Source organism: Dermacentor silvarum, chromosome 5 (assembly GCF_013339745.2).
Source record: "Dermacentor silvarum isolate Dsil-2018 chromosome 5, BIME_Dsil_1.4, whole genome shotgun sequence".
Taxonomy (NCBI): domain Eukaryota; kingdom Metazoa; phylum Arthropoda; class Arachnida; order Ixodida; family Ixodidae; genus Dermacentor; species Dermacentor silvarum.
This window is the reverse complement of record NC_051158.1, coordinates 18277416-18395167: the sequence shown is the minus strand read 5'-3', so window position 1 is coordinate 18395167 and position 117752 is coordinate 18277416. Positions and strand designations below refer to the sequence as shown.

General features: G+C 45.9%; 4 protein-coding genes and 2 long non-coding RNA genes across 6 annotated transcripts; 2 read left to right on the top strand and 4 right to left on the bottom strand.

Moving 5' to 3' along the window:
- The first annotated feature begins 20477 nt into the window (after positions 1-20477).
- On the top strand, positions 20478-38904 carry LOC119453979 (uncharacterized). The gene is made up of 6 exons (XM_037716001.2): positions 20478-20512; positions 21211-21271; positions 33780-33953; positions 36156-36360; positions 37467-37547; positions 38797-38904. The coding sequence occupies exons 3-6, from the start codon at positions 33787-33789 to the stop codon at positions 38896-38898; spliced, it is 555 nt and encodes a 184-aa protein (XP_037571929.2). The 5' UTR covers positions 20478-20512; positions 21211-21271; positions 33780-33786; the 3' UTR covers positions 38899-38904.
- Positions 38905-41261: 2357 nt separating this feature from the next.
- LOC125945445 (uncharacterized) lies at positions 41262-52333 on the top strand. The gene is made up of 8 exons (XM_049667197.1): positions 41262-41267; positions 42079-42144; positions 42345-42491; positions 44394-44483; positions 46607-46761; positions 47286-47426; positions 48755-48823; positions 51768-52333. The coding sequence occupies exons 1-8, from the start codon at positions 41262-41264 to the stop codon at positions 51955-51957; spliced, it is 864 nt and encodes a 287-aa protein (XP_049523154.1). The 3' UTR covers positions 51958-52333.
- Positions 52334-54065: 1732 nt separating this feature from the next.
- LOC119452978 (uncharacterized) lies at positions 54066-73202 on the bottom strand. The gene is made up of 10 exons (XM_037714943.2): positions 73181-73202; positions 70878-70950; positions 69121-69255; positions 68247-68398; positions 67855-68110; positions 63652-63815; positions 63279-63370; positions 62807-62965; positions 61479-61548; positions 54066-54470 (listed from the first exon to the last, which is right to left on the bottom strand). Exons 1-10 carry the CDS (start codon positions 73200-73202, stop codon positions 54325-54327), a joined length of 1269 nt encoding a protein of 422 aa, XP_037570871.2. The 3' UTR covers positions 54066-54324.
- Positions 73203-75535: 2333 nt separating this feature from the next.
- LOC125945317 (uncharacterized) lies at positions 75536-83548 on the bottom strand. Its single transcript, XR_007466810.1, has 4 exons — positions 83420-83548; positions 83268-83329; positions 79606-79661; positions 75536-75699 (listed from the first exon to the last, which is right to left on the bottom strand). It is a non-coding gene; the product is annotated as an uncharacterized LOC125945317 (long non-coding RNA).
- A 3024-nt stretch (positions 83549-86572) lies between these two features.
- Positions 86573-90636, bottom strand: LOC125945316 (uncharacterized). Its single transcript, XR_007466809.1, has 3 exons — positions 90483-90636; positions 89191-89260; positions 86573-87051 (listed from the first exon to the last, which is right to left on the bottom strand). It is a non-coding gene; the product is annotated as an uncharacterized LOC125945316 (long non-coding RNA).
- A 366-nt stretch (positions 90637-91002) lies between these two features.
- LOC119453977 (2-Hydroxyacid oxidase 1) lies at positions 91003-95737 on the bottom strand. Its single transcript, XM_037716000.2, has 3 exons — positions 95431-95737; positions 92266-92423; positions 91003-91124 (listed from the first exon to the last, which is right to left on the bottom strand). The coding sequence occupies exons 1-3, from the start codon at positions 95661-95663 to the stop codon at positions 91003-91005; spliced, it is 513 nt and encodes a 170-aa protein (XP_037571928.2). The 5' UTR covers positions 95664-95737.
- Between the last annotated feature and the right edge of the window lie 22015 nt (positions 95738-117752).

Sequence of the window (117752 nt, the reverse complement as noted above, 5' to 3'; positions counted from 1 at the left end):
CGGCGTTACGCGAAGCAAACCTAGTGCGTATTGTTTCCAGTGCAGTGGAGTAGCCGACAGTAATTTTTTCGTTACTAAGATTTAATTATCTAATTGTAATTAATTATCTAACTCGAGAAGTACTGTCTTAATTATCAAAGGGTCAATGAGAAAATTGTAGAGCAACCTGAAAAACTCCCGATACAGCTTTCTATTGCTCAATACGTGCTACATAAATGTGTTTTTGCGAATATGAAAGGAGCCCGCGAATACACGCAAAGTGCCTCGAGCGACCAGTCGCGCGGCCATTCTGCGTGTATTGGCGGGATCCTTTGACACTCGAAAAGGCGGACATTACTTGCACAAGAAATTGAAATGCATAATCGACTTATTAACAAAAATTTACTAATTAAGTTTTTGACTAAATACCTGATGGCCCATATTGCAATTTACAAATTGTAGCCGTGGAGTTCGCAAGGCGGATCCACTTATAATTAATTCTCAGGATGACAGCAGTTTCGAGATATTAATTCCCGAACTTTGCGGAGAAATGTATTGGCGTTCCAGTTCATTTTGTGCTTCAATGCAAAAAGCGACGTTTTGTTAAGAACCTAACTGGGACGCCAATGCATTTCTCCGCAAAGTTCGGGAATTAATATCTCGAAACTGGTATCATCCCGAGAATTCGTTCCAAGTGGATATGCCTTGCGAACTCCACTGCTACAATTTGTAAATTGCAATATGGGCCATCAGGTAATTAGTTAAAAACTTAATTAGTGAATTTCTGTTTATTATTCAATTATGCATTTCAATTTCTTGTGCAAGTGAGGTCCCCCTCTTCTAGTAGACCAGCTCATGAACTAGAATTGGGCTATCTGCCACAGGCAACCTTAAATAAATTTTGAAAATGTTCGCTGAAACACCCTGTATAGTATATGTACGCCATGCTCCGTCTTCCGGCGTTTTGCCCAAATGATCCCCCGGCCGGTGCTTCGCCCACCCATCATCATTCCCTTCGTGGATATGCGGTGTTTTTTTTTTTTTCAAGCCGGAAGTGCAGCCATCTTGATGTGCCATCACCCTTTGTGTCTCCAATCAGCTCGCCGGACGCGAGCTTTTAACGTGCGTTGCGATGAGTCGCCGGAAGTATGCGCTGCTGACGCGCGTCAGAACAACACTTACGAAATGTTTAACAATTTTAGGGAAGCAGACGCACTCCCGTGTTTTTGCGTGGTACGCTGAAGAAGACGACGAAGACCCGCGCCGTGATAGCATGTTGCTGAAGAGTGTTGCTGGAGCATGTTGCTGGCTGACGCTCACAGACCAAAAACACACCACACATCTCGCTTTTCGGAGGCCGAGAGCAGCAAGGAGAGAGAGCTTCACGAGCGCGGTTGCTATGGCAACGTGGATGTTCGGCACACCAGTCCCAGTGTTCCTTTGCGAAAAACACCACGTGGCTTCCGCCACGCTCTCGTCAACTCGTCTGTGCTGGCCGGGGCATCTCCTACGCTTTCTTTCCTTTATGGCGACTAAGAACAAATTTTAGATTGGCATCGACTGACATCAGAGGCAGTCTTCGATGTACTTAGAAGAATGCCTCTCACGCGGGATCGGCACACAGGCCGCGTTGGTATTGTCTTATTGCAAACGATCACACAGTGATAAGATGCTCAGTTTCGTCAATTTTCGGCAACCACGTGGTTGCCAAGTGATGTGTTGCCGAGTCCGGGAACGAGCGGAGTTATACCGACGGGCAACTTTCCCTGGCAATGAAGGGACAGCTATGGAGGCAAAGCGCGCACACCAGGAGCGCTTCTGAAAAAAAAAAAAAAAGCTTCACATTATCATTAGCGCTATAGTTTAACCTGGGGAAGAGAAAACTTAAACAAGTACTTTGCAACAACGAAATAAGACAAAACACACCGCTGGGTGTTAAATCTCAAATGCGAAGGTGCTACGCTGATTCACTGCCTGTTCCCAGAAAAAAAAAAAAAAAAGACGGCGACGGCAACGGCGACGGCGACGCCGACGGCAGAAATCTGCTTTGGAGTGTCCATATAATTGCTATCGCAATAAAAAAAAAAAAAAAAAAAAAAACGCTGCCGGGCTCCTTGGCCCGGTAAGACATGTGCAGAAGATCTAACCCCGTAGCTTTTCTTTCATTGCCACATAAAGTTTTCGGCGAGTATAGTTCCTTCAAGGTTTCTTTTGAGCCACTGGTGTCGCGGCGCGCGAGCGCCTAATCACAAGGCCCTTCTCGTATTTCGTGCGCTGCGAATAAAACACGAAAAAACAAGTCACAAACAAAAAAAAACAAGAATATTGGGCAGGACTTAGGACTCTGAAAAGGACTGAATAGAATGTTTAATGTCGCAATAACAACTTCTATTGCGATAGCAATTATACGGACACTCCAAGCGGATTTCCGCCGTCGTCGCCGTCACCGTCGCCGTGAGGTTCCGTATGAGGTCCAACGGTGATGAAATGGTCGCCGCGCGCCGTACGCTGTATGTGCGAGTGAAAGCGTGCGAGGGACACGCGCTTTCACCGGGAGCAAACGCGTTCCGTCGCGCGAAAGACCGTGGGGGGACGGGACCGGAGGAGAAGGAGGGCGGGCGGGCGGGCGGGGAGGCGACGTTTAGCTGCGGCACCAAATGCGTGTTTATATAACAACGTTGCGAGGCGAGAATGTGGTAAAGAGTTCCGACGCTGCTCGACGAGTGTCCCGTTCTGATCTCGTCGAAAACCTTCGAGCCGCCGCCAGAGGCACCGGCAACAGTCACCAATGCCGAGCGCGTTCGGTGCGAACGCGGGCAAAACGCCGACGGCGTCGACAACAGTTCTGCGCGTTGCTGGTACTGCTACATGTCCAAGTTTATACGGCTGATAAAACTACTATCCTTACGCCGTATAGCTCTCTACTAATTTGCTATCGCAATTGATGCTTCGCCTTTCGGGTGAAACTGCGATATTTCTTTCGTAAGAAGTACGTCCCCCCCCCCTTTTTTTATTAAAAAGTTGTCTAATTAATAAGATTTATTTAACCAGAAAATTATTACAGAAAAATTGCCTTGGTGAAGAAGACTGATGACCTAACACAATAGGTCCCATAATCGTATATTGAAGCAGTTTCCTTGTTTAAAAACTTGGCTAACGTTAGCTGAGACACCCTGTATATATGGGGCAGACGGGAACACGCTTAAATGGTCGACTTCGCAAAACCTGAAAGGTAATAATTACCGAGACGGTCATGTCTCTGTTCGTTTTCTGGAGTGCGCTTGTGCACTTTCGCTCAAAGAATTGCCTGATCCTGGTACGAAAAACAGATAAGGTTGTCACAGAAATAATAATTGTCGCAGTTTCACCTGAAAGGCGAAGCATCAATTGCGATAGCAAATTTGAAGAGAGCTATACGGAGTAATGATAGCAGCTTTATCAGCTGTATAGACTTGGACATGCAGCAGCACTGGCAACACGCAGAACTGTTGTCGACGCCGCCTGCGTTTTGCCCGCGTTCGCTCAAAATGCGTGCGGCGTTGGTGACCTGTTGCCGGAGCCTCTGATATAAATAGCCACTTGGTGCCGCAGCTAAACGTCGCCTCCCTTCCCTGCAACTCCCCCCCCCTCCCCCACAGCCTTTCGCGCGTCGGCAGAAGGTACGTTTACTCTACATATATGGTGATTGTAGAGGAGGAAAGAGACGCCTACATCTGCATCCCTTAAGGGAGCACAGCGCAGAACGCGCGTTTGTTCTCCGCCGTGCGTTCACTCCCCGTGAAAGCGCGCGTCCCTCGCGCCCTTTCACTCGCACATACAGCGTTCGGCGGCGCGCGGCGACGATTTCATCTTCATTGACGTCATACGGAACCTCACGGCGACGGCAACGGCGACGGCGACGGCAGAAATCTGCTTTTGAGTGTCCATATAATTGCTATCGCAATAAAAGCAGAAGCTGTCAGAAGGAGCGACCAAATGTACGTAAACGCAGTCCATGTGTTAATCTACCAGATAAAAATATATATTTTTGCCAGGAGTAGTGCGACGTTTCTTGCAGGGTTGGAGGTGAATAAACGGTGGTTTATACAAGTCTGTGAATTTCCAGATAATGAAGCATTTAACTTAGCTCACCGTGCTCTCTACGTATCTGTCTCTATATACTTGTATTTCTACGCTAAGGTGCTTGTCAAGTGTTATGCACCCGCTAAGCACCAAGCCCGAGCTGTACTCGCCCTACCAATTTGTGCCAATATCGTCACGGACGAGTCCTGCTCGTCCACGCCGCAGTCTCCATTGTTTTGTATACATCGTAGCGCAAAGGGTGCATACGACGACGACAGAAAAAATTTGTCGCAGTTTAACCCGAAAGGCGAAGCACCAATTGCGATAGCAAATTAGTAGAGAGCTATGCGGAGTAAGGATAGTAGTTTTATCAGCTGTATAAACTTGGACATGCAGTCGCACCAGCAACGTGCAGAACTGTTGTCGACGCCGTCGGCGTTTTGCCCGCGTTCGCACCGAACGCGCGCGGCGTTCTTATATAAATACGTATTTGGTGCCGCAGCTAAACGTCGCCTCTCCTCCCTCCCTCCCGTCCCCCCACAGCCTTTCGCGCGACGGAGGAAGTAGCGTTTGGTCTCTATATATATGGCGATTGTAAATGAGGAAAGAGACGCTAAATTATGCAGCCCTCAGGGAGCACGGCGCAGAACGCGCGTTTGCTCTCCGACGTGCGTTCGCTCCCCGTGAAAGCGCGCGTCCTTCGCGCCCTTTCACTCGCACATACAGCGTCCGGAGCGCGGCGACGATTTTATCGCCGTTGACGTCATACGGAACCTCACGGTGATGGCGAAGGCGACGGCGACGCCGACGCCGAAGGCAGAAATCTGCTTTGGAGTGTCCATATAATTGCTATCGCAATAAAATATGAAAATGCGACAGACAAGTGCCGTGTCCTCGCCTTTTCTGTCGCCGTGCGTGTACTATTTGAGCTACAGTGTAGTAGGTGATGCCATACCAGCTAGCCTATCAGTCTGTCCACTTGGACTCCATTACATTGAGCGTATATATTTAACAAGTCACGCGCGTCTGTTCATCCAACATCCAATTGCTGAGATTGGGCATTCTCGCTTATTTTGTTGTTTAGATTTGTGTTGCTGTCATATGGGCGTGGAGAGCGCATTGCTGATGACATTTCTGCACCATGAAACCAAGGAAAAAAAAAAACGGTCTTTCTCAAAACAAGGTTTGCTGTTCAAATGTTTTCACTAAGATGTAAAAATGAAGCGTAGATTCGTTATTTTTTCCAATGAGCACGTACGTGCAAAGCCCCGGGGTAGTAGAAGAAAACTTGTAAATGTTCTGCAGTTTGTGTATTTTTTGAAAATAATTTAGTAGTTAAAGGCCTGATAATGAACCAATTAGCCACCAAAGTGATAGCTTTGCTGCAGTAACGCTTCGCCAGTGACTGCGGTTTGTGAACTGCTCCGCCTCGTTTCTGACACCACGGTGCACGTACAGCTGCTGGTGGAATTTCCCTCTCTCCTGCTGCTGGTCGGGGTGTGCGCAGTGCTGGTGGTGGTGGTGCCTTTCTGGCCGTTCTGCTGCCACCACTCGGGGCCTGACGAGGGCGGCGCTCAACACGAGGACGACGAGTGGAAGAGGCCCGTCTATGCAGCCGGCCTCGTCTGCTGCTGCGCCGTCATGCTGTAGGTGACACAGCCCGTTTCAGCCCGCCATTCCATAACGTTCCTCCGCTAAAGCGCACCTCTACTCAATGATGATGATGATGATGATTTATTGGCATCCCCTTTGAAACGGGGTGGCGACAAATAGTCACCTAGCCTGCTTGATTTAATCAGGTATACTACACATGTTCTTTATCTAGCATTTTTGTATACCTTTTTCAAAAATTTAGCTTGTACCGCTGCCTATGATTTTAAGAGATCAGGTTGTATCCATCTTTTCCCTGCTTTTTTTTCCACCAGTACTCTAATCGTCTCTTGCTGATCTCTACGGCTGATCTGTTTATGTTTCCTTCCACTTTAAACCCAAGCGCTTCTGGGAGTTGCACGTTACCTACGGTTCTCGCTGGGTGGATCCCGTCGCATTCCATTAGGATGTGCTGAGTGGTCTCTGGATCTTTACTGCAGCATACACATGTCTCATCTAGTTCCGAATATTTGTTCCGATATGTTTTCGTCCTTAGGCAACCGGCTCGAGCCTCAAATAGCAAGGCACTGCCCTTTGTGTTATCGTACAGATTTTCCCTTCTAATTTCTTTCTTCTCATTCTTGTAAATCTCCATTGTCCTTTTCGTTTCCATTCTTTGCATCCAATCCACGGTCTCTATTTCTCTCACTTTCTTTCTGATGACCCCTGGTTGTCTATTTACAGTTTCGATTATCCTGTACTTGGTTGCCAACTTCCTTGACCTCTTCCTCCATTCTGTGTCCACGCTTTTCATGTAGAGATACTTGTGCACTTTAGCCGCCCATTTATTTTCATCCTTGTTCCTGAGCCTTTCTTCAAAACTAATTTTGCTTTGTGCTTCTCTGACTTCAAAAGAGGCCCAACCCATGTCTCCATGCACTGCGTCATTTGTCGTATTACCATGTGCTCCCAAAGCCAACCGGCCTACTGATCTTTGGTTAACTTCCAAACCCGCCAATATATCCGATTTTAAGCATATAATGGCATTTGCGAATGTTAGCGCTGGCACCATTACTCCTTTCCAGATTCCACGCACCACCTCATACTTATTGTGGCCCCACAGTGCTCTGTGTTTCATTAATGCTGCATTCCGCTTCCCCTTTATTTTCAGATTATCTTGGTGGTTGCTTGAGTAATTCTTTCCTTCGTTTATGTGTACGCCGAGGTACTTATATTGCTTCACTATGGGTATTACTTGCTGTTGAATTGACACCACGAAGTTACTCGTGTGTTCATTAAAGATCATAATCCCTGATTTCTCTGTGCTAAACTTAAGGCCTAGATTTGTCGCAGCGTTCCCACAGATATTCGCAAGTATCTGTAAATCTTTTTTATTGTCCGCTAGTAGCACAATGTCGTATGCGTACATCAATCCAGGGACCTTCTGTTGTTCTCAAGGAAGTGGGTGGCAGCGCCGCCCCTCGACGGAACTGGCCTCATCGACCATGGTCTCCGAGGTCTAGCAGCGCAGCGTTTATTGTCTTATCACGGAGGCCATGCATCGACGCTCCACGGCAATTTTAGCGAAGCGTGGCGTCTTTGCCAGTCGAGGGACAGTGCCGTGTTCAGCTCGGTGCAGTGGTGGAAATGCTCCGAATCTAAGCCCGTTTGAGACTGCGGCGATTAGTCCTTGTTCTGATACACGAGGCCTGCTATCTGACGCTTCATTCACTAATGTGGTTCAACGGCCCGAAACTGCTCAGTGGCTTATGAGGAACGCCGTAGTGGTGGGCTACGGATTAGTTTTGACCACTCGGGGTTGGTTGACGTGCACTGAAATCTAAGCACAAGAGCGTTATTGCATTTCACCACCATCGAAGAGCTGCCGCCAATCTAACCTCGCGCAGATGATGATTGGCATCACCTTTGAAACTGGGCAGGGACAAATAGTCACCTAGCATGCTTCAGTTAATCAGGTTTTACTTTCTCTATTGCTATCCAATCTATCTGATCTCGATCATGACTTCCGCATTTAAAAGCTCTATCACTATATTGTACCTTTACCTGCGCTTGCCATGACTCCGGTTCTACGAATCTCTTCCCTGCTTTTCCCCCACCAATATTATAATAGTCTCTTACTTATCTCGACTGCTAACCAGTTAATCCTTCGCTTTTCTTTGAATGCTAACGTTTCTGTAAGGTTGACACTCCATACGGGCCTCGCTGGGTGAATATTTTGGCATTCTATTACCATATGCCGAGTCATTTACGGGCCTTTTTTTTTCAGCACTCACGTGCTTCACCCTGTGGCGCGTACTTGGTACGGTGTGTTCTTGCCCTCAGGCAGCCAGCTCGGGCATCAAATAGAAAGGAACTCCCGTTTGCGTTATCATACACGTTTGCCCTCCTGATTTCTTGCTATTTTTGTAACCCTCCATAGCCTTTCTTGTTTCCATCCTTTGCATCCAAGTTACCGTCTCTGTTTCTCTTACTTTCTCTTTTGTCAATGCTGGTTGTCTATTTGCACATTTAGTTACCCTGTACTTGGTTGCCAACTTTACCTCTTCCTCCATTCCGTGTCCACGCTATTGAAGTACAGATATTTGTGCACTTTACCAGGCCATTTCTTTTCATCCATATGTTCCTTACTCTTTCTTCAAAACTAATCTTGCTCTGGGCTTCTTTGACTTCAAAAGAAGCTCAACCTATGTCACCTTGCACTGCCTCATTTGTGGTTTTACCGTGGGCTCCCAAAGCCAGCATAAAATTCAACCCGGACAAGACTTTGATTTGTAGCACATAATTGCATTTGCGAACACTAGTGCTGGCAGAGTACGCCATAGCCATTGTGCGCCACCAGCTCTTGAGCTTCAAGTATGTCATATATGGCTCCAAGATTACGAATCACGCAAAATTTTACTTGTGAGAGCGCGGTATACTTACTGTTTGTGCTTGTTCACCCTGTTCTCCGGTCCTTTTAATTACCCCTTCTACCTTTGGTCGTTCTGAGCTGCGTCCTTTTGGTCGTTCTGAGCTGCGCTACAAGCTTAAAAGCCATGACCATAGCCTCACAAATTTGCAGGGTGCCGTGTGTATTGCCGAATCGCGGAGGTAATATCGAGGAGCCGTGCTATAGTTATCACCTTACCGGGTGCTGCGTCACTTTTTTTTTTTTTTTTGAGCGTCGGTATCAAGAACGTTTCTTTTTTCTGCGCGCTATTCGTGACAGATCTACTCCTAGTTCCAACTTGAAAATGGCCAGGGATGCTGTTCAGTATATACGCTGTGTGAACCAAAAAGTTTCGTTGTCAGAAATTTCGTACTTTTAACAATTGGTTGCTGTCACTGCTGCTGTTATCTTTTTTAACAATACTGTGGGCCTTTGCACAGGCCCAAACAGGAAGTGGATTGTAAAAATGCACATGAGCATGGGAAAAAGATGAAAAAAAAGAAAAAAAAAAGAAAAATATAGAAGAGAATATCAAACTGCCATACAACAACACTGGCATTCAACACAAGAAGACAGTTTCTTTGTTTCTCATGAATCAAGAAGGAATAACAAAAGGTGCTCAACACAATTGCAATGTTAGTCGTATAACATTATTGTAATTATCGGGGCTCAATAAAATGCCACTCTTCAGCACATTGCAATATGTACATTTCAAATCTTAAGGTATACATTCACACGTACACCAGTGTCCAAGCATTGAACGAACTCATTTGCTTGTAAACTACGCGCTCAAATACTTTCATGCGCAACCAAAATATGGCTTCAATTTTGCGACAAAGACGTTCACAGAATCTGATTTTACAACTGATGCTGACTGTTCACCAGGCCCAACTCTGTTCACAGGGTCACCGCACTGTTCACGCTTTTGGCGTTCCTGCACGTGCCCTTGGGTTTCAGCAACATCGTCCCCGAATCGCGCCGCATCATCAGGGACATAACGCTCTTCTTCGACAAGACCAAGCAAGTGAGGACGCTCGCGTGCGAAGACTGCCGCAGCGGTTCGGAGCCTATAGAAAGTACAACATATGCTTCCTTATTAAACACACTATACTGGTGTTCCATTTATTACAAATCAAGAAGAAAGGAAGAACAAGGTGCCAGTTACCACGTGAGCTCGCTATCTTTGAAATGTGTAGAATAATTGCATTCGACCGGTGTATTAGCTTATCAGGCAGGAGCTTGGAAGTTAAAAGGCAAGCATGAGAGAGGAGCTAAGGACCACGCAACGATCGATAGAACAAAATCAATCAATCAATCAATCAATCAATCAATCAATCAATCAATCAATCAATCAATCAATCAATAATCAGCTTTTTCAGTTCTACATCAAAATCAGCGTGCAAAATAACTGTACCGATAGTCAACAGGCTATTTGCCGGTCCAGAACAAACTGCCTCGAGAGGTAGGTCACAGGGCGAATTTAAGAAATTTTAAGCAAAACAAAAAAGAAATGTCAGATACATAAAACAGAGTCACCGACAGTATAATTACTAATTTATCACGAGCACTGAAGTGACACGAAAGTGATAGCAGCGCTGTAGATTAGAGAGCAAACGAAGGAACCCGACATCCCAGTTCAAATCAAAAGGAAGAGGCGAAGCTGGTCAGGTTGTGTAGTGCGCAGGGCGGATAGTCGCTGGTTCTATTCGAGTTACGGAGTGGGTGCCAAGGCAAGGGAAGCTCAGTATAAGACATGACCTTGGCACCCACTCGCGCAGTAGCAAAACAGAACAGCCTCGACGATGAAGCCAAGTGCTGCGAACGCTTGCAGTAATCCTAGATGCTACACCAGAGTTATTTGTTTTAGCAAGGACAGAAAAAGTAAAAACATACTTTTAACGTAGAGTCTCGCGCGCTACTGATATTAATGTTAAAAGTGAATGAAATAACAAAATACAGCTGGCGACGCCGCGCTTGCCAAGCATCCTCTACTGGCTGATATAGTGGTATGTTTCCCAATGTGAAAAGCGAATTGCGTTGGATAGGGAAGTTCATATGTATTCAACCTGTATTATTTTTTTCCATTTTTTTTTTGGGGGGGGGGGGGGAGGAGGAGACGTCTTTTTGCAGAAAACAACCTAAATAGCAGCAAATTCGATAATATAAATTATATGAAACTCGTGCAACTGGCAGAAGGGAAACCAAGGGGCCCGATTTTTATTATAGTCATATCATAAGCAGCCAACAAACAGACCCCAAGGACATCATAGAGGAAATACTTGTACTTACTAATTGAATTAAAGAAATTATGAAATAATGAAAATGAAAGTGGATAGAAAAACAACTTGGCGCAGCTGGGGCATGATCCCACGTCTTCGCATTACACGTGCGATGCTCATACCGTAAATTGAGCTACCGCGGCGCTGTTTTCCCATCCACTTTCTGGGGTATTTATATTTATCTACGAGAAATAACTCTAGGAAGGTTAGCCAGCGCCACCACTCAAAAGCCTTGGCCGTAAATGCGGAACCTTCGTTCTGCCGCAGGCGTCACGTGCACGTGAACATTTTGGGTGAAGGAAACTGGTCAATAAACCCACAAAAGCTACCTGAATGCATCAATGCTGCCGGATTCGAGACCCTCGCTATGTAATGAACGAGAAGAAATGAAACCGAGGTACCCAATTTTTATTATTAATATCATGAGAAGCCAACAAACAGACACCAAGGTGAGCACAGGAGAAATTATTTGTACTTATTAATTGAATTAAAGAAATGGTCAATTAATGGAAACGAAAGTGGATGAAAACACAACTGGCCGCAGGTGGGGCACAAACTTGAAAAGCGATAGCCTTCGTTCTAACTGGCAATGATTAATAATTTTAGCCAGATAAGCCCAAATATTGTTTTGGGACAATGTATTAGGACTAAAAAATAATTACAGTGACTCGCCGTTTTCTTCAGAGTTGGTCTTCTCGGCGCTGCAAGGCTTCATTGCACAAAGGATGGCGCTGCCATAGCCACAGCTTCGCTGTCAAACAATAAGAAGGAAAGCGTCACACTCACACCAACACACTGAGCTGTATTGGCAACATTTGTGAAACTCACATGCACACAGCAATTGTTCACAAGCGTTTGTGCGTTCATGTTGACGCACATCGTTGGTAAAACACACACAGGAATCACAGGTGCGCGATAATACGAGTGAATACGCGGGAGGCAAGCATATGTGAAAATGTTGAAAAATATTCACTTCGAAAATTACAGCGTCGTGGTCAAAGTTACAACAAAATGCAGCAGCTTTTAGACATTCCCGATTCTTCGAGAAACTGTGCTAATGCGCTCGCTGCGCTGTGTCGCAAGTGTTCTGATGACCATGCGCCCAGGATGTTATCTACTGACATGCCGCATTTTTGTGTGTGTCCGTCTGCGTGCAGGAAATCGATGTTCTGTTCGTGAGGGATTACGACGCTTTCGAAGCCGACTTCAACAAGAGAATAGACAGTGAGTGAACGGCGAGAGTTGCCCAGCTTCACTTGTACAATATTACCGACTCGCTCAGTGTACTGTCTCCATGCACTATATGTATATATATATATATATATATATATATATATATATTAAGACAGACAAAGAAAAGAGAAAGAAGGTAATCTGGATTATGCATGGAGAAACCTGCTGGTAATATGTTGCCACCCTCCTTTCAGTAATCAGACAATTGTAGATATGGGAACACGGACAATACATATTACGGAAAGTCTGTTAAGTTGCGTCGCATTTGTAGAGATGCCGAACTTATTCTGTAAATCACAAAGCAGACCAACAAATCAAACATGGGAACGAGTTGCTGCGCTTCTTCAAGTGTTCACGAATGCGTCAAATGCTGCAATGCAGTGGTAACAAATCAAGTGCTGATAATGATATCACATAGAATGTGTCAGAAATGACAAGACGCCCGGCGCTTCAAGAGGCATACAACACATCAACCCCACCAGTATACAGCGTGTCCCAGCTATCACGCATCGCGCTTTTGAGCCAGATGGGCCATTCTACACGAATTTAACCAAGGGCATGTTATTCACAATCGAAGGGAGCAGACGCCAGTAATCTTAAAGTGAGGCTTTCTGTCTCCTTGATTCGTCCGTGAGCATCGAAAACGCACTGCAGGAAAGCCAACTGCGCATCTGCGCACACAATAGAACAGAGCACGACTTACGTAACGTAGAACACTACAGTTTACATTCGCAGTTGTGTCGATAAGAACAATGGGCCTCTTCGATTATCCGTTCCTGACAGTCCCGGACTGCCAGAGACGGTGCTTTCAGCCAATGAGCGTTGCGTATGCAGTCTTTCGGACAGTCCTGGACTGTCAGAGACGGATAATCGAAGACGCGCAATGGGAACTGCAACGCCACGCTACCCGGACGAACTGTATATATCTGTATTGCATTGCGCGCGTCACGCAATGCATTCCCGGCCGTCACCATGGGTAGGCCGCGGGTGCAGCGCACGGCAGAAGAGGCTGCGGTACGCGAACGTAGGCGCGATCGTGCCCGTGTATCGGCAACAGCATGCAGGCCGTGAAAGTGTGTGCACGTGCGTGTAATCAACGACTACATGATCTAAAATAAAGGCTATGCAACTTAACGAAATGTTTCTCCATTCAACTTAAACGTTCAAAAAATACAATCCTAAGCAAGCAATCAAATCAAATATGCATCGCATCGGGTCGCTCATCATTTCTTGGGTTCTTAATGACGTGCTGTCAGTGAAGAATTTATAGGACAATAGAAGTAAACTTAAAACTTGTATGTTTTCAGCCATGTACTTCCTGCTCGTTTATTTTCTTCGGCTGATAAAGAAAGCCCGCGCAAACTGAAAAATATCGCGTGACTAAACCACCCGCCCATATCAAAACGCAGCGTCCTTTCAATTTTAAAGCGAAGCTTTATATGTCTAGGCGAATCCGTATATGGCTGGATGAAATCGACTGTCCACAGAAAACTATCGTCATCTGCATTGGCTCGTGCGCGTTGGTTCGGTGCGCGTAGGCGGCACGCGTACGTGCCACTGCTCCCGCGTTCGGCGTCTTCTTCCGCAGCAGGCTGCGTTGCCGCTCATCATTCCAGCGTAGGATTTCATAGTAGAAGAATTGGTAGTAGAATTACACTTCTGTAGTAATGGGGAGGCCGCGTTTACGGGGCTATGAGCCATTGTTAAGGGAGTCTGCGCCATTCATTGTCTTACGCAACGGACGGATTTAATTTTGAAGCTAGTATTTAATTTCGCGGAATCCCAAGTGGCAATGGCGGTCGAATGCTGCTAACCACGCCGCCGAGCAAACTCGAGACATCGAACGCACGCGACCACGGCGGACGTCGTTCTCTCCGTCGCAGCCGAACGTGTGTGTAGCCTCATAATTGAGAAATACTTCAATGAAGCCTCGGGATCAACCCAGTGATAAACACCGGAGCCGCATGTTTCAGCTTCGCTGGTTAACCATCTTCCCGGAGTGGAAGGGCTAATTTTTTCATTCGCCGCTGCGCTCCGCATTCGCTCTTTCATCATTCGCTTGGTTACGCCGACGCTCGACGCAGCAACTTCGCTTATTCTATTTATGACAAAATTCACGTCCAATTTTGTATAGGTGAAGAAAACTAGTGTTGCAGCGTTATCAGAAATTAAAGATATTCTTATAAATAAAGAAATCACTCAACTTTCCGTTCAAATATGTCTTTATTAATAAAAATCGATTTTAGGCCTTCTCACTCTTTTTTCAGAGTTAATTTTTTACAGTGCTATACGTGTATACCTGTGCTACATGTCATCCTTGTGTTGAATGGGTGCTGGAAGGGTGACTTTATTTTCTAACATTTTGATTATCGACATTTTGAGCTCCATACATTCATCTACCATTCACGTACACGACTACTTGACCCTGTAGATATTCGCAAATAGTACATGAATTTCAAGCACTCCATTGATAATGCATTTGGGTTTGCATTTATGCAGAGGTGACCATGTTGGAAAGGCAATTTTATTGCGATAGCAATTATATGGACACTTCAACCGGATTTCTGCCGTCGTCGTCGCCGTCGCCGTCGCCGTGAGGTTCCCTATAGATAAAATCTTCGCCGCGCGCCGTATGCCCGAGCGGAAGCGTGCGGGGACGCGCGCTATCACGGAGCGCGAACGCACTCAATCTCCCACGCGCAAGCAAGGAAGCGGGAAGCCAGCGCCGGAGGGAGCGGAGGGGGGGGGGGGTGCACTTCCTCTCTACCAACAACCACGCTCATCGCTCGCTCGCACCGTCGCTTATCTCCACACGGCTCTGACCTTTATGCGCCGTGCATTCGCCGCTCAGTTTCCGTTGAAGCGATAGACCGCACGTACCTTCGCCCGCTGCTGGCTGCCAGCGTTTTGACAGTCGTTGTCTGCAGTCATTCAGTGTGATCTATTCATGTTTGTTTGTGCGCGCTCACACCACGCTTGTTCATTCAGTTAGTAATAGTCGGGCCACATTTTCCAACGCACGCTACACATGCAATGCTGCCCAGATCGGCAGTGCAGCACTACAGGTGTGTCCCTTCGCACGCGCTGCCCACGGGAAGCGCTTCTCATCAACACCACCGTTTCACACGCGCCTTCTCGTGGTCATCGAGTCTCTCTTCATGTCGGTCTACTTACGCCGCAGCACACCTGCTTACTTAATCAGCTCATGTTTACTACAATTCATATTGCTACCAAAGCCGCTCACCTTACTTCGTATGACATTGCTGTGTTGCTATCGCATTCATTGCTTCGCCCTTAGGGCGAAACTGTGACATTTTTTCTTCCATTTTACAGACTAATTAACGTACAAAACGTCCGTGCAAAGCTCGACGAGGCAAAATGTCGTGCTCTTAAGCGTATTACGTCGCATATTCTATGACGGAACGACTGCTTGTTTTATTACTGGTGCTATACCATCATACGTTATCACCGTAATACCATGTTGGTCAAGTGCCAGATTTATTTTGACATTTTGACAACATTTATGTTGCAGGTTGCATCGTCAAAATGGGCGAAGATTTCAAGGGCATAGTCGGCGAGTCACCCATTGAAGGAGTTCAGAGGGCCGTACACCGTGAGTGTGCAATATATGTGAACAAGAAAGGAAACCGAGGGGCCCGATTTTTATTAGTCATAAGATAAGAAGCCAGCAAACAGTGACTTCAAGGAAAGCATAGGGGAAATTATCTGTACTTCCTAATTGAAATAAAGAAATGATTAGTAAATGGAAATGAAAGTCGATGAAAAATCAACTGGCCGCAGGCGGGATATGAACCAACGTCTTCGCATTACACGTGTGTTCGTATTGCACCTGCGGCCAACTAGTTGTTCTTTCATCCACCTTCAGTTCCATTTACTTACAATTTCTTAATTTTAATTAGTAAGTACAGGTGATTTCCTCTATGTTGTTCTTGAAGTTACTGTTTGTTGGCGTCTTATTATATATATATATATATATATATATATATATATATATATATATATACATTAAGCGGAAGAAATGGAGCTGGGCAGGCCATGTAATGCGTAGGAGGGATAACCGGTGGACCATTAGGGTTACAGAATGGATACCAAGAGAAGGGAAACGCAGTCGAGGTTGGCAGAAAACCAGATGGGATAATGAAGTTAGGAAATTTGCAGGCGCAAGTTGGAATACGCTAGCGCTAGACAGGGATAATTGGAGATCGCAAGGAGAGGCCTTCGTCCTGCAGTGGACATAAAATATAGGCTGATGATGATGATGATTATATATTTGTGAATGTGTGCGTGTATTTGAACGTGAAAAAGGGAAACAGAGGGACCCGATTTTATCAATCATACGAAGCCAACAGCCAATGACACCAGGAAGAGCATATGGGACATTGAGAGCAGTTCTTAATTGAATTAAAAGAATGAAATGATAAATACGTGGAAATAAAAGTGGATGAGAAAGAACTGGCCGCAGGTGGGATACGAACCCACGTCTTCGCATTGCGCGTGCGGCGCTCTTAACAATTGAGCTACCGCAGCGCCGTTTTCCCATCCACTTTCTGGGGTATTTTAGCTTAACCTACTAAAACTAACATGGCTTGAACATGTCTCAAGCCATTCGTTTCTGGATGTTACATTTCATAAAAACCTAACCTGGACATGGTACATAAATAAGGTACGCACTAAGGTCGCACGATCTGTTGGCTTGCCACAATGAATCTGATACTCTGTGTCTGACAGGCTTCTCAGACAACTATACGAGTACTTCCCGTTTGTACACTCATTTCTTAGCTACTCTCTCTTAGTGTGGGGCAATGGTAATAAAACTGATACAGAAAAACTGACGGTATTGCAACGGTGAGCTGGTAGGTTGCTTAACTCTTCAAAACAATACATAGGATATTCTATATTAATGATACATTACAACATTCTTAATATTTGAAATTCCCACAGAGCAAAGATCTGCATACGGCTATTTAAAGAAGTCTCCAGCAACTTTGAACAATTTTCAAAGCGCTACCTGAGTAGAGACACAGGAGACAGCCTGTACGTCGCACTTCAATAGTAATGATGAAACCAAGGACAAAATATGGCACACTAACTATCGAATATATGTGTCTATGCAATACGTACCCTAACATTGTCGATGAAGCTAGAAATTGAAGAACAATTTGCAAATTTACATATGCAATACTAATTATGTTCTCTTTCTTGTCGCGATATGTTTAATGAATGTTAATGGAGTTTTAACTTGTTCGATGTTAATAGTGATGTTATCAATGTTTCATTCTAAAATGTACAACTTATGCTTGCGACAAAATGTTTTCTTTTTGTAGTGCTGTATTAATTTATTTGCTTGCTCTTGTGCCAACACTTGATACTGCAGTGTGTTTAAAATTGTCGTGTGAATAGTTCTTGCTGTTTTCTGTTTCATTAGTTATTATATTTGAATTTATTGATACTATTATTTGTAAAGTGCGGCGTCTGCTGCTCAGCGAGGTAAAGGCATTAATCAGGAGGATTACGCCCTCCTCTTGCCTTACCTTGTGGGCAAACCTTGTATTTGTTTTGCCCCAATAAATTACTACTGATAACATGGTGGCACCAACAAAGGGCGTGGGTTCGAGTTCCTTAATTAACTTCCCCTTATTTAACATATAGTTAATCAAGATACTCGAACCCATGCCGTTTGGTGGGAGTCTAACCCAAGATCATTGGTGTTACTTAAGGCAAAGTTAATGATGTCACAGTAAAATAAGATAGATTTAATTAAGGCACTCGAACCCACGATGTTTTGTGGGAGTCGAACCCAGGATATTCGGTGGGAGAAAACAATAGGAATTCAGAAGCGTAGACTGTAGGGCCAATCGGTGCATCATGTGCGGCCCTCCACTTCCTGGAAAACTTTTCATTCAAACTTCAGCTGTAAGGGAGCGTCTGTCCTGTCCACTTCGTCTCGCCCCTCCCGTAATTCCGCTCAACGACACTACAAGTAATAGAAAGTAACGACGCATTCGAATGAGATGTCAAGGAATTTAATGAATGTCTCGTGTGCGCGCAGGCTTTCGCCTTCATGCTGTTTGGCGTATGCTAAAGCGACTGTCAAATTTTCTTGGAACATATGTGATCAACAGAAAACTTGTTTCATTTTGCTAGTTCGCATGCGCTCCGGTTATCTGCATTGTACAGTTTCTCAAATAACGACAGCACCAGCCATTGGCCAAATAAGGCTAGCCGCACATGCTCGTCTCTTGCGCCCCCCTTTCGCGCAGACATGGCGCGCATCGACGAGTGCCTCAAGAACGCGTCGGCCGTGAAGGCCGAGCTGAGCGCCACCATCCGGCGGCTGAGGGAAGAAAGGGTGGGCATCCACGCCCGCATCGCAGCCGCCGTGGCCGAGTGCTCGTCGAAGGCACCTCCTCCGGCCTACTGCATGGAACTGAACAAGACCTTCGACCTCGTCCCCTCGCAAGCCGCCTCGCCCGACGAGGCACGCTGCTCGTCGATGCGCATGCACAGGGCTGTCTTCCTCTAACTGGAACAGGCTATTAGTTGTACAAGTTTCAGCGGGTTGGTTTGGCGTCGTGACAAATTTTGACATCGATACATACAGACAGCCACACAGGTTTGGCATCGAGACACATATATGGACTAACTACTACAAGGGAAAACTAACTGCTACCAGCAAATGCTAGTATTCAGGAACCCGTGTCTATACTAAAAAAAAGTTGCAGTTTCGCCCGAAAGGCGAAGCATCAATTGCGATAGTAAATTAGTAGAGAGCTACACGTAGTAAGAATAGTAGTGTTATCTGCTGCATAAACTTGGACACATTCGCTTACTAACTGAATTATTCAAGCATGATGTCAGCGCGCATAAGCAAACATGAATAGATCACGCTCGATGACCCCAGACAACCGCTGTCAAAACGCTGGCGTGAGCAAGCGCGCTTGCAGCAGCGAGCGAAGGTTCGTGCGTTCTATCGCTTCAACGGAAACTGAGCGGCGAAAGCACAGCGCATACAAAGGTAGGAGCGGCGTGCAGATCGCTTTTAAGATAGGGTGCGCACGACCGCTCTCAGCCGCGCAAAGTACAAGTGCGCAGTTGATGGCAGAGTAGAAGCCGCACCCCTCCCTCCCGCGCTGCCTTCTCGCTTTCCTCCTCTCGCGCGCGAGATTGAATCACCAGATCCCCTTGCGCCGGGTCGGTAAACGCGCAGTTGGTTCCGGAGCACAACGGCGCCCCCCCTCCCTCGCTTCCATCCCCCACGGCCTTTCGCGCGACGGAGACGTCGCATTTGCTCTCCGCCGTGCGTTCGCTCTCCGTGAAAGCTCGCGCACTCGCATGTACAGCACACGGCGCGCGGCGACGATTTTATCGCCCTTGGACTTTGTACGGAACCTCACGGAGACGGCAGCAATCCGCTTGGAGTGTCCATATAATTGCTATCGCAATTAAAACTGATTTGCCCTGTGCTATTCATTCTAGCTACGTTTACATGACCCCAATAGAACTGGGTTGAATTGGCTTGCCGAGCCCAAAGGCGGTCATCGGGGTCGCGTAAGCGCTAACGGGTAGGGCTGAGCGAGAGTCGAGGCGAGTTAAATGAACCCTCATACAAGGAGTGGGTTCGCTCACCCTATCCGCTTGGAAAATTCCGCGTAAACGCGGTCGGCTCGGGCTGGGTCAGCTCAGCTTCGGACTCGACCCGCTCGCATCGAGTGCATGCGAACTATCGATTGGAAGCTTTACTCGGGAAAGGCAAGTCCTTATCTGAAAGGTGCACATATGAAATACTCACTGGGGTGTGATGCGTTCTAAATGTCGTTATTTTCATAATTGCTCTTGCTTTTGATGCATTATCTTGGTGTGCACAATTCTGCGCACATCGCTTGAAAGGATTATTTCTGGGATGCTCATATTGAAAATGTAGAAGGCCTTAGCTTTAGCAATGTAGAAAATATAGAAGGCCTTAGAAACCGCGGTTGAACGCGATTGGCTGGAACGCAGCCGGTGACGCTCTGATGTCACGCCGTGAGGATTATTGCCGTTGCGTGTCGCCCACATTAGGTTAGGTTAGGTTAGCATAAAAGGCGTTTGGTGGCGCGGCGTAGTCTCGCAGCCGTTGCAAAGGGCGTTGAGCGTCACCGGCGGCGTTTCAGTCAATCGCGTTCAACCGCGGTTACATCTAGGCCAAGTTTGCTCGACCTAAAAACTGTTCACACAAATCATAAAATGGGGGAAGAGGGTGGTAAGAGCCAAAGAAAGCTTCACTTTAAAAGTGGCGACGTGTAGCGGGAGCAATTTTGTCGCCTGTGTTTGGATGCAGATCTACCTGGGAGGTTTGAGCCGGTTCATGGCGAAACTGGACGTCGTGCGACCATCCGCCCTCGTGAGAGATGTCGACGCGGTGCGTTTCTCCCCTGGCTTCGCTAATTTTTTACCGTGACTTTCGTCGAATCAGCGGGTCGCTGAAGGTGGCATCGAAATTGCTTAGCGCCCTACGTGTAGTACACCTATCTTGGATTGCTAATGATAGACCTTGACAGTCTATTTGCCATGAATCGAGAACCTCTTCAGTTTTAGCTTTTTTGTGTGAGCTACAATAAAAAGAAGTACGATTTACTCGGCTTTTTGTTGTCCTCTAGACGTCTGCACGCAGCAAAAAAAAAAAAAATCGCTTGCCAGGGTCGTGCAACACAAGTCGTGGAATATGGAATATCCGAAATCATAAGACTCGAGGGGAAACCTTAGCTCGGGGACACCTCCGAATTGCCCATTCAAATACATGTGAAACGCAGAATGGTCTCATTAGACAACTGTTGAATTGCCGGTTTGACGAAGATTTATTGCATTTAAGAGATAACTAAATCTACGTGCACCAACAGCCACAACCATTGGACAAATAAAGTTTAGTCCTATCCTATCCTATCCTAAATCTACGTAGATCTTGCCCTTTGTTGCAAGCATAAATTCGATTTAGAAACTGCTTTAAAAAAATAAGGTTGCCGAGAATTGGTAAACCGGAAAAATGGAAATAGAGCCTTCGGGTTGCTCAGAATTTTGGCGATTTCGAAAACACCTACAGTAACGTATACTTACTCGCAGGCTGCTCAGCTGCCCCTGTCAACCGAAGGCGTCCGACGCTCCTTGGGCAAAGAGGCTAAAGGTAGGTCCTTATCCGATCAAATTTCGCGAGATGCGAAGTGTTGCACGCACTTGTGGCGTAGTTTGCAGCGTATCGGCGAATCAATCACAGCCCTAAAATGAAAAAAAAAGAATTTGCAGATCACAACTATTATTTCGCGGACTCTGATAGTTACGGTGGCCTCAATGGCGAAAAGGCGACATCAGCCGACTCCGAGTTCATTTACTGCTACACCAGCAGACTCTTACAGCTGTCACCGTCATCTTCTAAAGAAAAACTTATTTGCGATCGTCGTCATCATCTGCTACAGTACTGGATCCTGCGACCTCCTAAATACGTGCACATGGTGCCATTACACTGTACAGTATAGTAGGCGTGACCCACAAAGCACTGCAAAAATAGGTGGTGTGCAAATTCACATTGGGCCTCTTCGATTATCAGTCCCTGACAGTCCCGGACTGTTTGGGACTGCTGTGCCGCATTCGATTTTACTCGGACAGCTTCCGAAGCTCCGCCCGCTAGTCCGAGAGTTGTCAGAACCGCGTTCGTTTTTTCACGGACCGGAAGTTCCGGACTGCCTGCGGACTGTTGGAGCTGTCAGCAGATGTTTGCTCGGACTAGCGCAAGTAGGTAGCAGACGACGGCCGTCTTAAAAAAGTTGTCGCAGTTTCACCTGAAAGGCGAAGCATCAATTGCGATAGCAAATTTGTAGAGAGCTATACGGAGTAATGATAGTAGCTTTATCAGCTGTATAAACTTGGACATGCAGCAGCACCGGCAACACGCAGAACTGTTGTCGACGCCGTCGGCGCTTTGCCCACGTTCGCACAAAATGCGTGCGGCGTTGGTGACTGTTGCCGGAGCCTCTGATATAAATAGGCACTTGGTGCCGCAGCTAAACGTCGCCTCCCTTGCCTCGTCCTCCCCCCTCGGCCTTTCGCGCGTCGGAAGAAGGCGCGTTTGCTCTACATATATGGTGATTGTAAAGGAGGAAAGAGACGCCTACTTCTGCAGCCCTTAAGGGAGCACGGCGCAGAACGAGCGTTTGTTCTCCGCCGTGCGTTCACTCCCCGTGAAAGCGCGCGTCCCTCGCGCCCTTTCACTCGCACACACAGCGTTCGGCGGCGCGCGGCGACAATTTCATCTCCATTGACGTCATACGGAACCTCACGGCGACGGCGACGGCGACGGCAACGGCGACGGCGACGCCGACGGCAGAAATCTGCTTTGGAGTGTCCATATAATTGCTATCGCAATAAAAGATGTGCGCGGTGTTTGACGCCATGTTGTGAAAGACGCGTGTGCTTCTGCGTACTTTGCGCGCTCCAGACGGCAACTACCGTGCATTTAGTTGTCGCTTCTGTTACATCGGTGCTTTGTGTGCCACCATGCAAGTTTTTCACGAGCAGTCTAATTGCTCTAGCTTTAGTCTTCGTGTTTTTTTTTTAAGGGAGAAGCACAGCGACCAGGCGCACATGCTTGATTTTCTTAATGTGTTTCGCGAAATCTGTCATGCTCATTGCTATATACGCAGTAAGCAGGTAAACTTTGCTTTTCAGGTAAGTGAAACTAGCTTGTGAGGAATCATATATTGCATGTGGCTATTTCACGCCGGTAGCTGGGGTGGTATACAATAGGTGCTTCGTGGAAATGATGTAGACATATATGTTGATTCATTGTCTTACCAAGCCGAGCGTTTGATTTTTGACGTGCAGAATTTTGACGTGACGGTGTATATGCGCTTTCTCCTAGACACGCGTCGGCGCCTTTAATTAGCAGACGGTCTCGTGAGCTTTGAGGATGTCGGTGGGTGTTTTCTGCATGAACAGTGACGTGGCACGACCACGATTTCGGAGTCTCTCCGCCGCAATTTTAGGACAAATGAAGTTTTCACCACCGCCACGATTTTGCTTATGTCATCTGGGAATTCCGCTTAAATTTCTCAGTCAATGAGCTAGCTAGCTCAACGTAAACGGCGCTTTGCGAACACGTTGTACGAGCTCAAGCTACGGTTCCACTGTGCAAAGCGTTATGGTTGTGTTGGCGACGTGGCCTCTGAGACTGCACCACTTCGGAAACCACGCTAATTAAAACGCTGAATAGGGGGCTATCTACGAGTAGCAAAGAGCAGACGACGGCAGCCAGGGGAGTGACTTCTGGCCGCTGCTTCGACCGAAATCTTGGACAGTCCCCGACAGCTGGATCAGGGCTAGTCAGAGCTGGAGCTGGATCAGGGCTCTTCTGTCAGGGCTAGTCAGACTGGAAGCCGCGGATAGTTTGCGGACAGTCCGGGATTGCATAATCGAAGAGGCCCATTCTATGATGGTATCCTTTGAGTAACGGAAGCAGATCTCGAAGGCTATGCTTTTGCGGACTGCATATGCCAGGAGTTATTGCAAAGCCGGGAACACGTCTTGGCAGCCACGTTTTAAACACTATACCTATTGCCAAGCGCGAGTGTTACGCAATAGCTCAGTGGTTAGTGCGTCCGGCTTCCAACAGCACATTGCCGCAGGGGCTTGAGCTCGATCCTCAAGGGCGCTGGTGGTGTTTCTCTTTGCCATACTATGAGCAGGTGACATTATGACGACAGCGACATATGGGCAAGGACGTAGGGACACTCCAAAGCCAGCTTCAAGCTTTTAACTGCCGTAGCAGTAAAAAAGGCAAACGGCGATGCACCAGGAGTGATTTTCGTGGCCTTCGCTGCAAGTTACTTACGCAAACGGTATACCGACTGGGCCGCAGTTGTCGGGTTGTATCTGCCGGGACGCAGTGTACTTACGAAGCATGTTGTTTAATTTTATAACAAACGCAAGAGCTTGTGTTCGTAAGACATTTTCAAATACGATAGTCTTCCTTGGGCTACCTAAACGTGAGAAACTTTGTCTGTCTGTCTGTCCTGTCGTGTCGTGTTCGGTCTGTCACTCACTCACTCACTCACTCACTTCACTCACTCACTCACTCACTCACTCACTCACTCACTCACTCACTCACTCACTCACTCACTCACTCACTTACTCACTCACTCACTCACTCACTCACTCACTCACTCACTTACTCACTCACTTACTCACTTACTTTACTCACTTACTTACTCAGTTACTCACTCACTCACTTACTCACTCACTCACTCACTCACTCACTACTTACTCACTCACTCACTTACTCACTCACTCACTCACTCACTCACTCACTCACTCACTCACTCACTCACTCACTTACTTTACTCACTTACTTACTCACTTACTCACTTACTTCACTCACTTACTTTACTCACTTACTTACTTCACTCACTCACTTCACTCACTCACTTACTTCACTCACTTACTTACTTCACTCACTTACTTACTTACTTACTTCACTCACTTACTCACTTCACTCACTTACTTACTTCACTCACTCACTTACTTACTTACTTACTCACTCACTTACTTACTTACTTACTTCACTCTTACTTACACTTACTTCACTCACTTACACTACTTACTCACTCTTACTCACTCACTCACTTACTCTTACTTCACTCACTTACTTCACTCACTCACTCACTCACTCACTCACTCACTTACTCACTTACTCACTCACTCACTCACTCACTCACTCACTTCACTCACTCACTCACTCACTCACTCACTCACTCACTCACTCACTCACTCACTCACTCACTCACTCACTCACTCACTCACTCACTCACTCACTCACTCACTCACTCACTTACTCACTCACTCACTCACTCACTCACTCACTCACTCACTCACTCACTCACTCACTCACTCACTCACTCACTCACTCACTCACTCACTCACTTACTCACTTCACTCACTCACTCACTCACTCACTCACTCACTCACTCACTCACTCACTTACTTTACTCACTTACTTACTCACTCACTTACTTCACTCACTTACTTACTCACTTACTTACTCACTTACTCACTTACTTCACTCACTTACTTTACTCACTTACTTACTCACTTATTCACTTACTTCACTCACTCACTTACTTCACTCACTTACTTACTTCACTCACTTACTTCACTTACTTCACTCACTCACTTACTTACTTACTTACTTCACTCACTTACTTACTTACTTACTTCACTCACTTACTTACTTACTTACTTCACTCACTCACTTACCTCACTCACTCACTCACTCACTCACTCACTCACTCACTCACTCACTCACTCACTCACTCACTCACTCACTCACTCACTCACTCACTCGATTCAACCGCCGGCCAAAACCAACCAAGCTACTAGCACTGGTGGCACGGGGTGTTACGTATCAGAAGAGAGGATGTTACGTATCAGGGGCGGCAGAAGACTATCGTCATTCGACGTCATTTGCAGCGAAGCAAGCAGATATGCGGCCAATTTTTGTTCTTAAAGCGTTGTCCATAATTGGCGATCACCGTGGTGGAAGTTTTGTGTGACGTCGTTGGCTACTTGTGTGCCGGGCGCCCGACACCAGTTTATTGTTTTTTAACAGCGGAGCTGTTTAAAGGGACACTAAAGAGAAACCGTAAGTTCAGCTTTAATGGTAGATTATCCTATCACGATCACAGACATGCCATTCTTACTGCGAACAGAGGTTTAATAAGTGAGAAAATAGCGAAAAACTGGAGGATAGGTGCTGACGCCCCTTCTAATTTCCCGCACTACACGTTCGTGACGTCGGAGATCACAAACGCACCCCAGCCGCGATTGGTCGAGAGCGATTTATCGCTGTTAATAAAACTCAAAATAAATTACACCTTAAATGTACATAAACAGCATTTGCCAACTTTTTATTGCGATAGAAATTATATGGACACTCAAAGCGGATTTCTGCCGTCGCCGTCGCCGTGAAGTTCCGTATGACGTCAACGGCAATGAAATCGTCGCCGCGCGCCGTATGCTGTATATGCGGTTGAAAGCGCGCGAGGGAGGCGCGCTTTGAAAGGGAGCGAGTGCACTGCGGAGAGCAAACGCGCGTTCTGCGCCGTGCTCCTTGAAGGGCTGGAGAGTGAAGCATCTCTTTCCTCCTTTACTGCGGAGAGCAAACACGACTTCTTCCGTCGGGCGAAAGGCCGTGGGGGGGGGGGGTCGTACGGGAGGGAGGGAGGGAGGGAAGAAGGGGAGGCGACGTTTAGCTGCGGCACCAAATGCGTATTTATATAAAAACGTTGCGAGGCGAGAAGGTGGTAAAGACTTCCGACGATGCTCGACGAGTGTCCCGTTCTGGTCTCGTCGAAAACCTCCGAGCCGCCCTCAGAGGCACCGGCAACAGTCACCAACGCCGCGCACGTTCGGTGCGAGCGCGGGCAAAACGCTGACGGCGTCGACAACAGTTCGGCGCGTTGCTGGTACTGTTGCATGTCCAAGTTTATACAGCTGATAAAACTACTATCCTTACTCCTTACAGCTCTCTACTAATTTGCTATCGCAATTGATGCTTCGCCTTTCGGGTGAAACTGCGATATTTTTAAGCTGTTTAAAGCGAGGACGTACAAGTTTAGCGCAAAATTCAATAAGCAATAAGAAAAAAATGGCGTGGCGCTACATGCGGTCGTGATAGTTTCGTAGTTTCGTTTTTGCTCCATGCATGATCTCGCGCGCCTGTTCCGCTCTATGTTGCAGTGTTTGGTTGCGTGTTGCGTGGCTCGAAAAACGTTGACTTCGCGGGAAACAGCCAGAAAATGCCTCGTGTGTGTAGTGTTGAGGGCTGTATCAACGGCGCTTGCTCAGGGGCAGCGGCAGTGTTGACCCGACTGTCTTTTCATGTGGTGCCGCGCGATGAGCCCCGGCGTTGGAAATGGCTGTGCTCTGCCGATGATAAAACGGCAAAAGAGCCAGAGAAACCGATGGCGTGCTCTCTGAATTTCGCGCCCTCAGATTATGCATATAATCCTGTCCTCGGAAAGTATCTTGGCGTGCCCCAGAGGCCAGCCCTTTCTCGAGCAGCTGTCCCATCAATGCCGCCTTCATCAAATCCCCTACTGATGCCCCTGCAGCAGCAAACTGGCGGCTCGGTGAGTGCTGAATGTCATTAAAAAAAGACACAAAAAAAACTATACCGAGTACGCGTGCAACTTTCTGTGCTTGTTCTGTCGGGAACATCGTCGCCTGGCGGACTGGCCGCCTCGCCTTCAGTCGACGAAAATGACGCTTCGCTTTCCGTCGGCGCGGCCGGCTGCTCACCGTCATCGTAAGCGGAAACACCTACCGCGCGAGCACGGAGGATCATTTCGTGCTCCGTTTCACTGAAGTCGCTCAAATGCAGTCGTGCTTCCCTGGTGAGCTCTTCGTTGCAAGGTTCAGCGTCAGCAACGGTATCCATCGCGGCCACACCTTAGCAAAAGTCGCAGCGAATGCAAACGCAGCGGCCATGCAGCCTATGATGGAGCGAGCGCCTCGGCCGTTTACGCAAGCGGTGACGTATTATGGCACCCTCTGATTCACCGAGAGCAATGAAATCCGTGACGACACTGCTTAAGCGTCGATTCTGGGGTGAGAGAAATTGAGGAAGAGATATTTGGTCTTTGTTTACGAATTTCTCCGCTATAGCTCATATTTTTGCACCCAACAAAAACTGCATGCATTCCTGAAGGTCCAACTTTTATTCCAACTGAACTTCCTGTTTCTCTTTAGTGTCCCTTTAAGCCGAACGTTAGTCCTTAACATGCGAAGAGAAAATGTGGGCCGATCCTGGAGGTAGTGCAGAAAGGGCAATGGCACAAATACCCCTGTGTACTAGCGAAGCTGAGCCTGGCTAAGTCTAGCTAAGCATGGTCGGGACTACTTAAGTTTAGTCAGTCATCGATAGCCAATCGATAGCCAATAAATAGGTTATCAATAATCGATCAATTGTCAATAAATTCAGGAAAATTCTGGGGATGACTTCGTAGTGCTTAGCCTAGCGCAAATACGTGACCAATACCTTGCGATAGCCAATTGATAGCCAATCAATAGCTAATCAATAAATTCCGGAAAATGCTCGGGATGACTTGGTAGTGCTTACCTGGCCCAAAAGCTAGGACTTGCTAGGTGCCCATCAGCTCCGCTGTCTCTTTAGCATTGCGCCTCCAGTGCAAGCTACGCTAATTTTTTTTTCTAGTTTGAAAAATACTGTCAGCCTTGCACAAGTTATTGCAAAGAGTTACAGAACATCCAATGGCCTGTTTTGCAAAATAATATTCAACGAAGATGATCGTGTCTTGTATACAAATGTGCGCGATGAACCAGGCTGTACGCTTCTGAGCGCCGACTTGAAGCCAATAGAAGAATGTTGTATCACCAATCAGATGTCCTTAAACACGGAAAGATGTGCTCACGTCTTTTACAAAGACAATCAACAAAATGACGAGTAAATACGTCTTGAGCGACCAGGGACAAATAAATATGGCAACGGTAAAATACTTAGGCGTCCGGTTGTGCCAAGATGGCTCAAGGTCAAAACACACGAATAATTTTGTTCGAAGGGTGGAGTGCTCTCTCGGTCTTTTAAAGCGTAATTTAAAACATCTCAGTAAAGAGATAAAGGAAGTCGCATGCAAAACATAGGCGTTGCCTGTCTTAGAATTCGCATGTCCTTTGTGGGATTCATTTGACAGTGTACATATCGATGCCCCTGAACGTATACAGTCTGTCGCGGCAAGGTTTGTCCTGGGGAAATAGGACCGGCGTTACCAAACTGAAGGAAGATATATCGTTAGTGCAGCGACGTAAGTGTCTGCGCTGGTTCATTCAATATACCACAATAAATCGGGAATTCCTCCTAGGACGTAACTTTGTTCCCCACATTATGATTATTCGCGCAAAGATCATGTTTGTAAGGTTTGGGCGTATCACTCGTGGACGAACCTGTTTAAGCATTCATGTTTTCCCCGGACCATCGAAGAATGGAATAATTTGTCAGCGGAATTGGTGGACTGCAAGAATGTCGACTTGTTTTAGGAGCAGTTGGCCTCTGCAATAATGCCTTAGTGGCGTTATTATTACACCTCAACTGCTCCTATAATCGACTTATGAGGCGCAAGTATACACCGCGCGCTTGCGTAGACGCAGCAGACGCGCGTAAGCGGGGTGTCAGCGGCGCTGGCGCCCGTGTGCTGCGTCGTCGATCTCCTAAGCTGCACCTGTACGTCACCACCGACAGTAGAGTGGGCGCAAAAAAAATCGCAAACCAGCCTTTGCCTGCACCTTTTGAAACGAACTGGATGGTTCATAGGGCGCTATTGCTGCACCGCTGAAACGAATGGTAGGGTGCAGCACCTCACACCTCATGAACTGGTTCAGGTGGTGCAGGCGAATCGAACGTACCTTAGATAAAACCATGTGATAAGCGTCATTGGGGTGTTTCCCCGAAGCTTGTCGCTGAAAGTTTTGAAGAAAGCTTATCGAGGAAGATAGGTGGCGTCCATGTCCACGCCACAGTGATGGCTCCCACCTATAGTAACCGAAATTCATCTCGAAAGACATGCATTTAGTGATTGCACGGGCCGGAAGCAATCGCAGAGCCGGTAACACGTCATGGAGGCAATGTTCCGGATATCAACTCTTGCAGACATCAAGCTAGAGGTGGAGTACTTCGGCCACGACCTTGTGGACCTGGTGGACCGCTTCGCGGCTTCGTGGAACCGCGACCCCGACGCCCTTAATTCTAAGGTCAGCGAACGCTACGGTCACTACGTGAGCGTCGTCGAGCCCTTCGTGAGTGTCAACAGCCTGGTCGGCGTGGGCCTTAGCACGATACTCTTCTTGATCGTCACCTTCTACTCGACAGGCATAGCCTTGTTCAACTGGTCCAGTGATGCGGTACGTGCGCTTCACAGGTTCAGATTCCACGTTATATTATAGCCCTTATATTATGACCATCATTGCCACCTCATTTACCACCTGTAAATATAATATTTAGTAATGCGTCGGCCTTTATTCATTCGCATCTACTTTCTTCTCATTATCGTCATCGTCACTTTATTCGTCTTTTTTTCAACGCGTAGTATACAAGAACATGATAGTCCAGGACGACCTCGAGCTTCTAACTCATACATATAATATATATCTCTCAATATTATATATATATATATATATATATATATATATATATGAAAATGGTCGGTCCACCGACCGAAACTGTTGGGTAATTAATAAACTTAAGATAACCGCGAAGTTGTGCTTCTGATTTTCTTATCAATTTACACAAATATATATATATATATATATATATATATATATATATATATATATATATATATACATACATGTGTAATATACATACATGTGTAAATTGAAAGAGCAGACTTGTTTCGATGTTTGAAGCGCACATTGTTGCAATATTCATGTTTTATTCGATTCGAATACTTCGCTATTAGAGCATTCGTACGCAAGAAGGTAGTGCATGGCATAGTGCGGCGTTCTCAGTACCGTGTCTTGATGAGTGCTATAAATTTTTCGCATGAATATTTGTAAACATACACGGCGGAAAAATCCGTACGTGTTGGAGCAAGCTTTGCTAGCTTTGCAAAATTTTCCCCACATTCATCCCGTCAACCATTCAGCTACACTTCTGAAAGCTGTACACCCTCACGGCGTTATTTCGTCTCACGCATCAGTACGCGAAACTTGGACACAATTGCGCACTGATCTGTTAACAGCAGAATCATCGTACTTGTGGGCCTCGTACAGTGTAGGATAAAGTGTCTGGAAGCATATGGCACATGCACTTTGTTGTCGTCCGTTCACGCCTCAGGCCCGAGAACGTCTCCCCATAGTCACCTTGCACCGGCCAGAGTGCGCTATGCGACGCTCTAATTTATCCCTCCAGCGTTGGCAACACCGGCCGCTAGGGATTTGATGTAAATGAGACGAAAAAAAAAAAACATTTGGAGCCCTTCCCCTTCTGTGAAAATGGAAGCCAGCGAAGCTGTGACTATGGTGGGTCTGCTGTCGTGAATATTGCTACAGTGAAATTATATATTATCATTATTGATTATATTGAGCGTCTTCAGCATGTTCGTCAAAGGGCAAGTGCACTGGCGTCTTTTTTTTTCGGCCGGCGCGATGGCCAAGTAGTGCGTTTGCTGCGCCAAGTCCTCCCCATCCTACTAGCTAGCGTATGAGCCACAGCGTTCATAGCCGCGGCACACGACACGGCAGCGTCAGGATCCTGTGAGATCCCTCCCGCTCCTGCCCTCTGCGGCTCATACCCACATATCCAACGCGGGTATGCGCCACACGTGATTTTATTATTGTTAATCGTGACGTAACTGACGAACGTGTGATGTTATTGATGTCATCACCTATCAGTCATGTTAGTTATCCGTTTTGACACCTGTGCTAAGGCACAACATGGAGCCAAAATACTGATGATGATAGTTTTTTTCTACACGCGGACACGATCCTGGGGGAACTTAACAGCTTCGCTGCAAAACGACAGGGACTCACGCATCAGCTTCTTTTGACTGCCACGCACAGCGGAATTTCTTACTAAAAAGAGAGAACTGTGGCCCTGCCATCGTTCAGCTACCACGGGAATGATGTACATGATTTGTTTAATCTTCGTGCTTGTGGCTTCGGGCGTTCTTTTGGCCTTGTTTACTATACTGCACTGTGTCCGCCTTTATTGGTCGAGAGTTCGAGGCAATCCTACTTTTATAAGCGCAGAAGGCGATAAGAAGGCGCACGTGCATATAATCACTGCGAATTGTTGCTCCTACAACGCACTATTTTGTTGAAAGTGGTCAGTTGGCATAGTCGCAAAGCTGTTCGAAGCCATAAGGACCAAGTTTAAGCAACTACTAATGAATCAGCATTCCTGCATGTGCTGGCTGAGCGCCATGCTTGAGCTCCCATAGAGCAGAGTTCCCTCTAGTAATTTTTTTGTGGAAAACTCTCTATTACGCACCAATTTTTTTCCGAACGGAAGCGCGGGAATGTTCACGCTCAATTCTAATCTCGATCGCAGGCATGCCGAATCATGCGAAGCATGCGCATTTTCATATCTCTGGCGCTCCTGCCTCGCGATAAGCTATTGGAGATGCCCCGACGAATCGCGTCCATCGCATTTTGCTTCCGCCGCTCTCTAGGCTGTGCGGCCTCGCGCTGCAAGCTGTTAACTGTGGAAAGTACTCGTCGCGGTGGGTATGGCATTGCGCTGCTGAGCACGAGGTCACGGGTTTGAACTAGGCGGCGGCGGCCATATTGCGATGGGGATGAAATGCAGAAACGCTCGTGTCCTGCGCATTGGGTGAACGTTAATAAAGAACCTAAGAAAGTAAAAAGAAATCCGGAGTCCCCAGCTACGGCGTGCCTCGTAATCAGGTCGTGGTTGTGACAAGTAATTTTTTTAACTGTGAAATGCTTAACCGCAAGTTGCCTTTATACGCAGATGCCTTATAGAAGGAATAAAGAAAGAATAAAAATAATTTCATGCTGTTCAGAACAGTGCACATTTCATAAGAGTGCGCTGTGAGGCTCACAGACTACGCCCGGTGTTGACACTGCTGACAGGAAAACCGTCACATCAAAAGCAGCTGGTGCTTGTTCCTGGGTGTACACGTGTTCTGGCTACCGTTCGCCGTCGGCATGATAGTAACAATCCTCGGTCTGATCACGGGGTTCACGCTTCAGCGCTGCGCATGCGACGTAGTGGCCGACCCTACAACGCCTGCCTTCAAAGACGTGCTCAGGTGAGCCTGCATTCGTGGAGCAGAATGGAGGGCATGTAGAGACTACACACATTATGGTTCTTGTGGTGGTCTCTTGTGAAATTCAATGTTCTCAAAAGCTCTCCCGTGACCAGCGTGATTAGCTGGATAGGCGTTCCTTTTTTCTAGAAAATGAAAGCCAATTGAGTGAAGCTGCGGACCGCGTTTCCACTCATCAGATCGTGGTTTTGGCACGTAAAACCCAATAATTCATTACAAATATTGTTTTAGCTGACAATGGTGCGCACTGTGATACCCTTATGGTATAATGGAACATTTAAGTATTAGCGCCAGCGCCCATTGCCTGTTTATGTTTCGTCAGGTGTACACCGATCAGAATCGCGTACCTCATGGACCCGTCTCACTTAAGAGATTGTAGAACAGTTATGCAGTAGTGATGTAAAATAAAAAATAAGACCTGGCCACTGGTGAGGCTGATGCCTAACATCAGGTACGCAGATTGATACGAGAAGATACTAATGAAGAACCTAAGAATAGATGTTTCTGTCGCAGTTTGCTGGATCACACTTTGTGATGTGTACTTAAGCGGCCATCATGGGACAAAACGAACTTGACTGAACTATAACCGTTGTCGGGAATTATCGTGCTAGAGCTCCGAACTGAGTGAAATACAAACTGTGTTGTCTGAATTTCTTTTTTTTTTTGCGTCAGCCTCGCGTTTAATACTTGCTTATCTATGTAAGTATAACATGTATCGGTGCTTGTTCTGCGAGACAGTCGCCCAATCGTGCTGAAGGATTTATGTTAGAGCCAGCAGATACCCATCTAAATGAATGAATAAAATAAATGAAACTGCTGCGCTCAATGTCCGCACAGGTTTGGGATGAAGGTGGCGCGAGAGTGGGAAATAATCAACGGCACCCGGCAGGCCCTGTCTCACGTCAACGTGGACACGGTGCAGGACATCTTCAAGCGCTTCGTAAAGTGCCGCGACCAGCCGCTCAGTCTGTACAAGCTGCTCGGCGACCAGCTGATGGCCAACATCACCAGGTATGCACTCGCGGCGAGAAAATTCGCCTTAAGAATGCGCTGGGCTAGCATTCTTAAGGTACTCCATGCACTTTTCGGGGGTTAGCTATGCAGGGTGTCCCACGTAACTTTAGCCAAACTTTAAAAGTATGCAAATGCTACATAGCTGGACAGAACCAAGGTAATGTTTTTGTCGTCACTTGGAGATACTCAGATTATTTTTTTGCATACCGCCTCATTGCATAATTAGTCTTAATTAATGAATCAACTTCTCAAATATTATAATTAGATGAAAAGTGTAAATGAGAAAATTATGGAACGACACGAAAAACTCCCGATTCAGCTTTCTATTGCTCAATACGTGCTACATAAAAGTGTTCTTTCTGAGCGTGAAAGAAGCCCGTGAATACACGCGAAATTGAAGGACGCTTAAGCTTCGCCTTTAAAAGTAGAACGCGATAGCGTTATCGGGACCCGTTCGCATCGCATCGTTCGCATACGGGCTTCATTCACTGCAACACTGAACGTGGGAAAGCCAGCTTACAAAGACCAGGCTTACATCGATCCCATTAAAGTCGGCTTCACTTTTAAACTGAAATGCATTGCGGGATGAACGTTTTCCCAGGGGCAATATAAGTGGTCTTATATGAAAATGTGAAGGCCCTAGCACCTTTTTTATTTTATTGTTTTCTATTGCCCCGACGCGCGCAGGTCTCGTAGAAATGCTGGGAAAGGGGTTTGTGTCTGAGTTTCCTCGTAGCAGAATTAGGTTTTCTCGTACATTCAAATTACAATCCGACACCGATTGGTAAACACTCCGACGGCGAATCCGACGCCGAATGGTAAAGTCGTACTTTACCATTTTTCTGACGGATTTCCCTGTGACAAATTCAATTTTTGTTCACCAAAACCTTGCACCACGTAGAGGCCTGCGCGGTCGATGTGGTTGGATCATTTTCTCGGCCACCCGCAATCACACGCCGGTTGCCGACGCTGGATTTTCAGCGACACGGGGCCCTAAACGCTAATTGCGTTAAAATTGCCGCGCGAATGGCCGCTCGAGGCACTTTATGTGCATTCGCGGGCTCCTTTCACGTTGGGAAAAACTTTTACAGCGAAGCTGTATGTGGCTAGCCGATTCGTCCATATGTCGCCTGTACGCCAAAAACTATCATCATCAGCAATGGTCTTCTTCCGCAGCTGGCTCCGTTGGCGCTCATCATGCTGCTACTGTTGCTGTTGTTGTTTTTGTTTCCTTGCACGCCGCGTCCAGGGGTGGTTCAGAGCGTGTATGTACATACATGGCAGGAGCGTTGCAGAGAGGAAAGTCAACGCGAGAAATTCATTTGGACCTTGCCATCACGTGGAATTTGCACACGGCCCTCTGGAGCTCCCTGGGTGTCGCCGCATTAGCGTCTTGACAGCTGTAATTATCTGTTACTCCCCTAAAAATCATTGGAGAAACTGCAGCGCTTACCTTTCAACAAACGTGCAAGTCCAGAAGGGACGTACTAGAAGCTGGAGATGAAATAGGCGACGTCAACGACGGTTTGGTAGAGCGGGGCCACAATGCCCTCTGACGCGCCTTGGAGGACTTCCAAAGTCAGAAGTCTTGTATGGGGGAACCCCCGCCGCAGGCACCTGTGATAATAATGTTATAGTAACGTGGGATTTTGCTTACAAATAGCGTAGGCTTTACCATTTCATGGGATTTTTCAGTGCTAGGAAAAAAAAAAGGAACTACGTAAAAGATTACGTCATGAAAGCAACTGTATTGGGTGTTTCAGAGCAGACACTACAACTTTACAAGTACGCCTTTCCAAGTACGACTAAAATAAATACTTACAATTTTGATTAAATAAACGTAACTAATTAGCTAACCTATCGCGCTTCAAAAATAGTCTCAGCAACCCGAGACCACTACGAATAATGTGCCATTGGTCTCATTCGTCTAACATGTGCCGCTAAAGCTTCGTTCTGTTTCCGTGAAACAAAACGTACCTGATTAATTGTCCCCTTTCTTTAACTAACTAGCGTGTTCAGGGCGTTGGAGGCCCACAGAACGTAGGGTGCTTTGATAACCGTTGTCAGAACTGTGTGTGAGAGAGGGCACCTGTGTCAGGTATGCGCGTCTTTCCTTCTCGCTTTGCTTTAAAATTAAAAAAAATAATGTTAAAATAATGAATGAATGAATCAATCAATTGATCACTAACTGGTGTACAGGTCTGTGGGCAGGGACTGGGCCTTCTCGTGGCTTTGGTCGGACGTGCAGAACCCCGAGTTGTCCGAGAAGCTCGCACACTTCGCCGATCCAAAGGCGCCTCTCGTTCCCAAGGGCCTGACCACGCTCACTGACCTCGAGTCCAAGATGAAGGACGTCAAGTCGCTTCAGTTCGAGGACCTGCACGTAGCATCTTACCTGCGAGACGTGAGTGATTCGCGAATTCAAACCACTACTGCTCTGTTCGCAGTGGTTATAAGCTAATAAGCCATTCTCGCGGACAACCTTATCTGGCTATGAAGGGAAACGTAAGGTGGCCAAAGTGCACGCGTGACAGCACTCTTGAAGATAGTTCCGCAGTTCTAATTTACGTTTGATTTTGTTTGGAAGCAGAAAACATAGAGAATATTGCTTATCACGGCACTTTTATTAAAATAACATATCAGATAGGCCTCTCAGTGTCAAATTTTATTTTTCTGCATTGCTCTTTCGCGCTCGGGCAAATCCGAAACCATCGCAAGTAGTAAGCTACGCTGGTTCAGTTTCTGCTTCGAGAAACTGACACAAAAAGCACTCTCAAGCTCTAACGGACTTGGCGCCGTAACACGTGCAGAAGCTCCGCCCCTGTAGCACTCCCTTCAATGCCACACGAAGTTGACTTCACTGCATACATTACGAAGAATTCTGCCACTTCTCGGTCCATGTTGAGGGACTTGCAAGAAGCTGAGAACCGCTCAAGCAGTTATGCAAATACAAAAATAAATTACAAAAATAAAGTTGATATATCTAAATAGAACACTAAAAGCACGGCGGCAGGTTTGGGCTATTGTTGATTGGACATAATTAAACTAACACCGTGAAAGTAAAACTGCTAAGAAAACCGCCGTGTTCGGCATCCTTTCTTGTGTCCACGTTTTACATTAGCGCAGTTAGTTAAATTACAAACTAAGTGCGGTAAAGTAAAACGACAAATTAGTGCTGAAGCGTGTGCAACTGGTACTGCACTTGAGAGGACGAAGTCGAGATGCACAGTTCATACCATGTGTGGAGAACAGATATCGGGTGCATTATCAGTATGACAGAATCGGTTCCAAGGGAAATGTTTAGTCGAAAAAGGCAGCGAAGTACGTCGGATGATACTCACTCTTGTAGGGTGGGTTTCATTGGCATGACGACCTAAAGATTGTCATTATCGGGAAACTGCCGAAACAATGCCCTTTGCAGCAACTTCTTGAAATGTTCCTGCAAATTCCGGGAATGCGCTGTCACGTCTGATTTGCTGTCCACCATCTCTTTACCAAATAATGAAACAGGTTGACAGCCTTAGCTTCAACACGGATGCTTTCGTAGCCCTCTCGACGAAGTTGACTGATATCCAGCAGTCTGTGCAAGACGTAAGTGCACTTTTGTTGTCGCATATCCCCAGTGCAAAGGGCTGAGTTAATGGACTTTTTCAGACACATGCAGCGCCGCGCTTTCCCCTGGTGGCGTCGTTTGTCGAGAGACTGCGCCAGGCAGCTGCTATCAATGCGAATCTACAGGCGTCTTGCGAATCTTCGCAGTTTAATCTTTTCCCCACGTTCTTGCTTACATGTTGTGGTTGTCGGTTGCGAGCTGCTTGTTTGCATACTGCAGAAACTTCGACAAACATTTCACGATGATTTTACTGCCGTCAGGATGGCACAAAAAATGAAAGCTGGCGGGCGAATGTGCTGTGTGCCCGTTGAATAGTTTAACAAAGGAGACATAGCGGCAAGGAGCCCTTATGCCTGCGTAATAGCTTCACCGTTATGCTATTCTGTAATGCGTGAAGTGTACACGGTGTATTGCTGTGAAAAGTGAGGAATGCGGACAGCCGATCTTGTATATAGGAACAGCCCCTCGCTCGGCAGCCCCAGTCCACGGATGTCAGCCGAGTTCCTCCGCCATCCGCTTTATCATAATCTCAGGTGCTTTCCTGAAGTCTCCGTTTGCCGGCAATAATATTATTTTTGTATGGTAATTGATCTCACAACAGTGCATACCTCTATGCAGTGAAGAATCGTAGAAAAAAAAAAGTTTTGCGCTTACCCCAGCTCTGTTCTTGCTCAAGTTCGTCAGAAAGGATCACATCTTATGACCCTGATCGTTCAATGTAACACTTGGCGCGGTTAGTTGCTTGTATGTCAAGAAAAAACTGCTAATTGGTCTTGGTCTGCATCTCTCGTATGTACCCCCGAGAAATTAATGAAAGGAAATCTCGAAGGCCATGCTATGAAATATTGCAGATGGCGGAATTGACATAGCCGGCACGTTTGAAACATTACTCAGTGCGAGGGAAGCTGATGAAGTCAAATTCGCAGTGTGTTTTTCTGAAAAACCAGGCAAGTAACTGCAGTAAATCGTTTTCTGAATGATCCGGGTCATAAAATGCGACCTTGCTGCAAAGCATTACCAATATTTTTTTGCCACGTCTTTACAGAGATCTGCGTTTATCTCTTAAAATCGTAGAAAAAAAAAAGATTGGATGAATAGGGTCTACCTCGTGACAATGAGCAGTGCGATGTGACAATTACGTGGGCTTATGCATAGATTGTGTTGCTGTACATGTTATGGTTGTGATGACAGTGGTAAACTGAAACATTCGTATTCGCGCATGGAAAGGCGACCATGAAGCAGAAGATCTCCGACGTCCTGCAGCAGGTCAAGAAAACCATGGACGAGTACGCCAAGGGGGAACCGAAAAAGGTGCGTCTGTTGGCGTAGTCATCCTGGCGACACCTTGACCACGGCCGCTGGACGGCCGCTGGATAAAAAAAAAAAAAAAGAAGGTGCGGCCCGTTGCGTGGTACCGGAACGGCGTATGACGTAATAGGTCAGCGGAAATCCGCTAGGTGGAGATAAGTAATTAAAGGGAAACTGAGACATCCACCCAAATGTAGCAATTTGCTACAATAGAAACCCAACCGGGTTCCTCGAAAGAAAGCTTCGCAGTTGAAGAAAAATTCGTCCTGGTCCGGGACTCGAACACGGGACCACCGCCTTTCCGGTGCAGCCGCTCTACCATCTGAGCTAACCAGGCGGCTAGCAGATGGCGGGGCGAAGTCGAATTTGTCGACAACTCGAAGCAAAGGCAAGTATATGACGTAATAGTTCAGCGGAAATCCGCTAGGTGGAGATAAGTAATTAAAGGGAAACTGAGACATCCACCCAAATGTAGCAATTTGCTACAATGGAAACCCAACCGGGTTCCTCGAAAGAAAGCTTCGCAGTTGAAGAAAAATTCGTCTGCCCCGGAAAGGCGGTGGTCTCGAGTTCGAGTCCCGGACCAGGACGAATTTTTCTGGAATCCTGGTTGGGTTTCCATTGTAGCAAATTGCTACATTTGGGTGGATGTCTCAGTTTCCCTTTAATTACTTATCTCCACCTAGCGGATTTCCGCTGAACTATTACATCATATACTTGCCTTTGCTTCGAGTTGTCGACAAATTCGACTTCGCCCCGCCATCTGCTAGCCGCCTGGTTAGCTCAGATGGTAGAGCGGCTGCCCCGGAAAGGCGGTGGTCCCGGGTTCGAGTCCCGGACCAGGACGAATTTTTCTTCAACTGCGAAGCTTTCTTTCGAGGAATCCGGTTGGGTTCCTCGAAAGTATATGGACACTCCAAGCGGATTTCTGCCGTCGGTGCCGTCGCCATTGCCGTGAGGTTCTGTATAGAGTCCAACGGCGATGAAATCGTCGCCGCGCGCCGTATGCTTTATGTGCGAGTGAGAGCGCGCGAGGGACGCGCGCTCTCACGCAGGGCGGAGAGCAAACACGACTTATTCCGTCGCGCGAATGGCCGTGGGGGGACGCGAGGAAGGGAGGCAGGGGAGGCGATGTTTAGCTGCGGCACCAAATGCATATTTATATAAAAAAGTTGTCGCAGTTTCACCTGAAAGGCGAAGCATCAATTGTGATAGCAAATTTGTAGAGAGCTATACGGAGTAATGATATTAGCTTGATCAGCTGTATAAACTTGGATATGCAGCAGCACCGGCAACGCGCAGAACTGTTGTCGACGCCGTCGACGTTTTGCCCGCGTTCGCTCAAAATGCGTGCGGCGTTGGTGACTGTTGCCGGAGCCTCTGATATAAATAGGCACTTGGTTCCGCAGCTAAACGTCGCCTCCCTTCCCTCCCCCACGGCCTCTCGCGCGTCGGAAGAAGGCGCGTTTGCTCTACATATATGGTGATTGTAAAGGAGGAAAGAGACGCCTACTTCTGCGGCCCTTAAGGGAGCACGGCGCAGAACACGCGTTTGTTCTCCGCCGTGCGTTCACTCCCCGTGAAAGCGCGCGCCCCTCGCACCCTTTCACTCGCACATACAGCGTTCGGCGGCGCGCGGCGACGATTTCATCTCCATTGACGTCATACGGAACCTCACGGCGACGGCGACGCCGACGGCAGAAATCTGCTTTTGAGTGTCCATATAATTGCTATCGCAATAATAGGCACTTGATGCCGCAGCTAAACGTCGCCTCCCTTCCCTCCCCCTCCCCCCCCCCCCCTCCCCGCCATTTTCTTCGCCGTGCGTTCACTCCCCGTGAAAGCGCGCGTCCCTCGCGCCCTTGCACTCGCACATACAGCGTTCGGCGCGCGGCGACGATTTCATCTCCACTGACGTCATACGGAACCTCACGGCAACGGCGACGGCGACGGCGACGCCGACGGCAGAAATCTGCTTTGGAGTGTCCATATAATTGCTATCGCAATAAAACGTTGCGAGGCGAGAATGTGGTAAAGACTACCGAGACTGCTCTACGAGTGTCCCATTCTGATCTCGTCGGAAACCTCCCAGCCGCCCCCAGAGGCACCGGCAGCAGTCACCAACGCCACGCGGGTTCTGTGCGAACGCGAGCAAAACGCCGATGGCGTCGACAACAGTTCGGCGCGTTGCTGGTGCTGCTGCATGTCCAAGTTTATACAGCTGATAAAACTACTATCCTTACTCCGTATAGCTCTCTACTAATTTGCTATCGCAATTGATGCTTCGCCTTTCGGGTGAAACTGCGACATTTTTTTCTGCCGTTGTCACTGCTTTGCATAACCGCATACAATCATGCACGCCCCTTTACAGTTTTGTTTTGGCCATGCTCGTACCTCCTTACAAGCATCTTCTGTCCGTATCTGCTATCTGTCCTATCCAATGTCATATGTGTCATCTCTCCGTATATGTTATAGATCTCCGTATGTGCTAATCGCGCTTTTTCCACCATTCATCTGAACCAACTCACCCAAATTTCTGCCCTGCCTTCCTTGCAAGCAACCTTTCTATAAGCTCATCATATAAGCCAGTGCAGGACGAATGCCTCTCCCAGCAACCTCCAAGCACTTGTGCCAGCCGCCTTCAAATTTCCTGACTTCAACACACTACCTCTGCTGCCTTCGATTGCACATCCCGTCTCTTGGATTTGTAACTCTAGAAGAGCCCCTGTTATCAGCCCTACGCATTACATGGCCTGCCCGGATCCATTTTTTTTCTCTTAATATAAACTAGAATATTGGCTACCCCTGTTTGCTGTCTGATCCACTTCGCTCTCTTCCTGTATCCTAATGTTACGCCTTGCATTTTTACTTTCCTCTCTCGTTGCGATGTCCTTAACTTCTTCTCAAGTGTCCTTGTTTACCTCCAAGTTTCTACAGTAATGTTACATAATCACAAACTGAAAGCCGAAATAATGTTTTCTTGCGGAATGGTTGGTTAATACTTGAAATATAAACGTGCTGAGTAAAATGCCCTAGAAAAAAGGGCCCGGGAGAGAGGAATGTCCTGTCATCCTTTTTTATTTTCTTGTGAATTTCGTGCAGTATGTTTATATTTCGAGAAAGTAGAAACAACGTCGTCACTTTTGGAGTGATCAGTCGCGCAGAGCTTCTTGCATTTCTCTTTTGCGTCTGCCTTTCCAGAAGGAGCTCATGCAGATCCTGGAGGAAATCGTGGCCTTGAAGATGGTCGAAGGCAAGAGCATCGACGTGAGCACGCATCACACGCGCTTTCTGAAAAAAAAAAGAAAGAAATCTAGGGGCGTTAGAAGGATGGATTTTTTTATCTAATGGAATAAGAATATTTGAGGAAGACGACATTTGAATGCGGTATATTTTCTATTTCTAAACAAAGAGGAACTTGAAGTGCTACGTGGCAGTGCAAAGAGCGCGATGGCCGCGTGTTGCAGGAGTACAACCGGGAGAAAGTGTCCGACCTCGCGACTCGCGCCACCAGACTTTGGCCTGCTCTCACCCGCGTGCTGGGAGGATCGGGACGTTACAAGCAGCAGATTGGCCAGCTGGTCGGCACCTACGTGTCTCACATAGTGAAAGCGGCAAGTGCTCTGTACCGATTATACCTGTACACTAGGGGTGGGCGAAAATTCTAAGCACTTTAGAATACGAATAGGAAATTACACACCGCCTATTCGTATGTGAAAAAGAACTGTTTTGCATTTTCGAATATCCGAAGATTAGGAAACAACCAACTCTTAGTCTGGTTACTGTGCTCCATCTGCTAAACAATGTATCAGAAATGGTCAGGTGTGAAACAACGGCAAGAATTTTTGAAGCAATATGGAAACAAACTAGCTAATGCAAGCTTTGTTTTCGGTTTCCCGGCGGAAGCCTGCGTGAAAGCCTGCGATATTGCTTGTAGTCGGTAATTTACTGTTTCTTGCAGTCTATTCATGTAGTAGTTCTATTTTTTACGTTAAAACCAGTCATGTCTTTTTTGCAATGCGTTTTGTTACGTGTGTCTACGGGACGCAGGTCCTTCAGCAGCTTATTTTTCTGCTACTGATCTTTTTCCAGCAACCATTTATATAACGTTTTCGGAAAACTAGTCATACAGCAGCCATCCATTCTTCAAAAACATGTTTGCAACCAGAGTGTAGAGATGTTGAGAGGCTAATCTTTATGGTGTTTTAATTACTATTACTGATGTGGTGTTTAAAACTGATTCTTTGTCTATAATTCTTAGCTTCCTTTTCTTTTACGTTTGTTAGTACATGCGTGGTGCTTAAACATACACGAAATAAATATTCCTGCTGTAAATATGTGCGTCCGCGTTTGATAATTCAATATTCTATACCTTCCATTCGTATTCGATCCGTATTCCAAAAAGATTATGTTCGCCCACCTGTAGTCTATACACTTTATGTTAGAAAAAGTTGGGCGTGCAGAAGGAGAGTGATACGGATAACTCTTTTCTTGTGTCCGTTTCTGCACGCCTAACGATTTCTAACATAAATTCCTACCAACTACCTCACCTTTCTGTCATTCGGAGCTACACTTTAATAGGACCGTAAAGACAAACATTAAATAAGTTTATAAATTGATAAAGTGTTCTGTCCAAACGTATTTTTCTTACTTTGGTGTAAAGGGTTAATTACTAGAAGTGAAAATGAAGGTCCAACTTCCAGTTACTAAATTAACGCCATAGCCGCTAAAGCACCACGGCGGGTTTGTGTATTTGCGAATTTTTCACTAGAGAGGAAGTTTTACTTGACAAGATCGTATTTAAACACATGCGTCCACTGCACCAAATATGATGAGGTTTCTTTTATTTAAAAGAAAAAGTAAAATCTACCGAATGTAGGGCGTAGATTTGCTATATAGTTGTCATCAATATTACATTTCAAAATATGGAATAAAGCGATAATTTCAAGATTAAACATAAAACTTAAAACTCTATAACTGGGCAATAAAAATAAGATATCGCAATTCTGTAAAGAGCCCCTTATAATAAACCTAAAGCGGACAAAATTCGTGTATTATACATTGCTCTGAAATATATTAGCAATTTGTGAGTAGGACTTTTCCAAAACACTCGTAAACATTGTAAAAATGTCATATAAGTTGTGAACTCCCTTATAATATCTGTTTGATTTAGATGCTATAAGAGTTGCCGCTTACGTAACTGCGATGTTCTTGGTGCCTAGTTACGAATTGGCAAACTTGGTGTTTATATAGTTTTTTTAAAACTTATTGATTTCCTGGCACTTTTTCTAAAACATTTCAAGCAATAAATCTTCCTAGAGCCACTAGAATTTAACCTTTTATCTCTAATGCAACAAATCTTATTCAAACTGGCTCAGCGCGGTAGTCTCAAAAAAGTATTTCTGTGTTTTACATGTATTTGAATGTATTTGGGCCATAGCCAGATCTTAATACAGGCTGAATTGTGCCCCCCCAACTCAGCCCCAACGTAAGTTTATTCTAACGCCGTGCTGCAGATGAAGGAAGAAGTTGGGCGCTGCGGTCCGGCGTACGCCATTTACGAGTCTGCCCTGAATACAGTCTGCGGGGACCTGGTGGCGCCATTTGTGAGTACAACCCAAGTATTAAAGGACTCTGGTATAACGATCGCCCAGCAAACGATGTCGAAGTGCTGGCACTGCGGCGTGTAATGAGTGCACGACCGGCGTTTACGTGACTTAGCTGTAAGGCACAAGGATGTACAGGGCTCAATGGGGGCATGCTGTAGACCCGTGACAGAAACGGTCACTACTGCCACTACCGCTATTCTGCAAAACCTCGTTGTAACGAAGTTCAAGCCGGAATGACCTTGTTATGTTTATTACTTCGTTATAACCATTATTGCATGTGCTGTACTATCAATCTGTATAAGTATTTCAAGGGGAATTTCACTTACCTCGTTATATTCATTGTTTCGTTATATCTCGTTTCGTTATAACGAGGTTTGACATTATACGCGTCGGTAGCACATTCTCTCACTTAATAAGGAAACGCGAAGAAAAATGAAGAAATATAGTGCTTGAACACTAGAAGAGAAAGTTATAGTCTAAGTTCATTTTTTTTAGTCTCGCACCGAAATCTGAGTTCTCGTATGTTAGCATGACGTCAAGGTTTCGGGGTATTTGGTTCGTTGCTGAAGTAGTAAAGCGCCAAACAGACGACACAAGAAGAGGCACGGACGAGAGCTCTCTTCTCGTGTCGTCTGTTTGGCGCTTTAGTACTTCAGTAACATGCACCAACTAGACCAACAAAAAGTTCTGCTTGAATACATTTCGTTCGTGTTTCGACCTCTGCAGCTCAGAAAATGTTCTTGAAACTTGCCAAGTCCAGTTTTCAGAATAGCAGCAGTTTGGGCCTGTTGGTATAACATGCTTAAATATTTTGAATAGCGCAAGGAACTGTGGAAAAACAATGAAAGACAGAGCGCTATGTCAGAGCGCTTTGTCTTTCATTCTTTTTCCGCACTTACTTGCGCGATTCAATATCTTTTACAACTTTTCAGCTTTACCTTAGAATACATGGCCGCCAGTTTTAACGAATAAAAGGGAACTATAATGCCCGAGCAAACACCGTCAATATTGATGACGTCACTACGAGTTGGCGCGGGGACCCCAAAGCGGAGTCGGGGGGGGGGGTCCGTGGCCACTCATATTTCGTGTTTTTTTTTTTTCGTTTTTTTTTCTCGCGGTAAGAGCTGCTTTTTTCCTTGGTATTGTAACATCTTATTTACTAATACACTGCTCAATTTATTTTTGTCTTATGTGTACCTCTACGTTTTGTCCAGCTTTTTCGTGGAGTATGTCTTTTAGAGCGAAGTTGTTAAGCGGGAGTTCTGCAACGGTGTTCCCGCGCCGAAGTCGCCGGCGTGCGATGCCATGGTGGATATCGCATGTAAATGCAACGCAGCGTGCACGGGAACACCCATAATTTGTTTTGAAACGTAATGATCAATGATCATAAATGCCGCTTTGTGTGTATCTCATTCGATAGACAACAACTTATACGCACAGTTTATTAATACGTAATTTTTGTTTATCACGTCGCGTTGGAGATTAGTTTGTACGGCTATGGCCGTGAAAGGATGACGTCGTTGTGACGCAACAAAGCCTGCTTGGAAGCCGTAACAAAACAGCCAGCCACGACCGCGGTAGAACGCCGCAGTACTTTTGCTGCGTTTCGAGCGAGGCCGGGAACACGCAAACAAGCCCCTTGTGTACTTCCGAAACATGTGAGAACTCGCTATAAATACAGCTGTTAGCTCGCTTATCAGTTGTCAGATTGGCATGCATCTGCGAATATTTTTCTTTATTATTTTTGTGTTTGGTTTGAAGGGTGTCCGCGAGGGAAGTATTGAAACTTCAGGAGGTTTTTGTGACACTGCACCTCCCATATTCTAAAATGTAGCCCCATTTGTAACTTCACCATGACATTAACAACTGAGGCAGTCTGGCCAAGTAGTCTCTGGCGCCCTTTGTAACGCTGCTTGGCGGCTTTCCGCGAGCGAATGCTCAATGGAACATAATCGACGAGGATTGTTTCACCATACAGTGTAAGTAAGGCGGCGCTGTCGCGCACTCCATGGAGTCGAGAAAGACTTTATAATCGCTCTTTGTGAACATACGTTGAAATACAGTGTCCACACTCTGGAAGTGCCATTGATGTCCATTTTGGAAATTTTTTGTCCTCGCAGAACAGCATGTGGGTATGTCTGCTCACCTACCTGCTTGTGGGAGTGGTGGCCTTGGTACTGGCGCTCAGTTTGTCCACGCTGTACATGCGAGCACCAAATGCGTCTGTTCAACCTACGATGGTCGCCGGCGCTGCTGCTACACCGTACCAGGAACCGTGAGTGGCCAGTGCTCATGCTTGCGCTGCTGGTGCCTGGAACATGACTTTGTGGGCTTTTTTTTTGTCCGCCTGTTTTCTTGTAGTCATCGCCATGGGCTTCGTATAGATGACTTCGGAGATTGGGCAGCATGTACGCTTTCTTGGTGGGTGTACTGGCACGGCCGCTAGATAAAAAAAAAAAAGGTGCCTTTTTTTTTAAATCCAGCGGCCGTGGTACTGGACATCGCGATTACGAGACAGTCGGGTATAGGTGTACTGTTCGGCGTCGGACGGGCAGCGGAGGATCAGTGGCGTAGCCAGAAACATATTTTAATTTCAGAAGCGGGGGAGGGGAGGGTGTTGTACGCACTTGACCGGAGACGGAGAGAAAGAGAAGCTGGGCAGGGCGCATACTAACGCACCAATTTCGGGAAGGGGGAGGACATGTGCACTTTGTGCCTCTCCCTGGCTACGCCTCTGCGGAGGATATATATTACTGCGTGAAGGAAAAGCATGTTGGTGTTGTTCCCTTTGAACGCCAGGGGGCCAGGCGGTGACAGTAAAGCGGTGCCCGGAACAGTGCCATTCGTGGTGGATGCGCCGACAGCCGCTCTGGGAGGCGGCCAAGCGGAGCACCCGGCCAGGCACGTCGTCTACGCATCAGGTGGCGAGAACACGAGCAGGTATGGGACACTGCTCGTAAGAAGCCACTTTCAGCTGAGCTAAGAGACACCAGGTGGCCAATGCCGCCACGCTTTAATAGGGTGAGGCATCATAGGCCGTAGTTTGTTACATGTTTGGTATAACTTTAGTGAGCTTTTAGTCACCTTAACGCCAAATTTACCGTTTCGGATTCTCAGTGACATAAAATCATAAAAGCAACCATGCCTAATATATAGTTTGTGGCGCTAACACGCACGAATATGAGTCACGTCGTGTGGCCAGATACTTGCCTGCAGAATTTCTTTGCCGCTGTGTATAGTAGTAACCGTCATGAATAATGAAGCAACTAAAGAACACGCGGTGGCACTGGTTTGCACAGATGGCAGCCAAGGTCGTTGCACTACACCTTAGTCGTCTGGATTTTATAGTGCACAAGTTTACATCCGGCTGGAGGGGACAGAGCCGGCTCAGGAGCACGAAAAGAGGTTCATACTGTCACGCGTTCATTGTTTTAGTTCTTGCTGAAGACCGGTTTTCACCGGATTATCACTTATAAAGACATCGCTTGGCGCAAGACACGCATTGTAGCAAAAATGTTTTTCACATTGTCGACTTGGCGAGCTCGACGAGAATAGTGCTGCACATTCTTGAAGGTACGCGCGCTCTTTCTGGAATGTGCGGTGAGCCATGAGTAACCCCAAATAGTGGACGGACTTGACCCTGACTCTAGCGAGTTCAAATTGAACTACCGACGACAGAGCTCGTCGCTATCGTTGGGCATAAGTTCGCGCACTAAGGAGTTAGGATTCCTAACTATAACTTCTGGCAGTGTTGGTTTTTCACCATCGCAATAACGTGACGATACTAAACTCTATGCAGAAAATGGCAACGAGGCGACGACGGCGAAACTTGTTTATCCCAGCACTCGTGCTCGCGTATACTCTGGAGTAATGCGGGCGCAAGTTCTTGTCACGGTGACATTGCGTCGACACTGATATATGAGGCGTTGCAAAACGATGCATGCCTGTCGACAGAGCTTTTGCGACCGGCGGCATTCGGCGTACTCCAGTAGACTCTGCGCGCGCCGATGACGTTGGAAGCGTTGTAGCGATGACCTATTTCACGTTTACGAAAAACCACCTTATCGCAGTGGATGAGAGAAACTAGCCCTTACAGGTGAATGATCTCCTTGGCACTTTCTTTGAAAAATGACGCTTTTGAATGGTGGTAATTACAAGTAGCACTAATTTATGCACGGTGCGCTCTCCGTGGTTCTCATTGTGCTCGTCATGTCGTTTCTTATGTTTCGGCGTACTTATATAATTTTGTTATTCTGTTTGCTTCACAGCAGCAGTAGCGAAGGCATACTGCCACAACCTAGGGCTGGCCATTTACAAGCAGGGGCACGTGCCAATGAGTGAGTAGGATCTTTCTTGTGCGCAGTCAGTTCAGAAAAGTTATTCTTTTTCGGTCACAGCTACGCAGAAGAGTACAGGCTAAAACTTTTCTTCCACACGACCACTAAATATTTCTTAATCATTATGGCGTAAATGCTCAAATAAGCAAACGTATCTATAGACTAGAAAACCATGAAAGCCTCACTATTGAATATTAATTTCCTGATATACGAATTCAAAGGTAAACTTAATCGAACCGCTCCGCGGTCGCTAAAATTACACAGCAAGGAAGGTCCGAATAAAGAACAATAAAATAAGAAATCAGGTGCCTTGTGAAGCAAACAGTATACGAAACAACGGCAGGTTTTCTTATGGTGAGGGGAAACAGACAGGCGACGGCAGCTGCTCTCAAGTGGTTGTTGTACCGTGCTTGGGCTCGGACGATTCGACGGACTCAATGTTATAGCGCTATATTTGTGCTACTTACGGCAGTGCAGTTCTACAATTGTAGGAAACTGTTGCGGCGTTATATTGCATTAACAGAGGTCAGTACGGTGAGGGGCATTCGTTGAAAAGTACAGATGAGATATCCATCCTCATAGATATATGTCTCTTCAGTCAAAATGCACGCCGATATCGATATAGGCAACGACTTCGGTAAGCTTAAAGTCGCAGTTTCGCCCGAAAGGCGAAGCATGAATTGCGATAGCAAATTAGTAGAGAGCTATTCGGAGTAGGGATAGTAGTTTTATCGGCTGCATAAACTTGGACACATCCGCTTACTAACTGAATTAACAAGCGTGGTGTCAGCGCGCACAAGCAAACATGAATAGATCACACTGAATGACCACAGACAACGACTGTCCAAACGCTGGCAGCAAGCTTAGCCGCCGCAGCGGGCGAAGGTTCGTGGGGTCTATCGCTTCAACGGAAACTGAGCGGCCAATGCACAGCGCATACAAAGGTCAGAGCCGTGTGGAGATAAGAGACCGTGCTGGTGACGGCCACAGCCGGGCAAAGTACGAACGGAGTTGTTGGCAGAGTACAAGCTGCGCCCCCCCCCCCTCCCTCCCGCGCTGCCTTCCCGCTTTCTTGCTTTCGCGTGGGAGATTGAGTGGCAAGTTCCCCTTACGACCGATTGCAAGATACGCCTTGGTGCCGGAGCACAGCGTCGCCCCGCCTCCCTCCCTCCCATACCCCCACGCCTTTCGCGCGACGGTCGCGTTTGCTTTCGGCCGTGCGTTCGCTCTCCGTGATAGCGCGCGCGTCCCCCGCGCGCTTTAGCTCGCGCATACGGCGTGCGGCGACGATATTATCGCCATTGGAATCTATACGGAACCTCACGGCGACGCCGACGGCAGAAATCCGGTTGAAGTGTCCATATAATTGCTATGGCAAAAAAGTACTAAAAAAGAAGAGATAGCGCTTTTTTATTGCGATAGCAATTATATGTTATTTTACGTGATGTTCCGTATAAAGTCCAAGGGCGATAACATTGTTGTCGCGTGCCATATGTTGTGTGTGCGAGTGAAAGCGTGCGAGGGTGAGCCGACGATGGCGACCCAATCTCGCGCGCGCAAGGGAGGAAAGCGGGGAAGAAGCGCGCCATCTTCGAGCGCAAGGCACTGTGGGAAGGGGAGGGAGGGCGGGGCTGCGTTCTACTTTTGCGGTTGCTGCGTATGAGTCCCGAGTCTAGGCGCGCGTAGGGCTCAGGGCTTCGTGTGTGCTGTGTTCTCGACGCTTAGTTGGCGTTGAAGCAAGAGGCAGCGCGAAGGTCAATGCACTCGGTGCTGCTGGCGCGCTTTCTCACTCCAGCGATTTGACAGCGAGTTTCCACGGTCACCGAGTGAGATGTGTTCACGTTTACTTGTGCGTGCGTGACATCACGCTTGTTAATTTAGTTAGTAAGCGAATGTTTACAAGTTTATACGGGTGATAAAACTACTACCGATACGTCGTATAGCAATCTACTAATTTGCTGTCACAATCGATGCTTTGCTTTTTGGGCGAAACAGCGACTGTTTTTTTTACCCGTTAATGATGTGAGAGCGCTGCTTTGTTGCGAAGAAAGCAAGAAGTCATGCCTATAGTTACGGGGATTAATTTCCATACTGGCACACACCTGTGCCTGGACGACCTCGAGATGAAAGGCTAGTGTTGTAATTAATTGGTAAATGGAAAATAAAGAGAACTGTCGCGTTATTGGTAATGGAATATAGCTGCTTCCATGCTTCTAAGCTTGCGCGACGCTATGAAAAAAAAAAAGAACAAGGCGGCTTTCATGCGAATGTGTCGAAATATTTTTGAAAGCAGGTATACGACGGTGTCTGCGAGACCACTTTCTAGGGTGCTTGTGCATGCTTACCAGATCTCTCCCTGGGAGTGTTAGCCCGCCCACTCGCCTGCTTCGTTAGTATTAGTCCGCGTGAATCACCTCCTCACGGCAGACCCAAAGAAATCTTGCAGCTAAGCTGTTAAACAGTTGTGCAACGATTTTCGGGTGGAGGTGAAAGCCGGCGTGCGACGGGGTGGTCGACGTCAAAAGTATATGAAACGCAATGTGTGTCGGAGCATCGAAGTTGCTTTCAAATGTGCTTATCATTGTTTACAAAATAGAATTTACTTTACGTATGCCTCATTAGAATCTTCAACTTGTATGCGCGGTTTATAGACAACTTATATGCACGGCTGCGACGGTGAACGCCGACGCCATGCTGCAAGCCACAACCGCGCTCCTAAACGCAGCTGCAGCGTTCGAATGCGGTCGCGGCTGGCTGTTATATACGTTGCTGCATTTTGTGAGGCTGTGAGCCAGCAAATTATTTTCTAAGGTGTGATAACGCGGCTATACAGCTTCGCTGTCTTTGATGTATCAGTGGCGCTCTGATTAGCATACATCCGCGAAGCTTACTTTTTTGCGTTGGTTAAGGCTCACACAAGGTTGGCTGGCATTTTCACGTCCAGGCATCAGCGCAAGCACTCGGCAAGCGTGTCCATGTCGCTTGGGCTGCTCAGTTCTGAAGCCGAAGAGGACGTGCTAGTGCGACCATTCACGTGCGGAATTGACACCTCGAGGCCTCCGGCGCTTGCGTCACCGGGAGGAGGGGTTTCCTTCTCGCCGTTGAGCTCTCCAACTTCCGAGCAGGAGCACTGACCGCCGCAATTGCCGTACTCACAATTCCTGTTAGCCCGTATAACGCAAACTGAGGCGTCACCTACGCAAGTTCAATTCTACTTTTACTCCCATACGCGAAGCTCATTTCGCTACTGCAATCGTTTGCCTGTGCAAATGTATTGTTTATGGAAAAAATGCTGGTACGTTCGCTGATCGAACTATTACCACTTTGTTTCTGCTAGTTTCGGAATAGCCGGTCATAAACGCTGCGAGAAACGAAAGTGCTCAGTTATTGTGTTCTGCATCTACGATACCGACGGAATAGAGCGTGTGCTATTGTGTTACTGGGACGTGTTAACCCCTGGAGCTTGCAATTTATGACTAACTACGCCACAGAATGTAGTCCCGTGTAGCTTGTGACGGCAGAGATAACGCAGCGTAGTTTAGTAAAAAACAAAACAGAAAAAAAGAACAAAGAAAAAGAACATTTAGGGCATTCTGTGCTGCGCATTCTTACGTTATGTATATTGCATAGCTTTTGTAAGTAAAGCATATTTCCCAGATTTCGACTCTTATTTTCGTATGATGTCATTGCAATTAGCGTGTACATACTCGTATCCCTTCTTCGTAGGAGATTAATGTTTAAGTCATGCGAATTTAAACTATTTTGACGAAGTTCTGGATGCCAAGTGGGAAGCTTGACGAGGGATAGCGGTTTCTGCATGGGAAACGAGTGTCGAATCTCCTTGCAGAAACATGGGAAACGAGTACCGGATGACCCGCAGAGGCTAGAGGCAACGAAGGAGGGGCCCTGGAAAATATCTATTTTAGCGACCTATAATTCCTATTGTAACTGAGTCACCTCGGCGCTTTCTTTCATTCTGCCTTTTACAAAAAAAAAAATTGTAATACGAAAAATTGTGGTAGAAACCGTTAAAGATCATTGCCAAAGTCAGGAATATTCTTTTTGAGTAACCTGCAGCATATACCCATGTGATCCTTCAATCACAAATCGTCATGCGCACAGCAGGAGACACGCACAGTGGCAACTATCGCTGCCATCCACAATACCAAACTGTATCACGGCACATTATATCTTGTGGTAATGACAACACCCCTGTTGAAACTAACAGGCAAAACCCTTCGACACTGCAACAACTTACAACAACCCCGCTTGAAAATTTAGCCACTGTATGGCCTCATAGCCAACAATTAGCGATAATTGCACTGGGCCTCCTCAGCCGCGTCTTGTATCCCCTGTTTATGTCATCCCCTTTCCTGCGCCAGATGCGCAATGTCGCAACTGCTTGTGACGTCAATCATTATGGTCACGAGGACTCCAAAACAGATTTTATTTTTCAGAGCACTAGTTATATTATGGTAAAGCCGGCGGACTGAACCTTATTCCCTGTTTAACAGCAACATAACATTGTAATCTTAACTACAGCTTTCGCCAGACAATTAGGAGCGGGATAATGAGAACGCGCGTGCCCCTAATCCATGCGTCCTCCGCATATTCGCATCGTTTAGTCAGCTTCGAGCACTGAAGCAAGCCTCGTAGATTGTACTCCAATGCCTGATTATTGTTACGCAGCCACCCTGTAGACAAGTTGGGAACTAGCATGAGACAGATTCATCAGCCAATTTGGACTAATAAAGTACGCTTCTGGAATAGCAAAGTGGCCATTGCGGGAGGACGTTCGGTAAGTCACAAACTAAGTAACAATGAAGGATTGGTGGCCAACTGCGGGCTGGAAGCTTCCGCAACAGCACGCCGTTAATTTTGACAGCCTCGGCTCAGATGCAGTTCATTGTTTATCGTTGAAGGAGGATTACATTGCACATCCTAAAGGAAATAAAACTCAATCTAGTATGTTTGGAAATATGTTTTCTATCCAGCAAAAAAAAAAAAAAAAAAAGGGAGAGAGACCTGCAAACAAAAAATATACTAATGAAATCTATGACGTCACACTAACAAGTGTGGCGGTTTCCGAGTGAAGTTCAAGAAAAGGAAGTTTTACCTTTATTATCTCCGCTGTCAAACGAAGCTCTTCCACCTAAAAGAATAAAACTACCGTTTCGTAGCTGTTAAAAGCACTTCCGATATCCCGTTTCCTTCTTTGTCTTCGTATTCCTCAAGTTCTGTCTTTACAACGCTGGATAATCCTTGAAGCATGCTCCAACTAGCGCAGATTCAGTCCGTGTTGTACTTTATTTTGAGAGAGTAGGTCTAAACAATAATCAGTGTAGACTAATTTAATTTAGCTTTCGAATGTCCCTCTAAGAGCACTTCTAGGCAAGTTGAAGTCGGTGTCCCGTTGAGGTTAGCATTGAGCTCTGCTGGGAATTGCACTACTGCCCATGATTCAGTGCTCGTGGATCCACAGTTGTTCGCAGGTCTCAGAGTTATCCGCTTGCCGTAGTTGCCCAGTCCGGCTCGTTGCTTCTGCTGTCTTCCCCTTCCGAAGAAAAGTGCAGCCGGCGGTGAGGCGACGAAAAGTGACTCTTGTGCACGACGAACTCGGGAGTTAGCTGCCTGACGTCGGGGCACCCTGCGCACAAACCGCGGGAACGCACAGTGGCCAGTTTACTGCGCATGTTTTGGTTTCGTGTGCATTGCACAGTTTACGTTCAACACCGCCTATAGCATTCCCGCGTAAATGGAATCTAAAGAGGTTTATTCTGTAAGGACAGAAATTTAAGAATACGAACGTCAGGAAAGTAATGTAGAAATTTCAGAACTGTCATCACGTCGCTGTCTTGATCCTAGCAGATTTCAGCACTGTGCACTTATTTCTCCTATTCTGAGCCATTGACTCAGATCCGGGGGCACTTCACAGAAATCTGTAATACATTTGAAGAAGGTAAAAAAAGAGAAAATATATACATAAATAAAAGAGAAAAACAAACAAACCTTAACAGTTCATAAAGTTCGTCGTTTGTTGTTGCGGACAGCGCCAAAGGCTGTATATGAGAGAGAGAGCTTTTATTGGGGCCAGCAATTCACGAAGGCGGACGCAGCCTCCCTCCGCCTAGCAGACGGCCGAGATCCCCTGGGTCTCAGCGGCTGCCTCGGCTAGCTGGACGGCCCAGATCTGGTCTTGCTGGTCTGAGCTGAGCAGCAGGGTATCCCACTACTGCCGGTTTGGAAATTTGCAGCCCTCGAAAGGAACCGCCTTCGAGCATGCCCATAGAATATGTGGCAGATCCGCCCTACTTTTACATAATTTGCATTGATCGTTGTATTGCCCTGGATAGAATCTGCTGCAGGCCACCGGATTTGGATACATGTTTGTTTGCAGGAGGCGCCAGGCCACCGCCTGTTTTCTGGTTAGCTCGGGATGAGCTGGTGGGTACCGGGCCCTTCCCAGCCGATAGTAATCGGTTATTTCTAGGGCTCCGTGTTTTCGGTGTTTATTTTTCTTGAAAATCGGCGGGTGTTTATCGCAGTTTATATTTCTCGCGGAAGTTCGGCGTTTATCGGAGTTTATTTCCCGTAAATCCCCAATTCTCTAAATTTGGAGTTTTGCATTATTCTCAAAACCCAAAATCTTAGATCAATTCATATCTGAATACTAAAATATCAAAACACACGAAGCACATTTTATTTTTCCTAGAACGTTTGAATGGACAAAAACGTATACGCACAAGCGAAATACTTGAACACAGAACACCTTTAATTTTGCGTATAACAACCTTAGCTTAAAGCTTATTGTAAAACAGGCAAGCATACCTTGCGAGATTGCTGTGAGTGATCGAAGCACGCTCCTTTCTATTGACGACTCTTAGCTTCGAAAACGCCCTTTCAACGTTAGCGTTAGAAACAGGAAGCACCAGAAGACAGCGCGCAGCGAGAAAGCACGGGCCACTCGACATTGTGAAGTCTCCAAAACGACAGGGGTTTAACAATGTTACGTATTTCATAGCACTGATGGTTCGCAAAATCACTCAGGAGCTGGTTGAAGTTGTCAGTTTCAAGAAGCACTAGTTGAAAAATAGGCGCATAGGTTTCGAACGCGCAGGGAAGCTCATGCTCCACATTTGGGTTCACAATTTCAACACAGTATCAAAACGATTCTTTGGTGTACTGGAGTTGATCGCACAGGTTCCTCTCAGATGTCTGTCTCCACTTTTCGGCGACAGCAGCGTAGTATCCGTTAAAGTCTGCGGCAGTCGTTAAGCGTTGATTCTCGTCAAGGAGGTCCAACATACTTGCGACATCTGATGCGAAGACCTCGGTTGGATCCCGCCATTGACTGATGAGTGCGTGCAAACGAACCCCCAGTATGGGATAAACTTGGTGTATCAGAGTACTCTCTGCCTCAAGTTCCTTAATGATTGAGATCACGGCACACGCATTGGTCTTCAGAAACCTCATCTTAACGAGCAAGTCGTGCACAGCTTCAGGCGATGAAACAAGAGTCCCGAGCTTCTCACACTTCGTCCCCTTGGCTTCGTCGCTTCTCAAGGAAGACAAAATGGCGCGCCAGTAGTCCAAAATATCTTCTAGAACTTCATAAAAAGAGAACCACCTCGACGGACATACGGTTTTCAGCGACTTGATGGTCATACCCATGGCCAAGCAAATCGGAGTTTATCGGATAAATCCGAATTGTCAAAAATTTTACCGGCGAATGTTTATCGGATTTTTTCGGATAAAACCGAAAACACGGAGCCCCAGTTATTTCTTTGAAGCTGACCATGCGGTCTCCTCTCGTTCCCGGCTGGGCGGGCTCACTTGCTCGGCGAGTAAGTCCTCGAGCTACGTTGTGAGCCGCCTCGTTGCCGGGGAGAGAGGAGTGCGCACGTGCCCAAATAATTTGGATCGTCCCGCGATGACGGTCGCTGTTACTGTTTAGAATTTTGAGCGCCTCTGGCGAGATGCGTCCTTCCGCTAAATAGGCGACCCGTAAAATAGCGAGGGATTGTGGGATGCGCCATCTGCTAGCTGTTTCCGGTTCTAGTCAGCGCAGCCGCCACCACCGCTTCGCCGTTGAAGTCCATTGATGCGCTTGCAGTCCGTTCTTCTTTCTGGGGTTTTACGTGCCAAAACCAGTTCTGATTATGAGGCACGCGGTAGTGGAGGCTCCGGATTAATTTTGACCACATGGGGTTCTTTAACATGCACTACAACGCAAGCACACGTGCGTTTTCACATTTCGCCTCCATCGAAATGCGGCTGCCGCGGCCGGGATTCGATCCCGCGAGCTCGTGCTCAGCATCACAACGCCTTAGTTGACTCAGCCACTTGCGCTTGCAGTCCGGCTTTGTCCCACTTGAAGATCACCCGGTTGCAGGTGCTTAGCAAAACCATCGTCGGCTGTTCAGCCGTTGGCTGCTCCAATTCAAGCGTTAAAGGTGAACGCATGTAACTACTGCCTTGCAGCAACCCTTGCTGAGTCAGCTGTCCACAAGCATCAGAGGAATGGCTGCCACTTCCAAAACGGTAACAAGGCAGAGACCATCCGTGAAGAAAAAGAAAATGAACGTACAGTGCCAATTATCAGGCGGCGATTAGCTGTGCAAGGGCCGACACAGAATGATTCCCCAAGATATTTCTTTCTCTAACATTGACTCAAGCAACCAGAACTATTTCAGTACTCGCATGCAAATATAGAGGTATTATGAAACAATGTGTTACGGCGCGAATTTAAGCGGGACACAGCGAGATACATACATAATACTCGTAACCAAGTAGCCCTTCTTAGCTCCTTCAGCACAGATAGAGATAACGCGCAGCCGTAATTTGACGGCCATACGGCCATTGTTGACAAAAAAGCGAGAACGTCTAACTACGTACCACTTCAAATGAACCTAGAGTCTCGACCGAGAAATACCGTTGACAGCGCGCAAAGTTATTTCCAGCGCTAGCTGCGCCGTTATACCGACGATATCGCTTTTTAGATACGATCGCAGAGCAGCATGCACCGCTGTGGCGATCGCCTCAGCACCCCATTTTCTAAGTAATGGTTCTATACGCTTGATAAATTAACGGATAACGATAACTTCTTCACCTGTCTGATTGACCCGCAGACAGAGCAGTCAGTGATGGTGCGTCCAAGCAACGGCAAATGTCGTAGAGCTAAACTTGGCAGAAACAAAGAAGGCCGCCGAAACGAAAACCAGAGTTCCTTTATGAATAAAAGCGTGTCCTTGCCTTTCTTGGCTCGTCATCGTCGCGCCCAGAGTGAACTGAAACCTAGAAATCAGTTACATGAATGGTACGACATTGCTGGTCGACAAAGCGGACGGAAGCTTCGCACGACTGACAGTTGAAACCGCGTAGAAAAACACGTGCGCCGGGCATGCCGCCGATGCCACCACGCCGTCCGTCGAACCGGAAGCTGCTAGCAGACGGCGCGCCCCACAATTCCCTGCGATTGCTCGTTTTACGGGTCACCTATTATGAACTGCAATTTTTGAGTCGCTTATGCATGATAACTCTCGCTTTCGTGGAGGCCACCGCTAATGCTATGGCGACTTCCTCCGCAACTTCGGCGTTGTCCGTTCTCACGGTGCCACTCGCGAAGGGTTCTCCGTCCGCGTTTACGGACATCCCTTTGTGTTCTCTGTATGTGGCGGCGTCTACGTAGGCCACGCCCCTCTACGTCATGGTATTTGCGCTCAATGTGGCGCGCCCTTGCCTCTCGTCGCTTCTTGTGGTGCTCCGGGTGCATGCTCTTGGGAGGAATTTTAAATTCCCTCCTCGGGTTTGGTGCTGTGTTGCGCTTCATATTGAATTTTGAGTTTCCGTAGAATGTGTCGCCCCGTTGGGGTTTGTGTGAGTCTTTCGTATTGGGGCGGCAGTGTGCGCCTGGATTAGTTCGTCAAGCGTGTTGTGTAGCCCCAACTCTAAGAGTTTGTCGTTGGGTGTTGTGACTGGGACGCCAATTGCCTGTTTGAAAGCTCGTCTGATAATGCATTCCATCTTGTTTTTGTTTTTTGTTTCTGTCACACCAAATGTTAGGTACGGTGCCTCATAGACGACGCGACTTATGACGAAGGCCTGCACTAAACGAATTAGGCGGACTTCCATCGTGCCGTAGTGTCTATTGGCAATCCGTTTGATTAGCCTTAGTGTTTGCTGTGCGCTGCTTTCTAGCGCCTTGATGGTACCGAGGTTTCTGCCGTCTACGATAGTTATTGGGCCCCCGTTCACCTTGATGTTAATGTTCGGTGTTCCTCCGTATTGTTTCCTGGTCGTAGGGAACACCAGCAGGAGTTCGCACCTTTGAGAGGAGCAACTGAGCCCCTTCTCTGCCGCGTAGCGTTCGACGGCCTCCGTGGCCTGTTGGAGGGTTTCCTCGATTTCGCCTTCGCTGCCGCCTGTCCACCACAACGTTATGTCATCGGCGTACAGGCTGTGGTGGAGGCCGCGGATCTTGCTGAGGATTTTTTCGGCAGGCCGATCATGGCCACGTTGAAGAGAAAGGGGGACAATACCGAGCCTTGCGGCGTTCCCCTACTACCCAGTTTTATGTCATCTGACTTGATGTCTCCTATCGTGATTTGAGCTGTGCGGTTCGAGAGGAAGTACCGGACGTAGGTGTAGGTCTTGCGACCTACCCCCAGGTCCTGGAGGTTCCCTAGGACCGCTTTGTGCGTAATATTATCGAAGGCCTTGGTGAGGTCCAGCCCTAAGATGGCTTTCAGTCCCGTTCCTCTGCCTCGCGCGTCGAGGGTTTGATGTTTGATTTGGAGCAGGACGTCCCGCGTGGACCGTTTCGGCCTGAACCCGATCATCGTGAGCGGATACAGACCTCTGTCATCCATGTAGCTGCTTAATCTAGTGAGAACGACGTGCTCCATCAGCTTCCCCACGCACGAGGTTAGAGAGATGGGCCTGAGGTTCTCGATCAGTAATTTCTTCCCGGGTTTGGGTATCATCACTACGTGCGCAGTTTTCCACTGCGGCGGTATTGCACCCCGTTCCCAGCACGCGTCCATGTACTTTGTTATTGCCGCGATGGATTCGTCATTTAGGTTTCGGAGAATCTTGTTCGTAATGCCATCCGGGCCCGGTGCCGACTTTCTACGTAGCCTGAGTATTTCGGCCCTCACCTCGGCCTCCGTGATCTCCTCGTCCAACGCGGGATTTTCCCTGCCCGTGTACGCATTCTGTGGTTCTCGCGTAATGCTTCCTATGTATCTGTTCTGTATGTAGAGAATAGATAATCAAAAGTAATCTTAAAACCCCAAAATGGACCACCGAGAACGTGAGTCTATATTAGCAGAGTGCGACCAAAACTGCAGTGCGTAGATTTGTTATTTGCAGGATAAAAGAAAATATTCGTACGCAGCAGGAAAGCTCGCTCTTGAAGTTACGCACGACCCCAAGTGCTAACCTTTTTATTCAAGGAAGTGATTGTTCTGTGCTAGCGTTGGTGACAATTCATAGTTGTATAGTGATATGTCAGGCTTGAAACCCCAGAATACTTACTACACAGGCACAGTATACCTCGATATATGGTTGGAGCATAACCATACGCCTCTGTATTTATTCATCACCCGCAATAAATGGAATGGAAGATCGAATAAAAGGCATATTGCGAATTGATTTATTCTACATGAAGATCTAGATATTCTAGTCAGCGCTTCAATAGACAGGAGGCGATGGAGAACTCGCATGAATGAAAATTATGGCACAACTCATCTCACGATGACTGTCGATGGTGACGCGAATAGCATTCGAGCAATGTAGTGACAGACCGTGTTTCAGAAGTCACGTCTATTTAACATCTGTAGTGGCCATTCTTACACTTCCGTTGCTTCGGCTATATGCGACATACTCCGATATCATTCCTCTTTGCTATGGCACTCGATTGCCGCGGTCGCCCATGTTTACGAAGGGATGACGACTGCATGCCGATGGCATGACGAGAGTCGGATGGCAAAGCTGGAGTGACGGCGGCGGAATGACCACGACGGCAGGCCGACCACATCTAGCCACCGTAACATAGTGGCCCGATATGACAGACAATGGGGTCGGCGTAAGAGGACGGACGGGCGGACTCAAAACGGCCGAAGTAGACAAATAATGCTAATCGCATTAAAAGTGCAACTGTAGTATCAGGACTCTCTTAATATTAAAAGACGGTACATGCGCTCTTATTTCACCTTTGAAACAAAAATAAATGCCGATGACACTCAAACCAGGTAAGAGCTCACAAAACAAAAAAGGAATTAATTGCGCTGAACTAGTACTGGCAAGTTTGCTGCCATGTGGTACCAGAAAAAGCTATTATTCTTCCCATTGATCAGCTGCATAGTAGGCTGGGATTGTCGGTCAAGCCCATCGCACCAGGAATAAGTGATGGTGCATTTTTGCTGGCGTACAGGTAACGCGAACGAACAATTGAATTTGCGTGACTGCCCGGATGTTGTAGTTGACCTGCAGATTGTAACGTGAGCACAAGGTGTAAATGTGAATCCTACACTGCGGGGAGTGAAAATGTGTTAGACAAGTAAATTAGGCCTTTTATTGAGGCAAATCTTGGTGGAAGGGATGGGATGCACTCGGGGTATATCCAGGAATGTAGGGTTAGCCAAGAAACACTCACCTAGTAGCCGAAGTGTCCGCTCGAGTTCAGATCTGTATATGTCAAGCACCGTGCTCACGCCCGCCTTGCCCTGTCAGGTAGACGAGCGGCCAAGTTGTCAAATAATTACACAGAGCTTTCAGAGATTGCTTGATTCTCGTTTGGAGGCACTAAAGCAGTGATTATTTTCTCGGCTTTCCTGTCGGGGATGCATTCATATTTTGTCTTGATGGTTTTCAGGTGGACACAGTACAAGAAACCATTCTAATCAGCTGGTACCGATCAAAATTTAACAAAATGTGTCCAAAATTTTGTGGTTTCGTCTGCTGAGTGGTATAAACGTTGGCGTTTGATAGAAGAAACTTTATTAAACTTGTAGTTAAAGTCAGTAGGTCATTCCACTCTCTCTCTTCATAGCACGTTACAATACTGCTGAGGGTAGTTTGCTGCACATAAGCTAGTGGGTTGAGTGGTATTATTAACTTTGATTGATTGAAATGTGGTGTTTAATGGCGCAAGGGCTAGAAATGGCCAAAGAGCACCGTATGATTACATTTGCAAACGCAACAGAGTAAGAGACAAATGTGCAAAAAAAAAAAAAAAAGATTTGACACCATGCACGTCCCCATCATGCATGACGTACTGATATGCCAGCTAGCTTTTACTGCAATGGCTCATGTTTCACACGGGTTGCAACCCACTGTGTTGGTCCAATCTCTATGATCTCCTGCTGTCGAACACGAAGTCCTAGGCTTGGTTCCTGATCGCGACAGCCGTACTCTGATGACGAGCGCAGTGCTAAATCGCCAGTGTACTGAGCTTTGGATGCACTTTACTGTTCCTTAGCTACGATTAATGCTGACGGAACATGTTTTACGGCCTCGGAAGTCTTCGCGGTGGAAGAAAAGCTTTTTATTCTGAAATTATTTTTTTTTCGACTGCGAAGGCTTTATGGTGCCGTCATATATGAATGGCTACAGTAACAGTAAAGCCCGTGATTAAGCAGGGTATTCAAAGCTTGGTTCCTGCCTGCTTACAGCGATTTCTCGAACGACCTTCTATTGTATGGGCTGGACTGTGGCCACGTTATGTTCATTCGAATTGTTTTCTTGACATTTAGCGTACTAAATATGGCGGTATTCCCTCGAAGCACATTTGGAAGCTACAATATCGATTAATTCCTTCCGTAAGCTTAAGCTTATGATGATGATTCCAAGTCTACTGCACTCAAGCCCCTAAGCATTCCGCAGGAATGTTTGGTCTCGTTATACTGGTGGGCTGTGGTTGTTCGTACACGCAAAGTTTAATCTCCCGAAACGTTGCTATCGTTTGCAGACGCTCTGACTTACGTTGTAGGCGAGCCCCCAGACTACGGGTCTGCCAACGAAGGCTGCTCGAGCTCCTAGAGCCAGCGCCCGGGACACGTCGGCACCCGTGCGGACTCCACTGTCCAGATACACTTCAAGTCGATCGCCCACAGCTTCCACGATCTCGGGTAGGACGTCGATCTGTGAGAGACACCCGATTTCGGGGACCGCGTTCAAAGAGAGTCTGCTATGTTGGAGCTGGTACGCGCTATTTAGAACGGAAGCAGCGCAACGATCAGGGTCAAGAAAGAGAGACAGACAACGTTATGCCTGTCCCTATTTGTTTTTGTCCCAGTGTGCTATTCTGGACGAAATCAAAATTCGGCCATATTTTCAAATTCTGCAATGACACCGTTTTGAGCCAATCAGAGATGCCATGGTAGCAGAGGTTCCTAATGCTATTACGTGAGGCGTTAGCAAACCCTTTAGGCAGTAGTTGTAGCACATAACGTACCGAAGCCGGGGTGCCATCCAGCTGGCGCCCACCGTGGTTGGACACGATGATGGCTGCAGCTCCGCTCTGGTGGCATTTTATGGCGGCTTCAGCTGGAAAGGCAGTGACTAGCGTTGGCACAACGTGCGCAATATAAATGCGCGCCATTGAGAGTTATATATATATATATATGCACGTGCACGATCGAGCTTTTCTGTGTCCATCGGGTATCGGTGTTAGCCTTGTCTGTAAGTTGCGACATGTTGCAACAACTACAGTTCCATAGAATTTCTAGAGCGCAGCTTGTATGCTTGTTTGTGTTCGTGCGTGGTGTTTAGTGTGAGGGCTACGAAGGAAGAAACTCGCTCGCCCTGCGAAGAAAGTTGCCACTTACGCGTGAGGACGCCCTTCATGACAACCGGCAGCCCGGAAACATTTCGCAGCCAGGTGACGTCTGACCAGACTACGCTGGGCGAGATGAGGTCGTCGACGAATGCGTCGAAGTCGGGATGGTTTTTGACAGTCGCCGTGGGAAGCGAGCCCTCCAGTGTGCCGAACCTGAGGTGGCAAATGGAGACAGGCTCTCTATGGAAACTTTTTTGGAAAAGCGCTAGGCGACGGGACAACAAGGACAACACAAGTAACAAGTTTTATGTGAAACAACATACAGTGCATACTGAAAGAAACTGTTTCGTTAGTTCGTTAGTGAAACTGGATACTCGAGATGAAGTACACATGTGGGAATCGAAGTGCCATGCAGGCGCAACCCGAAGCCTGTCTACCTTTGCCGCCACGCCTCATTTAAAGCATATTTGACGGGAATACCAAGCGTTGGGTTCCCACAGAAGTGCTCGAAAGACCGAATCGCTGCACACGCCCCTAAAACACAGTAACGAATATTTACAAATGTGTACGTTTTCTCACTTTCGTTCAGTATAGGGCTCTAGGTAAAAATAATAAGCCCCATATTATGTGAATATGAGACCTAAGATAATGTGAAGTCTAAGCGTCGTTAACGTAAGATATAAGGTAACGTGAGGTCTAGGCGTCGGTATAAACGGTTACAATATCCAACAATGGCGCTAGTTGCCGCGTTAGAACATATATAGCACTGACGGTAACGTGAGAATGTCACCTGAAGTACCTTAGTAACGTCGATTTTACATTCAGATAACAAGATCTGAGCTCGCCTATATAGCTCTTAGGGAAATAACGCTTCTGACCTGTAATAGCAGAAAATTTAAACCTTCATAAAATTTAAAGCATTTATGTATATGAAAAATGACTCGGGCGACGACACATGCAATGAGAGGAGCGCTTCGATCAGGAAGCCTTCGAAGGTGTTTTTTAGATTTTATAGCAGTCAGCGTTTCGTGTGAATAGATGTCACCGGTAACTGCTTTGAGCTGCTATCAAATTGCTTATTTTTAATTTTATTTTGCAATAGATAAAGACGTATAATCGCTCCCTGCATTTGAACGCACGAAAAAAAAAAGAAAAAGAAAACAGCTTGTCTGTGGCAGACAGCTCAACACAGCCTGGTTAGGTGGTTCACTGGATGAAGTGGATCTTCCCTGCTCAAAAAATTCAAATGTCCGATTAGGTAACTTAAAGTATCTGTAAATATGATAATACTTACTGACTGTACAGCACGTGTGGCTATTGGAGAAATAAAGTCGGTTAATGTAGATCGTGTCCACTTTGAAGAAATTTCTAGATTAACACGAGTTTTGAGACATTCGCCCTGAAAGAATTGCCACACTTGCGTTGGCGCATTGCGTGAAGGAGGTGTTTGAAAAGCTGTGGATAACTTTCTATTTATTTTTTGTGTTTATTTACAAATCCTGCTGTCTTTATGCAATACATAGCAGGAGCAAGTACTGATAGCGAGTTGTGATACAGGATGAGTGCACTATATTGTGTAGCAAGGAAATGCGTTCACATGTCCGTCGGTGCTCTAACGAAGAAAGTGATAAGTGAGCAGCGTGCGCTGTTAGTGAAAAGTCGCGATCATACCTCTAATCTAATCGTCTCTATTTTCTTGCGGCGTTTCAAGTTTATCAATGTCCTGCGAGAAATGGGGTGACCACACAAGGGAAGAACATCCAAGAACCGGGCATGCCAGATATTTGTATGCCAGCAGCTTGCAGTCAGTAGTGGCATTCTTTAACGTACGCTTTAGGTAGTGGAGTTTTCTTTGTGGGCACGCACATAGCCGTGGGCACGCACGTGGTGATGCCAATTCAGGTTAGACGTAAATTTATTCCGAGAGATTGAACTCGCTCACATGAACTTATTTTCGCACGCGCTAGGTTTCACATGAACGTTCACATGAACTATGTTCCATACTCAAAGGGCAAATGTCGTTTTTTGTTTGTGAACGTCATGACTACTGTCTTTTTGAAATTAATTTGCATCTACCATCAGTCGCTCCATTCATAGAACAGAGAAAACAGATCGCTCAACATATATGGATCATGAGTGCTGGCTATATTAGGGCACACGACTCAGTCATCGGCATAGAAACGAGTTATAAATGGGATGCTAGCAAAAGATATCAACATCACTAATATGGATAACAAATAGGAGAGGTTCGAAGACTGAGTCCTGTGGCACGCCTGAAGTTCTGTCAACAGAACGAGACCACGCATGAGTAAATGTGATGAACTGAGAACGCATGTGCAATTAATCAGCAATCCCATAGAGCAATTTCGCACCTTTTGAAAATGCGCTCAGTTTTAAGAAAAGTTTGTTGCGATAGACCACGTCGAAAGCTTTACTAAAATCGATGTAAATTGCGTCAAGTGCGGATGCAAGGTCATGCATGAATTCTATAAGCTGAGTAAATGTTGAGAGGCCAAGTGCAAAGCCGTGTTGATGGCGTGAGAGAACCGCATTGCTGTCTAGGTATTCTACAGCATGCTTGTGAATTTAATTATTTTTGTTGTGTGAATTATGTGTTCAAGAAGCTTACACGATGACAAAATCAGATATCATCATCATCAGCCTATACTTATGTCTACTGCCGGACAAAGTCCTCTCCCTGCGATCTCCAATTACCCCTGTCTTGTGCTATAGCTGATTCCAACTTGCGCCTGCAAATTTCCTAACTTCATCACCCCACCTAGTTTTCTGCCGTCCTCGACTGCGCTTCCCTTCTCTTGGTACCCATTATGTAACTCTAATGGTCTACCTGTTATGCACCCTATGCATTACATGGCCTGCACAGCTCCATTTTTTACTCTTGATGTCAATTAGAATATCTGCAGTCCCCATCTGCTCTCTGATCCACACCGCTCTCTTCCTGTCTCTTAACGTTAGGCTTATCATTTTTCGTTCCATCGCTCTTTGTACGGTCCTTAAATTGTTCTCGAGCTCCTTTGTTAACCTCCAAATTTCTGGCCCATATATTAGCACCGGTAGAATGCAATGATTTTACACTTTTCTTTTCAACGACAGTGGTAATTTCCCAGTCAGGATTTCGTAATTGAATATTACCTTTTTCTTCTGCATATCACTCTTCAACCCTGCTGTTACACTTTCTAGGTTAAGGTCCTCAATCATTTCTTGCAATTCATCACCGGTGTTGCTGAACAGTCGATAATCATTCATGCTTAAACTGCAACGCACAGAAAAGAAACAAGCGCTGACTCACCAATCAGTTTATTTTTTGAAAACATGGTACATATATAACCCAGCCTACTACAGTTAGCTCCGATGTGCAGAATGACTGAAGGACAGGTAAAAAACAGTAACAATGGGCAAAATGTCACGTGTTGTTAGGAAAAGCGAATTCTTTTAAAGTTGCTTTCAGTCGTTGCGCGCATGCTCATCTAATCGGGTTATATACGTACCATGGCTTCCAAAAAAAGAATTCAGTTGCGAGTAAGCGTTTATTTGCTAACTTCCTATCTCCTCTGCTTTTTTGTGACCTCGAGTTTAAGCGTTACAAAAAGGGCATGGGATAGTAAATTTAGTGCCGGTATAATACAACCATTCCTCTCGCTCGGATCTATGCCTTTCTTTATCATGCACCACCCACTATCCGCCATTTCTGGCGATAACGTAGATGGAGCGCCATTCGGACTACTGGAGAAGCGCGAAAAACAATAGAATTGTACTTATAGAAACCTCAGATTATTTCAACTGAGGTTTGCCTTGCACAAGGCGCCGCTGGCGTATGTGATCTTGCTCAACAAGATCACAACACAACAAGATCCATATATTACATGCCTTGGCTCAGCCTGTGTTTTTGCCGTGGCTCGGTATTGTGGCGCCGCCTAGTATACAGTCGGCGAATGATGGCTGTTGCCGCCGAGATTACAGCGGACATCTTTGCTTTTTCTCTCACCTTTGCTTGTGTTATTTTGCGTGATTAGGACACACAAAAGGCTTTAGACAGGATCGCACAAATTAGTGCATAAACTAAGTATGACAAGGAAAGTTTGTGTGCGGCTACACACTTGGAGTCACATATGACGCACAAGAGGCTTCATACAAGACAATTTCAGAACTAGCGCAAACATTAGATATATAACTTGCCATCGCAAGTGTGAAAAATAGAAAAGGTTGTTTTCCAGGCACGATCGAGGCTAACCTCAAGTGCTTGGGCAGATGGAAGCGGTACTTGTTGGCCATGATCTTCTGTCCGAACACTGGCGAATCGACGGTGAGCACGATGGCGGAGAACCCCGCAGTCGCGGCCCGCTTCACCAGAGACTCGGTGAGGGCGCGGTTCTTGTAGAGGTACGTTTGCAGCCACAGGATGCAGTTGGGGGCACTGCGGCGAATCTCCTCCAGAGAGATGGTGCTCATCGAACTCAGAATCATCACCGTGCCAGCTTCTTCAGCGGCTGCGAAGAAGGGCAGGGGTTCGTGTGCTGATTGATGTGCTTTAATGAGGCGCTAAAGGCAATCACTGAACCGACTAAGACTGTTTTACCTTCCGGCTTAGTTTAAGCAACGACAAAGTTGGCAGTTGTAACAGACCTTTAGCGGTGCCAATTTCTCCATCAGGGTGTGCTAGCTGGTGCATCGCTGAGGGTGCGAAACCGACGGGCATGGAAACGGGCTGCCCCAACAGAGTCGTCGCCATGCTCACCCTAGATACGTCCACCAGCATGCGAGGCCTGAAGCGCAGTCTGCATGAGTGAAATGAGTCAGTGGGTGAGCGACGAGGGAGGAAGAGAGCGAACGAGTGACCGACATATAAGGGGTGCTACTGTTCAGAATACGCATATGTGTCTCGGGTGATGTCCGTGTGATTGGGTGTGAAGTTGCGGCGACAGCAAGCCCGCGCCTTGAAAGGACTGCAAGAGGAAGCATGAAACCTCGCAGGTCGGAACATAAATCGCAAGACAGAACGTCACAAAGCACGTCGGTTGTGCTCGCTGAAGAACGGAATAGCGCACCCGTGTTGAAGAGAAGTCAAGGTGTGAGACCAAACAACAACGGAAGCAGGAAAAAATTGGGAAGACAGAGTACTCTGGTGGTGCGAAAAGTGAAGCCAACGACAAAGCTGTAGGACACTTGTCTACTTCAGGCCGCTCCAGCTGGAGGGATGCGGGTACCTTTCAGTGATTCTAAGGTCATTTGTGGCTGGCACGAATATAGTGACCGATTCTTCTTGTTGGCAGTCACTAGATATAAAGACATAACACGCCTCTGATTTATTGTGACCGATTCTTCTGGCTGGCAGTCAATAGAGATAAATGCATAACACGCTTCTGATTTATTGTATATTCGAGAACTCTGCAATGCGCTGTAAGTTATGTTATGTTATGTTATGTTATGTTATGTTATGTAAGCAATGGTTCATCGAAATACAGAAGTTTGGCGTTCCCAATATTTTAAGCGTACTCACCTCTTAAAGGCCTCCTCGTTTTCCCTAAGTGTCTCCTCCTGGTCGGCCCCGCTGTTGTAGTACCACCGGACCCCCAGCTCCAGCTTCGCGCTGGCGATTCGCTCTATGTCTGCTATGGTCACCGCAGCCAAGTCTCTGCAAGGCATTTATGCTCATGTGCTGTAGTCAGAACCTCGTCAGTATACGTAGCACCACACAATATTGCCGCAAAGTATGATTTCACTGCTTGTAGTAGAGCTCAGGCTAACATTATAGGAAGGCTGCTTCTGCTATTTGCTTCGTCTGAATGTAGCTTCGTTTACATTTATTTAGCATTCATCACCGGGCTGAATAAGTCAGTTTTAAAGCGTGACTTATACAGCGTCATATAACGAACATACCACAAACTGGAGCACACACTATAAAGCGACATCGCTCGCTTCCCTTGCACTATTCCAATCATCGTCCTAATCATGATGCCACAGCTTCCAAAATCATTTGCGATAGTCTAAGCACGCAACGAACCATCAATATACGGTATCCTGCGCGCCGACAGTGCGCGGATATAATTCGAAGAGCACCAAAAGTCTGAAGACTGCAAATGTCGTGACAAAAAAGAAAAACACAAAAGATGAGAAAAAAAAATTTGCCCAGCTTAGCCCGCAGGCTGCAATCAGAGCTACATACCACACGTGGCTTGCTATTCGACCAGCGTAATGCATTGAGAAAATGCACGTTGCACGGCTGTGCTAGAGGAAATTAAAAATTTTCGCTGATGCCGCCAGCCTTACATTTTTTTTTTCACGACTGTACATTAAAACCTTTTACAGCCCAGATACAAAGAGAAATGTTTGCACAAAAGTTGTTGTCATGTGAAATCAACAATTTTGCGGCAGCGACTATGTGATTGCGTTACATGGCTTTACATGCAGCTACATGGCGCTACATGGCAAAACAATATACTAGTTCTGTACCCTTGATATAATATAAAATATTGATACACTATAAAATAATAAACTACAAGAAAGAGCCTGTAGCTCAAAACAAGTTTTATGTTGTTGTCAAAGCGTTGTTCACTATGTGGGTGGGTGTTTTTGTTAAAAATTAAATTATGGGGTTTTATGTGCCAAAACCACGATCTGATTATGAGGCACGCCGTAGTGGGGGACTCCGGAAATTTGAGCCACATGGTGTTCTTTAACGTGCACCTAAATCTAAGTACACAGGTGTTTTCGCATTTCACCCCCATCGAAATGCGGCGGTGTTTTTTATCAGAGTGTGCGGCTTGGGCGTCGCCTCGATGGGCAATGCTGTTAGACATCTAGCTATGAAATATTTTCTGACGCATGCGCTATGGCTGTGATTGCTGGGTGCTTATGTAAGGGGTTTTCTTGTGCAATACATTCAGTTGGAAGTAGCGCTCTGTATTTCCCCATTCTTTTCACTGTCCGTGTTTTCTGCGCAGTACCCGCCTTAGAATTCCGCCGTACCAACTAGCTCGGATACAGACCTTACTTGTAGCAGCATGTCGCTGGCTGGTCCATTTTATTTGATAGTGAGCGTAAAGCCTGGACTACGCAATAGAAGGCTGAATGAATTTCACCTTAGGCCGACCTCCCTGCTTTACCTCAAGTAAGCTTTCACTCGCGCCTGCTAAGCAGGCCATAATTTTATGTCCCACCGGCAGGGTCCTCATCATTCGCGCTAACGAATGTTTGATTGTATCTTTCGTACGTTGAAGTGCATTGAAAGGTGGCTTCCATTTCCACTCTGCATACCTCGTGGAATGGTTGACCGCAACGTCGTGGCCGGGGGTCGGCTGCTCACCTGCAATAAGGTAAAATGTCCCGTCTATGAACAGCCCGTTTCATGGGCACCGTGAAACTTCTATCTGTTGGCTCACATTACCAGCAAACGCGATACTCAATCGAGGGCCCAGCAGCCGCTATATAGATTGTAAGGATGCACGAGAATAATAATAATGAAGTATGACACGTGACAACGCTAACGTTAAGCTAAGCGACTGGCTCAACTCGCGATACAAATAAACGAGCAAAATAAGGTAAACCCAAACGTGCACGTAAAACTACAAACATTTGACAGCAAGAAATGTACTTATTGTACTTATATCAATGCAGAGGTGAAAAAAAAAAAAAAAACACGAGTATGGTCATTTACGTGTGTGATGTCGGTCGGAATGCGATTCCACTTGAAGGTTTCAAATCCACACACACCTTAGACGTGACAGTGAAACATACACGAAACTGTCCTGTCTAAGGTGTGCGCTTTTGTTAAACCTGCAAATATGTACCAACCAGCCAAGCAACACGTACCGTTAAGGCGATTCTACACTGCTATGCACACAGAACCAAATAATGAGGAATTATGTTTGAATGCTGCAAGTTGGTATACGTGCTGTCCGATCCAGGCACAATGACAAAAAAAAAAATGGTTGGACCCTCGTTCAGAGGAATTGGTCGTAACACAAATTTGAAACGTGTATAAGCACCCTGCAGTGCAGTTCGCGTGCAACCTCTGCGCCATCTACAAGTGAAACTCTGAGACGGCCAGCGTCAAAACCAGGAAAACGCAACAGTTTCGATCGCTTATCACGAGGGAAGACTGTCCGAGTTGTTAAAGTGTCTAAGTGCGTATGCTCTGCATATGACTACGCACGTTCGCGACCGATACCGGAAGTGCGAGCAAATGTCAGCTTAATCTCGTTAAAGGGCAGTGCATAACGCTCAGACGAGCGGCCAAAAGTGGGCCACTATCGTTTGGAACGGCGTACCATTCTCATCGCACCTCTAGCGGCCTGTGTCCGCGATATTGGGGTGGAAAGTGAAAACGTCGTAGTGCCCTCTCAACAGCGCATGATGCCTATTCTAAGAGGCATTGCGTCACAGATATATCGGACGCGACTGCGAGTGCTTATGTGACAAAATTGCGTTGGAGCTCCGGTGGCAACGCGCGTGAGTACTTGTCATCATCATCAGCATCAGCCTATATTTATGTCCACTGCAGGACCAAGGCCATCTCCCCGCCATCTCAAGTTACCCCTGTCTTGCGCTAGCTGATTCCAACTTGCGCCTGCAAATTTCCTAAGTTCATCACCCAACCTGGTTTTCTGCCGTGCTCGCCTGCGCTTCCCTTCTTTTGGCACCCATTCTGTAACTCTAATGGTCCACCGGGTATCCATCCTACGCATTACATGGCATACCCAGCTCGATTTTTTTTTCTCCTCATGTCAATTACAATTTCAGCTTTCCCCGTTTGTTCTCTGATCCACACCGCTCTCTTCCTGTCTCTTAACGTTAGGCCTAAAAATTTTCGTTCCAACGCTCTCTGTGTGGTCCTTGTTCTCGAGCTTCTTTGTTAACCTCTAAGTTTCTGCCCCATGTATTGGCATCGGCAGAATGCAATGATTGTGCGCTTTCCTCTTCAACCACAGTGGTAAGCTCCCAGTCAGGATTTGGCAATGCCTGCCGTAAGCACCGTAACCCAGTTTTATTCTTCTGTAAATTTCCTTCTCATGATCACGGTCCCCTGTGAGTGATTGACCTAGATAAACGCACTCCTTTACAGACTCTAGAGTCTGAGTGGTGATCCTAAATTCTTGTTCCCTTGTGAGGCTATTGAACATTATCTTTCTCTTCTGCATATTAATCTTCAACCCTACTCTTACACTTTCTCGGTTAAGGGGCTCAATCATTTGTTGTAATTCGTCCCCATCGTTGCTGAATAGGACAATGTCATCTGCAAACCAAAGGTTGCTGAGACATTCGCCGTTGATCCTCACTCCTAATCCTTAACAGCCTAAGAGCTTGAATACTTCTAAGCATGCAGCGAATAGCATTGGAGAGATTGTATCGTCCTTGCCTAACTACTTTCTTGATAGGTAACTTTCTACTTTCATACACATGTTCAAAGGTGAGCAGACGCCCGAAAATGGCGTGAGTCGCCGCTGTGGCACCGAGCAGTCACATTTGTCGGGGAACACCTTTGAAACTGCGTCAAAAAAGACGCCGACTAATTTAGACCGCAGGATACTTCTAAACACTACCATCTTGACTAATCTTACAGTTGTCCAGTCTGGCGGCCATACTTTCTATAGAAGTACTCAGTGATGAAACGAATGAAACCGAGATGTCCCCATTGCAACAAATATACGTCATCAGGAACAGAATTCATTTAATAAAGTAAGCCTTTCTACGTCTACTTCCTCAACGATTAGGTAGCTACAAAAGCTGAATTATGACCGCAAGAGATTTTGAGGACTACTATCTTTACTACCCTTATAGGTATCTAGGCTGCCGGTTACGTTGTCTACGAAACTATTCAGTGGTAACACAACGTGCCCACAATGTACGAGACATGGGCGCTTTTGCATTTAGCCCCTATCGAAATGTGGCCGCCGCGGCCGAGATTTGATCTCGCGACCTTGTGCTTAGCAGCGAAACATCATAGCCACTATAAGCCACCGCAGCGGGTGATATTACGTTGCGCAAATATAGCTTTTGTTACCTTGATGCTTTTCATATCTTATTGCATAACACTTCTTTTACGTTTATGCAACTGCAGTTTTCCCCTTATCCAATGCTTTCCTGAAGGCCTATAAGGTAATCATAAAGAAATATACTTTCCTAAATAGAATATACATGCCATAAGCAGACATGCGGATGAGATGAGACACGCGGATTTTTGTGTTCGGTGTAATTAACATTTTACTCATACTGATCATAATTACGATAATGCCTGCTTGGTCGATAACTATCATACACTAATGAACGAGTAAATAGATGCATAATTTATCAGTTCAAGATTCGCACACAGTTTCTCACTCCATCAAATAAGCCTTAAACTGCGGCACGTAGCAGGCAATGACACGCAAACGCATGCAGCAGAACACACTGATTTTCTTAATCCAAAATAAAACCTTTCTTAAAGCTGGTTGTACCTTAGTTGAAACATTGATGGTGTGTTTGCACTTTTAGTGACTTTTCACCTTGAATATACGCCTTTGAAGTGGCACACTTAATACTGCGAGTTAGGTTTGGTCGTTCGCTAACAAAGTCAACACTAGATAAGTACTTCAAGAGGTCGACGAAAGCGTCTAGTTAGTGGCTGTCCATATTTTCTACCCCTCTCATGACGAACTCTTGTGCAGATATACCACTTCTACATACCCACGTGAGTGTAGGGGGGGTATATGTGTGCACAAAGAAATTAACGAATATGAGAATAAATAGCCGCCAGCACCTGATCAGCCCCTCGTACCCCTTCAACCATCATTTCGTGATCAGTAAGTAATCATATGGCAGTGCAAAATCCTATTTTGATGCGAAAGCGTGAAATGGTCCATTGAGCGAAAAAGCCGGCGGCTGTCTGTAGCAGCAAAACGGCACCTAAACTCGCATTGCCATTGGCCGCGACGCCACGTCACGAGCTGCGCATCGACGGAGCAGATCGGTCGAAAGGGGACACCTGCTGCCGCGCTAGCGCGCAAGGTGTTGCGTGAGGGGAGAGGGCGTCGCCGTGACACCACGTCACCCTCGCTCTCGACACGAGGGTTCCTCGACGGAGCAGAGCCAACGCCTCCTATATAGCAGGCCTTGGCACTCTGCTTTATTACGTGATGCTACTTGGACCAAAATTACCACTGTCAAGCCCGGCGTGACGAAAGCGGTGACGTCAAAATCGCTATTAGATTCTATGGAAGTGGGACAAGGTAGCATGACGGCCTGGACCGAAGTGCACAGGCTCCGTGCTATCTAGGAGGCGTTGGCAGAGCGGACGAGCCAGCGCAACACCTGCTGCGGCAGTAGCGCGGCATGCAGGTGTTGCGTGAGGGGAATCACCGCGTCGGTGGCATGCGGCACCACCGGCTGCTGCTTGCTGGTGCGGGCAGCACGTACCGCTGTGGTACATTACTCGCAGCGCAAAACTCGAAGGACCGCTCAGGGCCGTTCAATTTTTCGCATTCACAAGAAGTCCTTAGGTGTCCTCGGATTTTCTTCGCCTCATCCAAGCCGCATCAACAGTACCGGAGCGCGTGAAAGCCTCCTCGCCGCATGAAAAGCCATTAGGGAGCGCTGATGTAGGCTCCCTAAAAGCCCTCGGATCCGAGCGCCGCGGTGCGGAGAAGGAGCCGGCCACGCCCACCACTGAAATTACGCTCTCTCCGTGCGAATGGGACGGCCGGCGCAAAACCTGCCAGCGCGCGCAAATCTTGGAGGCCATGGTGTAGCATGCACAATAGACTAACGAAATATTTGGTGTGCGCGAACAATGATCAGACACAGTACTTGTTAACAATCCCCAAAAATCACTTAGGTCACTTACACAACTTATCGGTTGACATCTTTCACATAAACTTAAGGGGTTTTATCGAATTTTAATCATTTCTCACATATCTTCGGTCTTCGATTCACTTACCCTCTGCTTGTCTCACGCTGCTAGTAACTGTACCAAAAGGGCGCCATCTGAATGTGTGTGGCGGCATCTTGAGCATGAGTTCAGATTCATCTGCATGGTACACGGCGACATGGCCCTTCTTGAAACCCCTTCCGGGTGGGTAGTACCGGCCGCCTGAGACTGAATCTGAAATACAGCAGTCATCACGAATGCATGGCTTGGTTTCTACGCTATACCGTTTAAATGAACCGTTGACAACTTGAATAAGTCCCAGCAAGACGAACAACCACTGCATTTTGATTAATTATTAGTTCGAAAGTCTAAGCAGCGTATCTCGTGTCATATTGTCACGTTGTAGGGGACGGTGAGCAGCCACATTGACATAACGCAATTCGCGAAGCGAAACTGACCGTTTTAATGGGCGAACCTGTGCCCAGCAAAACAAGTCACAATCAGCACAAAGATAGCGGTGAGCGCACTCATTGATCGTCCAAATCTGACCAGCGGGTCGCCGGCTTTTATACGTGACTTATCGAAGGTTCCAGCGTAATCGCTGGTGCTCGCATACCTTTCAGAAAGTACAACAATATATTCGCGCTGCGCATACACTCTGATTACAAGGTTCGGGGACAACACAGGCAACAGACAGAATCAGCTACAATAATCGAGAATGTTCTGATACATGAACCACGTTTGGCGCCAAGCGATAACGCTTAACATTTGTTAGCAGGTGAAAAGCAGTCACCCGAAAAATACTAAGTACGCGTGTATATTCAGCGTACACGCATGTATGCTGAAAATGATGACTACTGTTTAACTTTGATCACTTAAGGTTCGTTAAAGTGCATTCAAATATCTGTAAGTGACAGTATTTTTTACTCTGAACTGATTGAAGCATGAAAGACACTTCCTAGGGTTTAAACCGCGGAGATGGCCAGTTTGAAAAGAAGAACGCTGTGACTGCTGAGGCTTCGCGCCGGATACGCTCTTCAAAACTTACGAAAGCATATAGGAACTGACTGTGCTTTTTATATTTACGGTAGATTTAGAGGTATGCTTCTGTTATTTAAGGGGCAGAGTTATAGTTTTATCGTGATTAGATAAAAGTAATTGACAAACTTCTCAACTTGCATGGGACACCCGCAGCGGTGACCTAGTGGCAACAGATTTTTGCGTGCTCTCGTGTTTCTACGTAATCTCGGCTTCGACTACCGGCCGCGGTGGCGTCACTTCAATGAAGGCGAACATTGTCCAAGGAAACTTATTGGTTCATAAATGATGCGCAGAACTCTAAATTATATAATATTGATCCTGGAATAGAATTCAATATTCCGTTTAAAATTAACCGATCGGTTGAAGCAACAGTACAGGCTTCGGCTAGGCACTGCCTATACTAAAAGCTTCCTGTATAGGATAAGAAAAACTAATAGTGCTACATGCTCATGTGGAGAGGCTGAAGAAGACATAGAACACCTTCTTCTACACTGTAAAAAATATGATGCTCCCTGTAAGAAGCTTTCAGAAAACCTACATGGCTTGGATAGACGACCACTATCCATAGGAAAAATTTTGGGTCCATGGCCGACAGAAAAACTACAAAACATTGATGCACGCGCCTTAGTACAACTTTTGGAAGACTCAAAAATATCACAAAATTACTAAGTCAGATATCAGTTATTGCTGGCATTGTTATTGTTACCGGGCGCTCTGGATTACACGTTTGCTGTGTCTACGTGTTCACGTAGCATTTGCGTCTGCGTAAAAGACTGTTGTATTTAGAGCGCGGCATTCAAGAGGGACCTAATCTGCAAGTGCCCAACATCTTCTGTGTGATCATCTTTGTTTTGTGAACATTTATGCTCTGTGAACTCAAGTGTTGCGTGTGAACACTTCGGTTTTGTGGGTATTTATGTTATGTGAACTCTTCTGCTGCGCGAACATTTATGTTGCAGTTAAGACTTAGTACGTGAATGTTCGTACATGTGGTTATTAGTCCAGTTTTGTGATTTTTAACAACTTTCTGAGGAAAACTATCACGTAAGAGAAGAGGAGTAGCCGGCGCCACATATAGGCACCAACATCTCCTTAAATACATTTAATAATAATAAAAAAGGCGATAGCGGTTGTCTACTGAGCTTTGCTTGCCCGTCAAACGAACCTACATAGTAAAAAAATCAATCCAGAGCCCTCCTAGAGTATAACGCATAGTGCTTGGGCTGACTTAGGACAAAAATGACGATCGATCAATCAATCAATCAATCAATCATTTAATTAATCAATCACCTTAGGTAACTGGTCACCTTTTCGATAATAGCTTAGTTAACGATAAGTGCGCTCAGCACTGAGTGAGATGCCTACGTAGGGTTTTCTTCGTTTCATGCGAAAACGCAACCTTTGTACCGAGATAGTCGCTAATCGGCGTGAACCTCACATAAGGTGGCAAGCTCCATGCTTTTGTCACTCAAGAAAAAAAAATATTTGTTGAAACAGCAGTTAGAAGCTCGAGGAAGGGAAAATGTGCATGCAGTGCCTCCATGTCTTGTCAGAACCGAATAGTCATTATTCACAAATTAGTGGCCACTGCTCCTTAAAGATAAACTAAAGGGAAAGAAGGACACGAAGAAAGAAAGGAAGCGCGTGACAAGTTTTGCAGGTCTTGTCGAACCAGGTTTATTATACTGCGCAATTTTGTTCCATTAAATTTATCGGTGCGTGTCGTTACTACTCAGAAGGAGCGGTTGCACAACTGCCAAGTATCCAATAGGTTATCACGTATTTAAAAATAAAAAGTATTCCTTAATTCGTTTCTTCTTAGATCTACAAAAGAGTGGAACAGACTGCGTGAAGAAGTTACACGTATTATGTCCAACAGGCTATTCGCGTCAACACCCTAGCTGATGTGTTCGTTATGTGTTGCGGCTGTCTGCAGGTCGTCACATCTCCTTCAAACGTCCTGGTAGTGTTTTATCAATCATGTAAACCCCTCACCCACCCACTGCAATGCCACTTTATGTGGCCTTGGGTCAATAAATAAATAAATAAATAAATAATAAATAAATAAATAAATAAATAAATAAATAAATAAATAAATAAATAAATAAATAAATAAATAAATAAATAAATAAATAAATAAATAAATAAATAAATAAATAAATAAATAAATAAATAAATAAATAAATAAATAAATAAATAAATAAATAAATAAATAAATAAATAAATAAATAAATAAATAAATAAATAAATAAATAAATAAATAAATAAATAAATATCGAGTTTAAAACTGCGATTTTACTTAAACGGACTGACACATATATTTCGGGGAATTAAGGGACAAAATGGGCTCAACGCAACCTTGTACCATTGAATTTAGAACAACATTTCTTTGGAATTCTGCATTCATGTGTGAATGCAATTTAAGACTCAAATCGAGACACTCTAAAAATATCTTTCTATGTAGTCTTGATTTTATACCTAGGCCTTTGGGACAGCTCCGATGTACCTAATAAATTCTATGCTTTAACCCTTTGTGAATTATATATGAAATTAGCAGTATCTTTATTACAGTAAGAATATCTTAACAGTAGGATAAATATTTTTCAGGGACATGCGAGATTGCTTACGGTATAGAGAGCGTGCGAAACAATACAAGACATTAATGAATAGTCGTCGCCGCAAGAATTACGGAATTCAATGGGATAGGAAGCAGGCGACAGGACTCCTTAATTAAAAGCAGGTTAACAGAAATCAAATTCCCTAAGTAGTTCCCATTTAGTCAAGTGTTCTACTAAAATTCGTCTGCTCGGGTAACAGGATGATCAAGTAGTTGCGATAAATGACGTAGTCAAGGTAAAAACACAAAGACGTCTCGAAGCCGCACGGGTTCCTTGGTCACCTCGTGGGTCTGACCCGCACTGGCTCCGAAACGTCTCTGTGTCTGTCACCTTGACTTGGTCAGTGACTGCAATTTCTTCATCCATAGTTCCCATTGTATCTGAACAATAACCTGATTTATTCTCCAGTATTAGAGTCTCACGATATATTTTTTCTTAATGTAGGGTTGTCGGAACATCAAAGTATTGTAGTCGTATTCACATAGTATGGTGATGGCCGGCACCATGAACGAAGCAAGGGCTGTCATGACGCTGTTGCTTCCACCTAAAAGAGACACCGGCAAACGATTTTGTTACAACAAGAACATTTTGACTGGGAATGTTGCTCTGAGTGTTGTTACATATAGGTCCGTTTAATTTGAGTGTCAACTAATGAATTAATTGACCCCCTTTTTTGTCCCCTATATCATTTACAAAGTGAAAGGGGGTAGCCATCACCCGAAAACCACGACAGCGCCAAAAAAAAAAATAAATAAGGAACTGGGATGTGCATTATGAAGCAGAGGCAGCCGCATTTCTATGGACACGGAAATGCCAACACGCCCGTGTGCGTGCGTTGTAGTGCACGTTAAAAAAATCCCAGGTGATCAAAATTATTCCGGAGCCCTCCACTACGACGTGCCTTATAATCAGAACTGGTTGTGGCATGTAAAACGACAGAAAAAAGAAAGAACAGATAAGACGCGGCTAATAAGTACCAATAAAAGCTATTGACTTAGTACTTTTTATCGGGCTCCCACTAGGAACCCAGCCAAACATGACATTTTTGGTTTTCTGCATGCCACGCTCGCCGAAGAAATTATTGCCACAAAAAACAGCGTATTCTCATCGAAAGATGCGCTTTTTCAGTTTTTTTTTCTGTACTGACGGGTTCTTGACGCTAATGTAGACCCTTGCCGAGCGATAATTATTCTTATAAAGCACCCGAAGCATATTAAGGCGCGCCTTCGTCCAACCACTCGCCTCACGTAAAAGCCGGCTAATTTCCACTAACGAAGCATTGGCACGGCATGAGAACGAAGCGGCCGTATACGGTGATGCGGTCGCGAAAGTTAGAGGGAGTACTTCGTTCTTGCGAGAGTGAATCACGTGCTAAATGCATGCATAGCAAATGCGAACTTCTCTCCTCTTACCTGCTGCGCGTGCCGTGCTCAATGGGCCCGTCGAGCCAATTTTTTTGTCGCCCTCACGCGAGCAACGGGCGTTCAGGTGACTATTCCGGTTGGATCGTGACGATGGACTTTGTTTTCTTAGTGAACAGACGAACGAATGGCGCGTAGTATTTTTGGGGGAGTGGCAGATGGTTGAATGGGATCTGCGAACGCCGGTCCATCTACGATAATCTAGACCAACTGTCGCAGAATGTTACGGCCACTTCGTCCCGCACGCTTACATCCCTGCCTTCTCGTTCTCTCCTCCTCCTCCTGAGAGCTTCAGCGTAAAATGAAGGACGCTGGCGGCCAAAATTTAGAGAGAAAAATTGTGGAGGACGGCGTTATAGAAAGTCTCAAGTACCACGAAGACTGCAATGGCTGGTCCCTTGACCGCATTCGAATTACGGTTTCCAACTGCTGCAATATTCCTATATCTAGAGTACTAAACAGGCTGACAATGATGGACGAAATTTTACATGCTCGATGAAAAACACTATAATAGAAAAATTGTCTGTTGAATGTGTAATATTTAAGGACCTTGCTGTATATCGTAGATAAATATTGATGTTTTTAATGTACATTTGTAAACAGGGCGGCTGTTTATATTCTGTATGTTGTGAAAGAAGTTGCGTGCAAATTACTTCACCTCTGCTTGTTGCTGTCTTTGCGTTTCCTAGGGGTGGGGCGGCCGGTCAAAATGCCGTGATGCAGCTTTTCCCCCACTGTCTTTGTCACTGACGTACAATTTCGTACAACTTGAAGTCTTGGTAAGCACAATTTGCAGTAACGACGTCAAAAACTACAGTGCGATGACGACACCAGCGCGTAGATGATTATGGGCACGACTGCTCCACGACTGCAACATGATTATGATGGCACGACTGATGAGATGTTGCTAACCCGCGTTCGTATTGTTGGCGAATACATATAGTTTTTCAGAATATTGTACCTAGAGGGAACCGTGGCTCCAACGTCTGTACTAGTTTCTAACGGGCGCTATGCTATACCATTGGAATGCCAGGATGTGGGCGTGCGAAGTCTCTCTCGAACGTAATTTGGCTTAAAAATACTCATTGAGCACTTATAATTGGTGTGTTTTAGTTCTGGCCAGCATCGGATACAGACTACGTAGACACTAAGAAGAAAGCTTCGAGCCCAATTAATGGAGAGCGTTTGGAATCATCTGGAATACGTCTCTGCGACGTGACGCGACCTCATGTTTACAAGTTTAAAGATAAGAAATATCATAGCTGTATTTTAACACTGCGTGTGCGAACCTATATGAGAAACGCTACCTTTTCTTGTAAGCTGACGACCTTCTCGCCGACCTTTCAAGCCTTCTGCTCAGTCTTGTTTGTAGCAAAGCAGCCTTCGTTTGTAACAAGGTATTCTGCATGTCTTTTTTTCTTTGTTCGATGCATGGGTGCTTCGCAAAACTGTCTCCTTTAACGTCTTCGTCAGAATAGGAACGATACTTAAGAAGTCACTGTCCGCTTAGCCCTCTACGTTGCTGTCTTCGGCAAGTATTGGAACAGCGAAAATGCATTCTTAGAATGAAATATCATATAAATACTTTATTTGTCAGTAATATGTCTTCTGAAAGAGCTTACCCACATTTAATACAAAAAAAAAAAATAATTGGAAGAAACAGAAACAGACGATTGAAACTAAAGGGAGCGCAGACCTTGTAGTTTTTCTTCCAATTTCAGCCGCTGCCGGACTGCTCACGTTTGATATAATTGCAGAACCCTGGCAGGAGTTCTAATAGTTAAATAAAAAACAGTTTCTGAATAATAAAGAAGCGTCGGCATTTTACATGCTGTTTACCTAAAAAAATTAACCATTGTTTCAAACGGAACACTGGTGTTCAGACGCGCATTCATGGTGTCTAGGCTATCCGAGAAAGATGCCAATCCGAAGCTACCACATCCCATCATTCCCATACATGCAACAACACGGCAGAGCAACTTTTTCATCTAGGTAATTGTAGGAAACTGTATGGGCGGGAACAAATACAAGTATCGTTTACAACATTTTTTAAGGTCGCGGAAGTATGATGGTAATATTTGTAATGCACGACACAAAAACAGGATGGAGTACGCCTAACAGCTGTTACGCTAAACGGTGACTTCTCTTTCTTACGTGCAGAATGTAGGCCAGTGGGCGTCGGCACTTGGCACGTACAATGCGCAACCGTTATCAATTAATATTATTAAGTGAACTCAAGTGCACTTTCTGAATTTCATTTTAAACTCTGCTTTGTTTTAACGTTTAGTTCTAACACTTAACCGATGAAGGGACCATGGTGGAAAAACTAGGATTAACTTTTAACCCAATTAAATGTTCTTACGGTGGACTGAAATTTAATATGGGTGCGTTTTCGCAGCTATTTCTTTTTCGCTTAGCTGCATCACTGCCTTTATCTTTCGACCAAGTACATGTACTATCGACCAAAAAAGTTTACGGACCAAGAGATCTGACAAAAAGCTGAATATCTCCGCAACCTCAAAACGCAGCCTTGTATTCCCATTTCTAGCCTCTACTGGTATATGCGAACAACATTGTGATGTAATTACTGGCTACTTTTAAAGGCTGCTCGGATATTTAGCGTTTTCTGAGATCCCGTGGAACCTTGGTTGATAGTGCATCGGCTATAGCAGCTAGAAAAAATTGGAATAAAGGTGGAAGTACAAATAAAATCCTCGTGTACTCACCCGACATTTGTTATTTGATAAGAAGTACATGTGCAGACTAAGAATATGGTAGATGAACCTGTACGTGAAGTTGAGAAGCAATCAGTTGCATGCTTAGGAACACGTGCTCGCGGCTTACATTTGATGGAAATTCTATGCTAACACGCACCTTGCAAGGGCAGTGCACTTCTATAACTTGCTGTTACAGTCAGTAGTTTGACATCAGAGCTTTTAAAGCTCCGGTGTGCGGGAACGAAGTACTTATAATCCTTCTTCGTGCTATGGCTATAAACTGGTTATGTTCCGCAATGAGTAACATAATATAGTGTTTACGTACCGGGCATGAGTTTTGGGGAATATATTAGGCACAAGTAACTTTATGAACAGTTAGCTTCTCTGCAATTTGGATTAGATAAAGCTCATTTTTCATGCCGGTTTTTGGAAAATCGTTTCAATAATGTCAATAAAAATATTTCATAAAGAACCGCGCTCCGCTCTACAGTCGTTCAAGGCATGAATAATGGCTTCACAAAATATGATCACCTGACACGTAACGCACTTGATTTTGCAAAATATATGCTGAGAGGATTTCTGTGAACTTCAGCAAAATGAAACTCAATCGGCAAACTTGGTTTAGTGGCCATAAAGCTATCTACAAAACTCACCACAACGACTGCCCGAATGTTTACTGAAGGACTCGGATCCGTAAAACAGATAGTCTCTCACCAATTTGCGTGTTGTCGCGTACGTGTTCCGTGCAAATGACGATACATCGTGATGCTGTGTTGCTTAAAGTGAGCACGGGGCTTGAAAACAATAGCGAGACGACGTGGCGATGAAATGTCATAAAGTCACGATGTTGCTTCTCGGGTGTCGTTCATTGCAGGCGACCGTATGCAGTTTTCCTGTCCTCGCACGACGGCGCAGCCACGATTCTCTCGTAATATACGTGAGGGAAAAGGCGGTCCTTGTAGAGCCACAGCTGCATTGCGGGTCGTGGCGAAGTTTTGTCCCCCTCGGCTGGCATTCTCAGACAAATTTTGCCCAGGAAATATAATTAGGCACGTGCTTGTCTGTTCTTTGTCCGTGCGTCAGGGAGCAGCTGACGACGAAGGAGGGGCCCAAGGAAACAAACAAACAAACAAATAGAAAAGAATGCGTCCGCAGTGTGCTGCCTTGTGTTAACGAACCCACTTTCGACTAACTCAGCAGTGAGTTACTCCTTTGGAAGCTGCCGTGACAGGGGAGACGCGATGCCTACAGCAGCAGATCGAGGAGTTGTACGGCCTCTCTCCGAGAATCCGTGGCTCTGACTGGAAGAAATGTCCCTTTTCAGACCGCCTTTCCATATGCGAAGTCGTGAGGTGGTGGCAAAGGGTCTGAGAGCTCTATACAAAACGGCTATCATGAAACACTTGGCCAGAGTTGACGCGTCTGGCGGACGTTGCCACTAAAGTGTTTCTAAACTGAAGTTGGAGGCAAAAAAAAAGGACATTTGGGATGACAATGCGGAGATACAGCTGGCCAGGCTCTTCTCGAGGTTTCCGCAAATGAGCAGTGTACCCTGAGCATAAGATATTGTTCTGAAACGGCAATCTATTTGGAAAAAAAGGAGAATTTCGCGCACACTTTTCCCGAGCATTTTAGGTTGTGGCTCATCATGGACACTCCAGCACATGAACAGTCACGGGTAGGTAGGTAGGTAGGTAGGTAGGTAGGTAGTAAACTTTATTGACGTCCTGAAGTAGTCACGGGTGAAAAAAATAAACACAAAGTTGGGACACCCACTTTTTGTTTATTTTGTACAGTTGTGGTGGAATAGTCCAGCGCCTGTCATAGTTAATTGCGGCAGTCGGGATGCGGAAATGCTCAATCTTCGCAGCAGAACTTGCAAATGAAAGAAATAAAAATAAACCATTGTCTTATTTCGATTCTTTCCAAAATATACAAAACAATGTCCTAATCTGAGAGATTAATGATAAATTCAATTACTTCTCTGCGTTGAAAACTTCGTTTTACCACAGTTTTTTTTTGTATCTTAAGAATTATGAAATGATTGAAACGAAATAAAACCATGACAAAAATAATTGAACTTCAGTGAGTTTTGTCAAGTTTACAGGATGTTCTCTGCATGCGAGAACTCTCTACAGAAACATCAGATATAAAAACATTAACTATTTCATGTCTAGCATACTTGGAAAGCACGTATCTAGTCACCTGAAAAAATATGCCGGATGTAAAGCATCGCAAAAAACAATAAAATAGGTGTACCCGCTACACGACTGCATGTTGACACCAAGAGCAAACACCAGACAGTCTACCTTCCAACTGGTTTTACTGATACACTTTACACATATTCAAAGTTCCAGCGTGGGTTCTATAAGAAGTCATTCAAGTTGTATGAGACACGTTCTAAATATTATTATTTTCATCCATGATTTTGATTTTGAAGCACTATCTTGGCGTGCACAACTGCAGACACAGCGCCTGAAGGGGTTATTTTTTGTTAGGCCATGTACTTCTAAGACAACTTGCCGACCAGAAAACATCTTTTTAAATAAGGTGAGTGCGTAGTGTTCCTTGTGGCGCAGGGTGAAGATGCCGTGCCGTATGAAAGCACTAGTGCGTGTAAATTTGTACTTCAAGTGACGAGAAATTAGGAAATTTGACGGCGTCGGACGGAGTCGGGTAGAGCTACAGTTTTCCTGTTTTCCTATCGGTAACTGGAGACAGCTTGGAGCATGCAGCCTTCGTCCTGCCGTAGACATGAAATAGTCTGATGATGATGGTAGGATTGATCGGCCTCGACTCAAGCTGGCGTTGACGCACGGTCAATTTGAGAGCATTTTGGTGAGCAGGCGTATACTTGAAAATTTTGAAAACTTGCAGGTGATGATAAGTTTCTGCAATAATAGCTGACAAGTGTGAAGAAACATAGGATATAGATTTTATTTCGAGCACGGTGTTCGAAGAGCAGCCTGCGTATTAGTAATGTGCAAGAATGCCTTCAGTGCACACATATGTTGTGTAACGCTGTTACAACAATGCATTGCTCATTTCTTTATCGGTGTCTATTTTATCTAATGAGTGATTTAAGGTGTCGAGAAACACCCAGATAATTCATCGCGACTTTTACCAAAACGTTGATCTTCACTGGGTCCTGGAGAAATTATAGGTGGCAGGGCGACTGTCCCCGGGATGTATAGTAATAGAATCAACGCCCATGCTGAGAGTACCTGGTTTGTTATAGCTGTGTCATTTGGGCTAGTTCGTGATTTTCATTGCGAAAATCAGTGCAAGAAAAAAAAACGGTTGTTTTAGAAGTAAAGAAAGCACAATAACACCGAGATAAAATCTGTATTGATTTTTACTGAAATCAAGTGGAACAAATATATAAAATGGCTTTTTGTTACACCCTATTACCTTCTGAGACGACAACTATACCATGTGAAGATGTTGCTAAAATCTGGGACCCGAACGGAGTTAACCTACCTCTGAACCCATTATTCTATTCGTCCATTTCTGCCTTTCCACTTCTCTGCTATCTCTTCAAGGACACTCCGCTCCTGATTCAGATGAATGTGATTCGTTTCTTTGAACTGTTGTTTTGTGCGTGCATATGTGTCTCACAACTCTTTAGTTGGCGATGACTGGGCCTCGCCGGAGATCCCTTTGCGGCCCGGCCCGTCTTCGTGATTTCCGTTCACAGGTCTTGGCGCGGAAAGTTTCTCCACGTGGTCCTGGCGTAGTGGTTCTTGTGAACCACGAACTCCGAGTTGAGGCTGCTTGAGTTCTTGCAACCTGCATAGGCCCCGAATAACAAGCATTCCATGGGATGGGTGTTTGTGAGACGCATTCAATTGGTTGTCCAAGTGCCTTCGACGGGCGCCTAGGCAACACACACCGGTTGTTTTCAATTTTTCAGTTTCAATTCATTCTTTCTTTTTATTGCGATAGCAATTATATGGACACTTCAACAGGACTTCTGCCGTCGCCGTCACCGTGAGGTTCCGTATAGATTCCAAGGGCGATAAAATCGTCGCCGCGCGCTGTATGCGCGAGTGAAAGCGCGCGGGGGACGCGCGCAATCACGGAGGGCGAACTCCCCCGCGGCGCGCTATCACGGAGAGCGAACGCACGGCGGAAAGCAAACGCGACCATCGCGCGAAAGGCCGTGGGGGTATGGGAGGGAGGGAGGCGGGGCGGCGCTGTGCTCCGGCACCAAAGGCGTATCTTGCCACTCAATCTCCCACGCGAAAGCATGAAAGCGGGCAAGCAGCGCGGGAGGGGGGGGGGGGGGGGGGCAGCTACTCCTCTGCCAACAACTTCGCCTCTGCACTTTGCCCGGCGGTGCTGGTCGCCCGCACCGTCTCTTATCTCCACACGGCTCTGACCTTTGTATGCGCTGTGCATTCGCCGCTCAGTTTCCGTTGAAGCGATAGACCTGCGCGAACCTGCGCTTGCTGCCAGCGTTTTGACAGTCGTTGTCTGCGGTCATTCAGTGTGATCTATTCATGTTTTCTTGTGCGCGCTGACACCACAATTGTTAATTCAGTTAGTAAGCGAATGTGTCCAAGTTTATGCAGCCGATAAAACACTATCCCTACTCCGAATAGCTCTCTACTAATTTGCTATCGCAATCGATGCTTCGCATTTCGGGCGAAACTGCAACAATTTTTATATCACAGAAAAATACACAAAAACTGTCTAGACCAATAGCCAGAGGCTAGTAAGGGGTGAAGTTCCTGAAAATTGTGTTAGTACAAGTAAGGAAAACTGTATTATAAGGTAGATTGCCATCATCATCATCATCATCATCATCAAATCAGCCTATATTTATATTCACTGCCGTCCTCGACTGCGCTTCCCTTCTCTTGGTATCCATTCGGTAACTCTAATGGTCCACCGGTTATCCATCCTACGCATAATAAGGAAACGCAATTACAAATAATAGATGATATCATAGATTTACCATGTGATTGGTTTATATACGAAAGATAAAAATAAAAAAAATACACTTGTAAGCGAAATTGACTACACAAAATATATACAAAGAGGTTATTTTAAGGCTCTGACGTTGCCAACAAACACGCCTACACCTTTGTCACATTGCGAATATACATATTTGAAAATTCAATCTATTGAAATGTTATGCACAAAATATCTCCTAATGACAGACGGAAAATGAGAAACCTCTCTTATATGAAGAGGAAGTTCATTCCAAAGTATGGCTCCAAAAACTGTATTAGCCTTTTTCCATATACATTCTTTGCTAGGGGTAAGTTGTTGAATATTATGTGATATTGAAGTTGGAACGTAGGCAAGGTAGCTATAGCAGCTGTACGAAGGATTATGCAAATCAATAAACAGTATGTATGAACAAATATAAACATTACAAAAGCAAGAACAAGTTAAACGAAAAAAAAAACATATAAGCGCAACACACCCACCCACGCACCGTAGGCGCTCACACCAAAATAATAAATTATGGGATTTTACGTGCCAAACCACGATCTGATTATGAGGCACTCCGTAGTGGGGGACTCCGGAAATTTGGACCACCTGGGGTTCTTGAACGTGCACCTAAATCTAAGTACACGGTGTTTTCGCATTTCGCCCCCACCAAAATGCGGCCGCCGTGGTCGGGATTCGATCCCGCGACCTCGTGCTCAGCAGCCCAACACCATAGCCACTGAGCAACCACAGCGGGTCACCAAAATAATAAAGCATGGTTTGACATTGGAAGAATTTCGGGAGTACAGCAGCCTGTGAATGTTTTCTGCTTTGCATGCCTGTAGCGCTTCGAGGCTAAGTTGTGGTTGCCGCACAAAATGAACTTGGTGCATTCGATGGGACGTCACTGCAGTGCATGCATATCATTAGCAGGCACTGTTATATTTTCTACAACAGCGTCCAGGCTGTTCCGGTTCGTCAACTCACCCAACAACTTGATTGTGTGCTCAAGCTCAGTCCTTAGTATTTCAAGAACTCTGTCCACGCCTTGTTTGCCCTGTGCAGAGAGAGTCAGAAGAAAAACAATATTCCTGTGCTGCGAGGATCAATCAACAAATTGACTTTGGTTTGGTACAAGCATGTTTTAAGGAATTGTAGATATTGGTTAGGAGAAGTCTGTCGAACGATTGCATGCCTATACTAGTAAAAATAAATTATAGTTGAACGTGCCTGCTTCCAAATCATCTGCGTTATAGCGTCGATTGTCCGAATTGAAAGAGTGCGGCCCATAAGCTTTGTTAGCTTGGCTTACAGCTTTTTTTGCAATGAAATCATGCGATTCAGTTTTAACGAGGGCTCAAAACGCGATTCAAGAGTGATAGTCTTTGCCACATATTCATCACTAGATTAGAGCATGGTGGAAGAAGGTAGGTGATCCGACGGCGGCGCGAGGCGCGGCCACTTAGTGTGACTCTACGCACGCTGCTGCCGCAAGGGGCAGCACCTGTTCTGGGGGCCACTTTTTCGCTCGCTTTGCTGGCGCTTTTATGGGCACGCGCGGCAGAGGTGCTTTATTTCGATGCATATACGACGTTTGCCTGCTTAAAACGACTATATTTGGTTGGAGGAACGTCCCTTTATATTTCTGCCGACATTCCGATTGACTCCGATCCGGCGAGCAGCGGCAAGCGCACCGCACCGTCTGCTCGAGCAGACGACACCTCTCTCTCGTGTTGAAAATGACGGTATTTTGACTGTAAGTTGCATTAAACCTTCTACCTGCTCAGGATTTTGCGTCTGAATAACGAAAAAATGCGTATCTTTAGGTATGGGTGTTTCAATGCTGACGGGGGTAGTAAATTATCCACTCTTGTGCCGCTTCTCCAAGGCCTCCTGAACCCGTGCTGCCCCTAGCGGCGGCGCTCACTTCCGGTCACACGAAGTGGCCGCTCTCTCGCCCCTAGCGCGGGCGCGCCGTCGGAGTACCTATCTTCTTACACCGTGGATTAGAGGATGAGCATTGCAGACTTGCTACATTTGTGAGCCACCTGCGAAAGATTCAACTGCTCGTTTTTCCCGAAACTGCGTACAATAAATCTTGATTTTGAGCAATACATTTTACCACTTATAGAGGCGGCGACACAAAAAGATGGTCACAGCTTCATCGTTAGTCTATTCAGAGAAAGCTCGCCATGCTGCTTGAGTACGGCTGCCACGACTGTAAAAGTGTTTGTTAATAAGCCAAACAAGGTAGAAATGACGCTGGCGTCTAGCGTTACATTGTAAGTGAGGCCCCAGATGGCCGGTCTGCCCACGAACACCGCCCGGGCTCCGAGACTGAGTGCCTTGACCACATCAGCGCCGCTGCGGACTCCGCTGTCCAGGTAGATCTCCAGGCGACCGCCTATCGCCGACACGATCTCAGGCAGCGCTTCGATCCTGAAAGAAGCACAAGTGTCAGGTCTCATCGCATTTTCAAGTTCAATGCGATTGCACATTGTGTTGTTTACTTTTCTTTATTTAATTAGAAGGATTTGCCACAAGGCATGGGTAGCAAAAATAATCAAAAATAGTATCAAATAACCGCATGCAGCCCTGTGTGATGCAGGTACTACAGAAATGAGTTAGCGCATTTGTCCGATATTGAAGTGGTAGTGCTTTCAACTTTATGCGTTTTTTTTTTAGAAGTCCCATAACGATATTCGCCTTGAGCCCCCATTGTGCATTAGTATTTATAACCTGTATCTACGCAAGGACATTTATAAATAAAGATCAGCTTATTCTCAAGGTTAAAGTTCTTCAAAGTCCAATCATCAAGGAAATAAGCACCGAGGCCGGCGTTCCATCTAGTTGGCGGCCTCCGTGGTTGGACACCAAAATGGCGGCTGCGCCGTGGTGGTAAGCTTGCAGAGCGGCCTCACCTGCGCAGTGAGAAATAGAACAGCCCAAGATTGTTAAGTTTTCGAAAGGGTTTTCGCAGCCATCGTAATCACAGTTGAACTAAAGAAATAGTCGCGATCTTTCGAATGAAGATATGCAGGTGGTAGGATAAGGCAACCAGACGTCCCTGTTTAGGCGAGACGCGTTACCGCCGATTTAGGCCCGCTTTTACCGCCATGGTCCCGCTGTCCCATAGTTTACGTGGGGGGCGGTCTCCGGACCCCGAGTTGTCCCGAAATGGCTACCCTGTGCTGCCATATCGGCTTTTCGCTTTCTGGGGTGTGGTGGCGTCACCTTCAAAAAGACTCGAGAGGCAAGTGGCAAAGGGAAACACTGATGGAAGTGAGGCAGCGGCACTTAGGATATTTAAATGGTTGTAAAGCAAACCATTTCTTTGCCCTCACGTGATTGGTCGGAATGGCGCTTTTTCTGACGAAAGCACGATTCGGATCAATCTCGCGAGAGCAAGGGAACGGTTCGTTTTCCGAAGAGTTGTAAGATCGCGTCCTCTCGTAGAACGCACGCCCACTAACGACTCGTAGGTTTTCTCGCTCCACCTACAACGGACGTCTCAATGCGTTGAATAATGAGCCGTGACCAAGCCAAAGCGCACTGACCACACTGTCTTCATGACGTCTTCCTTGTAACGTATTTGTTGCCGGAAGCAGGTACAACATTGCCGAAACACAAGTGCAAAATTTACTGAATAGCTTGCACAACAGTTCCCCTTGAAATAAACAATACCTGCAATAAGTGCTGTATCTTGTTTCTATCGTCTTTTAGGCCTTGCACAAGTGGCTGCTATAGTCCCGTGCAATAAACGCCTTTATAATTGGCGGAGGTGCTAGGTAGCCACCACAACTACAATCCTGGAACTCCGCTCCCGGACACTGCGAGCTGCCGTGTATATATATATATATATATATATATATATATATATATATATATATATATATATATATACTCGAGCACTTTCCTATTAACTTGCGCGTTTGCGATGTCGCCGACTCTCGCGTTGCTACTCTTCTTCCTTATACAATACCTTACTTTCGTGCCATTTGTTTAAAATAATGATACAACAGCACCCGCAATCCTTATCGCTGTTCATGCAGCAGTACTGACGTGTGAGTACTCCCTTGACGACGATGGGAAGTCCAGTGATTCTCTTCAGCCAGCCGATGTCTTGCCACGACACGGAGCGGGAGATGTAGTCGTCCACGTCCTCCTGGGCGCCCGACTGGGCGTTGGACTTTTCGTGCCAGCCCTTGAGATTGGCGAAACTGTGCACGACGACCGCCATGCTCCAATTACTCAGAGGTAACACATACACCACGCCAGTTTGTATACATTAAGAGGAGATGCTATAACGTCTTGATGAACACAGAAGACAGATGAATGGATGGAGTGATCTATCTATCTATCTATCTATCTATCTATCTATCTATCTATCTATCTATCTATCTATCTATCTATCTATCTATCTATCTATCTATCTATCTATCTATCTATCTATCTATCTATCTATCTATCTATCTATCTATCTATCTATCTATCTATCTATCTATCTATCTATCTATCTATCTATCTATCTATCTATCTATCTATCTATCTATCTATCTGCAGATGGATAGATCGATAGATATCCTGACATCAGGACTGCGATCTGGAGTTGAAGCATGAAAACAATATCGCTCCATGTCTCGTTCTGGCACTTCATGTTAAATACTTGTAGACTACCAACTAGCACGTTTGCTACACTTCTTACTTCAATTGTTATGCAGTGTTGCCAGGTTTGGCTATATATAGCCAAATTGGGCTACAGGAAAAACATTTTGGCGTCGACTTGGACGAGTTGGCTATGTGGCTATATTTGGGCTACTGAAAATCTGCGACTTGGCATTGTTTGGGCTATAAGTGGCGCCCTAATCCACGCTCCAGTACGCTCCAGAGATGTCTCTGATCGGGTAGAAGCAAATGTCGAAGGCTATGTTTTAGTTGGCTGAGCCGGCCGCGTGGCTGTGCGTGTGTGTGTGTGTGCGCGAAATGACCGCCCCTCCCCTTCCCTTCCCTGTCTGCGCCGTTGTCTGAGCGGTGGCTTTAATCTTTGATGCACTCAAACTTACACCCCGCTTGACCGTTATGCACCCGATCCCCGGGCATCGGGATGAACCGTGGGAGTAATGGGCTTTTCACAGTACACTGTACTAACATGGCTATGCTCAGGAAGGGAGAGCCATAACATAGGGTCGGGGCTGTCGGGCGATCGTGGCGCTGACATGAAAGAAGCGAAGCACGGGTGGATGACATGCTCCAGTGTGTTCATGGCCATGTCTTCTGGGTGAAGTATCGCGCCGGGCACAGCTTTCGACCTACTCCACGTTTCTCGCGCGAAGCTTTACTGCCATTTTCCTTCTCCTGTTGATGAATTTTTGTTCGTGCTTACATTCGAGATTCATTTCGATCGGTTGGACGTAAGATCGGATCCTCCTCAGAGAGGAGAATCCAAACAAGGGGAAGTGGGTCAAGTATGCGAGAACGTATAAAAATAATGGGAGCAAGACCCCGAGCCAAAGGTGGGTTCTGGTGCCTTTACTTCTTGATGGTTTGCCCGTAACGCCATGGATGCAGATACTCATCCTGCTAATATCGAAACATGTTTGCCATGATGACATCAGTCCATTACGTCACATAAACGTCACCCACCGTATTAGCTTAGCTTGTGAGGTGACGCACTGCTGGCTCGAGGATGCGGGTTTGATTCCATGCCATGGCAGCCGCATTTCGATCAAGGCGAAATGCAGGAACACCCGTATACTTAGATTTAGGCGTACTTTGAAGAACCCTAAGTGGCCAAAATTAATCCGCAATGCCCACTGCGTCATGCCCCCCAATCATAGCGTGATTTTGGCACGTAAACCCTCAGCAATTATTAGAGAGGGCCTCGATCAAACGTTTTGCGGCCCCAAAGAAATAGCGTCAAAGCCACTGTGCATGCGCAAGACGCGAACTGTGTTTGGGTTTAGCGGGAGCCCCAAAAGCTGCCACAAAAGCTTTCGTTAACAAACATGGCGTCGCCCATCGAAGCGGCAGCTCTAACGAAGCACCAAACTGGACTCGATTCGTGGTAAAGCATGACGTTCGTAAGCTAGGAGAAGTGATTGTGGTTATCGCTTTCTTTCAACTAACATGTGTAATGAAGATTGATTCATTAGACGCCGCTGGTTCCGAATTCAGTTGTCGATTTCGTGACTCGTAGGCCTAACTCGGATTCACTTGGCTGCGGGTGAAGGTACGTAAAGTTGGTTACTCAAAGCTAAGCGCAACAAGTTGCTTGCTGCTAATAGAATAAGTTCTAAATTGTAATTAAACGCGAGAACACGAAAATCTAAATTACTATTCTTATAATAAAATGGTAAATTTTATTTTAATATTTATAACAGCTTTTCTTTCACGCCGTAGTGACGCTGCAAGCGCAGCACGCTATCCGCAAACGCCAATCGCCTGTTCTGAAACTCTTCACTCCTGTATGCCCGAACGCTAACACCCGCAAAGCTCTTTGGGAAAGTTTGTTACGACAGGTTGTGCAAAAAAGGATTGCTGTAGTCGAATGTGAAAATGTATACACAAATGAAACTGCAAATAAAAATGGCTATATTTGGCTACGAATTTTTTTGCACTTTTTTGTGTTTGGCTACATTTGGGCTACAACTTCTCTAGCTTTAGGCTACACCGGCTTGTCGGACCTGGCAACACTGCTGTTATGCTTCATCGAATATATCTGCTAATCAACATTTCGCTCCTTCGTCACGTCTAGGTTCTTACATTAATTTCCTCTACCAAGGTTCTTTCCACTATGTCTTCGCAATAAATATAGTTTTGTTGAAAATCTCAGCTCGCAACTACGATTGTACCTGAAGTTTTTAATATATTTGGTAACACCGAAAGAAAAAGTGATGTAACAGTGCAAGATACTACAATGAAGACCGGGTACTTTATTAGGACTTCAAAACCGAACACGTTGTTCTTTAATGTGCTGCAGGGCGTTTCGCAAGCTCCGACTCTGTGCAGCCCATGCTTTCAAACAGGAATGGCAAGGTGTGCCTGGACTACTTGATGCTGCATTCCTCCGGTTCTTTGTATTGCGCGCCTTATTGTTTATGACTTAGTCGTTCGGGTTTGTTATTTATTGTAAGATGATCAGCTCTTCGGTGACCCATGTTCCCAAATTTACATATTCCCTAGCAAGCAACAAGGCAAATTTGGAATATGGTCGTTCGTGCGACTCACGTCACGTTAGGGGGCAGGACGAATCGGTTCTTAACCGGCCCCAGCTTGTGGCCGACCACGGGCGAGTCGGCGGTCAGCACGATGGCCGAGTATCCCGCTTTGGCTGCACGCTTGACCAGCCACTCGGTGATGGACCGGTCGCGGAACAGGTACGCCTGGAACCAGAGCAGACAGCGAGGTGCTTTCCTGCGCACCTCCTCCAATGACGTGGTGCTCAGAGAGCTCAGGATCATCACGGTGTGGGCGTCCTGGGCGGCTGCGCGAGTTGCCAGAGGCGAGTGCCGTTATCCAACAGCACAGGGGCATGACTTTGGATCAAAGTAAGCTTTTCTAAGCAGTGTCGTGTTGCAAAATTGAGTTCGTTTGTTAAGAGGATGCTTTAGCTCGGGGGCTCATATATCTAAATACATGGAGAAATAGTTTTTCTCAGCAACCACTGCAACCAACTCAGCAACCAAATTTGAAGAAGCTTGTTGAATTTAAAAGAAAAAGTTAAAATCTAGTGACTGTGAGTAGCGAATTTTCAATTTAGGTTGTCAATATTTTAATAAAGTTTGATGAAAATTGCAAATTTCCGGAAAACGTTACTATCAACTTTACAACTCTGAAACTCAGGAGTGCAAAACGACATCTCAATTCTGTAAAATTTATCTAGTAGTACATCTAAAGCGGACGAAATTGATGTAATATACATGGCTCTCACATATACCACTAATGTGAAAGCAGGACTTTTGCAAAGCCCTAGGAAAAATGTAACAAATTCACGTAAGATATCAATTTATACATTAAACTTGTTCGCTTTGGATGCTCTAACAGATGCCGTTTACAGAACTGCGATATCTGTTCTTGGTGCAGATGCTGCGAACTTCTAAACTTCCGGCCTCTATATTTTTTTTTCAAGCTTTACAATTTCTGAAAATTCCTGTTAAATATTTCAGGCCCTAAATCAAAATTCCGCTTCCAACATTCACTGAAACCCAAGTTTTTCTCTGAAATGCAAGAAATATCACTAAAATCTGCGGAGTAGCTATTTAATAAAACCGTTTCGGTGTTTTACATGTACTTGAATTTGTGGCAGCTGAGTTGGGCCCGAGCTAAAGCTTCGTCTTAAACACGATTGTCTATCTACTCGTCAGAATAGCCGTTAATCATTCATAAGTTCAATCGCACGTTCTTAATATTCAATTTGGAGTTCTGTTCCCCAGGGAGACGCAACCTTATAAACTATTATGACACCATGAAGGGCCCCATATTTGGTAGCATTGTGCCACATGATACATCGCTCTCTTTCTCTCACGTCACACCTCCGATGAGCTTTAGTAACCCACAGCATACCGTACAGTGCGCAATAGATCGTACTTTGCTGCGTTGTTGTTGTGGGCTTCTGTCGGTGTTGCTATATGGGATGTAATAAAACGTGCCGGAATTTCTCGAATAAGGCGATCGCGTATAGTTTGCAGGAAGACTTTGTAGAACTTCAGTGTCAACTGAGATAACAGTGAACTATTCAGGCAGAATTGAGCCCTCTAACGCCCTAGGAAACCCCACGGTGTCGTGTGAGAGTTTTAGCCTGTTCGGTATTCAGGCAAACGCGGATTGCCGGGTGAACGAAGGCGTACACGGGATCCGCGTAGCCGCCGTTGGCCCACTTCTCGCCGCCTTTCGAAAGCACCGGCTCCATATTGGTTCTCTCTGGCGCGTTCGTGACAACGAACTGTGGCTGCTTGCCGGATGCCATCAGCGCACTTTCGTCCAGCTTGGTGTGTGTGTCTATGTGTATCTGTGTATGTGCTTGTGTGCGTAATCGCGCTTTCATCTGTGTGCTCGTGCTTGTGCGTGCATTTGTACATGCGTGTGTGCACGCGTTTGTGTGCATTTGTGGATCTGAATGTGCGTGTGCCGGTGTGTTTGTCTGTTTATGCGTGATTGTGCACTCGTGTTTTGTGCGCGTGTATGTATGTATGTATGTATGTATGTATGTATGTATGTATGTATGTATGTATGTATGTATGTATGTATGTATGTATGTATGTATGTATGTATGTATGTATGTATGTATGTATGTATGTATGTATGTATGTATGTATGTATGTATGTATGTGTGTGTGTGTGTGCGTGCGCGTGCGTTCGTGCGTCTGCTTTGCATACATATTGGTGTGCTTACGTGGGTGCGTGTATGTGTGAGCATGTGTTTGGGAGTACGTACGTTTGTGTGTGCGCTGTGCGTGCTTATGTAATGCGTCATGCAGAAGCAGCACCGTGCGCGACTGGTCAAAACGCATTGTTGGGCTAGCATGTTTATTACGGCTTGCAAACATCGCCACAGAATACGCATGACAGGACTGCCACAATGCACCTTGTCAACGTTTCTGTTCCCTATGTCTTTGGTGATCTCTTACGCCTTATTTTAATGTGTCAACATTAGAACGCTCGTGTAAACCAAAACCCAGGCGGCGTGCGTCGCTTACGTCGTGGCATGGGAGAGGTGGAAAGAGTGGAGAGGGAGAGGAAAATATGTGACGTCACACGTAGAGAAGAGAAGATGATTGAGAGGGCAGGTGAGCGGCTGTGTAAAGAAGGGAGCGTGTGGTGTGACCTCAAACCTCAGGAGCCAATAGGAATACAGGTCGCACATGACGTCGCGCTTCGTCGCTCACAACTGGCAGTTAGCTGTATTCGCGACGCCAAGTAAATGCTCGCTACCTAGCGGCCGCGCCGAGAAACAAGCCGATCTAGGTTCAGGCTTGAAGAGTAAGGGGGTCCTGTCAGGGCATTCGTTGAATGCCTCGTAGTTCTCAAATTGTCGTCATGCCGCCGTGCACAAGCCCGAAAATGGGAAAAAAAGAAGGATGTCAAAATACTTTTGTTGTGTACTATTATGCTTGTCATCGCGGTGCAATGACAGCAATGTTTGATTTCATCGTTTCCACAAAGAAGCAGAAGACTCAGAAGAAACTTGCGCATTGGGAAAAGGTGACTGGATACTGTGATAGTTTATTCGAAACATTTCACTCGGGACGACTTCTTTCTTCCCGGCGAGTAGACCTTTGCTTTCTTTTTATTTATTTGATATATATTTCTGGTGTTTCAAATCGTGGGGTGTACTTTGCTTAGGCATGCGCTTTGATAAATTATAGTGATGTACGCCTAAACTCCATTTGGTTTTGTTCGCTTATAGATTACTAATGCTGTAAGCAGCACGAATATTCTCGCTAATGTGCTTTTGTCTGCAGGCACGGTTTTGTCTGCAGACGTCGGAAGATCTGAAGTTGATCATGACACATATTATGCCGTGAGGTGACATATTGTTTTCATAGCATGCTTTAGTTTAGCGGTTCAGGCAGAATATCTTGTTTTCTCACTGAACGCGGAGGATTGTGAGTTTATTTGCTCACCAGAAATTTAGAAGCAACTGCAAGCAGCGCTCATTACAACTTTGGTGCATTCGACCTGCGCACAGCGCCGCTAATTCGCTTTCCAACACTGGACACACAGCTTGATCAATTCCCTTACAACTGGTTCAAATAGTTTCCAAGTCATGCATTTACACTAATACGTCTGACTTTGCCAAAAGAAAACCGTCGCTGAATTTTGGAAACCTGTTGGAAGAAATGCAGCTTCATCCGCGGATTAGTTGTTATTGACTCCTCACGTTTCACTAGGTTTGATAATTTCTACGGGCGGCAAATGTCTGCTGTGTTCCCAAGCCCGCGCCTATAGTTCGAACACTGCGTACTGCGAGCACGAAAAAGTGCCAGTCATCGATGCAGACCACCTATAAAAAGAAGGTGCACCTTGATTCACAAAGGAAACTCTCATTTGTTTTTATAACAAGACACATTGATCAGATAGCGTTAAAGTTTTCAGCCTCATTCTATGTATCAGTGCACAATATCTGTATTTAACTTCTGAAAGCACGACAGACATTACTGCCTATCCGTATATTGTGAGATGCTATATGGTATATGCTGCAAGACGAGTCGCAGTGTGAAGTTGCCTATGAAGGTCGAAAACAGTCAAGTATCTTATACCTGTAGCTGTGACGCAACCAGGCGAACAAGTGTGGATTCCACCTTTCGGAGAGGCTCGCTATGCACAAACACTTCCCTTCTTTAACCTCCGGCTCACTTGAAAGGCGCTTTGTCTTTAAAAAGATCTGATGCGGCTCGCTGGGCAGGCCGAACGTTAGCACGCACAGCGCAAGTATTGCCGCGATTTTGCCACTGAAATGAAATAGTTGAGACCGATCTAAATAAGGTGACTGGCAGCAAGGACGCTTTCGGCCTTCCACGAAACACCTCGATTCGACGTCACAAAAGAGAAACGTGAGCACAGAATAAAGCGAAAGAGCCACCGTGAAGCTGAATGTCGTATACCCATCGTTGTTTATTTGTACAGTATGGCCAGCACAAGCATCGTATTTTGGAGCTGCCAATAGGAGACATGAGGGAATCGCGATCTGGCGCGCTGCGGCGGTCTTGGCAGACTGCCTGTGGTGTTTGGCAGGTTCAAGCATGTCTTGTTAAGGCGCGTGTCCATGAGTACAGTTTAAATGGATGCAGTGCCGTCAACGAGGGGCTTGCGAAGGGGTAATGAGAACGCATTTCCGTCAGATCAACTAATTCGTCGACCATCAATTAGTCTATTAATTCCGTTTTTAAGGACGGACGCTGCAGGAACACTTTGCATATCTGCACGCCAATGCGCACTATCTCATTGGATTTGGCCTAACAGAACTGGACGACGACTTCGTAAGTCCGAAGCGGTTGGCTCTACCTTCGACGGTAACCACCAAGTTCCCATGGGCACGCTCTCCTGAGCAAAAGTATACTGACCAGGGATGTCGCGACAAAGCCAATTTTCTTCTCCGCTTATAAAACAACTTGAAATTGTGGACTGCATTCCAAACTTGGCATTGGTAACTTTCCCGTGCACTCGTCAATTTCAGTGTGTGCGTCAGATTTACACCGAAATCGAGTTTTTTCGGTGAGCCTGTGGTCTAAATTCTTTTGCTCACGGGGATAGCGTACGCACGCTAGAGCTCAGCTACAGCTATAGGCTCAGCTTACATACCTCGCGTGAGAAATGAGGCGGCCGCTGGCGTCATCGCAATGTTCCTTGCGTTTCCTGCTTTGCGCCGCACTAAAACTCGGAATAAAGCCTCTCTTTGCCTCGGTGCCCCGCCCACCACACGTTAACGAGCACTTGCGTGCGTTGTGTTTGCAGCAGCTTTTGAGGTCCCCAACATTATCGCTCATCGTCGCCAACTCCGCGTGTATACCGAGTATGGTACCGTCGCCGATAAAATAAAAGCCCAACAAAATACAGACAGCGAGGATAAGATAAAGTCGGTCGAAACACCAATCGTAAGGAACATTGGCGCGACAGACGTATAAGGTGGCATGCGTACACATGAACCAACTTGAACCAGTATCATGTTGCGGAAGAATAAGGACAGGGACCCCCTAAACAAACACGCATCGATAAGACGGTTGCCAACTACCAATTCGTATTATTCCTCCAGTGAGGCTAGCTTTATACCACAATCACTACCAATACAGCATGTACAGTCGAGTGCAAAATTTTAGGGACCACGGGAGCGGCGACTAAAGTCCCTATATAAGAAAAGTACCGCCATCTACTCTTTCCTCCGCAGCCTCCTCTCCTAAAGCGCTTGCTTTCTTCTTTACTTTTTGCTTGCGAAAGCCAAGTCGATGGTGGCGCACCTAGAAAGTCTACGTTGAAGCTTTCAGGCCGGGCGCGCGCCGCCGCCGACGACTGCGGCTGCGCAGAATACTTTCAGCATGGCTCTGAGGCGGAAAAAAAAAAAAACAAAATATAAGGAAGTGAAAAGCGCGTGCTATCATCGTCCAATCGGAGATAGAGGAGAGAGAGAAGCGGTGTTTATCAAAGGATGGCGGTACTTTTCTTATATAGGGATTTTAGACTAAACTGCATCGCTGCGCCTTCTGACGGCTTCGCGCCTTTGTTCGAGAGCGCGTACTGCGCACGCGCGTCCCTTTTTATCTGTCAACCCGCTCGTTCAGTCGCTTCAACCGCGCGCGCACCGGAACGCGGGATAGAGCGCAAGGTGCCACTTCTGCAGTAGCCGTGGAATCGTAGAGCGCAAAAGGCATCGCTACTTCCTGACCTTATCACATAATTGTATTTCAGAAAAAGTGACGCAAAGCATGTGTTCCGCGCCGCGGAACGTCTAGAAGCAAGGCGCAGAGAGTCGCGCGCTACCAGTAAAAATGAAGTGTTTTTGTCACGATATGACGATATCATCACTCGGGCGATTCCACGGTGACTGCAGAAGTGGCACCTTGCGCTCTTGCTCGTTTTCCGATGCGGGCGCGGTTGAAGCGACCGAACGAGCAGGCTGGCAGGTACAAATGAACGCGCGTGCGCAGTACGCGCTCTCGAACTTAGGCGCGCAGCCGTCAGAAGGCACAGGGATGAAGTTTAGTCGCCGCTCCTGTGGTCTCTAAAATTTTGCACTCGACTGTACACTAACATCAGCAACGAAAAAAAAAAAAAAAAAAAGATAAGCCTCTCGGCAGTGCGTGCATTATAACGTGAGGTCCTTCGGAAAAGACACTTCTTAAAGACATCGAAGGTTTACCGACACATGCCATTCCCCGTTGCAAGATGTAGAAAGCCTCAATAACTTCCCAGACTTCCCTTTCACTTCCATAATGGCTTTCAGCAACGATCCTGAACCACCTCATAGCATAATGAGTCAACAAATATGAACTCAACCTTGGATGGTTTTTAAGTTTTGCTCTTTTTCGTGTTATCTCTTGTAGTCGCATGCATCCAACAAGCCTATGAAAATACCTAGAGTTGCAGGCAATCGGCAAGAAAACTCATATAAAGCTGCGGAGCAAAATTGGCTCAGAGACGCTTACCTTGTGCAGTGGCCGCTTCGCCATCGCTGTGTGCCAGTTTCTGCATGGCCACCGGTGAAAATCCGATCGGCATCGAAATGCGGTGCCCAAGCACCGTGGTCGTCGTGTTGACTCGCGACACGTCCACCAAAAGTTTGGGTCGAAAACGAAGTCTGCACGTCAACAGTGAACATGTCGAACAAGTGCAGACATTTTGGTCAGTTCTGAATTCACTCATAGCAAGCAATCGAACGCACCCATGAACAAAGAACTATGGTGGAGGAGCGTAGAATAGCATCTTTAACAGGTCCATTCCGTGCTGTTCGTCAGGTCCGTAGAGGTCTTCAAAAGAAGCAACTAGGCGTTATAACCATTACTAAATTGGCTTCAAGGGCAAAAAGAACTCTCATTATCATCAAAATATTGCACAATTGTGCTCCGAATGCACCTTGAATGTCATGTTGCACCACACTGTAATGACACCGGAGCGCTCCAAAACGAGCAGTCGTAAAAAAAGAAAGAAAGAGGTTTAATTCTTGTAAACCTAGTCATCATGAGCGAAAGGTCTGTTTGGCTTGATTTTGCGAACGCGGTGCACACGGTGTTTCATTAATGCACGCTTCCGCGCTTGGTAAGCTTCTGTATAACGTGCTAATCCGGCTTCCATTTGCTCCGGTGTTTCAGCAGCCAACTTTGCCTTTGCTAGAGATTTCGCAGCCTGCCATCTAGCTATATCTACTGTATTATTGGATTGAGCCTATCGTTTGCGCTGAAGCGCACGTACAGACGGCCCAGTTTGTGCACCATTCATAGCGAGACTGAGCCAGGCCCCTGAAAGTAAAGCTAGTTTCGGTTTCAAGGAACGTGCGCGCTCCTAGCGGTTGCTGGACATCCTAAATTATTTTTCTTATTTCTCTTTTTGTGAATTTCAAATCGGGCGAAGCGCGGGGAGTGGTCGCCACTTGCGTCCGTCGAGCTGGCCTCCGCTCACCCTTGCGCACTCGCTCGGCGATATCACAAGTCAGATACCGCTTGGTCGTCTGCTTTGGTTGTCGTCCCAAGTGTGAAGATGGGAAAGATAAGACAGAGAAGCTTGATCAGGCGTGCAACGAACGGACGACGCAGGAAACCAGGGCCGCGATTTTTTAGCGAGGCATTATGAATTATTCTACTCTAGTCTTATCCACCGCTCACGACCGGCTGATCCCGTTGATAACGCGAGCGGACCGTCGCTCCGACCACTGACAAAACGCGATAAGCGCGAAAAAGCATTATTACCGGAAAGGCATCGCTACAATATACCGGCCCAGGTCGACAAAGCATTAGACGAAGATGACTAAACCGGGGCATCACATGTGTTGACCGGCTCTGTGGTGTTTGGACACCGGGAATTCCAGTTCTGCGAAGTTTTTCAGGTTTCCTAATGACCACGGGTAAGCACAAGTATTTCACTCTATTTTCCGAGCAGGTATTCATTTTGCATGAGTAAACTAGTTCTGTGCAATCCTGAGTGGACCGACATAAGAGCAGTCATGACGGCAGCCCATCTGTTGCCGGTGAAATACTTGTAATGAAGGGCTTGAGTGCGTGTTTTTGGGCTGTATATTATGTTCACTCTTTGTCGGCATGCACGGCCAAGGTTAAAAAAAGAAAATAAAAAAAATACGCAGCCGTGGTGGTTAATAATTTTCCCATTGGTTTGGATCGACTGGAACCTATTTTCACTTATTCTGTACAAATTTCCATTGTGAATGAAAATTGCTTCTGTAGATTGCCACTTTCGCACTGCGTGGAGGTCATGCAGTCTTTTTCCAGTACCGAATGTGTGAATAAAAACAAAAGCGTTCAAATTTTACTTTCGTTGAGTGTTGGCTGGCCGAGAAATCGGCTAGCTTTAGTTGATCCACTTCACAACAGACCAACAAAATTAACAATTGATGGTGCCAGGAAGTTATTTTCTTTATGGTACCTCCACTATATCTGTGGACTAGTTGAAGTGTAGCCCTAAACGTAACCGCAAGTTCTGACTTTCAAAGTGACTACTTTCACAAAATAACAAAATGTAATATATTAACCGCGAATATTGGTAATTAACAACGGTTCGCTATATAAATATTCTTCATAATAATTGCTTGGCACTGGTGCGTACGAGCAATGTCAGTGTTTTAGAAAATAAATAGCAGCTTGGTAGGAAGAAAGCGCTTCCTATTCAACGGGTTCTGCTTCGCGATTTGGCCAATGTCGCCGCACGGCCAGCAGACCTGCAAGAGAGCACGAACACAGTCCGCTTCCATGCTAAGAGGGAAAGGAGGGCTTCAGCGGCAACCCTCCTCCTGCCGGCTGCACGCCCTCTCCCTCTACCTCCTGACCTCATCAGTGACGTGATGGAGGCATTGTTTTGTTTGTGAATTATTCCCAGTAGGATATCCGGCAGCCGCCAGTGGTGGAAGCGGCACTGCCGCCGCGTATTGGCTAAAGGGACTTTAGTATTGGCATGGGACGCAGGTATAGGGAGTTTCCGGCCGCTGACTGAGCGACCAAGCGCCGGCGAAGCAGCCGTTAAACCCTCTAGTCACGTGGTACCGCAGCTGCGAAGCCCCTCCGAGACGGATCACGTGGCGTGACGTCACACCTGCCACACTTGCACTCCGGTGGCTCAAGGTCATTGCGACGCGATGAATGACTTTTCGAGACATGGCGTAGTAGAGCTTTCGCTCAAATATAATAAATGTCAAGTTGACAGGGAAGAGGATTCTTCCACTGACACTAGGAGAGGAAAATCAGTGAGCACTCGGCTATCACAGGTGTGTCTTCCTGCCAGTTCCCAATGCTACGCATTCAGCACTGCATGAAGTGTGGTCTTTATGTACGTATATTAGAATGCGCTGCCATTTCATAACCGGGATTCATGATACCCTTAATCACGCGCTTTTCTTTTTTTTTTTTTTTTTACAGAGGCTGCGCGCATTTTTGATTTGGTCAGCGGTCGTCGTTATACAGGAAAACATCTACAAACTGTCTAACTTGACAAACGCAGGCGGTCAGCCATAAAAGCAACAAGAAACTAGCGCTTACCGTTCGAAAGCAGCCGTGTTTTCCTTGAGCGTCTGTTGACGATCCGCTCCCGAGGAAAAGTACCTCCTGGCTTGCGGCTCAAGCTTGACCCTAGCCACCTGCTCGATGTTCGCGACTGTGAACGCCAAGCGGTCCGACACTGGCGAAGCTTGGGAGGACAGGTCGAGATCTTGCTGGTTGCTGGCATCGTCTCCGTAGTCGTCCTGCCCGGACAATCCTATATCAAAGTCCATATGGTCCGCCACGATTTCGGCGTATCTGGCGTCGTCATCGGAACGTTGGGTGTCTCTCCCGTACCTGTCGTGTGGACTCGGTGATTCAACGGCGACGCTGGACGTGGACAGAGTAGCGCTGCTGTTCTTCCCACTGTGGTCAATGTTGGCGCTTACAGTGGCAGCAGTGCCGGACTTCGAAATGTGTTGGATTATGTCAATTTGACGATGATTGAGTTCTAAAGCGTCGTCCCCGAAAGGCGGGTATAGTCGTTTCAACAGGGGCACTTGTGTTGAGGATCGCCTGGGAATGTGGCCGTGTTCACATATCATCATCGACTGCGTGGGAGTATCGTCTGCTCTCACGCTGACGTCTGAAATGTCGGAGGCAGAAATGGGTATACCAGGCGTTCTTTTGTTAGATTGCACGGCCTTTTAGAAATATCTCTGTCGTAGACATCACAATTCTAGTCCGTGAGCTCAAGAGCAGAAAGTTGGGCATGTTGGCTATTCATGACTGTGGGTACAGCTCAAAGATGACAGGACGGACAGAAGTAGGCACACTAGAGCACTGCACGGAATCGGGCTTACCCGAAAGCGTGGGCCCGGAGAGCAGTTTTTTCTCGGGCTCGGGCCGGGCTCGGGCACGGCGTGTGCTTTTTGACCCGGGCCCGGGCCGGGCTCGGGCTTTCTGGTGGTGTGCATGTAACGTGCAGCGAGTTATTCTCAACTCTGAAAAACATATATTTTTCGGTCTCGGGCCGGGTTCGGGCCGGTTTCGAGCCGGGCTCGGGCCGGGCTCGGGCCTAAAGTAAAGGGGTGGCGGGCCGGGCCGGGCGGGTAACGTAGATTATTTCCGGGCCCGGGCCGGGCCCAGGTCTCGCCATAAAAGTTTTGATCGGGCTCGGGCGGGCAGCCCAACGTAAAAACGGGCCCGGGCTGAAAAAATCGGCCCGTGCAGTGCAGTGCTCTAAGGCACACACACCACTGACTCTCAACAAAGCTTATTCGAAGGAACGGTGCACAGCATATGCATAAAATCATAATCACACCAGGTTAGCACTATCGTGGCATTGCATCACGCGAAGATACGTCAACAGGAAGTGACTCCCAAGCCGGCTGTTCGAAAGAACAAAGCGCAAAACTGTCCATGGGGGGGGGGCATGTAACATACGCTGATAATTTCTTCGTAGCGAATTTATGCTTATCTGTTGGGATTATGTTTGTATATACAAATGCGGCGCGCCGTTTTTATAATAAACTTTGCTGAGAGTCAGCGCTGTGTGGGTTTGCTTCTGTCCGTCCTGTGTATTTCGCGCTGTACTCACAGTTCTACAGCTAGAGTTTTCAACGAGGCTGACATGCACGAAAAATCGAAATGCATAACCGGATAATTAGCAAAATTTCACAAATAATTGTGAACGAATTACTTTATGGCACATTGAAATTAGCGAATTGTAGCCAGTGAGTCTGCAAGGCGCAACCACTTGGAACAAATTCCGAGGATGACAATGATTTCGAGATATGCGCAGTCAACTTGCAATAGGAATGCACTACTGGTCTACTTAGTTTTTTTTTTTTTTTTGAAAATATACCGTTTTATGCATTGAATCACAAATGTAAATGGTACGCCAATGTATTTGGGCACACATTTCCGGAATTATTATCTCGAAACTAGTGTCATTCTCAGACCTTGTTCTAATTGGATACGCCTTGCGAGCTTACCGATTACTGCCCATAAATTGAAACATGCGCCGGAATATAATTAGTTAAACACTACATTAGTGGTATTGTGAAATGTTCAATTATGAATTATTATTTTTGTACGGTTAGAAAAAGCGCCCGGTATTATGAAACGCAGCAACGCTGACATTATAATAAAGGATACCTAGGGTACGGGCCGATAAACAACGGTGCCTCTCAGTTAATTTAAATAGCCCCAGATGCAGTAGATCAGAACGATATCTAGCCGGGCAAGTTTTAAGTTCAACATAGCGACAAGGGGGGGGGGGGGGGGGGGCGCAGACGACCGGGTCATCGTGCGGTCGTCTGCCTCGTCGTCTGCTCAGTTTGCCATGTTGAACTCAAGATCACTAGCCTTGATGGGGTGGTCAGAAGGTAACGCAGAAAAAGAAGTTCTGCACTTCCGATCACACCGTGAATAGAACGCTGCGTCCTAAGTTTCCTAATCCTACGTACGACTGCTTGAGGTTATATATAACGCAGTTTCACATGTAGCTCCATGAAAATCAGCCGTAATTATCGAGGACTTAGTGTGATGGAGCGAATAATATTATCTCTATAAATCAGTTGTTATGTAATCATGACAGCGGTGCTGAAGACAATTAAACCAACAGGACGAGCACTGCGTAAAGATTTGCTAGTTTGTAAGCTATCATGACGGAACAAAACAGCGCTGCCTCCGTGTCTCCCTTCATTGTCAAGTTCACGCGCTGTTTTGTTCTTCAGGAATATCAGTCCGCCATAGTGTGTAAAAGAGAGAGAAAGAGAGACAAAGGTGACCCTGAATCCTGTCACAATGGCGCAGGCGATGGTGGAACCTATCAGCACACAGCAGGTATAGTCGATCTATAGATTTAGAGAGAAGGTAACTTGATAAACAAAAACTTGGCAGACGTTTAAGCTTCGCCTTTAAGAGTGGAACCCGATAGAATTCAAAGATACTTGACTGCTTCTCAGCGCTTCCCGGCAATTGAAGCTCATGTAACCGTAATGTTTACCTGGAAACGCTGGCGGCGAACGCTATGCACGAAGGAGAACTTTCTGTTTCTTTTTTTTTTCTTTCCCCCGCACGGCGGCTGCCGCCGCCGCTGCGGGTGCGCGAAGGCGAGCGCAATCTGGATGGCGTTGCAAGAAACTGAGCGGGGCGCGCCGCTCCAACTAAGACATACCTCAAACGGCAGCTGGAAAATAGGTTTGGGTTTGAGTTTCCGATTAACAGAATTATGTTTTCGCGTATATTCAAATTACACTCCGAAGCTATCATGTATGTAGGTTGTGTGTAAGTCGTACTTTACGAATTTTCTGACGCATTTTACTTTGAGAAATTCGATTAGTTCAGTAACGCCTATGTGCCACGTGGAGGCCCTGCGTGGTTCGGGATGCAGGAGTCGGGATGATTTTTGAACATTTTTCCTTAAGGGACACCGCCGCCGACACCGACACCAGATTTTCTGCGACACGGAGCCCTTCACGTTTTCGCGTTAAAACAGGCAACCAGCAAATAAGTAGCACATTAGCCAAAGCACGAACTATATATAGTGACGCGCAGTTAGAGCCACTGTTCGTGCAGTGTCGGTTACCCACGGTGGCCTGCCACTTACGTTTATATGCAGATAATTAGTTTTTTGCTCCCTTTCCTATGCTGAATTTCAATGTGTCGTAGGGATACTAAAGATACTAGAAGCGAATCTGGCGATAGCTTCTGCGTGTTCCGACAGTATGGCTTTTCATCCATGTGTGTGAATGACCAGAAGTACACTTATTTCGCCCTTTTTTATTATATGGTATTTAGGAGATGTTGACTTCTGGCCTCGAGGTACATACCTGAAAGAAATTAAATTCTAGGGTGTTACGCGCCAAAACCACGATATGAATAATAGGCATGCCGTAGGGGGGACTCCAGAATAATTTTGACCACCTGGGGTTCTTTGACGTGCACCCAAAGCACGGTACATGGATGGTTTGGCATTTCGCATCCATCGAAATGCGGCCGTGGCGGCCGGGATTTGATCCCGCGACCTCGAGCTTAGCAGCGCAATGCCATAGCCACTAAGCAAGCACGGCGGGTAGGCACATAGCTTCTGTAGCAGTAGCCATTGTAGTTTGAATTCGTGTATTAACGTGCTTGGCTCTTACATTATTGTCGGGAATATGTTGCATACCAACGATTAGTATCATTAAGCTTCTAACTTCTATTACAAGTAGTAGCAATTTCTTTGGGCAATACAAATACAAGGTTTGCCCGCAAGGTATCGCAAAAAGAGGGCGTAATCCTCCTGACGTTACCAGTATCACTACTAATCAAGTAGCAATTTACAAGTGTCAGTAGTAATAAAACCAAGTACAACAACTAATAAAACAGAAAACATCAAAACTATTCACAGAACAATTTTTAAACGCACTCCAAAGTATTAACTGTTGGCGAAAGAGCAAGTAAATAAATTAATGGAGCACTGCAAAAAACGAAAAAAAAAAGAAAAAAAAAAGAAAAAAAACAACATTATTTTACAAGCATAAGTTATACATTTCAGAATGTAACATTGATAACATCACTATTACCATTGAACAACTTAAATCAATGTTCATTAAACATATCGCGACAAGAAAGAGAACATAATTAGTATTGCATATGTAAATTTGCAAATTGTTCTACGATTTCTAGCTTCGTCAACAATGTTAGTGTACGTCTTGCATAAACACATAGCTTTATATTCGATAGTTAGTGTGCCATATTTTGTCCTTGGTTTCTTCGTTACTATTGAAGTGCGACGTAGGCTGTCTCCTGTGTCTCTACTCAGGTAGCGCTTTGAAAATTGTACAATTTTGCTGAAGACCTCTTTAAATAGCTGTATGCAGATCTTTGCTCTGTAAGAGTTTATAATGTTAGAAATATTGTACCGCATTATTATTATAGAAGATCATATGTATTGTTTTGAAGAATTAAGCAATCGAGCAGCTCGCCATTGATATACCGCCAGTCTTTCTACATCAGTTTTATTACCATTGCCCCATACTAAGAGGCAGTACCTCAGATGTGAGTGTACAAACGAAAAGTACTCGTATAGTTGTCTGAGAAGCCTGTCAGACACAGAGTATCAGATTCATTGTGGCAAGCCAACAGATCGTGTGACCTTAGTGCATACCTTATTTATGTGCTCTGTTATTCGATGATTTGTGGAACATTGTCAGCAAACTTTACAAAAATATAAGAATTAATATGCATTGTGAGTGTGATTTACCAAACTTCATCTAGGTTTAGCGGCTCATGTGCTTTATATAATGTGCGGTGTGATTTGTTCTAGCGCTAGAAATCTTGTAATTAAGTTGTAAAATTGGCAAGGTAAAACATTTAGCGCATCTAGAGAAGTGTCGTGAGGTTAGTAAACATGAAACCTTAATTGAAAAAAAAGATATATGTAATTAGTAGTAAATTTTTAACGAATCCATGCCGTATCATGAAAAAAATTTCACGTTATATATGCATCGGATTCAGCTCAGCATCACAGTTATCTCTAGTAATATTAGTATGAAACTCTGAGCTCCCTGCCACCAAGTTCCGCCTAATATCTTTCAAGTAGGTATCGTGCACCGCTACAGGCACCCAGTGAGCCATAACAAGCTCTTTGCACTGATACTATGCCAATGTCTAAGTTGGAAAGTTATTACAATGAACAAACCGCCTGTGGTTAGCTGTAGTACATATATTCTCTGTAGAGAATATATGTACTACAGCTAATCACAGGCGGTCACATCTTTTGACAGGAAAGGACATCATAAGGCATCCATCTTACTTGCTTAATGTCCGCGTGGCAAGGACGAATCATACATCAAATCTTATGAAAGGAAAGAAAATTCTTAACGGGGCAACAAGTCAGAGCTTTAATTTTGAGGGAGGTATTTAAGTCCCTAGATAAAAACGTGTCGGAGAGGTTTATTTCATCGCGTCTGTGTACCTTTTTAAAATTATAGTCATCGTTTAGAATACATGTGTTGATCGTTTGATCATTACCCACAAACACCAGCGTCTGCGACATACCGCAGCTACCACACGAGATCGACGTACAGGCAGGTTTCGCGGATTAAGGGGGGAAATGCACAGATTGATACAAAGGGGGAGCGAAACTTTATATAGGTATGAGAGTCGAGAACTATGATCGATAATCGATAATGTTATTATCGGCTGTTACTATTATTAGTAAACAGTCATGATGAAGTAGGTTCATCATTTCGATACGGTCATATTGATTCGCTACTCTCCAATTATCAAGTAACCTTGATAATATTTGCAGTTAAAAGCGGGTCGCTTGCATTCTTTCTTTTCGTATTCTTCTTTTACCGCTTGCGTGTCAATGACTCGCCAGAACAAACGATATTTTTTTTAGCTAGCCTTGTACCACGCTGACGTTCTTGGTATATGCTTGCCCATATCACCCCGACTGTGCCACCGAAGACGCAATACCCGCAGCGTCTCAGATGCGGCCGATGTTATTGACCAGTTTCACTGACCTCGTGATAAGAACGTTCCTCACTGCCAGAAACCGGGAGAAGGAGCACTCACATTGCGAGAGACAGGTTGCCACCAGGAGGGCGGCGAACTGGCCTGCAGGCATCGTCCACCGCGCTGCAGCGTGACGTGGTTCTCGGCGCGATGCGGTCGGATACACTGAGCGAGGATTGTGGTCGACTCGGCCTCGAAGACTCCCTGGACGGGCGAGAATTTTAATGAGCCACGCTGGCGGCCACTACGACCCCCGAAGTATCTGACGACCCCTCTGCGGCTCGTGCAGGTCCGATCGCTCGCTGCTCTCTCTGTTCGAGAGGAACGTTTCACTCGGGAGCTCCGCCCTTCAAAAATAAAAATAAAATAAAAAATGAAGGCAATATTAAAGCAGTGAGCTTACTGTACCAGGAGTATACTCAAGAAATGACGCAATTCTTTCAACTATAGCTATACTCTTTTTTTTTAAGCCATACAGGTTTCTTAATAATTGTCTTTGGCAGAAAGCATAATTGTGGTTATTGATCTGGATTACTCAAACAGGGCGACATTACTTGCACGAGTAAGATTAGTGCATAATTGACTAGTTAACTAAAATTAACTAAATAACTTTTTAATTCATTGCTTCATGGTAGATATTGCAATTTACGAATTGTAGCCGGTGAGTTCGCAGGGTGTATGTATTTCAGGATTTTATAAAGTGTGTGCGATCTTCAAGCTGACACCAGTATCGAGATATTAATTCCCAAAGTGTGCGACAAAATACATGGGCGTTCCAATTACCTTCGTGCTTCAATGCATAAAACGGCAGATTGTTAAAAAAGTAAATGGAACAATAGCGCATTTTCAACTCAATTTTCATGGCATATACCTCGGAACCCTTGCGATCCTTAGATTCGTTGCAAGTGGTTATGCCTTGCAGACTCATATGCTGCAAGTCCTAAATTGCAATATGGGCCGCAAAGTAAACAATTCAAGAAAATATCACAGTTTCGCCATGAGGGCGAACCAAATAATGCGATATCAACATGTTAGGATATTACACGAAGTGTTAGACTCGTAGCTGTAGTGGCAGTATGAATTGAAGTAAACGTATAAGCTGACTAAGGAAAAACGTGCTGTTGTGCTCGGGGTCCTCTGTTTGAATCCTGCCATCGGACAATTTCATTTATGTTTATTTAATAAAATGAACGTTTTTCTTACCGACTTTACCACCACCTTACCATATTGGGTATGTTTTAAACCTCTTCCCTGGGCGAGAATGAGCACTGAGTACACGTGGGACGATGTACAGGGACACTATAGGCGGTCTCTTAAACCGGTGCACTTCAAATACAGTACTAATGCACGCAACGCTTTTTGTGTTTTTCCCTTACCCCTAGTGCAGGGTAACAAACCGGATGCTCTTCTGGTTGACCTCCCTGCCTTTCCTCTCCTTGCTCTCTCTCTCTCTTCCCTGGGCCGATCCCGGAGGTCGTGCACAGCCCCGCCAATAACATTACATAATTTTCAGGTTTCAGCTCTGTCATTGTTTTGCACTTTTCAAATTAGGTCCGAGAAGATTTAAGATAAAAGGCATGCACATTCGTTGTTTTACTTTATGATATTTGTTTGTGGGCTGCCGTTCTCAGGATAACGTGGATTAATTTTGTCAAGAATGTAAGACCTGGTATGAGCAATTTTAGTGATGAATATTGTGGCAATATAACCCGCATATACTCCATGTCATATAGCATGGCATGACATACTCGTATAGTATAAATATTCCTAACTATATAGGGAACCTTACGGTGATACCAGGGACTCCGGAACGTTTCTGGGAGGGGGGACAAGTGTTGTCGTTTTTGTATGTTGTGTTTACTATTTCTTTCTCAAAATTTGTCAATTCTTATTTATTTATATTACATTTTATTATTTTATTAGTGTAACTTTAATGACATCAATTATTAATGTTTTATTTTATTTCAGCCATAATAAATTTTACATATTTGCATCCTCGCTTATTCTGCCTTGGTACGCACTTCACAAATGGTCGGAAATTTTAGAAGTACTGAAAACCTGCGCAGACCGCGCAAATGACGAAACGGGTTCGAAGGCCGCGAAAAATAATTTTTAATATTTCTGCATTCACTCCCGCGGTGAAGCAAATGTGAACTGACACAAGTACACAAATGTGATACAAGTATAGACAAGAAAGTAGGCATTAGGTGCAAAGCTATTATCGCAGATTGAGGAGCTTCATGGCTGGCATGAGCTGGTCATCGATCTTTTGTGCAAGTTTTCCGTATTTGCTAGAGTTGTGGTCAGTTTTGTTCGATCTTAAGAGGTATACAGTGTCTGTTGATTGCCTGGCTTGTGTTTTATTTTGCAGGGAAGTGCGGTGGCATGAGGGAAATGTTTCTTATCCATTGATGTGTTCTTGTTCCCTCTCCGTGTGTGTGTCAATGTTCCGCCAATTTTTTGTGCATCTGTGCGTAGTTGTGATTTAATGAAGAGTTTGGTTACTTGTATGTTGAGTGGCGTGTTTTAACTTGTGACTTCTTAACTGGCCGTCGTGCCACCGTTGTACGTCCATTTGACCATCGGCCTTCTGGAAAGCATTGGACCACACAACCACCAGTTTGAAAATTTAACTATAGCTCTTGTAAAAAATTTGATTTCAGCATAAACGGTCGGAAAGTGGGGGTTTTAAAAGGTTTTAACTGTTAGCCTACACTGTATACGATAAAACCTTATTCACCAGTTAGCGGTATATTAGGGAACGGCGCAATATATACCAAGGTTTTTGGCCCTGGACATCGTAATTTAGTAGTTCACAGTATGGCTTCATTATAGTTATGTGGTTGACAGACAATCATGTGTCGTCTCTCTTTTTACATAAAATGTTTCTTTCTTCAATATGAGTAGAAACATTGAAAGCTTAGATAAAATACCTGCTTGCAGCAGTCGACATAATTATAACCAGCGCCCCTCGGGGCCCTGAGGGGCGCTGGGAGACACCCCTCGGAGCTCGATCTAGTACACATAAATATCCAAGATAGTGGCCGGATTAATAGCCGTCACCGTAGGACAATTGGTGGTGCAACGCACGCGTAATGAGGAGGTTGCGGGTTCGGATCGCACCGGCGCCAAGTTGTCTTTTCACCCGCTTTCATTTTCCCTCTTTCCTCATTATTTTCTACGTTTCAGTTTCAACCACAGCTAATTACCCCTATGCTCTCCTTAGCTTCGTGGTCTATTGGCCTTATGTGGTCGTGATCAACAAAAATAGAGCCACTGAATTTCCTTTCTTCTCGTTCGAGAAATGGGACTGAAACATATTCATGTTTTTTTTTTTTTTGATGTTCTCTGCGATAGCTCGATATGCATGTAGCTTTTGAAAACACAAATTAGATGACAATCACGGAGCTGGCAACCCGAACACAAATCAGCACATTGAATGCATAAATCGAGAAAGCGCATGTCTCACTTAACAGTAATACTTCATGACAATTCATTTTAATGTTACTCGAAGTGGCACCATCGCTTAACCGTCTAACGTGTGTCACCAAGGCACCGTATAAAGACGAATGGTTTAGGTAGCACTACGTTTTGCCTCACTTCGGCTGCAAGCTTCGGTCATACATTGTGATGGCTCCGAGATTTCATAAATTAAACTACCACGAAATGCAGAACAACATCCATAGAAAAACAACAATCACACGTAAAAAAGGATCGAAAGCGCCGAAGTGCTCAAAGAAGCCAACATCCCGCCCCGCACTTACCCGCGTATATGCAGTCGAATGGGACTATTCTCGCTGCACTTTCTCCACTTGCTTATAGCAGTTGTAGCCGCAGTTCCTATTAAATAGCATGCTAGCAAATAGAGGAACTGCTTGGCATGACAGCGTCCAAAGACTAGCGTCGAAAAGTGGCTCGCTGTCTGATACCCTTATAAATATCACACCCTCCCCCAAAGGCCTGCCAGTAGTGCTATTGCGTCGTTTCCACTGCAGCGGAATCTTATTTCTGCATCAGGCACATCAGTATATCCACTGACGAGGCGTCCTGAATGCGTTTGTTGACATATCTGTTCTATTAACCGATATAGGACGCGATCAAAAAGCGAAAAACAGGAACTTGGGGACGGGGATTCTTGAACCGGCCTCAGTGTGATCAGAAACACTATCACCCGCCGTGGTTGCTTAGTGGGTATGGTGTGGGGCTGCTAAGCACGACGTCGCGGGATCAAATGCCGGCCATGGCGGCCGCATATCGATGGGTACGAAAGTCCCACACTATAGCAAGCCTCATAATGAGATCGTGGTTTTGGCATGTAAAACCCCACAATTTAATTTTTTTAGAAATACTATCAGAAGCACAAAAAAGCCATCGTCATATTATTTTTCTCATGCGTTCGATCACTCTCTGTAGAATTCAATGTTCTAATGCGTTTGTATTATGTATGCGTTAAAACACATACATAATTAGGAATGAACAAGATGCGACAGAAACAGCAGATGACATGCTTAGCAATGAGTAATTTAGTTATTAGCTACATATACTCTAGGCGATACAATATATCTGCTTCCTATCTCGATAGGAAGTAGATAGGAAGGCGGTGCTATGTTAGAACGAAAAAAACTAAAATTTTTATTTATGTGGTGACGCGAGCACTGTATCGGTGTTTGACGCCAGGTTAGTGGCAAGGTAAACGAGTGAGAAAATAACAGCTCAAAATTTACTTTGCCTGGCTAGGTAAAATTGGAAATTATCCCCCACCACCTTTTCCTTTTTTCAGGTCGAAAGAAGATCCTGATGAACGATTAGGTCATGCTTGCTAAGTAGATTATAAGGCTAATTTTCTGTTTGTCATTCTCATAATGTTTTCCTTATCTAGGTCAATACATAAGGCCTGTGTGTGATACATGTAATGCTGCATTTGTAAATACTTTCACCCACCGCGATAGCCAGAGCGCTGTGCTGCTGAGCTTAAGGTCGCGGAGTTGATCCCGGCTGTGGAGGTCACATTTCAGATAGGGGGAAAAAAAGGGGGCGGGGGGGGGGGAGGGACACATGCTCGTGTACTTCGATTATTTAAGTTAGACTGTACTAGAATATTGTAGTACAATCTAAACTAGGTGGACATTACGAGGTTTAAATTATTTTGGAGTTCCACCACTATGGGGCGCCTAATGATCAGATCATAATTTTGCTACATAAAAACCCAGCCTTTCAACGGATTCGTTATTATCGATCTATCGCGGTTCTTCTTAGATGCTTTGTAATGAAGTTTTACTGTACAAATAACTTATACACGTTTGTATTTTGCGTACATTATAACTGAAGCAGAGGACACCTGACGACGCCATGAACAGCGACATGTTAGATTTAATGTTAAAGATTCTAACAGCAGCACGAATAAAAAAAAATGTCACAGTTTCGCCCTAAGGGCGAAGCAATGAATGCGATAGCAACACAGCAATGTCATACGAAGTAAGGTGAGCGGCTTTGGTAGCAATATGAATTGTAGTAAACATGAGCTGATTAAGTAAGGAGGTGTGCTGCGGCGTAAGTAGACCGACATGACGAGAGACTCGATGACCACGAGAAGGCGCGTGTGAAACGGTGGTGTTGATGAGAAGCGCTTCCCGTGGGCAGCGCGTGCGAAGGGACACATCTGTAGTGCTGCACTGCCGATCCGGGCAGCATTGCATGTGTAGCGTGCGTTGGAAAATGTGGCCCGACTATTACTAACTGAATGAACAAGTGTGGTGTGAGCGCGCACAAACAAACATGCATAGCTCACACTGAATGACTGCAGACAACGACCGTCAAAACTCTGGCAGCAAGCGGATACGCCGCAGCGGCGAACGTACGTGCGGTCTATCGCTTCAACGGAAACTGAGCGCATAAAGGTCAGAG

Coding starts and splice junctions, on each gene's coding strand:
- LOC119453977 (XM_037716000.2), bottom strand. CDS start 95,663: ATGATCCTGAGCTCTCTGAGCACCACGTCATTGGAGGAGGTGCGCAGG. Junction 92,424..95,430: donor GTCCTGCCCCCTAACGTGAC/GTGAGTCGCACG, acceptor CGTCGTGCACAG/TTTCGCCAATCTCAAGGGCT. Junction 91,125..92,265: donor CGTCAAGGGAGTACTCACAC/GTCAGTACTGCT, acceptor CTCACTGCGCAG/GTGAGGCCGCTCTGCAAGCT.
- LOC119452978 (XM_037714943.2), bottom strand. CDS start 73,202: ATGGCCGCCAGACTGGACAACT. Junction 68,399..69,120: donor AACGAGGAGGCCTTTAAGAG/GTGAGTACGCTT, acceptor TCACTCATGCAG/ACTGCGCTTCAGGCCTCGCA. Junction 61,549..62,806: donor TCTGGGGGCTCGCCTACAAC/GTAAGTCAGAGC, acceptor TCTACCTGACAG/GGCAAGGCGGGCGTGAGCAC.
- LOC125945445 (XM_049667197.1), top strand. Junction 42,145..42,344: donor TCGAAGGCAAGAGCATCGAC/GTGAGCACGCAT, acceptor CGCGTGTTGCAG/GAGTACAACCGGGAGAAAGT. Junction 48,824..51,767: donor GCAGGGGCACGTGCCAATGA/GTGAGTAGGATC, acceptor TTTCACGTCCAG/GCATCAGCGCAAGCACTCGG.
- LOC119453979 (XM_037716001.2), top strand. CDS start 33,787: ATGAAGGTGGCGCGAGAGTGGGAAATAATCAACGGCACCCGGCAGGCC. Junction 33,954..36,155: donor CTGATGGCCAACATCACCAG/GTATGCACTCGC, acceptor ACTGGTGTACAG/GTCTGTGGGCAGGGACTGGG. Junction 36,361..37,466: donor TAGCATCTTACCTGCGAGAC/GTGAGTGATTCG, acceptor ATAATGAAACAG/GTTGACAGCCTTAGCTTCAA.